Source organism: Ictidomys tridecemlineatus, chromosome 11 (assembly GCF_052094955.1).
Source record: "Ictidomys tridecemlineatus isolate mIctTri1 chromosome 11, mIctTri1.hap1, whole genome shotgun sequence".
NCBI classification, from domain to species: domain Eukaryota; kingdom Metazoa; phylum Chordata; class Mammalia; order Rodentia; family Sciuridae; genus Ictidomys; species Ictidomys tridecemlineatus.
The window spans coordinates 103211459-103315979 of record NC_135487.1 but is presented as its reverse complement, the minus strand read 5'-3'; the positions used below and the strand labels follow the sequence as shown (position 1 = coordinate 103315979).

The 104521-nt window shown below is 48.8% G+C and overlaps 3 protein-coding genes across 5 annotated transcripts; 1 reads left to right on the top strand and 2 right to left on the bottom strand.

The window, feature by feature from the left end:
* Window positions 1-16692: 16692 nt before the first annotated feature.
* LOC120890536 (ubiquitin-like protein 4B) lies at window positions 16693-60741 on the bottom strand. Of its 3 annotated transcripts, none has more exons than XR_013428011.1 (8): window positions 60225-60741; window positions 55596-55791; window positions 39085-39583; window positions 35203-35353; window positions 34723-34872; window positions 22071-22132; window positions 17693-20649; window positions 16693-16895 (listed from the first exon to the last, which is right to left on the bottom strand). XR_013428011.1 is itself a non-coding variant. In XM_078026967.1 (8 exons), exon 8 carries the CDS (start codon window positions 19862-19864, stop codon window positions 19325-19327), a length of 540 nt encoding a protein of 179 aa, XP_077883093.1. In that variant the 5' UTR covers window positions 19865-20649; window positions 22071-22132; window positions 34723-34872; window positions 35203-35353; window positions 39085-39210; window positions 39416-39583; window positions 55596-55791; window positions 60225-60741; the 3' UTR covers window positions 16693-19324. The 3 variants fall into 3 exon arrangements, 2 of the variants coding, with proteins under 2 accessions (XP_077883093.1, XP_077883092.1); XM_078026967.1 differs by having other exon boundaries at window positions 16693-20649; window positions 39085-39210; window positions 39416-39583; XM_078026966.1 differs by having other exon boundaries at window positions 16693-20649.
* On the top strand, window positions 59271-69780 carry Alx3 (ALX homeobox 3). The gene is made up of 4 exons (XM_005338113.4): window positions 59271-59598; window positions 65019-65335; window positions 68192-68320; window positions 68700-69780. Exons 1-4 carry the CDS (start codon window positions 59322-59324, stop codon window positions 69006-69008), a joined length of 1032 nt encoding a protein of 343 aa, XP_005338170.2. The 5' UTR covers window positions 59271-59321; the 3' UTR covers window positions 69009-69780.
* Window positions 69781-74769: 4989 nt separating this feature from the next.
* Strip1 (striatin interacting protein 1) lies at window positions 74770-93885 on the bottom strand. The gene is made up of 21 exons (XM_005338111.4): window positions 93675-93885; window positions 90231-90300; window positions 89405-89479; window positions 88996-89130; window positions 88774-88894; window positions 87918-87986; window positions 86819-86925; window positions 86582-86709; window positions 84899-85081; window positions 84326-84543; window positions 83268-83333; window positions 83096-83159; window positions 81892-81963; window positions 81387-81461; window positions 81102-81199; window positions 79632-79758; window positions 79304-79404; window positions 78433-78499; window positions 77822-77926; window positions 76987-77191; window positions 74770-75681 (listed from the first exon to the last, which is right to left on the bottom strand). Exons 1-21 carry the CDS (start codon window positions 93852-93854, stop codon window positions 75434-75436), a joined length of 2514 nt encoding a protein of 837 aa, XP_005338168.1. The 5' UTR covers window positions 93855-93885; the 3' UTR covers window positions 74770-75433.
* Window positions 93886-104521: the final 10636 nt, after the last annotated feature.

Genomic DNA, 104521 nt, shown 5'->3' with positions numbered 1-104521 from the left:
CCTGACGGTGAACCAGCAGCATCCTAAGGGCTTATTGTCCACACTTTTATTTTATCCCTTACAACAACACCCACAAAGTACATATTGTTAGGGTCCCCATTTTACAAAGCCAAAGCTTCAACAAGTTAAGAAACACGTTCAACAGGACACAACCAAGCAGCAACTCTAGGATCTGAGCCCATATCCATCTGATCCCAAAGCTCAGACTCTAAACTATGGTTTTTTTCAGTTTAGACTTATACAAAGTAGGTGATAGATGGATGAGTCCCTGTCCATTTCTCCAGTAAGATAGTTTAAGCAGGATCACAGATTCCGTCTTCTGGATGGAGAAAGAAAAGTCAGAGAGTGTTGACTAACACGTCACTTTAACAAAACACTTGAGATAATCAACTTATGGAGAGAAAAAGTTTATTTTGTCTCAGTTTTGGGGCTTTCAGCCCATGATTGATAGTGCTTTGGGCCTGTGGCAAGGCAGCACATCATGACAAGTGCATGGTGGGCAAAGCCACTCACCTCATGCCTAGGAAGTAAAAACAAGAGGAAGGAACTAGGGTTGCCTAAACCCCAATGAACTGTCCACTAGACTTCACCTCTTAAAGGTCTGTCACTTCCCAATAGGACCAAACGTTCAATAGGCCTTTGGGGGACACTCCACATCCAGACTATAGCAGGTATATTCATTGACTTGCCCACAATCCCAAGTCAGCTGGTGGAAGAGTCCATCCTAGAGTCAGGGATCCTCAATCTGGCCCTCCACTTTCTTCCTGCTCCCTGCTGCTGTGGCTGAGATTCCTAGGATGGAGGCACTGGGACTGTGGGACCTCGGCCAGGAAGTTGGCCACAGGCCTCAGCCTGGGCCCAGGAAGCCTCCAACCATGGCAGAATTTGCTCTGAAGACAAAGGATGACTCCTGGCAAGGAGAATCATTCCTATTTCTGCTCCAGACAAATTGGAGGCTGCCACAGATTCCATGATAAATCTTTTTGCTAAAGATGATGCATCACTTTGGGCTGGTGACACGCACAGAATCTTTGGACATTATACAAGCCAATTACGGAGACTAAGTTCTCAGCACTGAGCAGTGATATTTTCATCAAATGGCTGTAATGGAGCCAGAGCCTCCCAGAGCCTTCCCAGCTGGGAAGCTATTCGGCTTGTGTTTGATGCTATGGGCTGCTCAGAGTGCTCTAGGGGCAACTGGGAAAGGCACCCCCGACTCTTACCACGATGACCTCTCCTGAGGTCACCGGAAGGCAACGGGGCCAGTGAGGGATATTCATTCTCTGGGATTCAAAAAAGGCAGCTGGAAGTGTCTGGAGCATAAGATGAGGGGGCCGGGGTTGGTGAGAATTCGGTGGAGAGGGCAAGGGCTTGAATCACTGAGAGCTTGAATGCCACGCTGCAAAGCTTAGATTTTATTTTAAAGGTAATGGAGAAGGAGAGTGGGGAAAATTTCAAGCATGGGAGTGGAATTGCCAGATTTAGCAAAAAAGAATGCCAGACATCCAGTAAAAATTGCAACTGGGACTGGGCCTCCTGTATTTTATCTGGCAATCTTGCATAGGAGTGACAGAAAAAGTCCTCTGGGCACCGAGAAAAGTATGTATTGGAGGGGACAGAACTGGAAACAAGGAGACCCTTTAGGATTTTATTACTATATCCCAGGCAGTAATTGCAAAAGTTACTATTTGTTGAAAGCTTGTTTTTTGCCAAGTGCTCTTCTAAGTACTTTGCATGGATAGATTCATTTAACTTTCATAACGAGTCTATGTCTATAGGGTCATTCCCATTTTACAGCTGAGGAGACCACAGCATAGAGAGGTTCAACAATTTGCCCCAGGTCACACCCCAGCAAGTTAGTGGCAGCCCAGACTGGAATCCAGTGCTCATGTACTTAACCTCATGTTGTCATGCCACCACCTCGAGAGGTCATAAGAGCCCAAACCCAGGCCATGCCAGGGCAACTGGGTGACTGAAGCTATCTTAAAATACCAGCCCAGTGGATGGGGGATTGGAGCAGGAGGCAGGTGGAGGGAGAGGTAAGAAGGGAGGCTCAGAATTCCCACTCTGTTTTAACAGCCTTTACGTTTTCCAGGTCACTTGATAACTTTCAGAGCAGGAGGGGGACAGTAAGAGAAAGAAGCAGCCCTTCCTCGGCATGAGGGGAACATTAGGGTTAATGCCTGCCCCGTCCCTCCACTGCCCTGCGAGGGAGGCCTTACTCCATAGGTGAATGGGAGACTTTTCTGGAAGGGGCAAAGAAAAGTCAGAGGTCAGCTAGGTGGCCACCAACTAGTCAGGGCTGGGGCAGGGTCCATGGCTGGGGGCTTCACAGAGGAAAGCATCCTGGGTTTTTAGGAGACAGCATTAACGAGGCTCAGTGATTGATAGGACTTGGGGTAGAGGGGCTGAAGGGCAACTCACCACCTGGGTTTGGGGTAGCAGAAAGGGAATGCTAACCAGAGAGATTTGGGCTGATGAGCAGCCTGGGACCCAGGCCCTAGTGTGTGGGCAAGAGAAGGTATGCTTAGCCCAGGACATGCCACACTCATAGGGTGCCAAATAAGGGGGCAACTGAAACTCAGAGAGGTTAGTGACAACTCTGGAGTCACACAGAAAGGACGTATGAGGGAAGAAACTGGGCTGCAGTCTCTTGACTATAACTGGGATGCCTGGCATAGATGGAGCCCCAGTCCAGGTTCCAAGAGGGAGTCAAGAAAAAGGTAACCCCCCAAAACTGAGGTCATTTCAAAGTTTGGAAACCACGTCCGGTGCACGTTCAGGCTGCCTCCGTGCTCAGCCGTGAGATCACATCTTGCCCCTTCCTGTGGGAAAGGAAAGTCAAGGGCAGAGCTGGGCTGAGTTTCAGGCCCTGTGAGCCAAGCACCGTCTCTCTGCAACAGTTTTGCTCCATCTGTGACAGAAAAACATCATCCTTGGCAAATCTTCTTGAGAATGAAAGGAGGTAACCAGGAAAGCTGGTGCACCTACCAGGGTAGCCTGTCACTGCGGGATTATTCATTGTCATTCCATTCTCTGCCACCATCTCTGCCACCACCCCCTTGCACGGCCCATCCTCTTTCATCTTCTGCCTCTCCCCTCCCCCATCCTTTTCAGATCTTGGGGCAGAGCCTGTCCCCGGGAGTGTCTGCAGAGAAGCAGCTGCGAGACAAACGTGCCACCTCACATCTCTGACAGTCTGGCTGCCTCCTCCGCCTGCTGCCTTCCACCCCCCATTCTGGGGCCCGGATCACCCCTCCCACCCCGCACACGCGTGTGCCACACAGGACATCGCCGCTCCACCGGACTAGCTCACCCGGACTCCTCTGCTGCTGGCCCACCCCACCCCACCCCTGCAGAGCTGGCAGTGGGGACAGCAGGAGAGACCCAAGGGGATGCGAGTCTCTGGCTCCGCAGGCCTGGAAATGTACAAAGCCCATCCCTGGGAACCGAGCTGAAGCCTGACGTCAAACCGAGGCTGAAAATACAGTCTGGAAAGTCACGCGGAGCCCATGAAAAATGAATCTGCCCTCCCCAGTCAGAGACGTGGGAGCCAAGAAGGGACATAAATCCCAGCCCTTTGGAGAGGCAGGGGCAGCCTCTGTGAGCCTGCAGAGTTCCTGCTGAGAGATCTTGGGTCCCCTGTGCCCCAACACCTGCAAACCACCTCTCCCATCCCCCACATGCACGCACTCCTAGGAGTAGCCAGTGCCCTGAGAACCAGGGGGATGTTGGGGGACCAGAGTGGGGTTTTTTTTCCACAGCTTTTGGTCCAGAGTCCCCCTTCCCAGCCGAAGCCCCATCCAGGATTCGTTGGCTAAGCTGGTGTGGCGAGGACGTGATTCTCCAAATTGCTTCAGGGAGGCCCAGAGAGCCCTGGGGTGAGGATCAAGGTCCCAGCCCACACAAGCTCCACTCTCCTCCATGTCCCAAGAGTCTCCTTTCCCATCTCAGGTTCTCCACCCACTCACCTTCACAAGTACTAGTCACACCTTTAATCCAGAGAAACCTGAGGCCCAGAGCCATTGCATGAGCTAGAACTGCCCCACAGGCAGGGTGCCAGCCCCCCAACCTACCCCTGCAGCATGCAACTATTAGAGACCACACTTCCTGCCCCCTCCTGGAGGCTCAAGCATCCCCCTCAGATGGAGGTAAAAGGAAACAAAGAGCCCCAGGTCACCAGGGCTACCAGGGGAGAGGTGTTTTCTGGGACAACCACCCTGGGTCTCAGGGACAAACAGTCAGAGGCAAATGCCACCCCGCCATCTTGGTGCTCCATAAGCTCCCAAGATTTAAGAAGGCCCAGGAAAAGGGGGGGGGGGCGTTCCCCAGAGTGGCAGAGGTTGTTTTCACAACCCTGAGGCAACAAAGAGACTTTGAGCTATTTTGGAAAAGAAGAGCATTGGATGGCCCTGGAGCCTGAGCCTGAGATGCAGCCTCCTAGCCCTCCAGCCTTCACAGCTCTGTCTTGCTACTGTGTGCCCCTCCCTCTGTCCTTCCCAGCTCCACTGTTGTCCACTAAATCCCCCCACTGGCCCCTCCCCAGCACCATGACAATCCTCCTCTGACATGACGCTCTGCAGGGTTCCTCCAGTGCAGAGGCACCTGGGTCCTCTGCAACCTTGGAGCTCAGCTCAGCCCAGCCCAGAAGGTGGGCTCGTTTCATGGAATGGAATCAAACAAAGTTCACTGGCACTTGCTCATCAGCCTTTCAAAAGCCCTAAAAAGGCAACCAAGGGCGGAGCCTTGGATTGGGAGGCAGAAACCTCACCAGTCTCTCCTCCTCAGACCATCTGTCCACAGAGCCCCGAACCTCGGGGCTCAGATACTCCTAGGGTAGGTGTGGGTGGGAAATGGGGTAGTCAGTACCATGTCAGTGTCCAGATGGTCAAGAGCAGGGTCACACCTCCGGGCAACTGAGACATTTGAATGAAAACCTTAGTTGGAGCATGTCACTTCTCAGTTCAATGTCTTGACCTGCCTCCTCATCTCCTTTAGGGTGAAAACTAATGTCTTCAGCATGATCCATAAAGCTGCTGTGTGATCTGACCCCCTTGATCTCTCAACCAATTTTATGCTGTGCTCTGATGTTCCAGTCCCAGCAGACGACCTCTAACACCCTGACTCAGGACCTTTGCACCTGCTCTGTCCCCTTCCTCAAGTCACCCCCCAAAGAAGCCTTCCCTATCTTATTTGAAATCACACACGCACACACATGTACATGTAAGAACATGCATACACACGTATATGCAATACATACATATGCATGCTCCTTGTCTCTTTTCTGTGCTCTATTTTTCTTGAACATTTATCACTAACACCTATGCATTTTGTTTATTTATTTCTCTCCCCCATTTGCTCAATGGAAGTGAAAAATAATTGGGGGGGGGGTGTACTAGAAATTGAACCCAGGGTCATTCTACCTCTGAGCTACACCCCCAGCCCTTTATTTTTTATTTTGAGGCAGGGTCTTGCTAGGTTGCCCTGGCTGGCCTCAAACTGGCAATCCTCCTGCTTCAGACTCTTGAGTAGCTGGGATTACAGGTGTGCATCATCACACCTGGTCTGAACTTTAATCTGTTTGATATTCCTTCTTCTCCTGGTTGATTTACACTCCACCCCATTAATAACCTAGTTAACTATTATTCACACACCTTATGTTAGATGAAAAGGGAATAAGAGTGGGAAATAAAACAAAAATATTTATTTGCTCTATGGAAATGTATATGTACAAACGTATAAAGACACACAGCCACCGTTTCTACAATAGTCCACGTGGCCAGAGCAGATGCCTATAGCCGACTCTTCTCTGTTGCCTTCTGTGAACCCCTCAGCTGCTCAGGTCCTTGTCTGGGTCAGGGGTGCAGGGCTCATGGTAGGTCCTTTAACAGAAGCTGGTCTCCTCCTATCACAGGACAGAGAGAGAAGCCAAGAGCAGTCTTTGATTTATGCATACAGCCCAAATAGATAAACTGAATTTTTACAAGTTTTACTCCCAAACACCTGTGCAATTTACAGCCCAGATCAGGGAATATTCTCTTGTTAGTTGTGCATTTCCCAAGGTGCTATGGCACATCTTTAGAGAACTGTCACCCAGCTGATGCAGTGTGCCAACTCAGTTTCCCCCACACCTGTGGAGGGCCTCCTGGGTGAGTGGGAGGCCATAGCCACGGGCAGCAGTGTGCAGGGAAAGGTGGACCATGGTCCCCCATGCCCCACACACCTCCTCCTCCAACGCCTCCCTCTGGCTAGCACTTTCCAATGCTGTTACTGGTGCCTCTAACAAGGCCCAGGGGACTCTAGGGGACTGCCGCTGGGTTCCTACTGGTGCTTTGAGAGCCCCCACGCTTCCTGCAGGCCCAGAGCACCTACCTCTGCAGAGGCTTCGGCTGAAGGTTGTGAGCCTGTATGTTGCTCAGGGCAACCAGGTTGGTCCCCTGGGAGAGTCCAAGGTCAATGCTGGCTGAGCTGAGCAGGCTCTAGGAGCTGCCCTTGACATACAGGTGTGGAACCATTACAAAGGCAGCAGACAAGAGAGGCAGCCCAGCAGGGGCCACAAGGGTCCTTTGGCTCAGTGGGTCTCAATTATGCCACCTATCAGCTGAGTGATCTTGGACCAGTCTGTCCATTCTCCAGGTATGGATTCCTCATCTGAAAAGTGGTGGTAACAGCCTGTCTCACCCACTGTTTAAACGTAGTAACATGACCCCGTGTTTACACGGAGCCAGCGGATGACAGGAATTTACAACAGCATGGGGCATGCAGAGGAGGGGGCACCCACCACGGCCTGGGGACCCCCTCTATATCGCTGTAGGGGCTTCCGCTGGGCTCCTCTACCCAGCACACCAGGCTGCTGCCCCCCATCCGGCCACAGAGAAGCAGCCGTACAAGTCAGAGTGACGGAACCAGGAGGAGATGTGCATGGATGTATTCGTAGGAATTGGCTTCTGCTAGTGAAGGGGGGCTGGCTGGGCAGGCAGGCAGGAAGGGAAGGTCACAGCAGCTGAGACCCACAGGCACAAGTCCCTCTCAGGGGAGGCCTAAACCTTCTCTTAAAGAGCTTCCAACTAATTGAGTGAGTCCCACTCAGGATAATCATCCCTAATTTAAAATCAACTGCTCAGGGACTTTAATTTCTTGTACAAAATGCCTTCCCAGCAGCACTACCTTGGTGTGTGAATAATTGGAGAAGGGGAGTGTGTACGGCAAAATGGCCCCGCTGCCTCCGTCCTCCAACTCTGATGAGAGGCTGTCCCTTGTGACCCACCCTATCTGAGAGGGCATGCTGGAAAGAGAATTCTGGGGAACGTTATTTATTCCAGCCAAGGTGACCCATCCCAAAGCCATCGTATACCCCACTGGTATTTAATCTTCATAAAGACATAGTTGTCACACTGCATACTGATGGATCGTCACAGCTTAGACATCACTTGAATTCCACCATCTTGCGCGATCCTCATCACGTTGATCGTTGAAGGGAATTTGATCCGTTTTTCTGGTGACTTACTGTTGATCAGTTTTTTGTCACCATGACCAAAAATACCTGACAAGGACAAGTTACAGGAGAAAATAATCATTTTGGCTCATGGTTTCAGAGATCCGGTCCATGGCTGGCCAATTCCATTGCTCTGTGCCTGAGGTGAGGCAGGACATCATGGCGGAGGGTGTGGCAGAGGAAAGCTACTCAGCTCTTGGAGGCCAGGAAGGAGAGAGAGAATGGGGGTCTGAAGAGAAGATAATCCTTCCAGGGCCAGTCCCCAGTGACCCACTTCCTCCAGCGAGGCCCCTCCTCTCAGTAGTCCATTCAGCTTTCACATCTCTCTGACGTGCCTTATAAACACCACAATTCCTTCTCCAAGCCTCCATCCTACTGGTACAGAGGAATTCAGTTTGCTGTGTTGGAACTTCCTCGTCCACCCATCCAAGGAGAGCAGTTCTCTTCCCCTTGCAGAGTGTTCAGGAAAGGGCCTGCTGGTCTCTGTGCATTCTGTCCACATGACATGCTCTGTCACCAATTCTCATGGTCCCTGAAGGGTGTTGGGTCTCCTATTTCTGGGTGCATTTGGGACAAGGATCTCTGATATCAGTCAGCTTGTCAGGGTAGTCTGCCGCCATTACCCTAGAGACCTGCCACCTCCCAGGGAGACGACAGGGAAGTCTGGCTCCAGGCCCAGCTGCTGCATAACCTCTCCCTACACTTCTTACCCTTTCCAGTCTGCTTTCCTCCAAACCTTCCTCCCACCAACTCTTTCTACAAGACAATTCAGCATAAGCCCCTCAATGAACCTGGAATTTGGCAAACTTTAAAAGCCAGTACAATGCGAGAGCCGTCTTCTGGGTGCCTGGAAATTGCTGCTTTTGGCTCTGCTACCCCAATCCATAGCAACAATGACAAAACTCACAGAACACTTACTCTAGGCAATTAATTCATTTAATCTTGTCCATAAGTCACTAAGGCAGTCAGCAGAATTATTGGCCACTTTTACCTGGTTGAAGTAATATGTCCAAGGTTAGGGCAGCTCACAAGTAGTGCCAGCATCCTGACTCCAGGACCTATTCTCTAACCATGGCTCTGTGACATCTTTCATCAAAATCTGGGGGCTGGGGATGTGGCTCAAGTGATAGCGCGCTCGCCTGGCATGTGTGTGTGCAGCCCGGGTTCGAGCCTCAGCACCACATACAAACAAAGATGTTGTGTTGGGGCTGGGGATGTGGCTCAAGCGGTAGCGTGCTCGCCTGGCATGCGTGCGGCCCGGGTTCGAGGCTCAGCACCACATACAAAGATGTTGTGTCCGCCGAGAACTAAAAAATAAATATTAAAAATTCTCTCTCACTCTCTCTCCTCTTTCACTCTCTCTTTAAAAAAAAAAAAAAAATCTGGAATAAGCCAGAGTGCACAAAGGCCTAGCAGCTACCTTGAGATGAAGAAAAGATAATCAGCTATAAAAGCGAGATCAAGTCACAAACTAAGATTGCACTAAAAATTATCCCACTCCCACGTGTGGGGAGTAGGGAAGGGGAGCAAAAGAATTTGGATTTTGGTCCTGCTATGTACCCACTCTATGACGTTGGTTTTATTATTTTTTATTTGTTTTTTTCATTTGCAGCCCTGGGGATTGAACCCAGGGTCTTGTGCTCGCCAGGCAAGCACTCTAAGCTATGTCCCCTAGATCCCCACTCTGTGACCTTGGGAACAAAAAATTTTGAGTTGCAATCTCCTTAAACATAAAATGGGGACAATAATCTCAACCTTTTAAGTTTATTAAGAGGACTAAAGAGAAAAGATTTATAAGAGCTCTTTGCAAATTCTTAATTCCATGCCAGTGTCTCACTTCAAGGGCATGGAGCAGATGCCTGGATTTAATAACCTCAGCCCTGCAAGCAACAGTGTAAGACTGCCCACGGCCAAGGGTAGGTCCCCACTGGGGGAGGGGGACGGGGGTTGCTTTGCTTTCCTGTACTAAAAAGTCTGGAAAGCCTACGACCACACTTCCCAGACTGCTTTGCAGCTGGGGTCCACACGAGATTCAGCTCCACTAAGGAGAATTCCCATAAGAGCCTGAATTCCCTATGAGCCTGGGAGTGGGAGGGGAACTGGAGGTGTGGAGGCAGAAAGAAAAGGGAGGCAGCATGGTCTCCTGGGCCAACTGTGGAGGTTTCTCGTGGGTCGCCTCTGGGGACAGGTCAGCAGGGCACTGCTTCCAGCAGACCCAGCCCACAGGATGCTCAGGCACAGTTTTCCACTCTCTGCCATTCCAGAACATATACCGTTCTGGCCCTTTCCAAGGTTTTACAAACTGCCTAATACCTCTAATAAATTCCTTTCTGTGTAAATCAGCCAGAATGGAATCCATTGTCCCCAACTTAGAAGAGTAATTTATATCAGAAGAGATTCCAGCAAGAAACCCCCCAAGGAAATGAGAATCTGGGACTAGTTTTCTGAACGAGTTGCATTTCGGAGCCACAGAGAGCTGGCGCGTCAGAGGCGCTGGGAGGCAGCTAGGGAGGTACCTGAGGCCGCCTGTCAGGGCCCCTGGAGGAAGGCGCCTGCAGACAAGTGGCAGCTGAAGGAAACCTTTTTTAGAAACTTTTATTATGAAACATTTCAAACAAACACAAAAATAGCCCAGTATGATCAACTGCCATGTACCTATTATCACCCAGTTCCTACAGTTAGCACACTATGCGTAGATAGAAACTTCCTCTGTCCCACTTCCCTGGGTTATTCTGATGCAAATTGAATGTATCTTTTATCCAAAACACTTCACTCTGCATTTCTAAAAGACAACTTTTTGAAGCATAACTACAATACCAGTATCTCACATTTTAAATTAATATTAATTCCTCAGTACCACCAACTCTAATCAATTTTTTAATTTCCCCAATTGTCTTGCTTTTGTTTGTTTGAATCAGTTTATTCAAATCAGCATGCAGGGCCGGACATGGTGGCACATGCCTGTAATCCCAGTGGCTCAGGAGGCTGAGGCAGGAGGATCACAAGTTCAAAGCCAGCCTCAGCAACTTAGCGTGGTCCTAAGCAACTTAGTGAGACCCTGCATCCAAATAAAAAATTTAAAAAGGGCTAGAGATGTGGCTCAGTGGTTAAGCGTCCAGGGGTTCAATACCTGGTACTCCCCACAAAAAAATAAAAATTAAAAAAATAACTCCATACATTGTAACTAGTTGATATGTCTTAAATTTTTTGTGGGGGAGTGTGGGGTATCATGGGTTTAACCCAGGGGTGCTTAACCACTGAGCTACATCCCCAGCCCTTTTTATTTTTTATTTTGAGACAATATCTTGCCAAGTTGCTTAGGGCCTTGCTAAATTGCTGAGGCTGGCTTTGAACTTTCAATCCTCCTGCCTCAGCCTCCCAAGCTGCTGGGATTATAGGCATGCACATCAGCACCCAACAAATTCTTTTAATCTATACATTTTTCTCTCTCTCTTAGTTGAAGAAACAAGACCAATTTGCTCCATGGAAATTCCTACACCATTTCCCTAGCTTGGCAAAAAGTTAAAATCTACCTTTCCAAGACTCCTTTTCAGCTAACATTTCATTGCAGCCTATCTTCTCCCAAGCGCACAACCCAAACTGAACCGCATGTAACTTGTAGGTGGAAGTGAGCCAGATAAGAGGCAGTTGGAATGGTGCTAGGGCAACTGTGATGGAGGCTTTGGGCAGTCATTCCTGGAACTCCCAGGGCCATGTGGCAGGCAGGGTGGTAGTGACGTGTCTAGATGTTCCTTTTGGCTACAGTGCTTCAGTGCCTAAGCCTGGTTCCTTGGTGTCACATCCCAAGGGCCAGGACTTTGTTCACCACTCCTAACACCTTGGCCCTCCTGGTGATCCTGCAACCCATCTGCCTCCCCACAGTGGATTCCTTTATGTGTACACTGGCCAGAGTGGATTCTCTCGACCACAGTTGAGATCCAGGGGGGCAGGAGGTGCAAGAATAAATCTCAATTCTGGGGTGTTCCTTAGAGTAAATAAAACACTGTGACACATCTGATCTGACCAGGTGCTCTTCACTGCCCCACAGGTAGGCATGATTATCCTGCTGAAGAGGCGAGCCCCTCGAAAGGCCAATGAGACCAGGTGACAGGTCGCAGTCAGGGAGCATCTTAAGACACAGCCCCGTGGCTTCCGACACTGGACCTAACCCTCTTTACACCTCAACGCCTCTCTTCCCGGGCTACAAAGGGGTTGAGGCGGGTAGGGCTAAGACAGCCCCAGGAGATCAGGCTGCACCTCGGGAATGGGGAGGAAGACTCCCTGATTGGCTTAAGAAGAGCCTGCCTCCTCCTCAAATGCCCCTCCTTTCAGCCAGGCTACCTACCCTGCAAGAGGAGGGGCAACCGCGCATCAGGAGAAGCAGCAGCTCTGTCACCAAAGCCCCATGGGAGTCATTGTCCAGGGTGTGTGTGTGTGTGTGTGTGTGTGTGTGTGTGTGTGTGTGTGTGGAGTGCACTTGGAGTAGGTCAGGGAAATAAAGTGGAAGGGGGTTCAGGGGAGCCCTGGGAATACTGAGGCCTTCTCCAGGACATTACCAGTCAAGTTTAAGTACTAGCCGTGGCCTGAGGTTGTCTGGATTAGAAGAGGGACAGCAGGGGGGCTCCAAGGGCCTCCACCTTGCCCTCTCTGAGGGATGGAGGCTTTGATCCTGGGCTCTGAGACTTGTAAATAATGTCCCTGGCCCTGGCAACCTGGGACCTCTCCAAGGGCAGCTGGCTGACGAGGCAGACCCTTGCCTATCTTGGCGGGAAGACCTGGCCCTGCTGCTGTGGGCTGTGATGGGTTTACGGCCAGGCGGCTCACAGTAGTTACCTCAGATTTATCACCCTTCTATGAGGGCAGTGGGAGCCGCCAAAGGCTGCCAGGGAGACCTTAAATCACTGTGATGGGAAATGCTGTCGGAGGGAGCGGAGGGAGCAGCGGAGGGGCAGGTAGGAGCCGTCCTGGGGGCTGGAGCTTCCTGCCTGCTCCTCAGGTTACAGTCCTTTCAAGAGGAGGATTTATAACCCCCGGAGCCCAGTGGAGCCAAGCAGCCCCCAGGGAGGATCCAGAAGCTGAGCCAAGAGAACCAGGGTGCCCAGTGCCAGCTAGGAAGAGCAGGGACCCAACACCCCAACTGCTGCTGGTGTGGCTTTGAGAGAAAGCCGCTCAGGCTCCCTCAATGCAGGTGTGCTGTCACCGCACATGTGCTTGCCTAGGCCATCTCACCTCCCTGCCAGTATGCCCACCTGCAGGGTCTCCATGGGGACCCTGTGTGTACAGACATCTGTACCTTTTCTCTAGGTGTGTGCCAGGTCTATTTTAGAGTATATATCAGCAAATAGTCACATGTCTGCAAGGAGACCATCCTCCTCGTACTCCAGTATGAGGCTGGTCATGTGTCTGTGAATTAGTGACGCGCACGTGGAGGATCATGGACACATTCAAAAGTAGAGGACGGCAGCTCTCTGTCCGTGCCTGGCCATGGGGGTGAGCCTGGGACAATAAATGAGAAATCCCAAGAAGGGAAGGAGACAAGCTCCTGGTGGTGGCAATGTTTAATAGAAGGGCAAGTACCAAACGGGATGGGAGAAAAGAGAAGGTGGGCACGGGGTAGGCGGGAAGAGACATAAGGAACAGAGAGAGAGGGAGCTAAAAGGAAGCACCCAGATGTCCAGACAATGTAGCCAAATCAGCCCCAAATGTGGTCAGAGAAAATAGGAAGACATGCATGTGGTGAAGAGGTACAAGAAGAAAAGCAGAAAGGACATGGGGAGGGAGGAAGGTGACCCAAGAAGGGAGCAGTAGAGTGGAGCAGCCAGGAGGGAGCACCATCTGCTCCAGAGGGCACGGGGACCTAGACTTGGCAGCTGTTCACACTTCAGACACCTCCATGAGTGACAGCTGGCTGAGCAGCAGGACCCAGGGCAGTCTGCCCTCTGCCCACTCCCCCTGCCACAAGATGGCAGCCATCCAATCCCAGTCCAGCACACAGGAGAGTTTGCCAGGCTAGGGAAGAGTCAGGAATGCAAACATGCCACCTTGGGGTGTGCACACAAAGCAGTGGTCTCTGCCCTCAGATGTAGTGGGCCCATGTGCACTGCAGGCACCTTTGCAAAGCCCAAGCTGCACCGAACACACAAATGTTAGCAGGCACTGCATGTGTCCCTTTGCATGGGGACCTCCCTATGTGCTCTTTGTACACTCCTGTTCCGATTATATGATGACTCACTTGGAGATAGTAAATTTGATCCAGGCAGCCTCTTCCTGCAGCACTAGCAGTTCCTAAGTTTGGCTCTGCAGTCTTCCCTTTCTGTCCTTGAGTTTGCAGTGTAGGGTCTTCTGGTCTGGCAGCCTGGGCTGGGCTGGGCCAGCTCAACTCCAGCAGCCTAAACCCAAAAAGGTAAGGTCTGCACCTCTGATGCTGAAAGTGGCACAGAGCCTGCAACTCACTTCTGCAGGCCCAGCTTTGTCACGGTGGACAACGTGGTAAGGGTGTGAGGAGTTGGAGGTATAGCTATGTGTTTGTGGTTGTGCATCTTGGGTGTGTCTGTGTGCCCATATATCATGGGAGTCACAAAGGTCAGATGCTGGGTAGGCTGAACCAAGTGATAATTCTCCAGATGAGATATGTGGACCCTTGGGTGCCTTGAAAATTCCCCCAGTTGTACCCCTGACTGCCTGCCTCCTGCCCATCTTTCACCAGTTCAAATTCAACCTCCCTCTTGAGACATTCTTCCTCTGCACTCCCACAGCTCCATATGTGTGGGAACAAAACACTTTAATTGATCTATTTTCAATGATTTTGTACATACGAAGATACATAATGACCCAAGCCACACTTATTGTAGTGGGAAGGCTGTGAGGAGGCCACCGTGAGCTCCACTTCTACAAAGTGTCCATGCCTTTGAACGGTCCTCTCCCTTTGAAAATGGACTGCACCTGTGACTTGCTCCGGATAGACTCTGGCAAAGGTGATGGACAGTCACCCCAAGATTACACTCCATTGAATAAGACTTGGTCTTGCCACCTAACTCACTCTAGAGATTCTCCTTCCAGGCTTGGTAAAGCAAAGTCATTTGGAAAAGCTCTTGTGATGAGGAACCATGAGTGGCCTTTACTAGCCCCATCCAGCAACCAAGACCCTGGGTCCTACAGCCCCATGGACTGTACCAACAATCTGAGTGAGTTAGGAAGCAGACTCTTCCCCTGTTGAGACTCCAGATGAGAACGCAGCCCAGTTGCTATCGTCCGTGTAGCCTCCGGAGACCCATAAGCATCAGGTGAACCATATCATTGAATTGTGAGATAATATGAAAGTTGCTAAATTTGTAGTTCCTTATTATATAGCAATAGAAAACTAATACCCACATACCCTCCACTTGATATAATAAACTTCATAATCCAACTGAAGCCTCTGTGAACCTTTCCTTGCTTGCATTTCCCTTCCTGTCAAATACTTCTTGATATTTGCCTAGGTGTGTGTCCTTAAAGAACATCAGTGGTATGATTTTAACATTCATCTTACTTTTAAAGTGTATTTATAACGTCCATTCTATTTGGTAGCAATCTATCCTGACCATCTCACCAGTGTCCATTTCTGACCTCTTGCTCAAAGCCTCACAGTAAGAGGAGGGCCAACTTCTGCCATCCTGGGGCACCAGCAGCTCCAGTCTGTGACTTCACACCAACACAGAACCTCAGCACCAGAGTCTAGCCCCTTCTCCCATTTTGCAAGTGGGAGAGTCTGGTCCAGAGATATGAAGTGACTCACCCAAGGCTCAAGGCCAATGGTGGAGCGAAAATGGGGTCCCAGGCATATACCCAGCTTGGGGGTTTCTGTGTTATCAGATTGTCCCTTTTCAGGGGTTGACTTGATTATTCCATTTCACACTGAGATTCTATTAATTAAATGCAAATCACAGCCCCCCTACATTCAAAGGGGACACTTACACAAAAGCTTGTATAGCAAGAGGTGGCGCTCAGGGGGCCTCCTCATGGCCTCCAACTACAGTAGGCATTAATTATGTCAAATTTTTGTTGTTGTTATGTGTTTTTGATGTGAGGACTTAGACTGGGTTCTGGGCTTCCATGTGCAGTGATTTACGCACTAAGAGGGCTACCCCAAAGAATGAGGAAGTCAACAGTTTTAAAACTATATTCAGGAGAGCTTCTACATTTATTATGGCCTTTCTCACACTATTTTTTTTTTTTTATTTTTTTTGTTAGCGATAGCAAACTAAGTCCCAGTCGTGGAAATAGAAGCTGACACTCTACCCCTAGCCCCCGTCCCCCTAATGGAACCTCTCCCAGCACAGATGGGAGATGCCCTGAGCCCTGCCCATCCCATCTGGCGCTCATCTTAACACAGTGTTGCCAAGTCTTCCTACAGGCATCTCAACCGGAGGCTGTCAATTTTGCCGGGTGGGGAGCATAGCCTTGCTTTCCACTTCCTTCCATTTATTCTCCTCTTTCCCAATTTAAAACAGCTGGAATCTTTCTATAATGACTAAAATCTCACTCAATCCTGAGCAAATAAGGCCGGGGAGGGGAACAGGCAAGAGTCAAAGGAAAGAGGACTGGGGATTACTTCTAAAACCAGGCACCCAAAGAACACTAGAGTGTTCTTTGGCATCTGCAAGATTTTTCATCCCAACAGACTCTTCCCTGCCCCATTATTCAGAACTAGTGGGGGAAAGCAACAGACCTCCCCCAAGCCGTGTCAATCAGAGGCCAAGGCAGGATGCCAGGTGCTTCCTCATGCTCCTTGGCTGCACCTGCTGCTAGGGACAGCAGGGGGCGCACTACTGTCAGTCAGGAGCCAGGACTCCTCATCTACCAGCCCAAGTCCCAGGCACAAAGCCTGGCACCAGGAAGAAGGCTGGCCCAGTGTTGGTGTTTCCTCCATAATTTACACAGGTAACTTTATTCTTAACGTGATAGTGTTAAGAATAAGAATGGGCCTTTGCTCTCGTGATTGGGATTAGTGCCTTTCTCAACGAGCTGGAGTCTCTCTGCTTTCTGCTACATGAGGGCACATAGAAGGGGCCATCTATGAGGAACAGGTCCACACCAGACACTGACTGTGCTGACCCCTGACCTTTCTGGCCCTCCGAGACTGTAAGCGATGAATTTCTGTTGTTTACGAATTACCCAGCCTAAGGTGTTTTGTTATAGCAGTTCAAACAGACTGAGACAGAGGTCCTTAAATGTTTATTGATTGAAGAATAAAGGACTAATGAAGTAGGACATGAACCCAAGATGCTGCTCCTGTTTCTATCAGAAAGACTCTTTTGCCAGGTACCAGAGGGTGTGGGACGTTGGCCTGCAGGAAGGAGCCAGGCTGAGGTGTTGGGTGTCTCTGCTCAGGAACACAAAGCTGGCAGTCCTGAGATACCTCCTATATGAACAAAGTTGTTATCGGTAGGGACACTTGTGTCCTTCCATGGGGTTGGGGGGAGGGGAGATGCCGTGGAGAATTAGAGAAGAGCTATCTGCCCAGGGCTGCAGTGTCTCCCCCATTCCCATTTCCCCCCATATGGTGAAACACAGAAGGGAGGAGAAAGCTCCTTCAGCTGGCACAGGTTTAAGTTTGAAGTAAGCTGAAACCCGGCACAGTGAAGGGTCCTTGTGGCAGGTGGCCCAAGAGGTAGGGTTTCCCACTGCGCTGGAGTTTCAGGTCTACCCTTGCTCTAGCTTCTCCATATAACCCCAACCGATAACTATAAATTATCCACTAGAGGACAGGCCTGTCATCTCACAATGGGAAATGCTGCACTGGGTGAAACTAGTCCTGGGAAAGGTGGCAAACTGACTCAAGTGTGTGCTGTAAGCTCCATGTGATACCTGGGGATCAGGGGACAGGAGGGCTCTTAGCAAGGGGAACAGGAGTTGTGGAGGCACAGGTGGCCTGTTCAGAACTGGAGATGTTCTCTGCAGTGCCCAGGGACAGGAGCAGTGGGGTGTCTGCCTGCCCTGGCCTGCCAGCAGCCAGCCCTGACGCTCCCACTAACCAGAGAGAAAAGCAAGTCTCCGCTGTCCTTCATGCTAGCTTCTCTTGGCAAAAGGAATAAAACGGCCCACTTATTTTTATCGCTCACAGATTTCCTGGGAAATGGGCTATTAGTTTCTCTAATGTAAAGATAATAGGCTTGTCCCCCTTGGCAAACGGCACAGCCCCAATATAAACATACTCACAGAACTGTCAGGAGGCCTCCCAGCTGATGATGAAGGGCCCAGGAGCAGGGGCAGGACCTAGACAGGAGCTTCAGGCTTGGGCTCCCCACCCCTACCTGCAGGGGCTGAGCACTCCGTGGCCAGAGAAAGGCCATTCTGGTCCTCAGAGTTCAACTTTTCTCCTCTGGCTGGTGGAGTAGGAGTGGCATTGGTAAAGGAGATGGGCCAAATGAGTAAAGGTGTCTTCTTCTGGCAGAGGTGGGGGGACAGATGTTACCAAGCAGGCTCACACAGGCAGTGTTTCTGGGCCCTGCCACTGAGGCCCTAGAAGAAGTCACCCCCCATCGTGTAGCCCTCACCTCTAACCCTCACAAACACCTAAGGGCAAGCAGATACTAGAATCATGAGCCCATGAAACAAGGTGGGAAACCTAAACATGTGACAGGGGAAGTCAGTCAGCCATGGTCCAGCAGCAAGTCTATGGTGGAGCGAGGCCTGGAAAGGAGGGCCAGGGACTCTAGGCCAAGGACTGATGCTCCCCAGAGAAGCGGGCACTGCTTGCTCCTTTGTCCTCATCTCCTTCATCCCTGCCCTCCATCTCCATCCTCCAGGACAAAACTTCAGGGACTCAGGAGTGAAGCCGGGAGAGGGGGAGGGACCACAGCACTCAGAAAGCTCCCCTTCCCTCTTCCCACCCATACAGAGTGGGAATCCCTTGGCCTTAGGCGAAGGACACCCTCTCACACCCAGAACAGGAGAAGGGCTTGGCTCTTCCATATCCTGGGGACTATCCCAGGACCCTGAAAGCACCAGAGGATTTAGTCACAACTCTCTCCTAGTGTCATGTTGGGACTTCACTTCTCACATGCACACCTGTCTCTCATCCCGGCTCCCGGGGTCCTAGCTGTACCTTTTTTTGTTTGTTTTTCTTTTTTAACTCTCCCACGAAGCCTTGGGCAGTGATGGACAGGTTATTGGAGCTTGTTGCTCTCTCCTGATTGCTCTGAATGGGTCAGTGGACAATGGCTTGGTTTTTGCTGGCCACACGAGTGTGCTACTTACAGACCTCTTTTCCTTCCTGAGTCTCCTCTTCCTGTCATTTTCTGGGGCTACATCTGTGTCCCTGGAAGCTCAGGTCTACAGCTCGACTATACTCCCACCTCTGCAGCCCCTGTCCCCAAAGCTGTGGAAGCACAAGCAGGTGGATAGCAAGGACAGCCTCACCCAGACAGCAAAGGCAGTCACCTGACTGGACCCTTCTCTTGGCTATTGGGAGCCTGAGGGTAGGCACCATGGTCTCAGGTTAAGGGAAAAGGGACGCACAGTGTCTTTCTGTTCTGAAGAAGAAAGAGGCTCTGTCTAGAGCCATGGGGACTCTGGGCCATGCTTGAGCAGAGCTGTTCAGCCTAGTAGGGGGAGGCAGACCTGGTCCCTTAATAGCTGCTCTGGGGCCATGAGAACCCTTCAAGGGAACAGTAATGGGAGTAAAATCATTCTGCATTTCAGAAGCAGGACCACAAGCCCAAGAGGAAACAGGGAGCTCCCAATACCCTCCCGCCACTTTAAAAGTTCAAAAATAAAGAATGGCTGCACCTGCCGCTGGAGGAAGGAGGGGGAAAATCACCAGGAAACACGGAGGATGAGGCCAGAATTTTATGGAGTACGTAAGTACTGATCGACTGCTCCTCCTCCTCCACCTTCTCCACCTCCTTCATGTTGCTGAAGCTCTGAGGCCACAGCCTGTGGCTCCTCCTTCTTGGTCGGCTCTACACATGGCTGCTGTGCCAGGAGGCGGCAGGCCAGCCGCTCCAGGCCATCCAAGCTCACCCTCTGCACGTGCTCCTCATGCTTCTGTCTTAGCAGCTGCAGCACAGCCTTAGCATCCTGGGGCCCAAAATGTTTGGCTAGGACCTGGCCCAGCTGGTGCCACAGGGGCTGGGTTTGGGGGGCTTCTTCCGGTGCCGCCTTCTCCAGGGGCCGCATGATAACATTGATGGAGGCATTGGGCCCAATGCAGTAGTCGGAGAGACGCTTGTCATCAGCCAACAGCTTGCCGCGGAACAGCAGGTGCTGCTGCTCTGCAGGTATCTGCAGCTGCTGGGACACCAGCTTCTTCAGTGTGGCCACACTCTCGTGGCCCGACACCCTAAGGTTGCATCTACGGCCCAAAAGCAGCTTGACTGTGAGGAACATTGGGCCACAGCAGAATCAGGAGGGATCCATGCTCTGAAAGTTGCCCCTGGAGATGAAGGGGCCCTAGAGGAAAAGGTGGCCCTATACTAGAGGGCCAGTGGTTCCAGGAGGCTGGGGGCCCCAACCCAGGTGGGCGGGCACTGGCTGACACACAGTGATGTCACAATGCTGCAGAAAGGTTCATTTCCGGAGCAGAACTTTCGGGACAGCAGAGGGACATTGTGAGCATAGAAAGAGGAGGAGAAAAGAGAAAATAAAGAGGACCAGGAGAGAAATATGTAGGCCTTGGGGAAGAGAACAGGGACAAAGAAAGGGCTGGAAAGGACAAAGGAGCCACGGGAGCATGCTGCTTCACTGGGCACACCTCTTTTCCTGCCTGAGTCTCCCCTTCCTGCCATTCTGAGAAGGGATGCCTTCTGGGTGCCTTCTCTGTGCCAGGACACTCCTACACCTCAGGAGCCCACTGTATCCAAGTGGATATCGCTGCTTTCACGAAGCCTTCAGACTAGTGCACCTGCTGCCTTTGCCCGGGGTCTTCTTCCTGTCAAGCACCTTCCAAGCTCTCCTGGATGGGTTTCCCAGAAACAGACCCTGGGACAGGGATTTGAGTACAAGTGTTTAGTTGGGAGTTGATTCTCAGGAGCACATCCAAGTAATGCTGCCTCAGAAGCCATAAGCTGGATCTCTGTGCTCCGACTCCTGTCTTGGGTTAATGGAGTGCTAACTCTGTGGCCTCCTGGTGTCTTCTCTGGTCTCCTAACCCTTGAGCCGAGACTTGCAGGTGTCTGCAGGAAGAAGCCAGCAGCCTTCAGGAACATGAGTGGTGAGGGGTCAGGGCAGGGCCACCAATAGTGTCTATTTCACATCAGAGACCTTATTTAATGCTCACCTACAAGGCAGGTACTGTCATGCTGTCTGTCTGTCAGAGGAGAGAGTGGAGACTCAGCTTAATCTCAGCCCTATTTACCTGGCCTACCTCCTGAAACCAACACCTGTTTAGTGCCTATGCGCTGGCAACTGAACAGACCCCTGGGGCTCACAGGTGAACAAGGAAAGGGACCCTGACCAGCCTCCTTCAGGCCAGCTTTGCTGTTGCATTTGGCAGCTTTTTGTGTAACTGAGGGCCTCCTGGGTCTAGCCCTTCACGTGTGCTGTCACATGTAATCCTGGAGGAAAGCATTGTCACAGATGAGAAGTGAGAAACCTGGGGAAACCCTGACTGGTGTCCCCCAGCTGGGGTGCTGACTGTCAGGGACCCCTCAGGTCTCCCCAGCTCTCTGTGCTCATCTGCGTGCTTGTCCACACCCAGGCCTTCCTCCACTCCTCCCTCCCGCTCACCCGGCCTCCTTGTCCTTATCACCAGCATGGACTCTACAGGGGCATGACACTGTTGCCAAAATCCTAGGACCTTCTGGACTTGATCTTCCACAATACTCAGCCCCTGATCCCATCCCAAGTTCCCTCCAACCTTCTCCCCTGGCAACCAAGAATGGCTGAAGCAGGGCACAGGCGCGCACACCTGTAACCGCAGTGGGTCGGGAGGCTGAAGCAGGGGGATGGAGAATTCAAAGCCAGCCTCAGCATCTTAGCAATTCATGGAACTCTGTCTATAAATAAAATATTAAAAAGGGGGTGCCTGGGCTGGGGTTGTGGCTCAGCAGCAGAGTGCTCGTCTAGGACCAGCGAGGCCCTGGGTTCGATCCTCAGCACCATATAAAAATAAATAAAGGTATTATGTCCAACTACAACTAAAAAAGGGAGGATGCCTGGGGATAGTGGTTGAGTGCCCCTGGGTTCAATCCAGGAGGAGGAGAAGGAGGAGGAGAAAGAGGAAGAAGAGGAAGAAGAGGAAGAGGAAGAAGAGGAAGAGGAGCAGCTAGCTGAAGAAAAACCTCATGCCCACCACAAACTTAGCCTTTACAACCCTCCCCCACATCTGTGTTCTCACTCTTGGCAGGTGACCCAAATTCTAGTCCATAGAGGACCTAGAGCTCACAAGTCAGGAATTCACTGACCTCTTGTCCCTCCCTGTGCGCTGCCCCTTCCCTACCCCCTTCTCCTCCCCTCACTTCTACCAAAGGAGCCCTCTTGTCATTTCCCTTTTTCCTTGCAAATGTCTCTGAGCTCCACCCCTCTTCTGCATCCCCACTCCCACCCCACCCCACTTAGGCTCTCTCCTCCCTCCAGCCCGTGGCTCCGAACTCACAGTCCATCTCTGTCCAGCCTCACCACCTTCTGTCCATCAATGCCACAACCAGAGGGATCTTCCTAAAATAAAAGTAAGCGTGCGTCACTCCTGTAACACCACCCAATTCTAACCCCTTTGCTTTTGGAATTGAACCCAGCCTCTGAGGTCTACACACAGATCATGGCCTGGCCCTGCTTGTCACCCTAATCTCTTTGTCTCCCCAGTCTTATCATGTCCCTACTTTGCATCCTCCACTTAAACCACACCCACCTGCCATTCCCTGCTTGTTTGCCATGTTTGAACTCTACCAACCACAATGCTGCTTAAAAATCCCTTCCTCCATGAAGCCTTCCCTGTCTTCTGGAGTCTGGGGCAAAGTCAGTCCCACCTCCCTCAGTGCAACCACAATTTCCCGTGAACACTCCTGGGTTGATGCACCTGGCACGTATGTGTCTCCCTCAGTGACTCTGAGAGGCAGGGACTGGGTCTGGTCTCTCTTTGTAGTCAAACCTTCACCTCCAGCACACCGAGACTGACACACAGATGGCCTTGGAACCACGCTTGTCAAATAAAGCAGATGTGATTTAGACATACTGAGCCACACAGGAGTACGCAGAGGCCAGTACTGAAGGCTGTAGAAAGATGTAAACCTGCCTGCAGCCTCTCCCTCCCCCCATCTCTAGAGAGACGAAAATCCAAACTTACACAAAAAATAAATCAAAGTGATTCCAGTCTTTACCAAAGGATCTTCTATAGTATTTCTTTAAATAACCGACTCCCTGGATGCATTTGAAATAAGGCAATTTGCAAATATACATACAGTATTGGGGGCAGAGGCATGGACTCCATGATAGCACAGCATCTGTGCAGAGGGAAGGGGAGGATGGATGAGGATTCTCCAGGGCCAGTTCTCTAGGAGCTCCCGGTCTTTGGAGGGAAGGACCCTGCGGTGGACAAACTATCAGATGGACTTGATAGTTTTGGGGCCACCCTGTGGAGATGCCCAGAGCAGAACCAACCCAGGAAGGCTTCCCAGAGGGTGAGATTTGAGCCATTTTCTACAGGAGACAGAAGGAAGCTGGGATGGGAATAAAGTGGTCTGTAAGATCTCTAAGGCCATGGGTCTTTTGAGGAAGGACAGAAGCTGGAGTTGGAGTATGAAGGAAGAGATCAGCCACTGCATCCAGCCTATTCTCCTAGACCCCTCTACTCAGCTGTGAGCTGCCCAGGACATCAGAAGCCACTGAAGAAGACACATTAGGCCTGAGCTTCTAGAAACACACAAGGGCCACAGCCCAGGCTCCATATCCCCAAGGCCCACGGCTACATGCAGGCAGGAGCCAGCTGACAGGGTCTTTGAGGGCCATGCCTATTGATTCACACTTGCTACCTGGTTTAGGAAGTGCCACTGTCCATGGACCATAAGGACAGAGCTTCTGAATCAGGGTATCTGGAGAAGCTGAGAGAAGTGGTCACTGTTCAACCCCTACATTGGTGTCCTAGAGTCCCCACTGTCCTTCCAAGGTAGACAGTAGGGGCACCTTGCTGGACTCTCAAATCACATTGGGAGCCTGGAAATTTCCAAAGTTTTCCCACATAATTGCTTGTCCTAATTATGCAATTAACATGCGAAAATACAGTTGTGTAACCAGAGCATGCAATCCAACAATGATTGCTGTAATTAGGGAGGAAGATCATGTGGAATGAGTGGGTTTTGTGACTTGGAAAAAAAGGAACAAATGTCCAGTCGAGAGTGAGGGACAGCAGTGGGCTCAGATCCTCCAGAAAACAATGGCAAATGTAGTCAGTGTCACAGTGCCTGGTGGGGGAAATGGGTGGGGTTGGGAGAGGCCTGTGGCACTGGTGTGTGGGCAGCCAGGTTCCTCTGTGCAATGCTTCTGAATGGGCTGATTGAACTTTGGGACACTGAGGGACCTGGCACAGTGTGTGCCTCCCAGAGACATTCAGGTGAATGAGTTAATTTACAAATGTAAATGAAGCTCCTCCTGTCACCCTTCTACACTCAGGAAATATCTCTTTAGGCCTAGAAATATGCCCCACAAAGTATGGTTCCACAAGCCCCCCCCCCCACCTGCACAGGTGGGCAGGCAAAGCCATCCCCAGCAGGCAGACCTAGGCAGAGAGGGTAAGATAGGGGTGGGACAGGATCCCCGGCTGAGGGGCTCTGGGCCATGAGTTTGCAGCCATTCCCTGGGACTTCCTGGAAGGTCTATCAGGAAGATAAGCTCTGACCCCTGCCCCACCTTACTCATAATGCAAGTTACCAAGTTATTGTCCTTTGATGACACCAGGCTGAACTTGCAGGGGCTGCTGGGGAAGGAGAGAAACAGAGACAAGGGCAAAAATGTTCACCCCTACAGGCCCCCTCTGAGAACAGTGTCCCTTTCCCACTTCCCTTAGAGTCTGGAAAGATTCATGGGAAAGCCTGGGCAGAGAAAGTGGAATCCATCCTGAAGGGGCTGAGAGTCCACAGTCATGGCTCCCAGCACTACCTGCTGCCTCCACCCCACACAGCCCCAGCACTCAATGGCACACCTTGAGCACCCATGATGTGCCGCACCCTGAAAGGCAAGGCAAACAATGGAAGTTCCTGGATGGCCTGTGGCAAGGGCTGCCCTGTGTGACTTTCTACTCTATCACCAGGGACTCTCTGCTCCTTTGAGGGGGGGAGATCTCTTGAGGCTGCTCTGTGCCCCACCAGACCTAGCTCAGGACAGAACAGGCAGCTCTTTAGAAAGGGGTCTCTGAGCAAGAGGAGGATAGCAGATCTCTTGGGGCCACAGGAGCCCAGGGTACACAGATTGCAGTCCTACACCTGCTCTTGCAGACAATGCACAGCCAGCATGTGTCCAGGCTTTGGTCCTTCACCAGACACCCTATTGTCCTGGAGCCCTAGAGAAGTCGGGCGCTGGCTGGGGCAATTCAGAAACCTGGCCCCTAAGCGGAGCAGAAACCAGCTAGAAAACCTTGTGAGGCTGCAGCCTGCTTTGACCACTAGATGTCACTGGCGACCTCCCCTGCCAGCTCCAGTGTCCAATACCAACCAAGCGAGCCTGGGATCTGGGCACACAGGACTTCACCCTGGCTGGATTCAGAGCCTCATCAACAAATGAGCCCCTCCTTAGTCATGTGTGGGACACAGATATCAGGGCCTGCCCTGAGTGGGGCACTGTGTCAGGTGCCAAGGCAGGAGAAAGACAGAAAGATGTGTCCCTAGGGGAGGGGGCACATAAACCTGTCACTTCAGCACCATGCCTAACTCTACCATGGAGGAGAAGGAATTCCTGACTCCAAAAAGAGGTGCAGCAGGTGACAGCACTTCACCAGGGAGGGACCTTTACAGGGTGGGGGGGGGGCGGTTGAAGGAGCTACAAGAGGTGCCCCAGGGCAGAAGGCAAAAGGGTTCAGCATACACACATCTGTGTGGAACAGTGAGGGGTTCTGTATAACCAAAGGGCCATGAGGGAGGGAATGGGGAGGTAACTATAAGAAGGTCAGGGCCAGTCACCTTCACAGAGTTGCTCTTTACTGGAGCCAAAACTTCCAGAGTTTGGAGTAAATCCCTGCAGCGCATAGCACAGAAGTCCCAAAGGAGCAACCCCAGCTATTGCACTGCGTGCCTGCTCTTTCTCTTCCCCTCCCTCCCCCACCTCCCTCTCTCCTCCCACCTCCCCTCCACACACACACACACACACACACACACACACACACACACACACACAACACCTGAGCTATGCTGAGCAAAGGGCTTTTTTCCCACCATCTGAGCTCTTCAGGGACGCCTGCCGGAATGCCAGCACCCTATCCAGTGCAATGTGGCCCATAGTCAGTTCTTTTCTCCCCTCAGCATCTTCTCTGGTTGATCCTGGAGGAGACGCTGCTCATGATATGGGAGGTGACCCATCACATCAGATAGGGGCACTTTAACCATGATTTCAGCTGACAAAAAGTAGTCTGCTTCAGCCTGCAGCCATGGCACTGTCACATACCTTTGGTCATTCCAAATGTACCCCGAACTTAAGAGTAGTGCTATTATAAACCCTCAGGGATTGGTTTTCAGCAAGATATCTCCTTGGAAAAAGAACCATCAGTGAACACCAGGGATAAGGGGAAGTCTCCGATTCCCAGGTCCCAGGGTTGGCTGTTTATCCATGCACCCACATTTGCATTCCACAGATATTCCTGGCACACTGAGCATGAGCCCGGGCATTTGCATCATATTCTGGGGAGTTGGGTCTGTTTTGCAGACTTACCATGAATAAGAGCAAACACTCAGGCTAGAATTGAATCAGAGGGACAGATGAGACAGAAAGGAAAGCAATTTTCTTCAGTCACAGAAAAAGGGAAGAGAGCGGAGGCAGAACCAGTCTTAACAACCAGCTCACCAGCGTCCATCAAGACAGGCCAAAGGGACTAACCAGGAAAATTCTTCCAGGCCAGCCTAAGAAAATCCTCCAGGATACTGTGGATGGCACAGACACAGATGGTGTCAGACCTGGGTAGGAAACTGTCTTCTTCACTTGGAGGCCAGAGAACAAAAGGAGCTGAAGGGCCTTGGCAGCAGAGGCCAGGGCCTGATAGGCCAGGCCAGGTGAAGCACTCTGAGGCAGACCTGATTCCATTAGGACTGGTACCCTTGAACTCATCATGCATCCTCTAGTTCTAAAATCATATTTGCCCTTTAATTCTTTTTAAAGTGCTTCCTTAAAAAATATTGTCTTGGCTGCAGCAATAAGAAAGATTGTTCACATCCAGAGCAGATTAAGTGGAGAAGCAAAGAGCCTCCTAGGTCAGGCAGAATGGTGGCAGCTACAGAGAAAAGCAGGGCATTGGCAGCTAGCCCCTACCCCCAGGAACGGTTTGGTGAATGTTCTCCTTCCTGCAAGGGTGACTGTTCCCTTGAAGACTGTGTCATCATCCTGAGTGGCAGGGACCCTTTGACATGAAGTAAAAATCAAATATGATGCATTAAAAGCAAGGATAGAGGAGGTGCCCACAGAGCCCCACCCAGGACCCTGCCTGCTCTTGCTGGTCTTGCAAGTCCCCAGCACAGTCTGGATACAGAAGCCTGTGGCCACCCCAAAGATGCTGCCACACTGATTCTGCAGGACCAAAGACACTCTTGTTGTTCCTGGAGAGATACAAAGTCTGGTCCTTCAACAGGGCACCTTGCACCATTGTTTCAGCCTGGCTGTTGGCCTAATGGTGCTAAGGTCAGTCCTTGGATGAGAATCTTGGCCACAAGACCCCTTCTTTCAGAAGAGGAAAGGGAGGTTCCTGCCAGGGAACATGGCACATAACAAGCTGCATGACCTTTGCCCCAAAGGATGCTGGGACCAAAATGGAAGGCCAGAGAGAAAGGAGGGAAGAAAGCTGGGAGCAGAATGAGGCTGGGCTTAGGGACACTGAGCTACCTGTGAGACAGGCTCTGGGAAGAGAGAGATTGCTTTACAGCTGAACTAGGGAACTAGCAAATTTGGATTTGACTTGGGCTTGGTTAACCCTGAGGAGGTCCAATTGGACGGTGGGAATGTTGGTCTGGACGAATTGTTTATTTCGTTTTTTATTTCCTTCTCTTCCAGCTGGTAGCACTAACTAAATGCAGCCAGTCATTAGAAGAGGTTGGAGCCAAAAGGAAGAGGAAGAAAATTCTGATCCAATAGCTGACGGGATGCTCCTGAGAGTGGCATGGACTTTACCAGCCAATAGAAAAACTCAGGCCTGGTCAGGGGCTGCCTCAGCCTCCGTGATAAACTAAAAAACTCCTTTAGTTAAGTCTTTCCTGGTCTTGGAACCCAAGTAAGAGCTGCTTAACCAGGAGCCTGAAATCCTAGTTGATGGCCTCCCAAGGGTCACCAATATAAGAGTTTCTGTTCTGCAGTGTCTTCTCACTGCAGGAACATCACGCTGGACCCAATGCCTGTTGCACATTAAGACCACCCCCTGGTAAATGCTCCTAGGACTCTTAGACTAGTCACTCCATTACTTAAACTAAAAGGGATCTGATTAAGAGTGCCATGTCTGGGGAGGTACAGGACTCATGGTATGGGGGAGTACAGAGCATGTGGGACAAAGTATCAGGGGCTGGCAAGAGAGGTATATGGAGTCTCTGCGCCAGAGAGACTTAGAGAAAGTCAGCCCTGCCCTTCCTTGGCTTCTCCAAAATCCTGTCTCCCTTTGACACCATGCCTGTGTCTTTCTACCTAGAAGATTCCCAGATTTCAGATTCAGCAGAAGCCGGCTGAAAACCATTTCTGGCATTTGCAATTGGCCTGGACTTAAGGTGATCAAAGAAGACCTGAGAGGCAGTGGGCAGGTAATGGAGGGTATAGTCTAAGCTGTGGGCACCAGCTTCCTGGCAGGATACCAGCTATTCATCAGAGGCCCGTTGCTGTTACTGATGGTGCATTTGCAGTGATGGCCCAGGGGCCAGGAAGCAGGGTGTGAGAGACAGATGAGGTGACTCTGAACTCCCTTCCTGCCAGCTGGTAGCACAGTTGGGAAGGAAAAGGAACCTTCTAGCCCTGATGGCTGTGGAAAAAATGGAAATGAGCCCCTAGCCTCTGGGTTCTAAGTTTGTGTGCTGGACATTGGGCCTTATGTCTAGGACCCTCTGGTCCCTTGGCTGAGCTAAGGCAGAAGTCAAGAGGAGGCTAAGGTTCTTTGCCAGTCAGAAACCAGTAGCCCAAGAATGGGATCTGATGGGAATCAATGGTCACCAAGGTCTTCTCTACAAGCTGCTTCAGAATCACAGAATGGTCAATGCAGGAATCTCCTGAGCTGTCCAAAACCAGAGTGCATCCTCCTCAGCTGCCACTCATACCTGACCTTCCACTTCTGGCAAGGGGGTGTGGGGTGAGAGTGCAAAAGAATGCAGGTTACATTTAGGGATAAATTCCTGATATGAGGTCCAGGATGCTACTTCCTACAAACCATTAGCAGTAAAGAGAATGAGCCCCATTTAGTCAAACCAAGTCAGGTGCAGAGTTAGCGGGAAGCAGGGAGATGGACAAGACGACCTTGACAAGCAGATGACTTCGACAAGCTGTCATAGTTCACAGGCAGGGGTGCCAGGATAGAAAGCCCCTGCCCTTTTGTCCCCCAGGGCTCACACTTATAATAATAGGAAAAGGACAACTGAGATATAATCATTGTGCTCCGATGAGCAGAAGAGGTGACCAGGTGGTCCCACTGTAGACTAGGCAGGGAGGGTCCTCTGGGTTGTAGAGTCTTGGATTGTCCGAGGGACAGCGGGGCTGAAAGAGCAGGAGGCTAGGGCCCCGGAAAGGTGTCTTGCTAATTGCTGGCCTACTGGGGAGGAGTTTCCACACCCACGGTTGCCTGGGGACAATGTCGTCCAGGAGAGATGCTGGCCCCAAGCCCAAGGAAGTAAAGCAGGATGGCCTTGGGGAGCCACGTGTGGGGAGTGGTCCCCAAGTCCTCAGCCAAGTTTCTGGGCCCCAGATGAAGAGTGAATCACTGGTTCCCCCTGGAGGGGAACAGTCAGTCACCCTGTAAAAGTTTATTTTTATACATGTCTGATCTATTTCACATCCGTTCAGATATTTTGACACATATACAGGAAATGTAACTCTCCCCCATATGGCAGTGTTTGGTTGGCCGGACCTGGGGAAACTCAATAGGGTCACAGAGGAGCAGAGGGATGACTAGCAGCATCAGGGAAGAATGCCAGAGGCCTGAGGCCACTTGGGCACCTCGGGCCAGCAGGCCAGAAATGGGGGTCATAGTGAGGTCAATGTAGAAATCCTCCTGCCTGGGTACGGAGCCCTAGTGCGTGGCTCTGGTTCCTGCTTCCCAGGCGGGATGGAGAGAGGATGGGGAAAGTACAAAAGAGGGTAGCAAGAGCAAGTGGCCAAGGGCCAAGGCTGTTTGACAGAGACAAGACAGGTCTGAGATGAAAATCCTATTGAGATACCTGTGACACCAGCCAAGGAGCAGGGCTTGTCTCCGTGTCCCAGCATCATAGAACAAGGAGACCAGGAGAATGGGAAGATAAACTGAAGGGACAGGGAAAGAGCCCTGGGCTGGACACTACCTAGCTGAAGCGTCCCCCAATTACCAAACTTCCACGGACCTCGCCTTCCTTATTTATAAGCTGGAAAGCTGAGAAAAGACACATATTAATTCTCAAAAGGGACGGATGAGGGGGAAGAGGTTGACAAATCCTGAATTACAGCCATGAGAGGAACTTAGTGTCTCCCATATAGTAGGGCAAGAGGATGGAAGGGGACTTGGTATGCAGTCACCAGCATAGAGCCTGGCTCCGGGGTGGCCAGTGAATGCTGGTCTCTCCTTTAGTTCTGTTCCACAGGGACCAAGTTCACAATGGGGAAGAAGAAGCCATGTGGTGTGGAGAAGATGCTGCAACAGGCCCTGAGGGGAAAGAGCACAGGGTGCCATGGATGAGCAAGGACAGGCAGCTTCCTCCTCCCCGTTCCGCAGTCAGCGAAGGGCTTCTCCGCTCTGGCTGGCTGAGCCCATCTCTCCCAGACAGAAAAGCAAATTGAACAGCTCATTGTTCCCAGAGCGAGGAACACTTTGTTTTAGTGGGGCTTTCAAAGTTTAAGTTCATGGATGTTGCTGGGTGCAGTGGTGCACACCTGTAATCCCTGTGAAGTCTGAGGCAGGAGGATCACAAGTTCAAGGCCAGCCTGGGCCACTTAATAAGACCCTGTCTCAAAATTAAAAAATAGAAAAGACTGGTGATGTAGCTCAGCAGCAGAGTGCTCCTGGATTTAATCGTCAGTACCCCCCCCCCAAAAAAAAATCATAGACATCATACTCCTACAGGCTGTCAGGGGAAGCAGGCTGCTGATGGTCTCCTATTCATGATGAGGAGGGGCAGATGCTCCCCAGGATCCCTTGATGCTGTTGTCAGACACAGGGCATGGGCAAGGCTGACCTTGGAACAATCTGTCCCACAAATTGTTCAGTGTGAAGAATTCACACTGTCCTAGTTCTGCATACTTCAGATCCACAGGGGCAGCCTAGCCTCTGCCTCAAGAGTGCTGATTCTGCCTCAGGGACTCTTCTCCCTGGCTGGGGATGCTGTCCGCCTGGACTCTACTTGCTGCTTTGGCCTGCAACATTGCCCTAGGGGGGCTGGTTCAGGATCTCAAAGCATCAAGGATGAGCCTAAAGTCCTTACTTGGTAGTGGACAGTGACAGCCAAGAAGCTGCTCGGCCCTCCCTTCCTCCCTTCTCTGAAACCCAGAGCGTCAGAAGGTAGAGGTTACCTCACTGCCCCCATCCCCCACCCGTCTCCCCATAACTCTGGGCAACACAACAGGAAGGCCCTTTAACTAGCACATAAAAGTGCTTTGGGCTTTCAAAGACCCGCGCTCTGTGTTTACAGGGAGCCCAAGATTTTTACGGGCCATTTCCAGTCCCCCTTCCCTGACCTATAGATACATCTTAGTTTGGAGCTGTGCTCTGGGGAATAGTCCCAGCCCAAGCCACGTGACCATGGGGTACAGGAGGAGGATAAGAGTTCCCTTGAATCTGGGAGGCAATGATGAGCACACATGGGGGGGGGCAGGGGGCAGTGGGGACCACTCAACCCCCAAGGCCCAGGAAGCTGCAAGGGTCCTCTCTACTCATCCTGTCCTTCAGATGGAGCACAAAATAGGTTGACTGATCTGCAGCCACCCTAGCTGGAGATGGGTCTGGAAAGGGACCCTGTGAATACCTCTGTATAAGCAGTGAGGGCCCTGACCTGAGAGGTCCTTGGACCACTCTAGAGGTGGTCGGGCCGGCCCGCTGTCACTACTGGAATTCAAATAACGTCTCTTGAGGATCTTCTTTAGCCATGAAGGACTAAGAATCTACATGAACCTGCAGCCCAGAGGATTTTCTCCCACCTGTTCCAAAGATCCTAGCTGGTCCAGAGACCTCTTGCAGAGATTGTGTCTGTAAGTTCAGGGGTGAGGGGTCCTGTTCCTGCAAATGGGGGAGGAGTGGTTGAGGCCAGGACAATTCCTGCCACAGACTCAGGAGAGGCACAAGCCAAGGCCACCGACCCCTCCTGCCTCTTCTCTAGCTCTCTGTCATCCCTTATCCAGCAGCAGTGGGTCCTTCAGCTCCTCCTCTCGGCAGTTTTCCTTTCTCCACATTCTTCCCTTTTCATATTCTTCAATCTCATTCCTATTCTCCTTCTCTGAAACCCTGCAGAGACCATCCTGGACCATATCACCTTTGCTTTCTCCCTTCTCCCTCTTTTTATTTGCTCTCTCTTCCCTCCTCTCAGACAGGGTTGTCCCTGAAGATCTCTTTTAACAGAGGAATCACACTATTTCAAGACTCGGGGAACACACGTCACACCCAGCGCTAGACACTTTCACATTTGTCAGTTAAGCCCCACAACCGTTCTCTGAGGCCAGATTTGTTCCCATTTCACAAGTGCAATAACTGAGTCTCAGGGACCACGCATGGTTTACTTACAACCACTCAGCCATTAAAAGATGAACCCTGGATTACCTCTGTCTGCCTCCAAAAATAACAATGAGCCAGACACAGTGGCACACAACCCAGTTGAGACCCTGTTTCAAAATAAAAAGGGGCTAGTATATGGCTCAGTGGTTAAGCACTCCTTGGTTCAATCCCTGGTAATAAAAAAATAACCATGATAACCAAGACTCCCTTTAGTAGCAATACAGATTTTAGTGCCAGAGCATAATATGATAATATGCTATATAAAGATGGCGCACAGAGTGTAATAAACAGTATAGTGCCAGATGTGTTCCCGCACACACATCTTTTCAGCAGTCCCATGAGATAGGTTCTACTTTTGTCCCCATTTTACAGACAATGAAACTGAGGTGTAAAGAGATTACAAAATTTGCCCACTGCTACACAACTAGAAAATGGCAGAACAAGATTCAGACTCACTGGGCCCCAGAGCTCGGGCACCGCGGAGGGACTTCGCTACTCCTCCACACTCTGCTGCAGGCAGGCCCTTCATGGGGCAGCCCAGGGGGGCAGAAGCATAGGCTCTGGTTCAGAGAGGCCTGTGGGCCTTGCCTCTGGGGTGAGAAGGCACCACTGCATGACTCTGAAGCTATGTGTCCTGAGGAGCTCCAAGGTCAAGTGTTGAGGGGGATGTCATGGGAAGGGCTTGACTGAGACAAGAGGTCCCGTCACATTTCCAGACTAGAGAGAATAAAGGCCTCTATTGGGAGCCCCACCCCCAGCTGGCTGCCCCCAGGAAGGGCCTGGAAAACTCCTGACCCCCTCTCCCTTCACCCTCCTGGGAGTAGTTGCTGGGTCCTATCCAGGGAGGGGCCCAGCATCATCCCCTGCCAGCACCCCACTAGGACCATGGCCTCCCCAGTGGCTGGGGACTTCCTGGCGGGTACCTGGTTCTGGCTTTCCCCCTGGCGTGGCGAGGAATGTGCTTCTGTCATTCTATCCTCCCTCCTCGACCCTCGCCCAGCGCAGAATTGGATTAAGAACAAAAATATGAGCTGTGTTTGTTTTAATCAGCTTCAAGACATGGGGGCTTTTAAAGGGAAGGAGAACAGGCCGGAGCTGGCCCCGGGGCAGGCAGGCTGGGCGGTGATGCCATCCCAGGGTCAGGAGCATGCAGAGCAGCGAGTGCATCTGCAGGTCAGATCCCGGGGCAGATAAGACTGAGCAGAGGACCGGGGGCCCAGGGGAAGGGAGAGGGAGGATGAAAAGGATGGGAAGGAGGGGGAATGAGACAGGTTTGAGAGGGAGAGGGACCAGGGCTGCTCACAATCCCTGTCCTGGAGTGACGCAGAAGGGGAGGTGACAATGGGAAGCTGAGGGAGCCGCTCTGAGCCTAGAAGAGCCAACAAGGAGTGATTTTTCCAGAGAAGAAGGGGCTTCCTCCTGGTCTTTGGAATGAGATGGTAGGAAGGCCGGGAGGGAGGGTCCAGAATGGTCTCCACCACCAGTGGGAAGAAGACTCCCTATGCCAGGGCAGACACAGAGCCTGAGCAATGGTGCCTGGAGTGGGCTTCCTGCCTCGACACGCCACCACCTGAGGGGGAAACTGCTACCGTGGAGTCAGACCTACAGATGGTGGCGGAGGTCAGGAGGTACCCCCACGTCCACCTGAGAGAACAAAGGCCTGGTGGCGTGGGAGACTGGGAGAATGATGACACCCCTGGACCGCTCTCTGGTTGGGTGAAGACCTGGAGGCCACAGAGCATGGGAGGAGGGTTCTGGAGGGGGAGCCAGGAATCTGACCCCTGGTGTCACACTCTTCCAGCTTGCCGTATGACCTTGGGGGCCACATCCTCTGTCGAAGGCCTTGGTCTCCTGCTCTGTAACACAGAGTGATGGGATAGAAGCTGGGTGGTCTGGGAATCCTGAGAGATATTTAGCAAGTTCTTAAAAAGAAGCCCATATGACCGCACATCTGTGTGCTTGCTACATGAATGTCTATCCTTACAGCCCAGTGAGTCAAAGAAAGGGCCCAGAGAGGTTCAGGGACTGGTTTAAGGTCACACAGCCAGTGAGAAGAGAGTCCAAGGCTCAGGGAAACTGGCCAGTGCCCCAGGTTAGTGCACAAGAGTCTAAGCATTGAGGGCAGAGCCGTGTTGCCACTGCCAGGCACCAGGAGAAGGGCCTGGATCAGCCCCCCCATTCCAACACTCAGGCCCACCTTTTTCTGAAATGGGCCGCTGGATGATGGCTAAGGGTTGGGCCAGCCCTGTGTCACCTAAGATCAGAGCACGAGGGGTGCTTCTTGGGGCAGATCTGAGTCTTCTGATTCCAAGGAAGGGTTCTGGTCCATAAGGATGCTTTTGCCCATCTGAGGTGAAGGAGAAAAATAAGCAGTGAATTCTTCCTCATTCCTTTTCCAATTTAAAATGTTCTTCTTCATTGTAAAACATGATGAAGGAAGGAGTAGCAACTAGGAACCCTATCCTTGGCATAATAAAAATTGCCAAACCTAGGCCCATCCTTCCATTAAAATTGTTAATTGGTTCATAAAATCCACAAGTTTGGAAATAGCTATGTTATTTTACTTAGGGACATTCTTACCTGGACCGAGGCATAGTCCAGAGTTTCGCATGCTACAATTACTTAATAAATACTTGTCCCGGGACTTACTATAGTTGGGGGCAGCAGAGACTCGTACCGGGAGAGTTGGGGTCCAGAACCTCATGACTGGGCAGGCCTGAGCATATTGCTCAGCTTCAGTTTCCTCTTCTGCAAAAGGAGGAGACAGGACTAGCAGCAACCCCTGGGATGAGTCCCAGCAGCAGCAATCCACAGCTGAGGAAGGGTGCCTGCGCAGGAAAAGAAACCAGCCTCTAGCACCAGCACATAGCTCTGCCCAGGCCAAAGACTTCTTTTTCTTCCTTTTTTTAAACTTTTTTTTTTTAACACAATGCCTTTATTTTAATGTGGTGCTGAGGATCGAACTAGGGTCCCGTCCAGCTAGGGGAGCGCTCTACCGCTGAGCCACAATCCTAGCCCGAGCAAAGGGTCCACCTGCCATGTGAAAACAGCCAACCTGGATGTTAATCGGGACACAGGCTGGAACCAACAAACATCCATTTGCCCACAGTCCTAAGCCTCCAGATACATCTCACAACCCCTCCAGGCGGGGACCAGTCTTGTTTCTCAGAATAATCCCTCCAATCTTGAGTCATCTCACCCCTGTGAGTCAATCTGATTCAATACAGCAAACCTGGACCCAGCCCCTGCTCGGTGCCAAGGGTAGGAGACACATGCATTATCCAGGAAAATGGTGACTATGTTAGTGCTACAACTTTTAAATTTAGACTACATGTATTCGTATTTATCTACTGCGCCCAAGCCTGTTAAGAGGCAATTAAACAAGGAATATATTTGGTTTATTTATTTACTCATTCATTCATTCTAATTAGGTATATATGACAGCAGAATGCATTTTGATTCATTGTACGCAATTACCGCAAAACTTTTCATTTCTCTGGTTGTACACAATGTCACACCACATGCGTGGTCACACATGTACCTAAGGTAATGATGTCCATCTCATCCCACCATCTTTCCTGCCCCCTATATTTAGTTTTGTACATGCTTATTTGTACTACTGACAAATCTCCCAAGCTTTGGGACCATTTTTTTACAGGGTCAATAGATGACCTCAAGGTCTGCTTTTTCTCCATCATGGCCTCCATACTAGTCTACTGCGTATGTTCTCCAGACTGACTCCCCACCACACTGAGGACCTCCGAGAGCAGAGACGGTATCCGGCATTTAGCACAGCTTGTGATACGGAGGCATATTCTAATGCAACAGGAAAGAAGTTGTGGCAGACCACAGGGGAGGCCCTGCCCACCCCGGAGGCTTATGGACAAAAGAGGAGACCCGCAGGGAGCCTTCTGGCCAACTGAGCAGGTGAGCACCCAGCCCAAACCCAGCAGCAAGATAAACCAGAGGCAGAGGGATGGCAGTCAGCCATCAATGGGGCCTGTGGTGAAGATGTTTTTCTGAATGTTGGAGCCAGGTGGGAAGGGAGGGAACGGAGGGGAGGGAAGGAAGTGTAAGAGGCCATTCTGCCCCTCCCCAAAGCAGCATTCTCACACCATAGGTAGTGGGAGGGGGTTGGCCTGTTCCAGAGCAGGCCACTGCTCCCCAGGCACTGTCTCCAGGAGCAGGTGACTTTGTCCAGCCTTGGTCCAGTTACAAAATGGAAAAGAGGTATTTGCTAAGGTTCTTGGGTATAGGAAGAGTAGGCCCAGCAGCCTCAACTGGGTGTAGAAGGAACTGGGGAGCGATGGAGGAGGATGGTGGCAGTCTTCCCACCCCCTCAGGCTGCTCAGCTCTGCACAGTCTCAGCCTCATTCCCCAGACACCAAGGGACACTCACTGTTGACACCAGGGCATTGGGTTTCCCCTGGGCAGGCTCAGGCTCCTGTCACCAGGCCTGCCAGGAAATTGCTGCTGACACCAGGGGAACAGGGAGGCTGGAGATCCCGGGGTCTGTCTGTGAAGTTCCAAGTTGGCGATAGACAGGACTGGAGCAGGGGAGATGGCTGGAGATCAGAAAGGAATGATGGCCATGCAGGGCTGGCCCCTCCGTCTCCACCCAGCGCCAGCCCTCTTGGCCTCTCCCCAGGAGGCTGAAGAACCCTGGAGTTGGTGGTCACCTTGGCTGCACGGAGTGGGTACAGGTGAAAGGGCAGCACTGTCAAGAGTCACAGGACCCCCTTGATATTCCTTCCCCAAATTATACACATTTGCTCCTCAGCACCCTCTGGATCAGAGTCAGGCTACCCTACCTTTGCCAGGCCAGGTGCCTTTGAGGGACTCCTCAAAGCTTTAACTGGGGAGAGGCTGGTGTCTTCCCCAGCCAGCTCTGCCCCCCCCAGGTCCTTACCCTGTGTCTGTACTCTACCTACTCCCCCTCATTCCCCTCCTGCCTTCTTCTCTGCTGCACTTATCCATATTAATCCATGCCTTGGTTCTGCACATTCTGAAGAGAAATGGAGGAGGAAGCTTGGAGGCAAGTGGCAGGAGGTGGGGAAGGGTCCTCAGACTGGAATTTAAGATGCTTCTGTTCCAACTATCAGTGGCCCCTCCCAGTTGCCCATGAGGAAGAGCGTGAGTGTGTGTAAGTGTGTTTGGGAGGCTGGGATGGAATGGCCAAGCTTATAGAGCACTCTGGGCTTTCAAGGGCAAAGAAAGTTCTGTGGGTTTCTCTCCCCTCTAAGTGGGGGCAGTGAAAAAGCCAGGCTCAGGCCCCAGAAGGTGCTGGACAGCTGTGCACAGACTGGCAGCCTGGGCATCTGACCTCAGCAGCAATCAGCAGAGAAAGCCAGCATCCAGGAACCTCTTAAGGGCAGGATGCACCATCTACTGCAGAGGATCAACCACTGACCAAAGATACATTAGCATTTTTCTTAAAAAAAAAGAAACGTCTTTAAAAAGAAACTTTTTTATAATTATAATTATTATTATTATTATTTTTAAGGTGGACACAATATCTTTATTTTATTTTTATGTGGTGCTGAGGATCAAACCCAGTGCCTCATGCATGCCAGGCGAGCACGCTAACCACTTGAGCCACATCCTCAGCCCAAGAAACTTTTTTTAAAAAAAGGATAACATCAAAGATGGTCCTTCCCAATGTCAATCAGCAGGCATGTTATCACAGGAAGTGCCGTGATAAGCACACAGGATGGTTTCCAAATATTCCACCTCTCTCTCCATGTAGGAGACTCAGGAAGGCCCCTCAGAGCCAAGCAGGGTCAGGGGCTCTAACTTGTTGCTTTTCAAATTTGGTATTAACAGACCATAAAACTTTATTTAATTTTGTTTTTCATTTGCTCAAGCAAAAGCATTAAAGAACAGAAAAAAAAAAAGAAAAAGAAAGATACTTTTAGCACTTTTAAAAAGAGAGAGAATAAAATAAAAGCTGGTCCTACCCAGATCAAAGGCTGCTTTTCAGGAAACTGAAAAAGACCCAGAGGCCTGGGGCACGCAGGTCAGGTTCTAGGGCAGGCCTGGAAGGGGTAATACACTCAAAGTTTCTTAAGCTGTGCACTCGGGGTTAGTACACTCTGTTTACACCTCAACGGAAAGGTAAATCAAGGCAGTAATCAGGGATTAAGCTCCTGGCGCTAGAGACTTCGATTCACGGATTCAGATTCTAGCTCTACCTCTTGGTATCTTTGTGACTCTGAACAAGTAACTTATCTTCTCTGGGCCTCAGTTTTCTCATCTCTAAAATTAAGGGCAATAATTGTATTTGCTTCAAAGAGTTGGGATTTGTGGTTGTTTTGTTTTTTTTTTGTTTTAGGAGTAAATGAGTTAACACATGTGAAACCCATCAAACGGTGAGTAGCTGTAGTAATGACTCAGTAAGTGGTTAGTCATTGCTGCTAATATTATTCCAACCAAGTCCAGCTGACAACTCTATACTGACATATAAAAATAGATCAAATAACTTCAAATACAGAAAATGAAACGCGAAATAATTTACGGTATGAATTACATTGTACGAGATTTCTTTCTTATATAAACTTACCATTCAGCAGCTCTCTATTTGATTATTCATTCATCCTTCAGCAAATATTTATTGAATGCCGCTACTTCAAGGCTGTTCCTGACAGTGGGAACTATATAAAGTGCATTCGCCTCCTCGTGAATATATCTTCTCATGTGGGAAATAGTCAGTAGACAAATAAACAAATGAATATAGAATGTCAACAAAGTACACCAAGCAGGATGAATCCCAAATACTTAGGCGTATCATATTTAAACTGCAGAAAATGGAGACAAAGAACAAATCTTGAAAGAAGCCAGAACAGAGAGGGGACACTTTACCTACCGAGGAACAAGAAAAAAAAAATAATAACCTCAGCCTTCACTTCGGATGCCACGCCGAGAAGATGAGAGTGAACATTTGAAGTGTTTGAAAGAAGAAACTCCAGCAATCTAGAATTCTGTATCTGGTGAAATTATCCTTCCAGAGCAATGAAGAAATAACCATTTTCTCAGATAAACAATGTCAATTGTGATAAGACCTAAAAGGGAAAATAAAGCAGGGTAGGGGGTTAGAGAATGGTGGGGGAGGGCCATGGCAGGGTGGTCTGGACGCCCCCCCCCCCCCCCCCCCCCGCCAAGGAGCTGCTGGACAAGATGGAGTGTGCCCCAAGCAGAGGACCACAGGAGCAAAGGCCCTGGGGAGGCAATGTAGTGTCAGGCTGATGGAAATGGGCCCTCAAGGTGGGAACACACTGCCCCAGGTAGAGGGTAGAAGGTAAGGAAGGACAGGCAGACATGTCATGGGAAGTCAGGGGAGGATTTTAAGCCAAAGGGTGATAGGATGAAACATCAAAAAGTCACTCTTGCTTTAGTGGGTGGAAAATGAAGAGAGGCCAGCTTGAAGGCATTGTGTTGGTCCAGGCAAGAGTTGGTGGGCCACACGCCCCGATGGTGGCAGAAGTCACTGGACTCTGGATATGTTTGGAAGATGGAGTCACCGGGACACATCCAGACTGGATCTGGAGTGTGAGGAACAGAAAGAGGCCCTGTGGACCAACGTGGGGGACGTAGGAGAGCAGGTTGGTAGTGGAGTTAAGACTTCTGCTTTGTTTGGACATCTGGAACTTGAGACGCCCTTAAGGCCTGCAAGGGGACAGGACAAGGAACAGCTGGACACACAGTCCAGAACACAGGGGAGTGGACAGACAGTCGGAAAACAGCTTGTACACCATGCTTGTGCTCAAGCTTCATGGAGGGAATGTCCCTGTAGCTCCACAGAGGAGAGTGGAAACGATCCTACTAGTATTGTCTCGTTGAGGCTGAAATATTCTGGCAACGTCTGAGACCAGCTCCTCACATCTCCAGGAACTCCCTCAGTTTCTCCCCATGTGCTGAAGACTACAGCCGCAGCAGAGCAGGTGTCTGATGGCAGATCATTTGGAGAAGGCATGGTCAGGAACCAGCTGAGAGGGAACCTCCAGGCCAGTGACCAGGAAAAGAGACCTGGACGGGCCCAGGAAACCACTCAGGGTTTCTGGGGAGAACCTGTCATAACCTTAGATGGCAACCTGACTGCAGAGCAAGGAAGTCATTCCTCTCCAATTCGCTTTCCTACCAGATTACAATGTGCCCTTCATGCAACAGCTGTATCTGATCCCTAAAGACATGGCAAATAGGGAAGGAGAATACCCCTATCACTTGCCAACATTCCTCTTTCAGAAAAAAAAAAAAAAAAAAAAAAAAAACCCTGGGATTCAGAGGCTTCTAGAGGCAACCCTAGCTACAATGTAGTAACATTGCTACCTTTTCATTTCATTTATTTTTATAGCTGCTCTCTGTTTATGGAAAGTGCTACTAGTGTTACATTTATGGTAAGGATGTAAATTTTTCTTTCAAAAGATGTTTAGGAGCCAGGTGCCATGGCATATGCCTGTAATCTCATCTATTTAGGAGGGTGAGGCGGAAGGATCACAAGTTCAAGGCCAGCCTGGGCAACTTTGAAGCCTGAGCCCGTCTCAAACTAAAAAAGGCTGGGGTTTTAGTTCTGTGGTGGAGTGTTTGCCCAGCATATGTGAGGCCTTGGGTTCAATTCTCAGTACTACGGGGGTGGGGGTAGGGGGTGGCAGTTGGGAGGGGGGAGGTATTTATGTGTGTCTACAATAAAGAGAAATATTAATAGTACAAACAACACTCAGATGTGAGCTCTATTCAAGAGATTAAAGTCTGAAAAACATGATTCTAAAGGGTGCAGTAACAAAAAATGAGCCTGAGCCTCATCTTCATACCAGAACCACCAAGGTATAAGGGTGAGAAAATCCTCCTTCCCCTTCACTGCCCCCTGCAGGCCACAGATGGGTAATGTCCCCTCTGCCACTTCATAATTGCCATGACAGGATTTTACCAAAGGAGAAGAAAAAAAAAAAAAAAAACACTGAAGCTGTTACCAATGACATATCCCAAATCACCATGGATTCATGAAATACCTTCCAAATCAGCAAAGATTACAACAAATCCTTCTGAATAAAAACTGCATCTGATCACACTTCTATTTCATGGGGAGGGGAGCTTTGGAGAATTATGTCCCCAGACTTAAAATGGAAGTGGGTTTTGGCATGACTCAGTGCCTCTAACAGCACCTGGCTAGACCCTGAGTGGTCTCTGAGTAATAGGTGGTCCACACAACCCTGCCTGCCAGTGTCAGATGACAGCACCTGTGTGGGATCCACAGACCCAAGCAAAGAGTAGAGGTCTGGAGGGCAGAGGGCAGAAGATCATCCATGCAAGTCGTACTGACCCTTTCTGGGACCCCTTAAAAGCCCCCACACCCCTTTGCTTGAGACCATTTGGTCCAACAATGTTATCCCCAAAGTAGGAAGTGTGGGTTCTGGGTTCCCAGCACCTCCAGCTGCAGCAGGCTGAGGAAGGCACAGCTGTCTTGCCTGGGGCTGTGTCTCTTGTGAAGGAGAAACATCCGGCCAATTCCATCAAGAATGTCAGTCAAAATCCCAGGGAGGGGTCAGTCAACTCAGCCATCCTGTCCCGCTAGCTCTTACATCCTGGCAGTGGGCTCTTGGGCCCTCCTCAGCCAGGATAGAAGAGACCCAACTCCCAAGGGCTGTGGTCTTTGTTGTCCCTTGTCCCAACACTTCTCTCCCACCTAAAACTGTGGGCTGCTGGCAGGCAACCTGAGGGAGGCTCAGGGCCTTGCAGGATGTGACCCAGGATGTGAGGACCCTCAGGCTCCTACAGAGAGATATGCAGAGGTGAAAGGGCAAACCTGTTTCTAGTCTCCTTATCAGGAGTGGCGGAGTGAAAGGGAAGTGGGCAGCCCCAGAGGTCAGGCTGGGGGGTCATGGCTGGGGCAGGGCTAGGCCCAGGAGACCTGAGAGGAGACCCTGCTGCACAGGGAAGAAAGAGGGGAGAGAGGGAGGGCCAGACAGGGAAGGTCCTGGGACAGCCCAATATATGGCCCTTTTCCAAGGGGAGGAGCCGCTCGGGGGTGACCAACCATTCAGGTTTGCTTAGACTTTGGGCCTTCCCAGATCACAACTCTATTTCAAAACTAGGATGGTTGGTTACCCAAGAAGCAACTGTCAGACTCCTATCCCCACAGCCCACTTACCCCTTGTATGAATGCCTTCTTACTTCTCCCCTCCCTTCACGCTTCACCCAATATGAATGCAATGCCTACTTTGTGGTAGGCTTTTCAGGCAATGGAAATTCAGCAGTGAAAGGACAAACATGCCTCCCGCCATCCCAGAGCTTGGAGAATCCTCATCCTGCAAAGCCCAGGTAGAATCCTTACTCCTCCATTGCCACCTTCCCAAAACAGCCCAGCCTGGGCCTCTGGGGTTTGTTTCTGGAAGCCCTTCCCCAAGGGCGGGGACTGTGTCTAAGTCACTGCTCTGCCTCTCTTAACTCTGTGTGCCTAGCACAGGACCCCAGCAGGGAGGTGATTAACATGTGATTTGGGTTGGGGAGTAAGGTATTGAGGGCAGCTTGAGGAGTTGACCCAGCAATCTGTCGATGCTTGAAGCCCTCACCCAGCCCCCACCACAAGCACACACCTAAACCCCAGGGGCACATCTGGATTTGGAGTGACATTCTCCCTGTTCCAGCACAATAAGACTGACCTGTCCTCTTTCAGCCCCCTCGCCCTTCTTAGCAGGAGAACAGGAAGGGGACGCAAGGCAGACATGTAGGCAGACTCCAGTCTACATTGGGAAAGGTGGCTGCTGCGATGGGTGGGTTGAGGGGAGACAGGAGCTGACTTGTCTTCCCCTGACCAATACACCCTGGCCTCAGGCTCCAAAATCCTGTCCCCTCAGTGATCTCACCTACAAGGAGCACATAATATGTGGCTGGGGGCATCCTGGGGAGGCAGGGCCAAGCCTCCGCTCCTGCAGCTGGAGGAGCCAGTGGCAGAGGTCAAGCTGCTGGTGGGGGGTGGGCAGGTGCCTAAAGAGGTTGGGGTTCCTGCTACATCTGCAATAAACTCCTCTGCCCAAAGAAGGAGGAGACTGATCACCAATGTCACCAGGGACTATAATCCTCCAGTGGGTAAGAACTGTGCCCTGCAAGGAAGTGTTTCCAGTGGACTCAGTATGGCTTGTGGCCAAGGTCAGATGAAGCCTGGCCGTCCCAGGCAGGAGCCCCATGTTTCTGTCCTGCCCCCTTGTGGCACTTTATCATATTGCAACACACAGGGGATGTAAGGAAAGCAGGAATGTGGAGGTCCGGATGGTGACTGAGTTCAGCCCACTGGACACCCCAATTCTGGGGTCTGGTCTTACAGTATCATTAGGATGGGACCCCTGAGTTTTTTGGCAGCAGCTGGAATCCAGCCACTCCCAACCATCTGGGAAGTGGAAGAAAAGAACAGGATGTGGGAAGACCATGCCAGAGAATACAGCAGCACGGGTCCTGATGGGTACTCTATGCACAGCCACAGACTGCCAGGGGAAGCACAAAAGAAACCGTGGAGCTTTTATTTTTTATTTTAATTGAAACTCAGGTGTCATAATCATAATCGTAATTCCTCTCTTCTCGATCCCCTTCTGTTCCCAGGACACCTTCACACTTTCATTTAATTAATTATTCACTTAACTATTTTTCATAAGTAAAACTCCTATGAACAAAACACTTTCTTTATTTTTAAGCAGCAGGGGCTCCCTTTTCTTCCAAAGGAAATTTACCTGGAACCCCAGTACATACACAGTGGAATTCCTGTGGCTGAAGTAGAGGTAGGGTCTGGCTGCTGCCTGCTTGTCTTCTTCCCCCGTAAGCCTGAGTAGCACTTGGAATTCTGTAGAACATGCCCTACACCAGCAGCACCCATAGGGCAGGGACTTGTCTTCTCTATTCCTATGCCCCAGTGATCGGTGCATGTCCAATCTGGTGCTATTTCAACAGATGTTAAATGAAATGTATTAAATGAGAGAAACATGTTCCAATAACCACCCAGCTCTGCTCTGTGGAGGGGGCACCACAAAGTGACTATGTCCTCAAATGCCCCCCACCTCCTGTCGGTCTACCATAGTGCCTGATGTTCCCCATCACCCTCCAGTCTGACCCTGCAAGTCCTCCAGTACCCAAAACAAGCTCCTTCTTCCTCTGCCCAAAGAGGGAAGGGATTGATCACCAATGTCACCAGGGACTTGTCACCATGAAGCTTGCCCAGTGCTTTCTTTGAACCCATAGCCACTTTCTGATGCAACTCTCCTCCATCTTCACATTTATTCAGCCTTCTCCCTAAGTTGCTTGCATACCTGCCTCACTTCCCCAAATGTGTAGACTGTACACTCATCCAGGGTAAGGGCATGACATTCTTGACCTCGGCATGCCTTCCCATGGTAACATTCAATGAATGAGTGTTGGAGGAAGAAGGGAAGGTCTCCTGGTGCTTCTAAGGACACTGTCTCCAGAAGGTCCTGTTCATATTCTCCAGGATGAGTACCTGGAACTAGTTTGACCTCCTATGACATTAAGTTTATCGACTTCACAAACTATCCCCAAGAGAGCACAGAAGGGGATTGAGAATAGAAGAGTTTTGGTGGGGAAAGGGCATCTAGGGCCCAGTGACGCCAGAGCTGCATGCACAAGATAGATCCCTGTCTCTGAGAAAGGGTCAGAAAGTATGGCTAAGGAAAAGCTGGTGGTAGGGACAGCAAGAGCAGAAAAATACTAGAGAAAGATACAGTCCTGCAGCACACAAGTCTGCCTCCCCATGCCTGTTTCCAGTGCCTGGCATGCTGGGACAGAGGGGACTGGTTCCCTTTTTTCTCCCCTGCCCCCCAGAACATCTGGGGCTGCATCAAACATAAAGATCTGGTAAAGAAAACTGTTATGGAAATATGTAACCGTGAGACATTATCAAAGGCGTCTTTAAAGTCCCCTTTCAACCCCCCTGGCCAAGGGCGGAGGGGGGGTTCTGGAAATTGGAAAACTGGGAGACGATTACAGGACCATCAAAGTGGCCGAAATTCAATCCATTCTGCAGGTTTAAGGATGGCTAGCAGACCCCTGCCCCAGCCCAGAAGACTGCAAACCCACTGTTTAAAAACCAAATCAACAGCATCATCAGATCCGGGTATGGACCAAACAGACTTGCCTGGATTTCCCTTACTTGGGGAAACCTGAGAACTCAGGCCTTGGGGAGATGCCTGGCCCTGGGGAGGCTCCCAACTTGCAAGGCTTCTATCTCCTCCCCACCCCACACCATCGCTTTTGGGCATGTGCCCTTTGTCTTCATCCTTTTGATGCTTCTCTTCTACATCTTTTTGTGCCTACTCTTTCTCCATCTTTACATGCCTCTTCTTCCATCTCTCTTTATTTCTTTCTCCTTTTTCTCTCAAGACTCTTTCCCTCCCAGAATCTTTAGTGTGTGTGAATGTCCACCCTTTTGTCTCTTTCAGCACTCTGTCTCTAAAATTCTCTTTCTCTCTAACTTTTTTTCCCTTGGCCTCTCTAATTTTTTTTGCCCTTTTCCTGCTTGTGAATTTCCTGTGACTTCAGACTATGTAGGAGGTGAGGGTTCTCTTTGGCTGGTTTATTTACCAATGTATCTCTCCCAGATGTCCAAATAAAAGTGACCCCTCCACACATGCCCATCTAGGGATCCTTCTCCGAGTGACCACCATCAAGAGCTGTCCATCGCAGCAATATAAAGTACCAGCTTGCGCGGGCACACAAAATCAGACATGTGGTTTTACCTAGGAGCAGGCTCTGCAGACATGGAAATTTATGTCAGTCGGGGTGGAATGCTACAGTACATAAAACTGATACAGGCAGAGAATGTCCACAATTTACAATTCTTTTTTATGTGGAGTGAGAGAAAGAAAGTATAATTTTGCTACTAATAAAACTCTTCATATTTATTCTTCCATGGGAAGGCTTATCTCGCTTCACATTTTTCGGGGCCAAAACCATGAAGACTTTGTTAGACTGAAGGTTTGTAATTTTATAAAAAGAGCTAACTAAATTGGCTCGCAACCACTTGGCATTTCGGAGGAAATCTCTACTTTGTCATTCATTCTAAAAGAAACGCCTCGGAAAGACAAAGAGAAACACACACACACACATTTATCGAAAATTAGAATTGTGAAAGGAGAAGAGAAAACGAAAGCACACGCACAGCTCAGCCCGCGCGCCGCAAGAGTCCTAGGAAGCAGGCCACCACCCGGTGCGGACCACAGACAGGCTGCTGCACTTCGCTGCCTGCCGGACTGTCCGGACGGTTCAGCTTGTGGCATGGACAAGTGCCCACTGAGAGTGGCAGTCGGGGGATCAATACAGCCGGCACCCACCGGTCTGTCGGGCTGCGAGTGGGACCATTTGTTTGTCGCGGGCCCCGCATGCTACGCTCCCTCCCGGCTCGCACGTTTCATCACCAGCCTTCTGGGGCTGAGGTCCCCGCAGGCCTGGTCATGCGAGGGCACCCTGTCGGCTGCGAGCCACCTACCAAGCCCCAGGTTCACCAGTACTGCGCGGGTTCCGCTCCCGTGCGCCCGGTCCGACTCGGGCCCCAGGCTGCGGTGCTGAGTCCCCAGCCCCGGCTTGAGAGAAGAGCGCGCCGCGGGCTGGACTCCCAGGGCGCCCCGAGGCTCCTGGAGGTCCGGGGGAGAAAAAAACCAAGCGCCTGCTCCCTTTGATCTGATTTTATAGAGACTTGAAGTTGACATTGAACTTTGAATGCTTTTTATCTATTTCAATCTCTCTCTCTCTCTCATTCCCATTTTAGAGAGGCACTCCTGAGCCTGCGCCACGAACCATCCCTCTGGGCTGGCGAGGGCGCGCGGGAAGGACCCGGGCACAGGGATCACACCGCACCGCGGCGCGAGGGTGAAGGATCGACGCCGGTCACAGCCCCTTCCCCACATCCACATTCAACTCCTGGCGCCCCACATACCTCTCCTTTCCCCGCACGCGCCCCGGCCTCTCTCTGCAAAGTTGGCGCGGGAGGCCGATGCAAGGTTGCGGCGCCGAGAGAGACCCGGGCGCCTGGAGGCTCTGGGCGCGGAGCCGGAGAGGAGCTGGGAGCCGCTGCCGCTGCCGCTGCCGCTGCTGCCGCCGCCGCAGCGCTTCGGCGCTCCCTCCCTCTGCAGCCCCTGCACCCACGCCGAGACTCAATTACTTTCAGGTGTGGACCACTTAATAAAATAAATCTTGCGGGCAGGAGGCAAGTTTTTAGGGGCCAGAATCAAAATATCAGACTTCGAGCTCTTAGAGGGGTTTCCCTCAAATACCCTACTGTGTTGGTAGATTGGGGAAAGGGGGTTCAGAAACAGTGTCTTCCTGGGGTGATACTCCCTTGGCTGGTTGGGAAGGCCCAAAGACTTTCTCCTTGTTTCTGTCTGTCTTGCCTTGTCTCCATCTCACTGTCTCTGTTCTCTGTACATGAGAGTGAAATCAACAATTGATTGATTACTGTTAAGCCAGCCAGAGCCCTGGAACTCTGTCTGGGAAACACAGAAAGGGGGGAAAAAAAAAACCTGAAAGCTGTCTCTCCCTCTTTCTGCTTCTCCTTTGTCTTTCATCCACTGGCCAACGATCTACTCATCTGCGGATTTCCAAACTTGGTTTTGCAATGCTCCAGGGAAACTCCAATGATCTCTAGGGCTTTGTGAAATGCTCAAAGTGAAATAAACCTTAATTGACATTAATGATTTAACTACAGGTTATAGATGCCCTGACTGTGCAGGGAAGGCAAGAAGGATGTTGATGGACCCAACAAATCATCCCAAGTGGTCATCACAGCTCCTTGAGTTGAGGAAGGATGACTTCAGATAGCTCAGGGCTCAAGAAAAGAAAAATCAAATTCCCAGGAGGGCGAAGGAAGGTTTGGGGCCAGGGAAGGCTCACCCTGGCAACTCTGGGCTTCTTTCTTCCATCCCCTAATAGGCCTTTGCAGGAGGAAAGGAATGGATTTCTCTCTTCCCACCCACATTGAAAAGCCTTCAATAAGGTGCAGTTTACACTGAACAGAACAAACTGGTTCCTTCCCTGTTTGCTTAGAAATTAGACTAAAGGGAATTCTCCTGTAACTTTCCTGGGAATTTGGGTGGATATAAACACGCTATGTATCATGGTTCTGGTCTTTTAGAGGAGTTACTCACCCCAAAATCTCAGAGGGCCCCTCACTTCTCCTCACATCACCGGATCTAGGACACTGCCCTTCTAAGCTCAGCAAGGAGGGTCCCAAGAGGTGACCAGATGGCCAAAGCGGAGGGCAACTCACCCTCACAGCGCCTGAGGAGGGACCACATGTTTCCCGTACAGAGAACAAATCTGCCCCATTAAAGAGTTACTCTGTTGGGGAAACACTGATGCAATATTGGAAACATGCTGGGCCCACTGTGAGAGCCGGAAGGAGAGGCAGGTCTTCTCAGGAAGACAGTGAAGACCAGTGGGTGAAACTAATTCCGGCATGTCCACCCTCACTTGGCCCAGCAAATTGAGGGAGGGATTACTGACCAAAACATCCGCACAAAGCAAGCAAGACCAGGCGGCCAGCCATGGTGCAGTAACTGAGAAGTATCCAGGACAGAAAGGGAGGATAGGATGGTGCCGGTGACTGAGGGGCCAGCTGGGGGAACTTGGCCTGTCTATCTGCGGTTGGGACTGAAATGGAAAGGAACCTTGAAGCCCCCAAGTCTACTTCCCAGAGCCTGAACTTTATAGCAAATAATTCCACATCTTGGGCCCTAGCAACACTAAACAGCTTATTAACAAATGAAAAATATAAAAATAACAATTGCCTCTAAGGGAGAAAGAAAAGATTAAAATCCCCCCTCACATAATTTGCAAAATAAATAGGTGAGTCCATATGTATGAGGAGGAAAGGGCTGTGTCCTCATTTGTTGTGTGCTCTTGACAAAAGTCCTCTCTCCAAGGCTTCTGATCCCTCATTTCTAAAGAATACAGCAGAATAGCAGTGGTTCTCAAAACTTTAGAGTGCATGAGAATCATCAAGAAAAAACTTGACAAAACAAAGATGGGTGGGCCCCACTAGGCCCCACCCCAAAGGGTTTCTGATTTAGGAAATCAAGGGTGGGGCCCAACAATCTGCCTTTCTAATAAGTTCCCGGCTGTGGCTGTGGCTGGCCTGAGGATCATATTTTGAAAGACTCTGGGCTAGATGAGGTCTAAGTGCCCATCTTATCTAATCTTCTGCTCTCTCCTAAGCTCCTCTTGTCTCCCCAGCACCCTCTGGAGTGTTTGAAGTCAAATAGGAGAGTTTTGAACCCCTGTCATCAATGCAGAATAATTCTTTCAGCTGGACAACAGGAGCTGGTCACCCTGCTCCACTGATCTCTGAGTGAAGATATTCCAGTTTGAATTCCCCCTCAGCTGGCTGATTATAGGACCTGAATCTTCCAACAGTGGCAAATGCTGGTTTTCTTTTGTGCCAAGCAGAGCTGGGCCTAATCCTAGCTAAGCCTGTTTTGTAGATGGTTGCCTTCAGAGGGGCTGGCAGGAGCCTAGGGTACATCTCTGGGCTCCTCAATGTGGCCTAGTGTCTGCCAAACACTTGCCCCAACACACACACATACACACACGTGCACGCACATGTGTGCACACATGCTCTTATGCACACACACTTCGCCACACACGGAGCCCCCAGTCAGGAGAACTAGTTTTACTTTGATGTACCTCTCACTGCACATTTGTTTCAGCTCCTCTCCTGGAGCCACAGTCTTATTTATCTTCTTGGCATGGGTTCTTAGGATACTTCCATTCAGGCAGCAGCAAATTCACTCAGCTCCACTGTTTTATGAAGTTTATCAAACAGCAAAATATCCGGTCTCTTTGTCCAATAGATCTGGTGTGAATGTGCCTACAGATCTGCTTTCGCCCAGACGTCCCAGGGTCCGTTTGTGGTTATAGATACTCTCCCCTGTGAGGACCCTGTGAAATCCAGGGCTTGCCTACCTCTCACTACAAGGGGCCCCTGATGCAGGGGCAGGGTTCTGAGACTTCTCCCAGAGAGATACAGACCCGTGCTCCACACATGCGTGAGTTATGTTCACACCCCACCAGCAGAGCTCCACGCTCCACGGCAGGCTGGCTTCCCTCTACACCCCCATCCCAAACCTCCTGGCACAGTGCCCAGCCAAAGGCAGGAGCTGCTTCTAAAATCATCACTGTCATTTCAGTCCAAAACTTTGGGGCCTTTTTGGAGAAAGCCTCCTCCCCTGCAGGGCAGGCTCAGGCCCTTTGCACCACTATAAAGGCACTGGCTATTTCATAAGTACCACGGGGACACCCAAAACAGCCACAGGCCTGGCCTTCCCTTTGTCTACTGCCCCCAGCATTCTGCTTGCTTTGTAGGAATCATGCCAACCCCAGGGGCTGGGCCTTCTACCTCTGCCCCCACCTTAGGCCTTTCAGCAGAGTCTTGAGTATCCCACACTCTCTGAGGGATGAGAGAGACTGCAGCCAGCTCCAGTATCACTCAGCACCTAGCACACCCAGCACCATCACCTGAATGGCACTGGTCACAGGATTCCCAAGCCCTCTTCTCTCACCCTACCCACTTACAGAGATGCCCAAAGTCCAGAGAGTAGCCCGGGGCTTTGCAGATGCCAATGTACGCCGGGGGGGCTTAAGGACGACTTCCTACATGAAAATCTGGCTCAGAGGTTCAAAATGTCCCCTGAAGAAACATTCTGGTCTCCTGTTTCCAGAGAGCCAACGATCCCTCCAAATAATGCCAGAGAGCAGGCCTCTGTGGCACTCACTCTCGGGGCTGCTGATCCCACACCATCTCCCCTCCTCATCCCTATCAGGCAATATGTCTGGTCATTTTTTTCTTACTAACTCCTCTTCCTCCAGCCATCCCTCTCCAATCCCTCAGCCACACCCCAATGTAGGCCTTTGTCCTCTCATGGCCATCTCCTACCTCCTGAGTAGGTCCCCTTCTCCCATGCCTTAAGGCTACCTTGGGCAAGTTACTTTCTCTGTTCTTCATTTTCCCATCTGTAAAATACAGATAATAATATCTCTGTTCCAAGGAGGTTAGAATTAAATAAGATAATGTACTTAAAGGGGTTGGTCCATAGAAAGTGCTCAGTAAATGTTAGGTATCATCATAATTGTTATTCTGGCCAAGCTACCAACATTATTTTCCCAAAGCACAACCTCTTGTCGTCCTGCTAAATAGCAACAACAGTAGTAACAGGAGCCCTTAGATGGAGCTGGGTCCTGCTCCTAGCGCTTTTCAATATTCCTCAATGCCTCCCCACTGCTTAAAGGAAGGCAGGCTCCATTTTTCATACCTGCTACATTCTTAGCCTGCCCAGTCTGTCAAATTGTCGTCTCTGCCACACCTCACAGAACCCTCTGCAAGCAACTTCCTGTGTGCCCATGCCCTGTTCATTTCACATGAGGCCAGCAACTGCTCTCATCCCAGTCTGCCTGCCATTTCTGTGGCTCTTTGTGTTTTCTCGGGCTGCAATTCCAAGACCTCTGAGGATCCTGGGAGTGGGGCAGCTTTGCCTTGGTCACAGTTCAGGGATTGGTGGTGATGTCTTATAACCCAGGAGGACACCAGCCTCCTCCCATTTCTCAGCAAGGGCAGGCAGCTCACATTTTACCAAGCATCTTGTATTTGTAGCTAATTGTTCATAGAGCTGAATCTTGTTTCCCTAGAATAAAAGCAAATCTAATAAGAAAGATCCATCCAGACTTTGACTTGGGGAGCACGTTTAGCCCCTTTGTTCTGCTGAACAGGATCTCAGTCCCATTAAATGCTGTGGAAGGGAAGAGAGCCCTGGTCTATCTGGGATGACTCAGATGGTGTAAAGCTACCATGCACCTACCTGGGCATCCTGAGCTCAGCTGACAGCACTGCACTTAGGGAACTCAAATACAGTTTCACACCTCTGCAAAGCACAGAGAAGGGATGAGGCTGCTTCCTCCAGCCACTCACGCACACTAAAAAACCATGGTGCCTTGACATCAGCTGCCAACACTGAGGGAGCCCCTCAGAGTTTGCCTGCTATGATGGCTAAGCATCTAACCCATGGTAAAGAAAACCAAGGCACACCTTGTCTCCATTCTGGGGTCTCCCCAGTCTTCCTCATGAGAGGCAGTGTGACTGCTATTGCCTATTGGGCTTCGACACTTGCTTGCCAGGCACCCCACTAGGCCCCTTCAGGTCCTCTGAACCCATCAGTACAGCCGCTGCTCTGGCTCACATTTGCCACTAGAGCCTTACCCGAGGAGGTAGCAACTTGGGTGTGAATCCCTGCAGCACACACAGTGGCGGGATATGGGCCATTTTCTGAACCAGTCTACAGCAGCCAGCCTCCAAAATGAACTCCAAGGAGCCTTGTGTTGTGAAACCCTTGCCTACACTAAATTAGGACAAATCTGTGTGACCAGTAGACTCTGGCCCTTAGCGGCAGTGTGTAAGTTCCCAGGCCAGCTCATAACCCACACTAAAGCTTCCACTCATGTCTCTTAGGCCATTCACTGTGGGGGAAGCCAGCTACCTGGTTGTGAGGTCATTCAATAAGCCATGGGGAGAGACTCACACGGAACGGAATGGAGGCCTCCTTCCAACAACCAACACCAACTTGCCAGCCATGTGCGCAAGCCACTTGGAAACAAGTCCCCTAGCCCCATTTAAGCCTTCAGAATACTGTAGCTCCAGGCCAACATCCGAGCTGAGGTCCTGAGAGACCTCAAGCCAGACCCACTCAGCCCAAACTGCTCCTGAATCCCTCCCTGACCCACAATCACTGACTGTTATATTAAGTCGCTAGGTTTGGGGGTGACTTGTTATGCAGCATTTGATAACTAATACACATCAGTTTCTCCATATGTGAGATGGGAATGTTAACACCAACTTTATAACATTGTAAAGATTAAACAAGATGGTGTTTACCTGGCACAGGGCAGGTATTCTGTAATAGTGAATGTTATTAATATTACCCACCCACTACCCCTCCTTCCCTGGAGACTCCAGAGGGGGATGTGCAGAGGCCCATCTATCCTCTGCCCCTCCTCCCGGTTCCTTGTAGAGTTCAGGTCCAACCTCCCCTCTGTTATCCTCTGCTCAGGAACAGACCCTGGTGTGGAGTGGATATATCTATGACATGATGAGGAGCTCCCTCTAGAACTCTGGGGTGAGTCCATTCACATTTCTCAGGGTGTTCAGTGGGATATGTTTGCATTTCTTTTGAAGGGCCCCAAATCTGATAATTACATACTTATTAGCCCTGTAAAATAACAAATCTGGAATCTGCACTCTGGAACCAATGGATTTCCTGCTGAAATGAGTTCAAGGGGTGCCCTGGCCAGCATTCTCTGTAAGAGGCAAAATGTGGCTCCAAGAGGCTCACAGACTGCCTCACCCAACCAGAATCACACAGTCTGTCCCCTCCACTCAACTCCTCACCTCAGGGCTCCCAGACAATGAGTGATTGTATTTTCTGTTCTCCTCCTTGTTGTTATTGTCTCAGTGTCTGCCTGCTGGGTATAGGTCCTGGGTTCCCCGCCCTTGGAGTAGGGGCACTTCCCAGGACCTGGGGCTTTCTCCTCCCTAACACCCACTACTGAACACACTGCTTGAGGCTGTGTTCATCAGGCACTAGGAACTGAACTGATACTTCTGGAGCCATGCTTGCTACTCCTGGAGTGTCTCTAGATTCCTGTATACTGCCCCTATCTTTTCTCTCTTCCTTTTACCCCAACCCAAACTCTTCTTCCCCAGGATCAGCAATATTCAACAAATCCTATTTCCCCCAACTTAGCTTCCTCTCTCTCATTTGTGGGTTGTTCACTCCAGGATGCCCTCTTTCCCTGGGTAACTCCCATTCAACTTTCTGGATTCAACCTTGGAGCACCCCCGTGACCAGCTGTCCCTATGGCTAGGATAGACATCCTTCTTGTGGCCTGCATGGCCCCCTGTGCCCTCTCACCTCAGCACAGCTGTGCTCCATAGTGTAAATGCCTATTGCTTTGTGTCTCTCTCCTGCCAGTCTGGAAAAGCCCTGAGAGTAAGCCGTCCTATCTCTGGCTCTGTCCTCCACGCAGTCTTGCTGTCTGGCACATGGCAGGTATTCAACAATGGCTCAATGAGCACATAAATTCATCAAATTAATTAACCAAAGTGTTCAACTGCCCAGAAGTCTAAACCTGCCCTTTCTGTTTTACACCAAGAACAAGTTCATCAAAAACTCCTCCACAAAATGACTCCATGATCCATGCAGGCATTTGCCACAGAATCCATTTACCTTTACTCAAAGGCAGTAAGTCAGATAACAGGACAATCAGGCCCTCTGGACACTGCCACATCACAGACACAGCTCCACCTCTCTGCTCCCCTCCTCCCATTCCATCTCAACCAAGTGAAGATTCAGGCTCAAGAAACATCTGTATAAACACTCAGTCATTCAGTCTAGTAAACCACACTACAGAATCATTCCTCCTAGTTTCTTAGTGGAGAAACTGAGGCACAGGTAGGCTAAGTGGCTTGCCCATTGAAATATAGCAAACCAACGAAGAGGAAAATTAGCTCTCCAACCTCCCAGCAATTTCACCCCAAAGCACAGACTTCAGCCTGGATTGTTAGAATCCCAGGCAAGGATCCTAGGTATCCACAGCACAAACCTCTTTTAAAAATATCATGGATGAGGAGGAAATACCGGATCTGAAGGTTTATTTACCATTCCTTAGCTTGACCTTCCAGGAAGAATGTCACTAATGAGAAACAATCTACTTGGGCTCCCAAACCCAGAATTTTCATAGGGATCAATTTAGGATTTTGGTGTCTAAACAGGATAAGGGTAATGTTGACTGTCTTTCCTTTGGAGAAAAAGAAAAAAAAGAAGAAAAAAGCAACTGAGTTTTTCCAGTCTAGAAGTTCTGCATATGTGAAGCAAATCTCAGACCTGAGCTTACATTTCTCCCAGTATTCCAGCCTCCCTGGATATCCACTGGGAGAAGAAGGAGGGCATTGTCCTTCATGTGGTGAACTCTGAGGGAAGTAGAAAATGAAAGGGAAAGAAGTAGCTGGAACTTATGATCCTTAATTAAAGAACTGACCTTATACTTGAGCCAGGGGCCAGGAACTCTACTCTCAAGACAGATTCCATCCTAATCCACCTCCAAGCGACAGTTTGCTTCAGTGTAGATGAGACATTTGCATTTCAGAAAGTGTAAGCACCATGCAGGCAGGGATCACATCTGTCTTGCTCTCTGCTGTATTCTGGTACCAAATGCCTGTCACCAGCAGGTCTACCTATTAAGTGAAGGAATTACACATCAGTCAATAAGTATTATTTCCATCTAAAAAGTAGTGTTTCCCAGCAGATGAAAAAAAAATAAGTTTTTCTTATTACTGGACCTAGAATTATCTGGATCATCTATCAGCTCATCTATTACCCCGTAGATAATAGCAGTGACAAATTCTACAATTGAACTGGTTATTAAATAGCATGAATGGTAAACTCACAAATTTTCTTAAAACTCTGCTCCACATCTGAGTTGGTTGCAAAACCACTCAGGGCCACTTGACTCAAACCAACTCTGTCTGCAGCTATTCAGGCCTCAACCTCCCTTTTGAGAAGTCCAGCCTTCCCATTGGGATAACAAGGGTGCACAATGAATGATTCTAACTTTGTTATGTTGGCTGCAGGAGGGCTTGAGAGAGTCATGTAGAGTGGGGGGACCATGGAGTTGAGTGTAAAAACTGGCTTTGGCTGGGTACAGTGGCACTCACCTGTAATCCCAGTGGTTTAGGAGGCTGAGGCAAGAGGATCACGTGTTTAAAGCCAGCCTCAGCAAAAGTGAGATGCTAAGCAACTCAGTGAGACCCTGTCTCTAAATAAAATATGATATAGAGCTGGGAATGTGCCTCAGTGTTCGAGTGCCCCTAAGTTCAATTCCTGGCACTCCCCGCCCCCCCCAAAAAAACTGGCTTTGTCCACCCTGAAAATATGGCTCTCTACTGTGACCTCAGGTTCTTTCTCTGCAAAACAAGGATAATATTTGTGCCTACTTTGTGAGGTTGTTGTGAAGGTTAAATAAGTCAACTGTATGCAGAGTACATGAAATAATTTCTGACACAGTATAAGTACTACATTTAAGTATACATACTTATAAAATAGGAATCTCTGCATACCCCATGATCTCCCAACCTGCCTAAGGAGGAAAGTTTAATAACTTGGAGGTTCTACTTTTGTGTTTTCTATGCACCTATTCCATCAAATTCCCCCAGACCAGAGACAGAAGAAGATATAAGTTTGCACCCATGTTAAAAAGGAGAGCTGGAGAGTCTCCTCTTGCCTGATCCTGGGAGAACCCTCACAGGAGGGGAAACTCCACAAACTCACCAGACTTGAACATAATCTGGGCCATCCTGTCTCCTTATTTAAATTGGTCACACCTCCAAGTGGAAATTACTTCTGTCCCAAGAGTGAGGGCATGCCGGGAAGAACTTCTAGGCTTGGAAAGGGGTGTGGGTCCCTGAGAAAGCAGAGCTGAATCTCTCTGCTCAGCTGCAGCCTCAGGACCCTTCAGTCTGGAGTCAGGACTTTCCACCAATTCAGTGATGGAATCCAGATATCTGGCTCCCGTTTAAATCATCATTGTCATCATCTCTTAACACAGGACATCAAAACATGAGTGCTTCTCAAATACCTCATGTCCACACGTACGGCCCATTTTTATGATTGAAGAAAAGAGTCAGAAAGATTATCATTTGAGGAAAAATATGCTATTTAATCCAGACTGACTTGTTTTGATGTGTTGGTGACATCTTTCCATCTCATACTTGCATCCTTCTAATTAGCTGCTTGATAGCTTTATTGAATAGGTGTCGTGAATTACAGATTCTCCTCCAAAAGTCAGTAACATCCAATTAACAATTATTGAAAAACCTTATTTATTATGAATGAAAGTTGGTTGCCAAAGCTAAGGTCCACTGGACTCTGGAGAATGGATCCCCCTGGTGAGGCTAGAGGAAAAACTAACTTTGAGCTCAGCCTTCCTGTAGGCTGGGAAATACTAGCCCCAGGTGCTCCCATTTCTCTGCCCAGTCTGCAGTCTGTGATTAGGGGCCCCAATGGCCATAATGCCTCCAATGTGGTGTTTAAACCAATAAGGCTTCAGAGAAGTTATGGTATGTTTAATAATGGCTTAATGACTCCTTGTGAGATGCAAGGCTTCTGGTTCCTGTTTGGCCTTGATTTACAGCCCAACTCTGGCTGAGGACAGCCAAGAAACCCCCTCTAAGCCTCCAACGGAAGAGGGAGGTGTTCACACCAGGCCTCTTGGATTCCTTTAAAAATTGAGAATTCAAATGAAATACAAATGATGTCTAACTCCCCACCCCTCTCTCGCTAGTCTCTGGAGCACTGAAAATATAAATGATTTAACCCAGACCTACGGTTCCTCAATCCATGGGCAGTGATATAGGTCCTAAGGCCTTTTGGTATTTCTTCCCAAATCTTAGATAGGGTAGAGGTCATTTCTCTTTTCAGAAATGCTAAACTCTGTTGGAGCATGGTGGTATATACCTCAAGCCCAGTGACTCAGGAGGCTGAGGCAGGAGGATCACATGTTCAAGTTTCCTCCAGTTTCCCGGGCAACTTAGTGAGACCTTGTCTCAAAAAAATAAAATAAAATAAAATAAGGGTTGGGGTGTGGTTCAGTGGCAAAGTGCACCTCGGTGGGAGGGACCGTTAGAGAAGGAAAAATGCCAAGTTACTGCCCTAATCCAATGCTTCATTTTGACTGGAGATACCCAAATCTCAGGAAATGGGTTTCTACCCTGACCCCTCCATGATGACAGGCCTAGATGTCAGAGCCCTGGGGTCTGAGCTGGTGATAGCCTTTCTCCAGTGAGTTCCCAGACACTCTGAAAGTCACTCACTCTGCCTATTGCTGAGGGGAACAGCAGTTCTTCAGTTCCTCCACCTGCTCCAAAAGCTGCCTCTGCCAGACCCTGTTCAATCCTGAGCTGCACCTGGGAGCCTCTCTGTCTTCTCCAGCCCTCTGCTCTGAAACTCACCAGGAATATATAGAAAGATTCTGGGACTTATTCTGTCCATTTCTACAGTCAGACGTGGACATGGAGACTGGTTCACAGCTGCACAGCTGATTAGTGACAGTATGCAGGCCCACGCTCCCCAGGCCCCACTCACAGTTTACAGCTCTTTCCACACAATGACCCCAATGACTTCTGTCCCTAAGAGGTCCCTAAGGGAAATGTGCTGCTCTGGGAAGGACCTTTATCCAGCTCCCAGTTTAAAAAGAGCTAGGTAAGGGGCACTCACCCCTGCACCAGGCTCTCTCTCCTCCCAAGCATGCAGGAGACTAGGCCTAAGGGAGTTTATTGGGATCGGGGTCTGCCGCTACAGTCCCTCATCCCTTCGAGAACAAGAGCCCCGATAGGGGGGATATCAGGACCAAGGGTGCAGCTCTGAGCGAGGGACTCACCCAGAGAGGTAGACAAAAAGGATTCTGACCTCGAAAGGAAGCAGCCTTCCTTCTCCTCTCCTCCAACTGCTTGGGACACTGGGCTTGGGGTGAATCAGGGGGGTTCCCGGGCTCCGAGGGGTTAAACCGCGCGGTGCCGCACGTGACGTGGATAGTTCCAGCATTAAGTCAGAGGAGCGGCCCCCTCCTCTGTACCCCCCCTCGCCCCCCCGCGGCGCGCGCCGCTCCCGGGGGCTCCGCGCCCCCGAGCCCAGGTCCCTCCCCCTTGGCGGGAGCTCACAGGCCGCGCGGGTAGCGCGAGCCCCGGCGGCCTGTGAGCCCCGAACCGGCATGGACCCTGAGCGCTGCACGCCTTTCGGCGTGGGGCCCGCACCCGGCCCCTACGGGACCGCAGGGGACGATTCTCCAGGTCCCCAGGGGACTCCAGCCGTGGCGCCTCACCTGCAGCCCGCGCCGCCCTGCGGCCCGCGGCTGACCCGCTTTCCGGCCTGCGGGCCCCTGGAGCCCTACCTCCCAGAGCCAGCCAAGCCGCCCGCCGAGTACCTGCAGGACCTCGGGCCCGGCCCGGCGCCCAACGGCGGCCACTTCTACGAGGGCCCAGCGGAAGGTAACGCGCGGCGCGGCGGGTAGCGCGCAGCCCACCCTCTCTCCTTCCCTACCCTGGCCCGCCTGGGCCTCCCCGCTTCTCCTTCCCGCTTGCTTATTCCTCAACTTTTTGCCCCTTTCGCCTTTGGCCACGGCTCCCTCGGAAGCCAGATTGCCCCTGGCCCGGGCTAGGCAAAGGCCAGTGCAGTGTGGGAGGCAAGGGCCCCGGTGGCCCCGGCGGCGGGAATGGGAGGCGGAAGGTCAAGGAGAGTGGAGCGGCGACGCCCCGAGGCCGAGTCGGGCCCGATGGCAGGAAGGAAAGATTATATTTGGCCGGAGTTGTGCTGGAACTGCCACCGACCCAGGAGCGAGGGCTGGGCCGAGGGTCCGGGAACCACTGAGCCCCGACGCTGGCTTTGTGTCTGGCTCCCGTTGAGGACGCAGAGGCTGGGCCTCGACCTGGAGTGGCCAAGCGGGTCTCAGCCGAGGATTTGTGGCCTGACCTTGCTGGCCTTTTCTCCCCCGGCCCACCCTCAGCAGGAAGGGCGCTGCCTATGAATTCGGCGTTCGGTGGACTGGCCATAGCTGGTCCTACAGTGAGGGCACCATCTCAAGACAGAATATTAAGTCCTTATTTCTCAGACTAACCTGGCCTCCCCATCGTTTTGCACGGTGATGGTCTTCTTCTCACCTTGGCGTCCCCGCACAGGATCCTCACCGTTGGGCCGTCAGGAACAGCCCTGGGCGAGCCTAAACCCTGGGCTCCTTGGGCTCCTGGGCTAAGGCCCACTGGGCCGGACCACCATCCAGGAACGTGTCTGAACTGGTCCGCCGCCCCGCCGCGGCCCACTACACCCGCTGACCTGCGGGACTCTGCGCTCACGCCCACCTCATCTTTGCTGCCACATCCCGCAGCTGAGGCCCAGAGCGGGATCCTCAGCTGGATCCGCCCATCCCGCAACCGCCCTGTCGTGCTGGCGCTTCCAGGCCCTCTCCCGAGTGGCTGGACAATTCGGGCCTTAGTCCAGCCTGGGCGGTAGGAGTGTGTAGGGGAGGGCGGGGAGGTGTGTGGGGGTCAGTGGAGGAAATGAGCGAGTCCGCGGAGCTTCGTGTCTGGGCACTTTGAAAGAGGTTCTACTGATAAAAACCACAGTTGGGACTTAATGAGAAGCAGTTGGTCTGGCTCCTCTGATCCCTGCCAGACGGCGGCGGCCGCGCAGTGTCGAAAGCACCGCCAGGGACAGGTACCCGCCTGGCTCAGCGCGCCCGCATCCAGCAGGAACCACTGTCTCGCCCGCGTCGCGCTGTTTGCGCTGCATCCTGCCTAGACCGTCCGGGTGCCTGGACAGCCCCGGAGCTGAGCTCACTGCGGGGAACGCTAGGGTGGAATAAACGGCTGGGAGGAAGCCAGCAGCCTGGGATCATCCGACGGCAAGGATGCGTTGACAACGAACGAATTGCGGAGAAAGCCCCATAGTGTAAACAACTAAAAAGGAGGAGGAGGGGAGAACTGAACAAAACAACGGAAGAGGGCGGCGAGGAGAGAGAAACGGTAGACGGCGAACCGGGCAGAAAAACCGAAAGGAATAAATGAACGAACGAACGAACGAAAAAAGAAGCAAGCGGAAGATCGAACCAAGCGGGTACATGAGAAAGGGAAAAGACGGAGAGAGGGAGAACAGATAAAACGAAAGAAAACGAGACATCCAGAAAGCATAGAGCCTAACAACATGGGAACAAGTGGGATAGAAAACTAACAATTCAAGATGAGCAGAGGACAGGCCAAACGAAAAGAAGGCGCGGTGGTGAGAGAGGAGCCTGGGAGGAGACCCTGGCCGTTGCTCACCTCCCCAGGAGTCTTGCTTGGTCAAGATCTCTGGCGGCGCTGCAACAGAGAGGACCTTGGCGCAGTTGCTGGGAAGAGATACCCAAAGGGACTCAGGCCACGCAGCCTACTTGGGGCGAACTGGCGGGCGAAGGGGGATACTGCCTTATTTCCCTGCTTTTAAAATACTGGGCTCGGAGCGTTTCCAGTTCAGACCAGTGAGCGCAGCAGCTGTGCCCCATCTGCGGTGCGATCTTTGCCGAGGCCACACATTTGCGCTCTTGGGAGCCTTGCGCACCGAACAGAGCCCTCGCCTTGCACCCTCGCCCTGACGGTCTCAGGCTGCTCTTTTCAGAGAACTCCCAGCTCTGCTCTGGACCCTGGCTATGTCCTAGCGGTATCACCCTAGCGCCTTCCGCTCCTGGATGTTCTGAGGACTGGGAAAGTGATCAGCAGTTTCTTCTTGTTCCTCGTTTAATCAGTCCCCAGGCCTGGTTTCCTGACCTCGGAACTCGCCCTCAGGCAAAGACTCCTGCTGGACTCACCCCACCTAGGCTGAGTCCCTGAGGCCGGTCTTGGACGTGAAGGAACGTCCCCAATCCTTAGTCCCAGGCTGAGGCTTCTAAGCCAAGGCAGAGGACCTCTCCTAGGGAGAGTACCAAAGCCCCTTCAGGGGTCCTGCGTTTATGTCCACTCCAGTATCCGCCAGAGTTACGGGTACCCAGGTCTCAGAAAACTTCCGAATCGCTTAGACCCCAGCGGGGCGACAGGAAACAGCGCACTGCAGAGTGTCAAGAGGTGTTTGGTCCTGCCGCTGCTGCCCTGCTGCATCAGACCGCACTGGGGCTATCAGTAGGCAGCCTAGAGAGGTGCAGTTTTTGTGCAGCCTGGGGTCTTGAAGGGAGCACCTAGTGGGCTGTTGTGTGTGACAGGTGTGAGGTCCAGGTCCAGGGTCAGGGACAGAGAACTTTGGTTGATATGTTCCCCAGTTCATCCTGGCTCCTGGCTTTTACTCTGGACAAATTGTGTGCGTGGTTCTGAGGTTGTGGAGGCAGAGGACACTGTGGGTATTGAGCCTCAGGCTCCCAGTGTCCATCCAATATGAGTACTCTCTCTCTGCCATCCACTGTCTGGACCAGGTGCAGTGTCTCCTACACACACCTCAGGTATGTCCCCTTAACAGAGCAGCCTTCCCTGAAAAGTTTAGACTCAAATTGCTGGCTTTCATTCCTGGGTGGCCTTTTCATGACTGTTGCCTTCCATTTCTTTCTGTTTCTCTCTCTCTCTTTCTTTCTTTCTGTACTGGGGATTGAATCCAGGGTGCTCTAATACTGAACTGCATCCCCAGCCTTATTTATTAATAGAGACAAGGTCTCCCTCAGTCACCCAGACTGGCCTCAGACTTGCAATTCTCCTTCCTAGGCCTCCCCAGTGGCTAGAATTACAGGCATGTGCCTGGCCATTTATCCTATTTTAATGTGTTCTCTCCTGGACCTTGTTCCTCAGGAGGCTGCTCAGTGTTCTCTGAGAAGCTACCCTGTGTCCCAAAGAAGGGAGATACTTGCTCTCCCTGGAATCCTCAGCAGATCAAGGAGGTGAGAAGAGAGTAGTTTGTTGGTCCTTGGAGAGGGCTGTAGACTGGGCAGGAATGGGAGGTGTGTGAGAGGCCAGCTGGCTTGGGCTCTTTCTTGGAGTAGCTGTTCTAAAAAAAATCCTTTTGCACTTTCATCCCTTGACCCTAACAGCTGGGTGGCTCAAGATCAGGAAAGCAAGTCCCAGGACCTCAGATCTGATCATTTTCTCTGGGTAGGTCCTATTAGACAGACAACCAAGGGTGCAAGAGACAGATGAGCAAACCCCAGGACTTTGCGGCGCTCTCCACAGTGTTACCAGTCCTCTGGGAACTCTTACTCTGACCTACTGTCACTCCTTTCCTGCCTAGAGTCAAACATAGCCTCCCTGAGAACCCAAGAAGCCAAGACTTTTCCCTTTCAGGTCATTTTGAGGAACTACCATATGAGGGGTGTCCCCTTTCTAGTTTCCCTGCTTTCCCTGACCATTTTCAATTATTAGATTTAACTTCTGTGAGTTCTCCTTCCTAAATGTCTACCAAATGAAACCACCCATAGAGCCAAACTATGTTTTCCAAGAGTGGAACATTTTTTCCCCTGGGTTACACCTGAGTTGTGAAGGAGTACTGGTGTCTGAGCTATCCCTGCGGTCTGGGCAAAACCAGAGGCCAAGCACTGTCTGACTGTCCCAGGCCTCCAGGACATACATGGGGAGCTTATTACAGAGCCTGGGTGGTCATGAGAATTCACTGATGACCTTCCAGAACTTGTGCTCCACCTTGCAGATAGGGGACTCCTTTGACCCAGATCCTGAGAAGCCTGTCTCTCTGGTTATATCCCCCCATAACTGCAGCCGTGACCCCATCACCAATCCTCAGGAAGAAACTTACATTTTGGTGCCAGCTAACTGGGCCTCCTGAGAGCCAGGCCCCCACTGGAGATGGGCCTGGGCCAGGGAAGGGTTGGTATGAGTCAGTGGAGCGTCTTTGTGGCGTCGTGGTTGTCATCCCAGTGGACTGTCGAGGAGGGATTTCATGGGGACACTGCTGGGGGTCCTTGCCAGAGGGAGAGGATGGGGGTGATCAGGGTGACCTATTTTTCACCATGCCCTGTTGGTCAGTCATGGTGGGGCTCTGACAAGTTTCCTGAGTGAGGGTTAGCACGTCAGAGTGGGGCTGCTGGGAACTGTGCCCAGTCTGCAATCGAGCCCTCCCTGTTTGTTAATCACAGGCAAATAGGGAGCAGCCAGAAACTCCTGAGGAGGGAGGAGTAGGCATGACGAGAGAGACAGAGAAAGGGGCCTGTGCCCCATTTCAACACTGGTCCCTCATCTCCCCTTCTCCAAGTATAGCCTATCTGGCCTCCATTTCCCCATTGTTGGAGCTTAAGTCCTTGTCCAGACAACTTTAGGGGAAAGAGGCGACTTCCCTGGAAGCGTCTTTGTCCCATCTCGTCCTTCACATAGCAGAGCTGGGGGATTTGATGTTGACCTGAGACTTGGGGTTCAGAGAATGAGACCCAGACAGCCCAATTAAAGGTGGTCTGAGCATCTCCACGCACTGCCATCTGATCCTGGAAGCTGACACGTGAGCATAAGGGTGTGGGAACCAAGACCTGCAGAGTCAGGAACAAGGGAGACCTTCCTGGCAGGGATGGGAGATGTCAACCACCCTGTCCTCACTCCCACCTCCATTCTTGGCCCTGCCAGGGTGGCAGTCCCCGCTATGGCGCCAATCCTGGCACCTCCACACCCTGTGGGATGCACCACCACAGAGCACTTCCCCGAAATGAACCCCCCTCTGGCCCCAGCAGATCCGCCCAGACCACAGAGCACATGGTTCCCTAGGGCCCCCTCCCCAGCTGGAGGCTCAGCAGGCAGGCCTCTGAATGCCAGGCTCCCATGGAGGGTGGCTGCTGGGAGAAAGGGCAGGGAAGGGAAGGCAGGGGGAGGCGGAGACTGGAGCGTCAGTGTTCTTCCCCTCCCTCCATTCCACCCACAAAACCCCCGGTTCTGTTTCCATCCTCCTTTCTGTGTTTCCATTGCAGCTGAGGAGACAGCTTCCAAAGCCGCCAGCTTCCCCCAGCTGCCCTTGGACTGCCAAGGGGGCCCCAGAGACGGGCCCGCTAACTTGCAAGGCTCCCCAGGCCCCTGCCTGGCCAGTCTTCGTGTCCCTCTTTCCCCGGGACTCCCTGACTCCATGGAGTTAGCCAAGAACAAGAGCAAGAAGCGCCGTAACCGCACAACCTTCAGCACATTCCAGCTGGAGGAGTTGGAGAAGGTCTTCCAGAAAACCCACTACCCTGATGTGTACGCCCGGGAGCAGCTGGCTCTGCGCACAGACCTGACCGAGGCTCGGGTTCAGGTGAGGGCACCATGGACACTGGGTTCCCTGGCTGCCTTGGCCACTTGGACCATGGGCCAGACAGTGGAAGGGCTGGGAGAGGCAGCAATAGCACCTCACAGAACTGCCCCACTCAGGCCAGCCTGAGTCTGGCCTACTGGGTCTCACCCTCCATGCCCAGCTTCCCTACGGACACAGGTTCTTCCAGCCCAAGTCAAGGTTTACATGTGGGTAAAGGGATAATGGCCTTTTGGAGCTGAAAAAGCTGTATGGGAATCCTAACTCTACCATGTACTAGCTGCTCAGGTGATTTGGGGGCATGTGATTGAATCTCACTTTCAGTATCCTACTTCAGGAAAAGGGAATGTTAGCAGCAACTTAACCTTGAGGATCACAGATGGAGCAGCATTTTAGAAGCAATGAAGTGCCGAAAACATATCAGGATTCCCAAGGTGGCTGCCCAGAACAGGAATATCCCTGATAGGGGTGTCAGGGTCATTATGAGCCAGTCACCTTTAGCCTTAGCCAGCTCCCAGACCCTTCCTAGGAGACCCTAGCTGGGAATCCTTCCATACCCCAACAAACTCTCCCCATAGACACCAGGTCCAGGGCTTCCAGGATGGGGCTGTGGTCTGCTTCCCTTAACGGGGAGCCCAGCCTGTGGAGAGGATGGGTAGATGCTGAGAAAGAGGGAAGAGAAGGTACAGCATAAGTCTGGCCCAGAAGGAAGTTGTTGTTTGAACCCACTTACTCATAGCAGTCTCCCCCATGCCAAGCAGGAGGTGGGGTGGGGTTCTAGGGAAAGTTGAGGTGACTGCTCCAATGGAAGAGTCTGCCTCCCTCACCAGGAGGCACTTGGCAGGGACAAAGCTCATGCTTATCATGTCTTGCAGAGGCCCTTCCAGAGATTCTTTAAAGATGCTTGTCTGGGGGCCAGCTTCGGATATATGGGGTGTGGTAGACTAGTCTATAGAGGCCAACTGCCATTAAGCAGAGAAGACCTCAACGCTGGATCCAACACAGGAAAACAGGGGCTTGGGCTATTTCTCCTTCTCTGCTGGGTTCTTCTGCTTCCTTGTTCCTCCCAGATGATACCTAACACAGACTTTCAGGACCATCTCCTCAGGTTCTCCAGGGCATGGAGTCATCAAGAAAAGTGTCCCCGCATTCAAAACAAATTCAGATTACACAAGCTATGGAAATCCAGAACAGGGATCTCTGGAGCATGTAAGCAGGCCTTTGGGGTGGGCTCTGAATAGCTGTTCCCTATGGAGGTGCTTGGAGGAATGACACATACTGCACTCACTCCCTTATAGGCCTTTCAACCCTGGAAGGGTGCAGGGAGAGCCATAAGGCTCCCAGACCCAGTCCAGAAGCTTCCCCAACAATCAAAGCTCTCCAGTAGAGATGTTTCTCTGAGAGAAGCATGACACTCACCCATAAATCCCATCCCATGGGGAGGAATAATAATAAGACCACATCTGGACAATGCATAGTGCAGATCCAGAGTACTGGTGGAGGTCCACAGTGGAGATTTCAGGAGAAAATGGGTGGTGAAAGGGAAGTAATTCCCAGTAAAGTTAACAGATTGGCTGGCTCCAGCCTTCTTTATTCGCCTGCAGAGGAGGGAGAGTAGACAAAGGAAATCCAGGCAGATGGGCAGGCAACTGGCCTTTTCTGACCTGGGCCAGGCCTGTTCTGGGAATCTCTGCAACCTGGGAGTGAGGGGATTAGAGCTATGGACAGTCTCGTAACTATCAGGGCCCTGCCTGCCTTCATGAGGAAGAATGACCATGGAGAGGAGGGTGGGGAGTGTGAGGATTGGGGAATTTCTCATCCCAGCCCAGATAGTTGGGTTACTTAAAATGCACAAACGCATGTGCATGCATGCATGCATGCGCACGCGCGCGCGCACACACACACACACACACACACAGAGTTATTTGTTTGGTTTTGTTTTGATATTATCAACATCTAACCCAAGCTTTGACCCATAAATATCTGTTAAATTACAGAAGTAAAAAAATACATACAATAATACATGCAACAGTATAGGGACTCAACAACAAATTCATTTCAAACATAGATATGCACAACACAGATATGCCACTCCTACTGAGAGCTCACAAATGAATGGGAGAGAGATTCCCAAAATTATGGTCACAGAATGTGGAGCATGATGAGAAAGGGCAGATAGAGGTGCCTAGCCTGAATATGTGCTGGGGAGGCAGGTAACCCAGGTAGGCAAAACCTTAGCCAAATTGGCAAGGAGCAAGATCTCTGAGAGTCTTGAAGGAGGGCTATGGCCAATAAGGAGACAAGTAAGAAGAACTCAGTGCTCTTGCCTGGCAGAACTAGAGGCTGTGGAGTGGGCAGGGGCCAGTCCTAAAGGGTCTTGTTAAAGAGCTAGGTTCTGAGCCAAACTCTCTAGCAAGCCACTGAGAGTTTAAACAAGACCATGACCTGAACAAGAATGTCTTTATGATTCCTTGGATGCTGCCAGGTGGGTAGATGGAAAAGGAAAACAGGCAGGGAGACTAGAACTCCGAAACCCTTGCACTGGAACACTAGGAAGTGCCCTGGGACTCTGAGGTCCACAAACCCCCTCATGTGCCCTGACTAGACACAGCCCGGCTGGAGAACTAAAGAGTAATTCAGCATAGAGAATGTTAGGGCCTATGGGGCCAGTAAACCTCTCTAGGCTTGGCCCTGGCCCTGAAGACAGTGTGGACTCACAAGCCCCCACAGTTCCACAGTTCCAGATCCTCCAGCCTGGAGCCAGCTCCCACTCTACAGGACACAAACATCAGCTCTCTCCCCAGCAGGCTCCTAAGGGTTGCTATAGCACTCCCTCAGTCCTCCCCAACCTATCCCCAGGTCTGGTTCCAGAATCGCAGAGCCAAGTGGCGGAAGCGCGAGCGTTATGGGAAGATGCAGGAGGGGCGGAACCCCTTCACAGCTGCCTATGACATCTCTGTGCTGCCCCGAACTGACAGTCACCCCCAGGTGAGATCCTAGCCCCCCCTCAAGTCAGGGCCTGGTGGGGTCACCAGAGAGAACATGAGCTCTGGCCCACAGAGACCTGGAATAGCATCAGGGCCCTGTGTGACTTGAGCAAACCCCTTAACTTCCTCTGCAAATCAACTCTTGCCCCCTGAGTGACACCTGAAGAGCACAAGGAATCATAGAAGGAAGCTTTGTTTTGAGAAGCAGTGGTGGGCCTCTGGATGCCAGTGGGGGTGGTGGTTAGAGGTGGCAGCTTTAGGCCAAATGGATGATTCTTATGAAGATTCTGGGGCCTCAGGACAAAGGGAAAATGACTAGGGAAGGCAGGCAGCTCCCCAGGGCTGCTGGCTCATGGCCTTCCTTTTCCCTCTCTTTTCAGCTGCAGAGCTCCCTGTGGCCCAGTCCAGGGCCCGGGAGCCCAGGAGGCCCTTGCCTCGTCTCTCCGGAGGGCATTCCCTCCCCATGCATGTCCCCATACTCCCACTCCCATGGGAATGTGGCTGGCTTCATGGGGATGCCAGCCTCCCCTGCAGCCCACCCTGGCATCTACTCCATCCACAGCTTTCCACCTGCCCTGGGGGGCCACAGCTTTGAGCCCTCTCCGGATGGCGACTACAAGTCTCCAAGTCTCGTCTCACTCAGGGTGAAGCCCAAGGAGCCGCCCAGCCTGCTGAACTGGACCACGTGATGGGTGGCATTGACATGTAACTGAGCTGCCCACCCCCATTTATGTTCTGAGCTGCTCTGGGCCCACCCTGCCTGGACACCAGAGAGCACACACGTCTGCCTCCAGGGGCCTCGGAGAGGGACCCTCAGCCCTGGCAGGAAACATGCAATAGGGTCTTTCCTTTAGGACTGTTTAGGAGAAAGGGGTTTCTAAGCAGACAGGATCCTTCCTGTTACAAAAGTCCTTTCATTCAAACTGGACTGGAGGGAGAGACATTGCCCTACCTACTCCAGACTGCCCAAGTCCAGCTGTTGCCTTTCCAGCTAAAAAGGCCCAACTCTTCATTCAGGGAGCCCAGGAAAAGGGGAGAAGACAAATTGAACTGGGAGGAACTCTTTGTTACACAGGGGAAACCAAAGAGTTTGGTTTATGACAAAGGGGAAACCAGAGTTGAGGGTTGGCCTCACTTTTCCCACCACCGAGGAGCATGCACCCAGTGTCTGGCTTGGAGGACAACATGAATGGTGTGGTCTCCTCTGCTCCAGCCATCCCTTACTCCTGCCCTGTGCCCGATCTCCCAACATGCTATGCAGTCATCTCCTCCAAAGGACAGAAATTCCTCCAGAAACCACCAAATATTTGGATTCACTTCCATGGGACCAGACCAGGCTAGGCCACGGAAGCTGTGTTAGATGTAGATCAGATTCAAACATTTCTATAGTCTCGGAGCCCCTGGGATTCTAACCCCCATTTTTGTAAAGATACTTTTGTAAACAAAACAAGTGTTGCCCGGCATTGTGATAAAAATGGTGGTGTTTTTATATGAGGGGACTGTGTATCCCCAGGGTTTGGCACTCACTTGCTCTTGGACTGGTTCGTGTCTGGGATCCTGATGGGCCACCAAGGATTCCGGAGCTCAGGGGAATGTGGGCCTGCTGCAGAGCCCTCAGGAATGATGAATGGCATGCTAGGCCCTGTTACCCACACAGGGTCTCTTGGGGCTTCAGTGGGTGCTGGGAGGCAGGAAATTTGGGCATTGGAAAGAAGCAAAAAGCTTGAGTTTGTGCTGGAACTGACAATGGAGGGGAGAATGAAAGAACAGGGTGCCCACCAAAGGCTCTGAGCTCCTGGGGTCTGGGACCCCAGAGTGCTGGGGGTGGGGCAACTGCCTCTCCCAGATGCCCCAGAAGCACGCCTGAGCTGTGGGGCGGAGACAAAAGCCAGAACTCTTTCTTGTGGTTTCAGAGTATTACCCATTCTATCCTTCATCCCCACTTTCTGCCTTATCTCTGAAGCCTGAAAGGCAGGAAAAAAGCAAGGCTGGCCCTCCTACCCTCCCAGTAAACACAACCACATTGCTCAGAAGAATTCCACCTCAGACACAGCCCAGCGACCCCCACCCCACGCCTCATCTTTCAGGCACAGAGAAACCCAAACACGCAGACACATGAGTGCTGTGCCTATTCCCAAACAGGGAGCAAGTATCCCCATGAGATCGGATTTCCCAGCCAAGAAAGTCACTGTGATGAAGCCACACATCCCCAGAGGAGCCAGAGCCAACATCTTCCCTCTTCTCCCTAGCTACTGGTGACTTCTTTCCTCTGTCCAGATACCAACAGTAGGAGGGGCTGATCAGAAAGGGTGGAGTCAGGACAGGAGGGAGAGGTCCCCCAGCTACCTTCATGAGCCTCCTAGACCTTCACCCACTGGTCAGTAGTAGAACTGAGGCTTGAGCCACCACCTCTGACTCCAGGGCCCACACCATTGCACTAGAAGTTTCTTCACCCACAGAGTGGTCAGCAAAGGTTTGGGGCTTTTGCTCCACAAAAACGAGAACTGTAAAGAAGTTGGTTTATTCTGAAACAATTGTTGAGGTTCTACTCTGTGCTTGTAACTATGTGCCAGAGACAAGGATTGAGAAAAACATGTTTCCTTCTTTCTCAACTTAGAAAGATGGAGGGAGGGAGAAAGAAGGAATCTGTGAAACTTAAGCAAAGGAAGCTGAAGTGGAAACAAGACAGGAGAAGGAAAGTCAAGCCTGAGATACAGGCAGCAAGAGTGGTATAGAGGCAGGGAGAGGCCAGAGGCAAAGGCCGGAGAGGGCCCATGTTGAGGGGAGACCTGCTGGGGAAGGGCACAGGAAGGCCATAGACCAGCTACTGGCTCCCATCCAGGGGCATCTGCCCACAGCTCATATTTTTCTGTCCAGTGACAGCTAAATGAAGAGAAAGCTAACTTTACAACCGCCCACTTCACACATAATGAATATGAATGGGTATCCCGGAGCCTGTTCCATGGGATTATCTGTGAGCTGACGGGTCCTCCCACTGACTGGGCTATCTCAGCCGCCTGTCCCCTGGCTGGGTCAGGGGCAGCCCTTCCACCTGCTTCCCATTAGCTGTGCCCCCCTCCTTCCCCACCCCCCTCAGACACAGCCCCAGGTCCTCCAGATGCCCCTGCCCCCAGTCTCACTCCACAGGTGACCTGAGACCTTAGTGTAGGCCCTGCATTTTCCCCAAGGCCAGGCTGGGGCTCCACTCACTCCTAGGACAAGGAAGGAGAAGTGACCCCACCAGGAATCCCAATGTTAGAAGAGCTGCTGGGCTCAACCTCCCTTTGCTGAAGCTCTTCTCGGCCCCAGTGAGGCCCACCTCAAGATTCAGACTTTCAATCTTGGTCCTGGCACGGACCAAGTCAGGACTAGAGGGTTCTAGCCATGGAGCTCAGTCCAGGCTTCCTGCTTCAATAGGGCACTGGGAAATTCAAGAAGCATTCAATCCTCCCCCCACTTCCCCCAGCCCCTTCCACATCAACCTGAATTACAACCCCAAAGTGCAAACTCTCTATAGCCACAGATAGAAACAAAGCCCCAGAATGGCCAGAAGTGGGCAGACATTTCCCTGCCCCAGCAAAGGGAGCACACACCTTACCCCTGCCCCAGCCTCCTCCTCTGGGCATCTGTGCCCAGAGCCCTTGATCCTGAGGCCTAAGGCCAGACCCACTCCCTTTCCATTCAGACTGAAGGCCCAGTCTCTCCTCAAGTGGGAGGATACTGGCTACGAACACAGGGACCTTCAGATGTCTACCTGTCCCATAAAATAAAGAAGAGTCTGCAGTGTCCTATTCACCTGAACATCCAGGGTACCTAGGCACAAAGCCTATCCAGAGCAGGACTTCAAGGTATGACAGTAGGGTTGCCAGCTGTGGCTGGCTCTTCTTCCATTCAGAGCAGCGAACTAGGATAGAGTGTAGGCCTAAGATGTGGTTCTACTCTTCAACATTTGGTTCTGGTCCTGGAAGGGGATTTATCTTCTAAGGAACATAGGAAATGGATGCAAATTCATAGGTTAGTGTGCAAGGGCCATTAGCCATGCTAACAACTGCTACCAATTATTGTTGTCCCTTGCCAGCCAGGTATGTGGTTCCATTACCCATTCTTATTCAGCCCTCACCACGGGGCCATTATGAAACGCAGTTTCACAGTTGAGCTAATTGAAGCATAGAGCTTGATTAGCTTCAAGCCTCTCAGCAAGTAAATGTCAGAGGCTGGATTGAAAGTCAGGGCTATCTCAGTCCCAAAGGGAGCAAACCTCTTATTTTATAGCAACTGCCTGAGGCTGACTGCAACAAGTGCCAAATGAATACAGCAGCCACTGCAACTGAATGGTCAGTTCATTAGATGACAGACAGGAAGTCAGCCTTGAAGGAGATAAGCCCAGTAGGTATGGCAGGGGGTGCTGACACAGAAGGCCTTGAGAATGAGAGAAAGAAGTTAGGGTTCAGAAGGTAAAGGGGGGGAAAACAGGTAGCAGCAACCCCCAAGTTACCTTGAGGGCATCGCGGTAAACTAGAAGGTAGACCAAGTCCAAGGCTGGGTGACCTAGTTAGGACCTAAAGCCAGGGACATCTGCCATGACTCTTCTGTGCCAGGGACCAGGATAGAGCAAATACTAAGTACCAACTGAGGTGAACACAATGGGCACACTGGTGGAATATGCTGGGGATGATTAGTATAAAGTGGAACACGTATATTGCAAGGGCCTGGGTGCAAGTTCTAGCTCTAGCCCTTGTAAGATCTTGGGCAAGTTCTTTACCCTCTCTGGGCCAAGATCTTACAATCCCTGCAAAACAGGGATTGCAATGGTATTTCCCTTTCAGGCTTATTGTGAGAAATGGATATTCTACATAAAGTGTTTATAACAGCAGCTGGCATAATAAATACTCAGCATTTGCTGAAAACTAAAGTAGAAAAATGTAAAATATTGTGTCTGGCACTTGTTTGGCTTCCAGTAAGTGGTACTCTTATGATTAATGAGAGACAGTTCCCATCTTCAAAGGGATATAAGCCTCAAGTAATGTGACCCTGTGTGGATAAAGGAACTCTGGACCCCAACTGTCTTAGCAATAAACAATATTCTATGTTAAGCATTTATCAAGGGCTTTGTGTACCCCACCTATCTCATCATCCTGATGTGATATAATGACTGGGTGGCTCCAAAAGATATTTCTGCACAAGGACCTGGGTTCAACCTACCACTAGCAAACTCTGAACCTGTGAAAAGCCCCTTGCCCTCCCTGGGCCAGTGTCTGGGCCAACAGATGAAGGGATTCACCTGCTCAGGTTTGACAGTCCTGTGTTTTTTTCTGCAGGTTAGAGGAGAGATTGGGAAGTCAACAGAGAAGGGGACCAAAGCTTTAGGCAACGCAATTTCAGTGACCTGGTTGCATGCTGTAAGAATGTGAAGAAGTTATCTTTACCACATGGAAATCTCAAGATACATACTTCCTATCAGTCCTGGCCAAAAAAAAAAAAAAAAAAAAATCCATCACACACCCAAGAACAGTGTCAAACTCCTTTGTCCTGTGCAAGTTCCTTTGGGAAAAAGTGCCATTCAGTCATAGAGACTTCCCATCCCAAAGGTTTTGTGACCCTTGAGTGCACTAATGGCTTCTATTTGGTGCTCCTAATTATGCTGCACAGCAAGGCAAATCCCGAGTTTCAGCAAGCACCAAACCTATGCACCAACAAAGGGGACTTTCTCTGCAAAATGCTTCCTTTATCAGTCAAGACCCCTTTGAAGATTTAAGGCCACATACATACTGCTTAGAGGTAAGATAAAGAACTTTCTAGCAATTTTGAAAAGGAAACAATCCTTTCACCAGTAATGAAAATGGTAGTATCCACTGAAGTAGAGGCTGAAAGTGGAGAGAGATAGAGCCAGACTTGAACAGGGATCTGAGAGCAAATGTAGGTTCCAGGAGGCCTCAAACTGAGGCCTACCTGTCTTAAGGTTTTCCTTGCTTCTCCCTCGGCCATGGGAAACTCCCCTAATACTCTTTCCCACTGTGAAGCTGGCTCCTGATGGTCTGTTTCCCAGGTTCTGAGCACCTAAATTTCCTCTCAATCTCAATCATGTGCCCCAGTGAGGGTCTGAGCAGCTGACCTCCACTATAACCAAGCATTGAAACTGGTTTGGTTGAGGCCAGCTCAGGGAGGGTTATTCTAAGAAAGCTGGGGCTCCCACCGAAACCATAACAAACCCAGGGTGCAGGAACACTCATAACTCCATAACCTGGAGCCCTGAAGCTGGATTGGAGCCATCTAAGACTGATGTGGGGAGATGACATTTTGGACATTTGTAGAAAGGCAGAAATGAGAATGAGAAAGGCAGAAATCCTGACAGAGGACAAGTGGGTGACCTATCAATGCTGGCAGAAAAAGCTACTTTTGAGATCTGGAGATTTTTAGAGGCCACATTTTCTGCAGACAAGGCCATGGGGATTGTTTTTTGTTTCCTTTTAATGTAAACAGAATACACAAATACATTAAAAATCCCAACGTGACACAAGAGAATACACACAGATTTATAGAGATATTTACAGGCTCTTGCAAACCCACCTCTGGTTAAGGGAAGCCTCTCTCTCTACCTCAGTCCCATCCAAAAAATAAGGTGTGCAGCAGCTATAGTAGCCTCGCTGTTGCCCCTGGATGAAACTGAGGCAGCGGCTGGAATGACATCAGAAACCTCCAGAGCACAACCAAGATGTCAACTTTCTGCTCTTGGCCCTAACATTAAACCCTTTTCCTTGGAAAGATGACATGCCAAGGCTGCAGTCTTATGAAGAGTCAGCATGACTCTCGAACTCAGATGTGATGACAAGGGGTACCCACCCCTTCCCAGCTTTTGCCAGCCTTGGACTGACCTCAAAATGAGTTGCAACCAACCATGTCCAAGAGAGCAGGGTGGGAGTTGAGGGGAGGAAAAGAAGAGTGGATCCCAAGCAGAGATGACTGCTCAGGAGTAGGATGCTGGGAGAACAGAGGCCAACCACAGGCCCAGCGCTGCTGAGGACACAGTGGGGCTGTGCTGCCACCTGGAGGTGGATGGGAGCACTGCAGCAATGACCAGGACAAGCTCTCAGGTGTGTGATCACCCTTTGTTTTCTCACTGCAGCAGCTCTTCCCAGGAAATGGGCTTAGAGAAGACCTCCCTTTCTAACCAGAGGTCATAGTTCATCTGGAAGTCCTCAGGAAGGTCCACCCGCTGGCCCAAAACACTCTGCAGGCAGTTGTCCACTGGCAGGAAGTCAGGGTTGCTGTGGGCTCGGTCGTAGCGCCGGGCATTAAAGCGTTCAATATTGGCACGTAGGGCACACTCCTCTGCCTGGAAGTCCCAAGGCCGAGCATCAAGATCTGGGACAAAGCAAAAAAACACGATTAGGAGCCCAGCCCTACAGCAGTTCTTCATGGGTTCCTTGAGGCTCAGAGGCTAGGCTGGCCAGAGTTGAGTAGGGTGATTGTTAACTAGAACCATGACACCTTGAAGCCCATTCCCAGGAAGATGAATGAGAATTCTTTCCTAGATATAAAGGAGAGTTAGGTCTAAGGAGAAAAGCCAGATCTGAGAAAGGCTTTTATTACAGAGATTATGAAAACCCAGAGAGGGAGAGCCACATGTGAAACACACTTCTTTGAAGATGAGGTTCTCCCTGGCTCTCTGGAGTTAGAGGCAGGAACCTGGAGATTCCCTCTCATCCTCTCTCAACTCCCTGACCAGGTGCTGGGTGTCACCCTGGGCCCACACAAATTGACTGGCATACTGATAGTCATATAGCTACAGTGCTACATGCCAGGAACTGTATCATGGTAACAAGCAGACACAGAAGAGTAAGGGTACATGGGGGGGCTGAGTAGATGGAACAGTACATACAGAGGGTCAGAAGTGGGAAATGACATGGCTAATATTTCAGAAGCAAGTACAGTCAGATTCCATCCATATCTATTGATGCTGAACCTATAACTGAAGGGACTTGAGAATCTGGATTTTGATATCCACAGGAGGTCTTAGAACCAATCCCTGGTGGATATCTGAAGGACTCCTTATCCTCGGAACCCTGGGTGTGATGGAGTCTGGACTGACAGCCCTGGGTGTGATGGAGGTAATGAAGTTGAAAAGGAAGCTGGATCAGATTAGGGAGGGGGAGAGGGAAGGAAGATGAGTGAGTCTCACCTGCTTTGCTACAGAGTTCAACTCTAATTCTAAGGGAAATAGGAAGCTAACAAAGGATTTTACTCAGGAGGAGAGAGAACAGAATCTCTGTGTTGAAAAGATCACCAGGACTAAGTCTGAAGTGCAGATAGAGGGGAAGAAACTGATCAGAGAGCCAGTCAGAAGCTGTAAGAGTTTAGTTGTCCAGGTGCAGTGGGGATGATAAAGGGGTAGAACCTTAGTGACAATTTCTAGACATGGAATGGCTTGAAGGGGAGAGAGAGGGAGAAACAAAGGATGACTACAGATGCCTAACTTGGGTTGCTTTCAAAGTCTTCCCCAGAACTCCCATCCTGATGCCAAAAAAGCAGGAGCTGGGCTTCCTGTTCTCTTCTGTTCCTTTCTAGGAAGCTCGGTAGAGAAAGGTTTCTGAGGTACCCTGGGCAGGGAATGAGCTATGCTACCTTTCCCCACACCTTATTCCAATTCTGCTTCATGTGTGATCTCACCATTGCCATATGCCCAGTCGTCGTTCAGCCGATGCCGCACCTTCTGGTAGATGGCAGACATTGTCTTCATGTTGCTCTTGCGCCACTGCCGCCCCAAGTACTTGGTTTGTACCTTGAGCAACTTCAGCACATACAGCTGCATCATGGCTTGTTTCACCTTCAGAGCCCGCTTCAAGATGGGTGCTGACTTGAACACCACCAGCATCTGGGAAGGGCACAGTGAGCAGTCTAGTTGAGAACAGAAGAAATGCAAGCACCACCATTTGCTGCTTCCAGGGTTATATAGACAGAGTGATGAACATCTCAGTTTCCCTTGAACTGAGGAGTTTGCTGGTAAATGAGACATTGAGTGCTAAACTGGGAAAGTTCCAGACAAATCAGGATGGTCACCCTAATTATGGGTCACTTCGGAATCTAAAGAAAGCTATGGAGTCCTACCAGAACATCCCCATGTGTACCTACATATAATTTCAGAGAATTCATGGACCTCCCCATTCCAAAGGTATGCTGAGACCCAGGGTTAAGGAAGACCCCAAATCCTGGTCATGTTACCCATCAAGATTAAGAGGATGGAAAAAGAGCTTTTCTTTGAGTGTGGGGTTTTTTTTACAGTGCACAATGAAGCCTATTCTGGTTCAACTTGTCAAGAAGAAATCAGGAACCAACTTTTAATATGCAAGGACATGGCTACAGCAGCAAAGCTAAATGAGAAGGACAGGGCTGCAGCAGCATGCCCTGTCCTCAAATCCCTTGCTCCCAGAGGGGAGGGGAAGGTACAGGTGTGGCACTCTTCTGTGAATTCCCAATTTCAGATGTGCCAACCACACTGACTCACCATTGTCCTTGAATGCTTCCATTTTGTCAGCTTGTTCAAGATCCGAAGCAGATTGATACAAGAAAAGAGATTCCTCCAGCAAAACTGGTTGTTGTCACCTGCTTCCTATAGGTTAAACCCAGGAACAATCACAACCCTCATAGCTGCAGGGTTCTCAGCAGTTTCCAAAAGGTCCTCAACAAACCTGACACAAAAGACTAGGTGCCCATGCCTCTACCAGGAACTACCTCCTCTCAAAGAAGCCCAAGGGGAACACCACTCTAAATGTTGGTAGGGAATTAAGGGGGTAGTGAGCTTACTAGACTTCTTCTGCAGGAAACATGGGCCATAAAACTGGGGGCTCTGGTTTCAGAGTCCAGTGTAGATGCTGAAGGAAGCAATTCTCCTAGGCAAGCTCTGGGCCAGCTATCCCTGAAGACTGGCTCCCTGACTGATTATTCCATATATTCAAGTCCTTCCACTCTGGAAGGTCCCTCCCTCCACCCTCTGTGCACTTCTAGTGCTTTAAAAGCCAGGCACTCAGATGTGACCTCTGGTGGAAGGTCCTCTATCCCTGGGTTGGGATGGCAAACTTTGCCAAAGGGGAAGCTAGGGAGAGCCCAGCCACTCACCAGACTCTCTGCAGTCAGCTCTGGCAGCTCGTTCACCACACAGTGAGGGTAATCCAGGACAGAAATGCTGCAGAGGCAAGAGAACCCACACATCCACCATGAACCAGGCCTGGATCTGGTGGAACATCTATGACTGAGATGGTTCCTGGCTCTTCTCTTTGCTTGTTAAAGCAGAAGGAGAGATCTACCTTGTTTGTCCCACCCCAACTTCCCTCACTGTAAGATGAGGACATATCTGCTATAAGGGAACTTGAAAGGGCCCCTGGTGGGTGGACACTGATTTGTAATCTTATAAGGGATAGAGACTCAAGTGCAGCCTTTCCCATAGCAATAAATCTGGGGGGCTGGAGGGGAGATACAGCTCAAAGCAAATAATTTATGCTAAGTTCCACTCAAGATGGTGTCCTGGCTGGCAATCATGCTATGGTGTCTCCTACTGATAAGCAGGCACTCTCAAGTGCAGGTAGTACTAGGTAGTGTGAGTGCATTTGTGTATGTAAGAGTTAGCAGTCAGGGCTATACAGTTCATATATTCAAGAGAAGGATGGCCCAGAAGGTCTCTTAAAAAAAAAAAAAAAAAAAAAACGGTGCTAAAGGGATAATGAAGGTACCACTGGAGCCCAGGTGAGAGCCCCCAGCTCATGCACATACTGAAGTCATCTGTCACTAGATTAGTTAGACTCAGATTTGGCACACTGACTTTTCTTCAGGCAGGAGCCCTATCTTATTCATCATTATGCCTGGTGTCTGGCAGAGTTCTGGCTCAGAGGTACTGGAAACATATTAGCTGAATGGACTCAGTGAGAGAGAACAGCTAGGAGCCTTGCCATCTGGCCATACCCACTCCTTCCTGGTCCCTGGTCCCCATCACCTGTTCTTGGCAGTGATGTAGGACATGATGTTTTGATTGAAGAATTTTAGGATCAAAGGGATACAGTTGGCAAACACCAAGTGCTGGGCCATGTATTCAAACTGAAACCAATAGAAAAAAAACAAAACAAAAAGACAAAAAAGCATGTCCCTCAAGACCTTACCCTCTTTCCTCCAGTCATACAAAGTCTAGATTAGAGGTCAGTGTCTTCAAACATTCATGTAGAGGTCAAGTGGGTCCAAAGGCCAACACCCCACTTTTTCAGGCTGAGAAGCAATATTGCTTGAGGCTTCTGCCCAGCAGACAGGAAGGAAGGTCCTGCACGTACCTGATAGATGTGGTTCAACTTAAAGTGCTTCAACAGCAGCAGCAGCAAAGCAGAAATGGCCTTAACGATGACCTCTTTGTGGCGATTCACATCCACCCCCAGCTTCATGCTTTGCAATACTGTGGTGCTGAAAACACAGGTGTGCACGAGTTGCCAGCATGCACTGCACCTCTTTTCTAAGTGCACACAGAGGAGATGGATTACTGAGCCCTCTGGGTAAAGGTCCCCATGGTCATCTCAGAAGTCAGATCTACTGCTTCAACCACCTCCCAAGCAATCTAACTCTGCACAGTTTATTTCTTCTCTGTGTTGCCCCCAAATACATTCTTAGTCTATTTCTCTGCTGTTTTTTCCAACACAGATTTCCCCTTTTCAAGATCACCCCTAAACTTGAGCTGCTATACTCACCTGAATTCCCCAAAGTGTGTTCTGTAGCATTGAAAAAAAAAGTAAGGCTGGGGATGTGGCTCAAGCGGTAACACGCTTGCCTGGCATGTGCAGGGTGCTGGGTTCGATCCTCAGCACCACATAAAATAAAAAATAAAGATAATGTGTCCGCTGAAAACTGAAAAAGTAAATATTAAAAAATTTTCTCTCTCTCTCTCTCCTCTCTCTTAAAAAAAAAGTAAATGGGAAAAAAGTAAAAAAAAAATGGAATAAAGTAAATAAAGTTTTTAAGTCAGATAAACTTAGGAAGCATCAAGTTAAATCAGTTTCTTAATTCAGGACTTTTCATTGTAAATCTGAGTAAGAAGAAATACAATATTTAACTCTGGAATCTTTTTTCCTAAGACTATCAAGATGGCCTAGTGTTATGTGATTCTCCCTTTTGTATTTGCCAATCCTGCCTCCTCCCTCACCTGACCATTACTGCCAGACACCAGGGCCACAGCCACCAGAAAGGTGAGCTAAGAACTTGGCAGCATTGGCAGGCTGATTAGGTGAGGGCCCCCCTCCTTCTTAATGTGGAACACAAGCTTGGTTTTTACTCACAAAGAGAAGAGGTCAGCTCAGGGAGGAGGAACGCTTAGGGCTTCACTCTATTTCATGAGACATTTTCCAGGATTCTGCCAGTTCACTGGCCAATGGAAAACTCCATACAGGAACAGACTTAGCTGTGACTGGCAAACTATCCAGAAACTGACCCTACCATTCCAGGTATCCCAATTACATGGCTTTGGAGGTAGAGCTCTGGAAAATGTCATAAGCTACCCTATCCACTTACAAAAGAGGAATGACTTTTCCAGTTCACCCAGGAGTTCACTCAGTAGCAGAGTCTACACTAAAATCCAGGCCAATGGGTCTAAAATCATCTCCCCAACCAGTGAAACTACTGAAGTCAGTAGTGAGTCAGAAATACCCTCAAGTTAACCTGCAGAGAAGTCAGGACCAAAACAGAAACCAACCTAAAAACTATTTGCCTTTTGCCTTCTGCCCCCAACCTGCTCCATTCACAGGAATGACACTCACGGCATTTCTTCAGGTAGGACATCTGCTAGGATGTTGATTGAGTCTGTTTTGGCTTTTGAGGTGGGAGCTGCAGCCAGCAGAATCTTCAGGAGAGCAATCTGGGAAGAATAGAGAGATTCACATGTGAGAGCCCAAGATCAGGACAAAGTCCAAAGAAGCAGTGTTCCTGAAGGTCCTCAGGTGGCAGGAGCCTCAAGAAAGGCTGGCCAGTGAGGTGGGAAGGGGATCCCACTGCAGGTACCTGCTGGTGGCTACTGAGAGGGATCCTGCACACACAGCACTCACCATATACTGAGGCAGACTGGGGAGCAATCCTTGGTAGAGGGTTTCTGCAGGGACTTGTTCAACTTCCTCTTCTCCCTTTTAACACCAAGAGTACAAACACAAAACTCCAGTCCAGGCTACAATCTCCTGAGCCAGCTTGCTAGCTGGCTGGAGAATTCTTAAGTTATCAACGTAAAGAATGACATTGGTGATAATGACAGCAAAATGTACACAGGCAGTACACCAGTTGCTTCACTTAATAATAACTCACTTAATCCTTATTATAACCCTGTGGAGAAGGGAATAGTACTCCTATTTACAGGTAGGAAAACAAAGCAGAGAGAGAGATAGGCACATGCACAAGTTGCCACCCACTGACTGGTGGAGCTGGTACTCAGAATCAGGTGCCTGGCTCAGAGCTTGCACTCAATACCCTTATGTTAGACATGCACCAGGCACAGGGCTGAGTCCCAACACAGGACCTACGGACATCTGGGGACCCTGTGGGCAGAAGGCTGCAACTCACCCCTGAGAGAGGAGAGCGAAGGTACTCCTCCTCCATCTGCGCCTGGACCTCTGCAATCGATGTGTACTTGTGCTGGATAGAGACAGGAGAGGGGGCACTGGGGAAAACAGCCCTCGAGCTCTGACCACACTCCCTACCCCTTGGCAAAGAACCATACATTTTTCTTCACACATGGTCTTCTAGAAGAGGGCTAACCCCCAACTAAAATTTCAAACCCAAAATATTTCTGTAGGTGAGAACCAGGATAAAAAGCCCACAGTAGATTAGAGAAAAAAAAACAAAAGAGGGAAAAGGGCTTCCAGGTAGCTATAGTAATATAAAAAAAGCTATTAAAAGCAAAAACAAGTATACACTAAAAAAGCTTAGCTGCAGAGGCTGGGGTTGTATCTTGGTGTAGAGGATTTGCCTAGCATGTGTGAGGCATTGGGTCAATCACCAGCACCATGTAAAGATAAATAAAGGTATCGTATCTATCTTCAACTAAAAATATTAAAAAAGAAAGAAAAAAAAAAAAGCTTAGCTACACAGATACCACTTGTTGCTACAAATTTCAAAAATGTTTCCAAAATATACAGTTAACATTCTAGATATAGGTGAACACACTAGGGGAGACAGCTCATCCCCACACTGGATGTCACCTCCCATGTGGAAAGTTTAACACTCTGGTCTTTCCCTGCCCCTTCTTCTTACCCACTGCTCTCCTCTGTGATTGGGGACTATGGGACAGAAACAGGACAGTCTTAGCCTAGCCCCTTTCTCCATTCTTTTTAGAATTTGCTGGCCTGCCTGGGACTGGGTATGTGAGCCTGCCTAATTCTGAAAGTATGATATTAGGAAACTAAATATGGTTTTCTTAAGCCTCATTCCTCAATTGCTCCATGAGCAGAAAAAGCGGGCTCTGCAATTTTCATCTGCCTATTCCTCTATCTGCCTACTCCTCTACCTGAAAATGTGGGCAAGAAAAAGGGTTTTGCTAGACCCCTTAAAACCCCAATGACTGGCAGGTAAAATACTCTCTAATGAATGGCTTAGTGGCAAAACCTAGCTTCAAGCCATCAGACCTATGAAGAGCTGCTTCCCAGGCTGCCCTGCTCTGGCTCTTGTTGGCAGGCAGACAACAGTCCTGAAAAGCTGTTCCCTCAGGCTGGGCTCACTTTACTCACTGGGGATCAAACAGACCAAAGGCTCACCCAGAGCCACTTACCTGTTTCAGAGTCTTAATGCTTTCGTGGATTGGCCTGGGCAGCCCCACCACTGTGTTGGTGTCGCTGGAGAACAAAGAAGGCCTGTGATAAGCCTTGACATCAATTCATCCCGGTCCCCACACACCAAAGGCCAGGAGAATGAACTTTGAAAGAAACTCAGATTGCACTTACCTGCCTAGAGTGTAACCTATGAATTTGCTGCGGCTGGACTCGAGGAACATCTCAATGTCCTTCTCTCTGCCAAAGGAAACAAGAAAGGTTTTAACAAACACTACTTTAAGGTGTCTCAGTTAATAGAAATAGAATATCCAGAAACTGTGAACCAGGAGAAGGAAAAGTCTCTCAATTATTTTTCCTTTTCAAAAAGGATGAAAAAACAAATTCTTTAGCTATTTTGTTGTTCTTGATAGTTCTGTTAACAAGCTACAAATATGTGCAACTATTTTACTCATAAAATTAAGATGATAGATACATCAAACTTCAAAGCATACTTTTATTCAGACAGTACTAAATCTTTCAATAGGCTTTCTTAAACACAGACATATAAACCACTGACTTTTCATGTGGGTCAGTTTCCTGTCTCAAAGAATGCACACCTTGCATTTTATGATGACCTATTCTGCATTCACTTCACAGAATACTGAAAACTGAGGTTTTATCTGGATTAATAAAGTGATTTTTATATCTTTTCATATGCTCCTCTATTTCTTAAATTACTTCCCATCAAAAAAGATACCATTTTTGTATCTCCAGGTATCCTCCCATTTGTCAATTCACCCCCATATATCTCAAATATTTTAATTATGGTTCTGAGGAAACCCTTCCTGAATCTATTATTTTTCTGTCTAGCATGTACAAGGCCCCCAAGTTCTATCCCCAGCACTGAAAAAAACAAATGAACAAATATGTACAACTTCAGGATAGGCAGGAATCGATTTGCCCAAATAATTTTTACTTTTTTCCTTATTCTTCTTCACTAGCAAGTCTGACCAAATGCTAACTCCGATTACTAACTTGGAAGCCATATAAGGGCCACTTTGTGAGAGACCAAGGCCAACCTTAGAAATCCTGAAGATAACACAAGGTACTTTAAGAGAGCCTTGTCCCAAAGCCAATTTCAGCCTAGCCCAACAAAGGATCATGCATAGGGACTCAGGCCAGATGCTGGCCTCAGGGTGTGAGGGCTCTGGCTTCAGAAGCCAAGTATGTTCTGGAAGTCTGAGACTCACCTGACCTTGGGAGCCCATGGAAGCCCCTTTGGGCAGGTAAGCCTGTCAGTCTGGGGGTGTTGTAGTGGGGGAGGCATCACCTCATCACGCTCAAGGGGGAATGTCTCCCCCTCCAGACTGTTGTCATCATCATTCTCCTCTTCTTCTTCTCGAGAGTCATCAGCCTTGTAAGGATCACGCTCATTGAAGGCATCTAAATTGTCCTGTTTTATCAGAGCCTAAAAACAAAGGGAAGGGAGGTGAGGAATCCAGAGCCAACTGACAAGATGGAAAAAGGAAATGCAGGGAGTGTGGTTAGAACACAGAAAGGTGTCAGGCAGAGAGTTGAGAACAGTGGAGAACCCAGAGTAGTCAAAACGGAACCAAATGACAAATCATTTTTTGCTCTAACCCCTCAAAACTGCCATGTCCTGAGTACCACTGTATACTGGGTCTGGGATGAAGATAACATCCCTATTGTGGAGGCATTTGTTGATCAGAGGAGATTCTCAGCACCTACTCCTCCAAGGACAATGCTGTTGCCTGTGTGCATCTCTAGAGCCCTCAGAGTCCTAGGACTTTCTGTTACCTTACCTTGTGCTCCCGACGGCCCCGTTTCTGCTGCTGCTCAATCAGGTCTGAGGCAGATGCTGGTGGGGAGGCAGCTCTCATGTTGCGGATCACTTTGATGCTGTCCTCAGGCAAAGGAGGTAGTCCCAGGAGGGTACGCTTCTCAGCCTTCATGCTCTGCAGCTCCTCAAAGCCACCCAGTGTGCACTGCATCAGACAGGGATGCAAAGCCAGGGTCATAATGTCCATCAGGTTGGTCCCTGATCATGGTGTCAGACTCAAAAAGCACAGGTGACATCATGATGACCTGTCTTTACAGAGACCCACACATCCTCTGAACAAGGAACTAAAGCTACCCCCTAGAGGAGAATCCAGTGACTCTGGCAAGGGAGAGGAGGAAAAAAAAACAGCAAAGAAAGAGTAAAATACCAGTTGATGGAACCTAGTGCACACACTTAACTCTCTACATGTGACAACTCTCTACATGTGACATATTCTTCAGTTCTAAAAAGCAGCAGACTGGAAACCTCATCCCTTTAAGTTTCTAGAAAAGCTAGCAGATGCTTGCTTTAAAAGTTGTGTGTGCCAGTTGTCAAAGTCCAACTAGAAACATACTGTTGGTTGTTCAAATTAAGAGGGCGGGGGGGACAAAAACATCTCCCTTAAAGCCCAAACTCCATTTTAAGCTACTTAGTATCATTGTCCCTGAGCAACTCAGCTTTTCTTTGGCTTCAGTGAGGCTTTGTGAGGAACCAGCAGGATGTGTGGCCAAGATAAAACATGTAGATGACTTCTAAGGGGCCTGAAGCTCCCTAATCCCTGGCTGCAGAAAGGGACAGGCCTTCGAGAGAGCAGCATCCTCCTGGAGGAAAGGGCTCCTGATTGGCCAAGGTGGCTGCTGACAATACCCCCAAGCCAGCCCCTGCCCCATGCTCTCCCCAGCTAGACAGCTTCATACCAGACCCTGAGGAAAACAGAGGCTAGCTCAGGGCTCATCCTGGCTTCCCTTAAGTGACATCTGATAGAAAGGAAAGACCCCCCAACTATACCAGCTTTAATTGCCTCAAATCACTTTCCAAACTCCAGGTGTGGGAGGTGATTTCTGAGAGGTGCCATGTCTGGGGTGAAGCTATTCTATGACGGAGAAAATAGCATCAAGGGGTCAGGAAGCCAATCTATTTTGACTCAAAAGCTGTTTGGCTGTTGGGGGCCAAAAGACATTTCTTTTGTCATCTCCTTTCAGGAGCTTTTTATAATTTAACACCAATGGGGTTACATTTTCACATAATTCAGCATTCAAAAGCAAATGTAGTCATTTCTAATTATCCATGGGGGACTGGTTCCAGGACCCCTTCCCAAACCCCTCCCCCGGGTGGTTACCAAAATCTGCAAATGCTTAAGTCCCTTATATAAAATGGTGTAATACTTGCATATAACTTAGGCACATCCTCCTGCATACTTTAAATCATGTCTAGATCACTTATAATATTTAACACAAAGTAAATGCTACATAAACTGTTGCTATACTGTATATTTCAGGGAATGATAAGAAAAACATTTACATATTCAATACAAATACATTTCCCCCTAAATATTCTGGATCCGAGTTGGCTGAATCCTTGGATGTGAAATGAATGGCCGACTGTACAAGGTATCCCTTATGTTCAATCCCCAGCACCTGAGAGTTCCCCCTAAGAAGGTGCTCACCAATATTGTCTTCCAGAGTAGCAAGAGAACTTTCTTCATGGGAAAGTGGGGAGCATGGCCACTGCAAAATTTGGTCACCATCCCAAACAGCATGATGGCAAATGGCTCATTGTTGTACAGCGGGGAGCCTGGAGGTAACCCAAGGGCATCAGAACCACAGGCAGCAACAAAACCCTCCCAAAGCCCTCTAGCCTCAGCTCCCAGGCAGGGCCTCTAAGAGGATCCCCAGGGCCTTACCCAGCTCGCCTCTGAAGGTCTGTCGCATTGTCCTCCACTCAGCCTTGTCGCCCTCATATTCCTGGTGAACATTCTCCACAATCAGGTACATGATGTTGAGCAGAACCCTGAGCACAAGAGCCAGCTCATAACGGAGTAGGACAGGGGACAAAGGGGTACACTTGGCTTCCTCACATCCCAGCTAATACAAAAATATCTGTGCACAAAGGCTAGCTGGTGGAGGAAGGCTGTAATGCAAAGAAAACTAAGAAAAGTGACAAGCTGTGTCTTCCACCAAGCAAAAGAATGCTAAAGGATTTCCCTCCTCATGCTTCCTTCAGAGTTTCATTGCTCTGGCTAGGACCAGATCTTACTCTGCCTTGTAGAGTAAAAAAGTGCTTACTCAAAGCAGGTGCTTACCAAATGATTGTGGAATAAATGAGTATGAAAAAAAAGCCAAAAGAACTTACTGACCTAAGCTTCCTGGAATGGGAAAACCAAGGAGGTGTGAGTTGAGTTATGGGGGTCAAAGCAGGACAGGAGCACAGCAAGAACAAGAAGAGTATACCAAGATGGAGTGGAAATCAGGAGGTGACACCAAGGGACCTTAATACATGGGGAACACCACAAATATCCAGTCTGAAAAGTTTCCAAATTCACCAAAAGAGACAGATTTCAACCCTCAAATGTAGAAAGGTTATCTCATTCCTTAGCAGTTGCTATTACTTCCTGTGAAGCCATGAAACATTGTGAAGTGGCTAGAACTAATGAGTGTAGATAGGAATCAAGCTGTGCACATGAGAAGGTGGGAGGCCAGGGAGCAACATTAGGTTTCATTCAAATGTAAAATACTCCACAAAAAGTCTTAGTAGTGTGGGCTGGACTTAACTGTGGCTCTTAAATATCTTGACCATGGATTTCCTCTATTTTCTAGACCTCCGTCATAGGTAAAGCCTTCAGCAGGACTAACTACTCATGCTGAGCCCATCACACCTGCAGATTATTGTGTGCAGAAGGAATGCACCCACAGTCAGGAAACCCAAAGACACCCTCCCACACTCTGCTCTGAGCTCATTCTCTGGCTAAAGCTCAAGGTGCCCAGGTTTGCTGCTTGCTTCACCTCAGGTCTGTGCTGTCAGCCAGGGAGATGGCAGGCTTCCTCACCGCACTGCTGCACGCAGCACTGTTGCTGCAGGAGAGATACAAGAATCAGCACTTTTGCCAGCAAAGCAGTGATAAGTGATGCCCCACAAGAATGAACTGCCTCATGGGGGAACCAAATGTTATGGTGTGTGCTTAGACTGCATAAGAGGTGACAGAACAATGGTTAGGAACTTAGGCCCTGGACCAGACAGCCAAGGTTTGAATCCTGACTCTAATACTTACTATGTACATTTAGCCAAGGTATCCAACTTCTCTGTACCTCAGTTTCTTCATTTATAACATGGGGGTGATAATAGTAGCCATGTCATTAACATGAATCAGTACATGTGACATCCTGAACAATGCCTGGGATGTGTAGCATTCAGTGTTCTTAATTATTATTACTGAAGGCATTACCCTTAAATGACCAGCAGTTGACCTACTCAGTGGACAAGGGACAGGCTAAAGTAGGCTTGAGCCCACATGTCAGACTTGTATCTGACCTCCTACCAAAAGGAAAAGTCCAAGGAAAATAAATACAGGGTTCAAAAAGGAGTTCAAAATGAGAAGCTGTCTGACTGGTGCATTAGGCCTGGGCAGGAAGCTCCAGTGTTAGGGAGCTACAGGAACCTGTCATTAATCTTTATTAGTCTTTAAGGTGTGGTTGAGCAACTTCCTCATTATTCAACCCCTGCTAGTCAAAACAGCCTGGAACCAGACCCTCAGCCCCAGGTAGCCCATTTACCCTTCTCAAAGTCAGTCAGTCTGCCAGTTCTGTCCCCCTTCCCCTTCCCTGCTTTCCCTACTCAAGTCCTGCAAGCAGAGGTGCTCACTCTATTTCCATGTTGAGGAGCTCCACCAAGGCATTGAACGTGCCCACCTCCAGGAGCAGAAAGATGTTGTAGCGCATCCAGAACTGCACCTCAGCTTCTGAGCCGCACTCCCCAAAAGTTCCTGAAAACACAGGGCACAGCTTGCCAAGCAACACCACACATTTGACTGGGCTACATCACTGGCAGAGGTACCAGGGGTCCCTGAGGAAGTCCACACAGTACCTTGGGCAACATAGAGAATTGCTCGGGCCACCTTGAGTCTCTTCTCCCGGGCAGTGACTTCCAAGCCATCCAGGAGCCTCATGGCATGGGTACGGTGCTGGTTGGTGTCCAACTCGGTCCACTTCTTGTCTGTCACTGCAGGGCAAGAGATCAGTTATATCTCAGCCCAGAAAAATCCTCACAATGGAATGAATTCAGTGTTATTCCTCAGGATTGGTATCACTATAGGACCAATATACTCCCTATGTAAGGAATATGGTCACAGTGCTACTCTATGAATTTGAATTTCTCAGAAAGTGTGCATAAAGCCCACTCTAAATGTTATATCTAGGATTTAAGGTCATTCATATGACTAAGATAAACCCTACACCTCTCCTGATGCAAGGTGAAGGGAATCAAAAAGTCTCACCATGGATCCGGAAGTCTTCCTCAAAGCACTTCCGATTCATCAGGAATTCTGGCCCTTCTGTGTAACTGTAAAGCTCTGTCAAGAACAAATCTCATCATCAGCTGCTCTACCACTACATTCCATACCAAGTCTCACATGAAGCGGGGGTGGGGGGGTGGGGGGGGTAAGGCATTTGTTTCCAATCCCAGCTCTGTTCCTTAATCACAGGGACTCTTGGGCTATATTCTCTATGACTTAGTGGTCTGAAGTATACTATGGACAGAATGGTGACCTGCCTCATAGCTTACAACCAGAAAGTCAGTGAAGTATAAATCTGAGCACTTCAGTCTGATGTGTATCTATCCCACCATGCCAGCGGCTAACCATCACCCTAAACACAGGTCTCCCAAGTGCTACATTCTGCGTAGAATCTATATTATGGGGGTTGAAAAAGCAACTCACACTGATCACTTTGCACATAAGCAACAATGGCAGCAACAGATGTGCACAGATGCAAGCACATTTACCAGCATCCCTCATGACCCACTGCTTTAAGAGAACACTGTCAGGGTGAGGGTATGTGTTCAAGGAGCATCACGGTCCCACACTGGGACTGGGCTGACAACAAATAGATGCTTCATAAAAGTAAAGGGCAATTCAAAGTTATGAGATATGCAGGGCTTGAATCTAATAATTAATACTTGTTTTATACATGCCATTGAGAGGTCTAACTAGGTAAAACAATTAACTCCAAAATAATATTCATTCTTAATTTTCTTACAGACCAAACAAGAAAAAACTACCCTCAAATAACATGAAGCATTTTTTCAGGTAAAAAATGCTTTACCTGAGAGCTCTGCAGCCCATTTGTCTGTGTCAGCATATTCAAACTCCAGGTCTGGAGACTCAGAATAACCCTGTTGATAAAAGGAGAGAGCTTTCCGTGAAAGATTATCCTGAGTGGTTTCCAAAGGAAAAACAAATATGCTTCAAGAGACACTGCTATATTATAGGATATCATTGCCTCTACTTTTTTTATGTTTATCATACTATTTTTTATCTCTGGGATAGCACAATTCTCACTGTTAAACCTTCTCAGAACAAACTAATACTTTGTTTTCGGAGCCCTTATCAAAATTGATAATTATATACTGATGTATTTGTTTAGTGTCTGCCTTTCCATAAGAATAGCAATTTTGTCCATTTTATTCACCAAATCATTCCACAGTTGTCTAGCAAGGTACCTGGCCGGAATGAATGAGAGAATGAATGGTTTACATTCAAATACATACATGTTCAATGAACAAACATAAAGCTTCTACTTTGTGCAGGGAATGATCACTCCATATAGTGGTAAAAATCCAGAAGCCTCACTTCTTTCTGGCTAGTAGGTTATCAACAGTTCTGGACAAAATGAGTACTGAAATCCTCAGCTTTCCTGCCCATGTCTCAGATTTCTGTGGCAAGTGACAGGGAAGGCAAAAATGGAACACATTGGTTTCCCTCCCACACAGAGGAGAAAACATGCCAAAAACAAATTTTTAATGCTAGAGACAGGTGATCACTAATAACATGCCATCTTGGAAGCTCTGTACTGGGAAGAAAAATGAAGTGAGGAAGAGACAGGTAAAATTCTTAGGTTTAATTAAGATTTACTCCAGGGGCTGGGGGGTGTCACTCAGTGGTAGAGCAACTGTTTAGTGTATACAGGCCCTGGGTTCAATCCCCAGCACCACAGAAAAAAGGAAAAGAAAGAAGTTGGGTGCAGTGGTGCACACCTGTTAATCCCATCTACTCAGGAGGCTGAGGCAGGAGGATCACAAATTCTAGGCCAATCTGGGCAACTTAGTAATACCTATATTAAAATAAAATAAAAGGGCAGGGATGTTGCTCAGTGGTAGAGTGCTTGCCTGGCATATGGAAGCCCTGTGTTCAATCCCCACTACCACAAAAACAAATAAAAATTTAAAAATTAAATAAGTTTAAAATTTTACTTGGGAAGACAAAGACCACTTACAAGCAAGAACTCTACTTCTTTTTTTTAATTTTTTTTTTAGTTCAATAGACACAGTACCTTTGTTTTACTTAATTATTTTATGTGATGCTGAGGATCGAACCAGTGCCTCACATGTGCAAGGCAAGCACTCTACCACTGAGCCACAACCTCAGTCCCTCTACTTCTTTTTCATAGACAATAGTGTACACTTTCACAAGTTACTGAGCATCAGTTTCTTCATTATGAAATGGGGATGACAAAAATCTACTTTGAATGTTTTTACAGACTGATTAAAATTATGTAGCACAAGAGCTGGGGTTGTGGCTCAGTAATATAGTACTTGCCTAGCATGTGTGAGGCACTGGGTTTGATCCTCAGCACCAAATTAAAAATACTACTACTAATAATAAAGTTATTATGTCCATCTACAACTAAAAATATTCTTTTTAAATTATGAGGCACGAAATAAATGGTCATCAAATGTTAGCCTCCTTGTCCTTCAGATATGATTAGGCTCCCAAAATACTGACAAGAGAAAGAGTGTATTATAAGTAACTCTGTAAGTCATGAATTTAATAGATAGGTCTCTCTGTCTGTTTGACTGGCCTTCCATGTGTTGAATCTATGTGGATATTAAAGGGTAGAAAGAGAAATTAAAATGCATCATGGAGGTTAGGGGTGCAGGTCAGTGACAGAACAGTTACCTAGCATACACAAGGCCCTGAATTCAATCCCCTACACCACTAAATAAATAAATTGCAATAAAGAATATTTTTATCTGACCATTCATGGCCACTTATGAAAACGTAAAACTATTTTTTAAAATGAGGGTTGTAGGTGTAGCTTAGCAGTAATCACTAGGTCCTGGGTTTGATCCCCAGCTCCACATACACACACAGATAACTCCTGCTGGTGGGGTGGCACATGCCTGTAATCCCAGCAACTCTGGAGAGTAAGGCAGGAGGATCAGAAGTTTGAGGCCAGCTTCAACAACTTAGCAAGAACTTCAGCAACTTAGCAAGACACTGTCTCAAAATAAAACATAAAAAGGACTGGGGTGTTAACTCCCTAAAACAAAAAAACAAAAAAAATCCCTTAATGATCAGAAGATGGATTCACCCTCACCAATTTCCTAATCCTCCACACTTGAAAAACTGCTGAATAGACACCATTGATATCCCATCATCCCATCATGGAAAGACTCATAAATGGTTGGCTTCTTTGCTTCTTCAATTATTTACTTAAAACTCAAGGTTCCGATCTTTGGGGCTTGCCTATTTTTCACATTTTACTAGAGGAGTGGGCTTACAACAAAAAAACAGATGATTGAGAGAAACTGAGTGTATAGGTCTAAAGACAGTATCCTCACTCTTTAATATGAGCTTGGACAATGAGGAACTCCCTCTCATTAAATAACGCCAGACTGTTGATCAGCCTAGGAGTTGACTCAGGTGAAGAGGACCACATAGTAAGTACTCTGGGAACAGGCTGATTAAGAAGCCCTAAAACTCTGCAAAGTGTGTCTTCATTCACGAATTCTGCAAAGGGAAGAAGTGGGAGGAATTTTAACTTAGGGCGAGGTGAACAGTCTGCTCCAGACTACGGTGTCTCAATAAGAGGAGGCAGGGCTCACTTAGAAGAGGAGGGAATTCTGCGCCCTAACGTATGTTTTAAAATGTGTATTTCTGATCTTCAACGGCTCAGCATCAGTCGCACTGGTAACATCAAACACTAGGCACCGTCTGCCCGTTTCCTTAGCCTGCATTAGTTAAGTCGGAGGGACGCGGGATTATTTCCCCTGCTACTCTCGCAACCGCTGTCCACGCAGCTCTAGTAGTGATAATGGGCCCTGTTCGGCTTCTAAGCGATTTCTAAACCCTTGTTTATGGTCTCTTTCCTGCCAATACGCGCGACCCACCGCACGCCCAGGAACAGAGGCCCAAGAAAATTAGGGATTGGGGGCGCGGCTGCCGACCTCCAGGGCACCGGCAGACCCGCGGCTCATCACCCTAGGACCGGACTGGACCAGAGGCCCCGCCCACGCCCCAGGCCCCAGGCAAGCAAGCGGGGCGATCAGTGGCTTCGGTCACAGTGGGGGAGATCGCGGCTGGGGTCCCGCCTTCACGCCTCCATCTCCGGGAGCTGCAGCCTCTCTTGAAACTCCTTTCACTATAAAGTGACAACTCCCCGACCCGACCCTCCAAGCCCTCTGGCAAGACCAGCTTGGCCCTGGAACGGCCCGGGACCCCACCGCCGCCCACTCAGTGCTGGCCTCTCCCCAGCCAAGCTCCTGACCTCCGAGTCTTTGCGCTGGTTGCGATTGAACTCTCGGGTTTTGCCCCCAGGCAGGAGGCCCCCGCCGGCCCGCGGTGCTCCTGGTGGAGGCTGCGCGGTTGCGGGCGGCGGAGGTGGCGGTGGCTGGGGCTGCTTGTTATTCACAATCAGCGGGCCAGGAACACCGGCTGCCGGCTCCATCTTGGCTGCTCCACACCCCCAGCTCAATTCACGGATAGTTGCAGTCATGAAATTCTCGCGTTATTTCCTCCAGGAAATTTCTCTGGTTGCCATATTGAGTGTGGCGGCAAGCTCTGTAAGCCATCTTGGCTTCTACACACTTCCCGAGATTCCCACTGCCAGAAAGTGCTCCTTTTTTTGTTATATTCAGTTTTCACCTCCTTTCTTCCAATTCCATTTAGATGGCATTTTACATATAATAACTCCTTTAGTTCCTTAAATCTAGTTGTTCCTCTAATATCACTTTGCACTTATCAGGGTCATATCCTTGTAGAAGACATGGGAAATAACAGTAGTGAACAAAAGGATAGGATCCCAACCTTCATGGAGTTTACATTCGCATGGGGGAGATAATGCAAACAAATGTGTAAATACAGGTTTGACAAAAAAAACTAATCATTCTGCTAATCATGCATTCAGTAAGCATTTAATAAATGTCTCCTGTGCTCCGGCAAGTGGGATAGAATGGGACACTAGTCAAGTTTCTACACTGATGGTACTTACAGTGCTTGGTGGGCCAGACAGTAAACAATTTTACATATTAGGGAAATAATAAGAGAAGAAGGAACAGACACTACGGTTACTGGGTACAGGGGTGTAGGTGAATAATAACTACTCATGTACAGTAGGATAACCACGGTTGACAATTAATGACTATTTCAAAATGGGTAAGGAAATAATGGCGGAGCAGGCAGGCCCAGGCTTGTAATCTCAGAGGCTTGGAAAACTGAGGCAGGATGATCTTAAATTGAAGGTCAGCCCGCGCAATTTTGCATACCATGCTGAAAATAAAAAGGGCTAGGGATTGTAGCTCAGTGGTAAAGAACCACTTGACTTAATGGGGGGGGGACGGTGAGATAAATCTTTGAGGTGCTAAATATGCCAGTTATACCGATATGATCATTACCCAATGTATACTTGTATTGAAATGCCACACTCTACTTCATTAATATGTGCAATTATGTGTCAATTAAAAACATACATTAAGCCAGGTGTGATGGTGCACACCTGTCATCCCAACTACTGGGGAGACTGAGGCAGGAGGGTGGCACAAATTCAAGGCCAGACTCATTATTTTAGTGAGGCCCTCAGCAATTTAGGGAGATTTGGTGTTAAAATAACATAAAATAGGCTGATGATGTGGCTCAGTGGTTAAGCCTCCCTAGGTTCAATTTCTGATACCAAAAAAAAAAAAAGATATATTAAATTAATTTAAAAATGTGAAGCCCAGGTGCAGTGGCTCATGCCTGTTCTGTAATCCCAGTGGTTCAGCAGGCTGAGGTAAGAGGATTGCAAGCTTAAAGCCAGCCTTAGCAACTTAGTGAGGACCTAAGCAATTTAGTGAGAACCTGAGTCAAAAATACTGAGAAATATTTAAAAAAAATTTCATGACACTTGTTAAAGATGGTAAGGCAGGAAGCTGGGGTTGAGACTGAGTGGTAGATTGCTTGCCTAGCATGTGTGAAGCACTGGGTTTGATTCTCAGCACTGCAAATAAATAAAATAAAGGTCCACTGACAACTAAAAAATAGTTAAAAAAAGATGGTAAGGCAGACTTTATTAAAAAATGGGTCATAGCAATAGGCCCAGAAACTTAAGTTGATGAAATATATAATCTTGCTTTTCTAGTCAGATTCCTTAAAAGATAAAGAAAAACCTTTTACCAGCTCTTCTCAAGACCAGACCAATACTGCAAGAAAACTATAATTTTAATATAGACAAGACCAAATTCTAGTTTTATGCCAACATATTTTTGATATTAAGAATCATTGTAAAGCCCTTATAATAAATTCATTCAATTTTAGACAGCTTGACCACACAGAATTCTTTCTCCCTTTTTCTCCCTCCCCAACTTTCTATATCATCTTAGTTTTCATCCTTCATCTTACTTTCTGACTCTGAAACAACCTGTCATTTTTTTTAACTACAGAATTACTTTTTTTCCCTTAGCAAAGATACCTTATAACTATTCTCACCAAAAATACATGTTATTTTCTGTGCATACTTTGTGTACAAAGTTGTTTCTTTCGTTATTTCTAGTCATTTTAATTATATATATAAATTAGAACTTCTTTAGTTTTTAAATTTCTAATCAAAACTGGAAAGTAAGCAATTGTGAACTGTCACACAAGCATTCTTTAGAAAATTTATGAATATACCATTTAATAATTTCTTTTTTTATATTTATTTTTTAGTTGTAATTGGACACAATATCTTTATTTTATTTATTTATTTTTATGTGGTATTTAGGATTGAACCCAGGGCCTCGAACATGCTAGGCGAGCGCTGTACCACTGAGCCACAACCCATTTAATAATTTCTCTTAGTGTGGGCTTTCTTCTAGTACAATTTTTTTTTAAATTATTTATTTATTTTTTAGTTTTCGTTGGACACAACATCTTTGTTGGTATGTGGTGCTGAGGATCAAACCCGGGCCGCACGCATGCTAGGCGAGCGCACTACCGCTTGAGCCACATCCCCAGCCCAAGTACAATTTTTAATGTGAAACAGAAATGTTTAACAGACCTAAGTATTTTGAGTTCCTGTGTAATAAGAAACCAAAAGTAGACAAATGTATGTTCAGCAATAATGTTTCAATACTTTGTCTTACTTAGAAATGATCTAGTTATTCAATAAATATTTATCATTTAATTTAGCATAATTTTAAGGCTTTCAGTTACTAAGAGATTTGAGTTGGGCTGATAAAATGCTTTTTTTTGGTACCAGGGATTGAACTAAGGGGTACTCGACCACTGAGCCACATTGCCAGCCCTATTTTTTTATTTTTTTATTTTAATTTTTTTTGTTGTAGATGGAAGCAATGCCTTTATTTTATTTATTATTATTTTAATTTATTTTTTTAATGTGGTGTTGAGGTTTGAACCCAGTGCCTCACATGTGCTGGGCAAGCGCTCTACAACTGAGCCACAACCCCAGTCCCCCATTTTCTTTTTTATTTAGAGACAAGTTCTCACTGAGTTGTTTAATCTTGCTTTTGCTGAGACTAGCTTTGAATTCACAGTCCTCCTGCCTCAGGCTCCCAGGTGCTGAGATTACAGGTGTGCACCATTGCAATTTTGAAAATACTTTAAAATAGACATAAAGCATAATCATTGTTGAAAAGTTTGCTTATAAGCGTTTATCTCACATTTATTTAATTCACTCATTCTCAACAATTATGCTTGGATCACTCATAAAATTTTCATGAGACATTAAACAGCAAACATCTTACTTTTCTTATGAATTGTGTAACAGAAATAACATGAGTGTATTTGACTTAGTAAAACTAGATAGGATCTAGGTTATATGTCTGCATTATGTATAATGCTGACAACTCTGAGGGGAAACTCATTCTCTTTATTTTTTTTACTAAACCAACGATACATTTATTTACCAAAGATTACTCAAAGTATATGAAATGAAAAAGCATTTGGGTCAGTTCCTGTTTTTCTGAGAGTTTTATGATTGACTTATGTAAGAGCTTATTTTTCTTTAACCAGTTACATAGAGCCCTCTTTCAGGCTGCTTTTGGCAGTTATCACCTGGAGGTGGGAGAAAATCACATAGATGTACCACGTGTAAATAGACATACATAAACATATAGACAGATGCAAATAGAAGTCTTACAGTCCTAGCCCAGCTCGGTGGTGCATGCTTGGAAGGCCAAGGCAGGAGGGTCGCAAGTTCAAAGCCACCCTCAGCAGAAGCGAGGTGCTTAGCAGCTCAGTGAGACCCTATCTCTAAAGCGGCTGTGGCTGTAGCTCAGTGGCAGAGCGCTTTCCTTGGACATGGGAGGCACTGGGTTCCACCCTGAGCACCACATAAAAAAAAAATACACAAATAAAATAAGGGCATGGTGTCCATTTACAATTACACACACACACACACACACACACACACACACACACACACAAAATAGGGCTGGGGATGTAGCTCCATGGTTGAGTGTCCCAGAGTTCAATACCTGGTACCAAAAAAAAAAAAAAAAAAAAAGTCCGTCTTATTGAGACTTTGGACTTCATTAGGAGAGGAGTGGACTGAGGAGTCATCCAGAAGCTGTCTGAAGGTCTCCAAAGCCCATCTGAGTGGATGAAATATTCAGTCTGTTTCCCATTAGTTGATTTACTTGTTTGGCCACTTTGGGATCCCAGAGTCTCTTAAGAGCAGGTGGGTCTCAAGCTCAAGTGACTGGAGGACTAGAGTAGGAAGGAACAAAGGTCTGGCAGGGATGGACAGAGGGGACGAAGAAGTAGGGATCTGAGAAGGTTGTTCAGTGAACTGATGAGTTCCCGCGGACAGTGTAGGATAAATAAAGAGAACATAGAGGGGCTGGGGATGTGGCTCAAGCGGTAGCGCGCTCGCCTGGCATGCGTGCGGCCCAGGTTCGATCCTCAGCACCACATATCAACAAAGATGTTGTGTCCGCCAATAAATAAATAAATAAATTCTCTCTCTCTCTCTCTCTCTCTCCCTCTCTCTCTCTCTTTAAAAAAAAAAATAAAGTCTCTGAAACACCCCTTAAATGTTTAAAAAAAAAAAAAAGAGAACATAGAGGCATCACAATAGAGCCTGTAAGAAGGACTTCCAGGGCTGGGGTTGTAGCTCAGTGGTAGAGCGTTTGCCTCACATGTGTGAGGACCTGGGTTCAATCCTCAGCACCACATAAAAATAAATAAATAAAAATAAAGATATTGTGTCCATCTACAACTAAAAAAGGTGACCTCAGGAAGTCAGGAATGAACACAAATTAGGAAAGAGAGCCAGGAAGACCCTCCAGCCTAGGTGGAACCTCTGAAAAAAAAAAAAAAAAAAAAGAAGCCTGACATTCATCCATCCCAGCTTCAGAAAGTATACTCAGAATCTTAAGAATCAAAACCTCTCCTTATTAGCTTCAGTGAAGGTTTGTTGGGAGGGGTGGTCAATGGTTGACCTGTCTGACTCACCATTGAATCCAGGGCCAGTCAATCAGGAATGAAAACAAAAAGCTTCAGTGGTGTCCACTTGGGGTCCTGAGTGAGGGGCCCAGGGGTCCAATCATGAATCTGATCCTATCTGAGCCACAATCCAAGAAAAAATTACTCAAAATGCTGTTAAGACAATAAGGTGGACCAATAAAAATAAATGTGTGTGGAGAGCCATGCATGGGCTATGCGTGGACTACATCAGCATTGCAGCCTAGTGAAAAGGTGACCTTACCCTGTGGCAGTCCCACAGGGTAAGATCACCCAAATACATGTGAATTTCTACTCAGCTCTGTCTGGCCCCACACAGCACCGGAGATGGGGTGACCTACTATAGTAGCACAACCTCTTAGGAATGGGTGTGACCTGCCAAGATGCCAATCAACCTGCTGTCTGCAAGACATCAAGAAGCAAGACTCCACCTCTGAAACCTTATCCCTGCCTTTGATGTACCCCCTTAAACAAACCACAAGAGACATTTTTTTAATTGTCCAGCTCCTGTGTGGGCTGGATCTATCAGGGGCTCTGCTTTAAGACTATTTTTCTGACGCTGTGTCTTTTGTTCTTCACTAATTATTTCTGACTTATTTTCTCCATTGGCTTACACCCTCCGGGGTAGAAAGAAGGATCCCTTGGCAAGGAGCTGGCAGCCTCCCCATAAATGTGGAGAAAGGCAATAAGGTGACTTTTTTTAAAGGTGCCTTTTAAAAAAAGATGATAAGGCAGACTTTATTTGGGGCGGGGGTTGGGGGGGGTCATGGCAACCAGTATAGGAACCACTGCAACTGAGTCTGGTGGTGAGAAAGGTAGATTGGACCCAACTCCTATTCCAACAAAGATAAGTGGGCATTTATAATGGAGTGGGGTGAAGATTGGTGGATAGAAAATTACGATGGCGAAACATCAAGGACAAGGAGTTCTGGCTAAATTGACTTGATAAGATTATTGCTGAGGGCAGGCCTGGGTGCTAATAAATCAACAGTGGTCAGATGCCAAGGGTTTTTGTCTATACATTTAGCAGGTTGCTCAAACTGGATTCAACAAGGACCAAAAGGGAAGCCAAGGTTGAGCCTGGCCTACAATTAGGAATGATTATAATGCACTAATAAAAATAATTTCAAAAAAAGAGAGAGACTTCATCAGAAGAAGTAAAAAAGAAGTGTAAGGAATTAGAAGGCTGCAGGTGGCAGTGTGCCTATGTGACAATGTATTAGATAGGCTGCCCAGGGAAGGCAGACCTGAGGGTGAGCTTTTGTGGAAGTTTTACAAGAAAAGGAGAGCTCTGCAAAGATTCAAGATGGGAACATTGAATCTGGACAGTCACCAGATATATGCAGAGGCCCTGAGGTTAGAACGGGGAACAGAGTGAGCTTGGAAGAATAGTAGTTCAGAAGAGCCATGCAATTCTGGGGCCAGAAACATGTAAGGCCTTGAAGGAAATGGAAAGTAGTTTGAATATCATTCTAAGTTAATGGAAAACGATCAGACATCTCAAGCTGAGATGCCCATTAGAATTTTAGAAGTAGTAAGTTATTACCTGTTACTATTACCTTTTACTATGTTCTGAAATACTTAAAGACATTTTATCCATCTTTGACTCTCCACTGCTTCATGTTGGCTGCTCCACAACCCAGGCTCAATTCTCAGAAAGCCCCTGTGATACAACTCTTGTGTAATTTCCCCTAGAGTCCCACACACTAGGTGCTTAAAAAGTCCTTCTTTAGATTAATGGATCAATCTAAAGCCCCTGGGTTGCTCTTTCCTCTTGTCTTTCTGTCCTCTGCCACTGTGCCTTCTCATATCCAGTAATACACACTATAATGTGGGAAGCCATTCTCGCACGTGATTGGGCACCTCCCTGATTGGGTGTGAGGCGCTCTGGCCAAACTGTGTCGGAGCTATCCCCACCCTCTCCAGGTGCGAGAGTCTGTCCGTGTGGGAGTGTGACTGACCACTGACCCTGAGGCCAATCATTGACCCTGACCTTGGAATGCTGCCCCCCTTGACCTTCATTGGATGGAATTTCCCCCTGAATTTCTTGTTCCCCAATAAAAGGCCACTCCCTGGCATGCTCTCTCCCTCTCTCCTGCTAGCCCTGAGTAAGCCTTGCTGCCCCACCGGGTGGTTCGAGTGAGAGCCAGAGAGGTGAGAGCCGTCTCAGACCTGGTCATAGAAAAAGGTAATTGAGTCTGTGTGTTTTATTTTGATCTCACTAGTTAACTTCTATGCCACGAACCTCTTTAATGAAACCAACGTGCTGGTCGCCTGGTGGACTATAAATTAACATTTCTTCCAAACTATGAGATTCTCAGGAGAATGACCAATGTCAAGAGACTTCTTAGATGAAAGCAGTAAACCCCATGCAATCCAATACAAAAATGACCAGATCTAGGTTTTTATTAATTTTTTTTTTGTTTTGGTTGTAGATGGCACAATACCTTTATTTTATTTATATATTTATTTTTATATAGTACTGAGGATCAAACCCAATGAGTCACATATGCTAGGCAAAGGCTCTACCACTGAGCTACAACTCCAGCCCCAGATCTAGTTTTAATGACCACAGCAGCTTGGTCAAGTTCTAAGACTGAACTACCTATCATAAGCTTTATGAACTGGGGAAAAACATTTTAAACCTTTAAACATCCTACACTGTTTCAGTGACATTCAAAATGCTAAGGTTTCTGTTCAGTGATTCCACTTCTAAAAATAGATTCTAAAACATAGAGAAGCTATTAATGTTCGTATTTAATTTGACTTTTTGAGTAGATTGTGAAAATGTCTATAAAATACAGATGGTCCATAAGTTATGATGGTTTGATTTAATATTTAAACTTACAGTGATGCAAAAGCAATATTCATTCAGAAGACACTGTCCTTTGTATATTGAATTTTGATCTTTTCTTGGTCTACCAATATGCACTACAATACTTTCTTGGGATGCTGGGCCATGGACCCAACCACAGCTCCCAGTCAGCCTCACAATCACCAGGGAGAGAAACTGCTACTGTACAGTGTGTTGCTCAGCTATGATGTTAGGTGTATTAAATGCATTTCTGACTTTCCATATTTTCAGCTTTCGATGGACCCATCAGGGCATAACCCCACTGGAAATCAAGTGGCATTAGTAATTGAATGTATAATTGGTTCTCAGCATGTGCTGGGAAGCGGGCGTGCAAGAGTCTGAAAAAGAAATACAACACATCTTAGCAGGCTTTATTTCTGGATAGTGGAAATGGCCTATTTTCATTTCCTTCTTTTTCCTTTTCTGATTTTTTCAAATTGTCATATTGTGCGACCTTTATTGAGGTATAATTTGCATACAGGAAATTGCACCTCTAAAGTACACAACTTGGCTTATCTTGATACATGCAAACACCCATAGAGTAATCGCCACCATCAAGAGATGAACATTTCCATTAGCCCCAGAAGTGTCCCTGCCCTTCATCACCCTCTCTCCTGCCTGTCACAGTGGCCCTCTCCCCTTCCACTAACCACCAATAAGCTTTCCATCACTACCGTTTATTTGCATTTTTTTCAAATTTACCTTCATACATATATCTATATCACTTCTCTAATTGTAGTGGAAAAGAAATCATAGTGATTGAGATGGATTCACTAAGAACTATATTCCATACCATTTTATAAGTGCAAAACTAAGATAAGCATAGAGTAGTATGGGACCATATTAAGGGAAACCCAACTCAGTGGAAGTGGGAAGAAAAGGAGAGAGGTGAATGAGTTTCACAAAGGACATAAAGACCACTCAGAAAATGAGCAAAAGTATCAATTTTTGAGGGGGAATTCAAACTAGGGTCGGGTACGAGCACACTAGCATTTAGGACAACGTAAGCAAAGGCACAAATCAAAGAGATATTCTGGAGTTAAAAATCTATAGAAAGATTAAGTGAGAAGAGATGTTGAAGAAAGTAAGATCTAGTTAAGCAGATACTTGTAAGATATTTCAAATTTGCATAAGTGGAATCATACAATATATGTTCTTTTTGTCTTTCGTTTCACATAAACAGTTATTTTGAAATTAATCCATCTTGTTCCATGGTACCAATAGTTCATAAATCATATTCTATTGTTTATGCAGTTATTCATTGATGCATATGTGGGTTGTTTCCAGTTTTTTTTTTTTTTTTGGCTTGTACAAACTCAATATAGAGAGGTAACAAGCCTTTGGGTTATTTTTATACTGGGACTGAATCCAGAAACACTTTAGCACTGAGCCACATCTCCAGCCTTTTTTATTGAATTTGGAGACTGGGTTTTGTTAATTTTCTGAGGCTGGCCTTGAACTTGCAATTCTTGTGCCTCAGCCTCCCAAATCACTGGGATTACAGGCATGTGCCACCATGTTGGCAGGTCAAGCCTTCTTTACAAGAATCATCTAAATTTGTATGGAGCTTTCCTAAATAAAGTATAATGTCTCCAAGCTGTGACAAGTTTGAGAATTCTAAATAAGAGAGCTACTTAAATTGGCACCACATTTGAATCCCAGAGAGTCCTCATTTTACCCTGGCTAAAACTCCTTGAACTGTACTCCATTTGAAATCTTGTGGTACTGTGGTTTGAGTATGTTTTGCTTTGAATATAGATTGTCCCCTTTGAAATCCATGTTGGAGTTTAATTCCCATCGTGAGGAATGAAAAGGGTGGAAACTTAATCTGACTGTGGTGCTTAGAGGTAGGGCCTTTGGGAAGAAATTAGGATTAGATAAAGTCATCAGGGTGATTGAATATTGGTGACTTTATAAGAAGAGAGAGAGATCAGGATATGAACTTATGCTCTGTCTTTTGCCATGTGATGCCCTGAACCACCTCAGGACCCTGCCACCAAGAAGGCCATCACCACAAGCAGTCACTTTACCTTGGACCAGAACCAAGAGTCAAAACAAACCTCTTTTCCTTATAACTCACCCGGTGGTACTTTGTTTTTAGCAACAGAAAACAGAGTAATCCAAATAGGACAAAGAATCCCAAATGGGAAGGAGCCAGGCACAGCTGGAGAGCTCACTTTCTTGATTTGTGAGGAAACTTTCAGAAAAGCACAACCCAGTACAGTGGAAGTTGCAGAAGTGTCTTCAAGCATTTCTCTCTTTTCCCCCCTTCTTTCCTTATCTATAAAATGAGGATAATCCCACCTGACTTTTGACGTTATAGATACATGAGAGAATTTATATGAGGTATTGTTTTAAATGAGGAGCATATTATTGTTACCAAGAAGGGAATCCTAAGGCACGAAACTCTGCCTCTGCCACCAGTAGTCATTGCTCAAGAGACTGAAGGAAGTGAAATTTCTTCTCTGAGCCACTGTAGCATTGCAACAGCTGCAACACAGTGGTTGTTCCAGTTGGGCTCTGCAGAAGGAAACTGGCATGAGTCAGTAACTGAGTGATAATGTTTCGTAGCCATTTATGTCTAAGTAAATGCTGGAAGGCAGAGTGAGCCTATATCTGGCAATTTGCATCTTAGCCCTGGCCAAGACATTGATAGTATGCTCAATTAAAGTCATGACCCATGAAGCAAGATGGATCTATATCGTCTTGTATTCTAATTGTGGTGTCATGAAGAGTTCTTTCCATTAGTAGCTAGTGGAAAGATCAATATTATTTTAGTTAGCTAATTAACAGGACAATAACAATTAATGCTATCTTTCAGT

Coding starts and splice junctions, on each gene's coding strand:
- LOC120890536 (XM_078026966.1), bottom strand. CDS start 19,864: ATGTTCCTCACAGTCAAGCTGCTTTTGGGCCGTAGATGCAACCTTAGG.
- Strip1 (XM_005338111.4), bottom strand. CDS start 93,854: ATGGAGCCGGCAGCCGGTGTTCCTGGCCCGCTGATTGTGAATAACAAG. Junction 86,710..86,818: donor GACCTTCAGAGGCGAGCTGG/GTAAGGCCCTGG, acceptor GGTTACCTCCAG/GCTCCCCGCTGTACAACAAT. Junction 78,500..79,303: donor TACATCACTGCCAAGAACAG/GTGATGGGGACC, acceptor TTGCCTCTGCAG/CATTTCTGTCCTGGATTACC.
- Alx3 (XM_005338113.4), top strand. CDS start 59,322: ATGGACCCTGAGCGCTGCACGCCTTTCGGCGTGGGGCCCGCACCCGGC. Junction 59,599..65,018: donor CTACGAGGGCCCAGCGGAAG/GTAACGCGCGGC, acceptor TTTCCATTGCAG/CTGAGGAGACAGCTTCCAAA. Junction 68,321..68,699: donor GAACTGACAGTCACCCCCAG/GTGAGATCCTAG, acceptor CTCTCTTTTCAG/CTGCAGAGCTCCCTGTGGCC.